This window comes from Diabrotica virgifera, chromosome 1, assembly GCF_917563875.1.
Source record: "Diabrotica virgifera virgifera chromosome 1, PGI_DIABVI_V3a".
In the NCBI taxonomy this organism is placed as follows: domain Eukaryota; kingdom Metazoa; phylum Arthropoda; class Insecta; order Coleoptera; family Chrysomelidae; genus Diabrotica; species Diabrotica virgifera.
The window spans coordinates 93,705,335-93,849,513 of NC_065443.1; the positions used below are offsets into that span (position 1 = coordinate 93,705,335).

Consider the following 144,179-nt stretch of genomic DNA (forward strand, 5'->3'; position numbering starts at 1 on the left):
TATTCAGGTGTGTATAACTGACATAGAAAAAACAGCTTCCTATTCATTGTGCATCCCATAATCTGAACCTAGTGTTAAATGATGTCGTTGTTGGTGTACAGGAGTTGGTTTTTTTTAGGATATAATTAAAAAGATTATGTTTCTTTTAGTGCAAATATTAAAAGATAGGATGTACTATGTACTATTATGACTTTGGATCCATCGCGTTTGCCAACACTTAAAAGGTTATGTGAAACCCGTTGGTCATCCAGACATGATGCTGTTATGGCTTTGCGTTGAGCTTTCCGACAAGTAATGAAATCTTTAACAAAAATTTCATTGCTATCTTAATAATGATGAACAATTATAAGTTAATGCAGTATTGGAGCATATTATGAATAATTTTGAATTTGTCGTTAACATTACTATTCAATCTAAAATACTTAACTTTATTAGTCTAACATCAACACTTTTGCAATCTGAAATGGCAGAGTTAACCGTCGCGCCCTTCAACTTTTTGAAAAAACTCATTATAATCTTCTAGAAATGAGAAATTCGTTTTCCGAAACTATGGCAAAAGCAGCAGGAATAGCAGAATAGTGGAGTATTATACCGGAATTTAAAAATAAACGAATAAAACATATTAAAAAAATTTACGATGAGCTGAGCTGCGACGAAAAAATAACTTTTTGCAAAAAAAGTTTTGTAGTTAATGTTTTCAATGTAAATTTAGATATAATATCGCAACAACTTATTAAGAAGTTTGTCGGATTAAGATATGTACCTACATGTATAATAGGTTTTCATGTCTATTCATAACTAATGAAGACTTATTAAAAAAAGGCCAATTATTGTCATTTACACATATTTAATTATAAGTACTGTTATTAGTTGTCGTTATGTTTATAATACGGGGCCCACAAAAATTGTCGCGGGGGCCCCCTCAATCTTCAGCTACGCCACTGCTCGTATTATAAAATGAGTGTAATGCATTCATACACCGTTTAACATTTAAGAAAAAAATTGTGTGATAGTAATATAATAAATCACACTAAAGGTAATAGATATCGCATCACTATCTAAATTCGTTTGCCCTTTAACCCCTAAATATACTTTAGAATGACTTGATAAAGTTATCAATATTACAATATTATGATAGAAAGATATTTTTAAAGAATCTCTTGAAGTGAAAGGTTGTAGGTTATTTAAAGTAATTAGTAAGTTACTAAATTAACTAGTTGTAATGTTAACAATTACTATAAGAGAAGGTCAAGAATAATTCAACAATAAATAAATGGTGATTTTCAAAAATAGAGGTAAGATTTTAATACTGTTAATAAAGATATAGAATAAATAAAGTTCGATTGATTTATCTTTCTCCTTCTTCTTCTTCTTCTTCTTCTTCAGCCTGTTTGCGTCCACTCCTGGAGAAAGGCCTCCCCATGAGTTCTCCATTCTCCTCTGTTTTGTTCTATTTGGTGCCAGTTTCTTCCCATTTTTGCTTTGATGTCGTCTTCCTCTACTACAACTGTGCTCGCGTCCTCTGTGTCATGGTCTCCATTCCATAGGTCATAACTGGTAGAATACAACTGTTGAATACCTACCTACCCTTTTATAAAAATGAATAAACATTTGCATTTCGTTGAAAAACGAAACCAAAGCCGTCTTATATTTCAGTCCGCTTAGAGAGCGCTACAAAGCACTCTGACCGGTTTCAAAACTCGTTGGTTTATCATTAGAGAATGCATATGTAGCTTTCAATCTCTAAACCAACTGAAAAATTGCAACTAACGAAATGGCATGGGTGTCTTAGCGATATTTGCTAGAAACAAGTCAAAGTTTTCAATGTAATAAAATATAAAATACCTACCCTTTTCTTTATATTTATTTGTACCTTTTTTTAACACATCACTGAGTGTTGAATACTCTACTCACTGTACTGCTGCTCAAGTCATTCGGATTCTTCTAGTTATCTTTGCCGTTTGATTACGTTTGTCTAGTTTGATAATAACCGGCCGCATAATAACTGGCAAAATAGCACGAAAAATGGATAACGTATTCAGTTGTGAGATAAAAAGAAATGAAACTAGTCGAGCTGGGAAATATAGCGATATTAACCTATTAACCTATAAATTTATATTATATTGATTGTTTCCCACCTTTAGCCGTATCGGACAAGTTTGGCAACTACCACAGTGACAGTTTTACTTGACATACTCCTCTGATACGTGTAAAGGTGGGAAACAATCAATATAAATAAATTTATAGGATTTTATAGCTAAATCTCCCACCTCCGTTTTATTTTTTTTTATCTCACAACTTAATAGGTTTTCCATCTTTTGTGCTATTTTGCCGGTTGTTAGCGCGCTCATCACTGTATAGGTACTCGTTGATACTTTCGATCTTACTTCCATCTCACTTTAAATCACTTTTGTTTTATTTAAAATCTTTAAAAATCCGAAATTGGATTAACGGATGTTTTCACGGCCAAGATTTGGACTGGTTTTTAAGAGGGATCAAAATTATGTAATAAGCATAATTTTAAAAAATTCTAATAATTTATTGTGTATTATAGGGGAGTGCAATTAGAACGAAAACATCCATTGTTTCCAAAAAATTCAAACAAGCTTATATTTTTCTAAAACTTTTTTTGTTAGTTTATATACAATGTTAAAGTAAAAAGTTCTACTCGCTTGATTTGGCCGCTAATTGTTTATTAATTGTTTAAACAATAACAATTGTTTTGTATAAATAATTTTAAAAATATCGTTAAATTCATCATTTTACTTTGATCAAATATTTTGTTTTTGATTATGCATTTATCGAATATGGCATTGCAATTTGAAAATTCTTATACAGAAGCTCTTACACAGTGTGTCTGCGTAACTAGGAACCACATGGAAAACTTTTTAAATATGAATTTCGTTAAAGAGTAAAGTACCTTTATATTCCAGAATATCAAAAAATGCTATTATGAAAAGTTGTTTGGAATTAGAGACTATGTCTAGATATGCAATAACATCATTCTAATGGAAAAATAAATTCAATTTTTTCTCAAATTACTCATCATCATTTTATTACAATTATGATAACTATTTTATTATCACTTTTACGAAAAAAAGTTATTCTTCATAAAATGCTCTCCCTGGTCTAAAATCTGAGCTACAACCATCAGATATCAAACTTTTTTAATTTTATACGAGGTATGTAAAAAATATGAATTTTTTTAAGAGTTAAGTGCCTTTATTATTCACAATATTGTAATTAGAAGGATGTAATTAAACACTAAAACAAATTTTTTAATTCCAAACAACTTCTCCTAATAACAATTTTCGATATTGTGAAATGTAAAGGTACTTTACTCTTGAGTGAAATTCATATTTTTTGACATACCTCGTATATCATTAATTAAATTTGATATTTGATGATTGCATCTTATAGTAGGGGAGTAAAGTATGCTAAATTTACAGTCACTCGAGCGCTATGGGGACCAATTGGGTTGTGATTATTAGGTCCTAAAATCAAAAAAAGTTAAGTAAAATTTTCCATTTTAGCGGGCGCTTGTCATTTTTTAATTCAATTTCCCATTTCCAACAATGGTTTTTTGCGATTATAGCGCCATCTATCCATAATTCGAAAAAATGTCTCGAATAAAAGTTGCTTATTTTTACGTAAAGAATCCAAATTTGCATTAAAAATTTGGGGGTCCCATTTAAGATTTTAAAGTAACCCCCCACCCCGTCCCCATGGGGGTCGTGTTTGGTACCATTCGATAGATTTTTCAAAAACATTTTGAAAGGGTATTTTGCAGTTTTTCCATCTGATGTTGATTTTGCGAAATATCGCGGGGTTTGTATTTAAAATTTTAAATTTACCCCCACCCCTCTCCGTGGGGAGTCATGTTTAGTACCATTCGATAGATTTTTGGAGAATATTGAAGACGTATTTTTTAGTTTTTCGATCTGACGTTCCTTTCGCGAAATATTCGCTTTTCTTTTGTGAAAATTTTTGACCCACCCATTTCCTTACGCCCCGCTCAAATCGTTAGATTTTGTAAATATACACTCTATTTCATGTACTTAACTTACCTTATCTTAATCTGACAATTTCGAGTATTTTTAACCATAGATATTATTTTTCTGGCCCCCCTTAACGAACTTCCCTGTGTTAAGAGCCAATATATGGTAGAGGTACATCTGCAGGGTACCAGGTTTCTCCCATATGATAATCTGACGCGCTCGAGTAACTGCAAAAATCCCCTCTTGGGCTCCCCTACCATTAGATTATATAGGGTGAGGCAGATAACTGGCCTATTAGACATATCTCGAGAACTAAAGGTAAGAGAATCGTGAAAATTGGAATACAGGGGTTTTGAAGAATGGTCTATTAAATGAAAATATTTTCATCTCTTTGCAACTTCCGGTTATACCGGAAGTTGCTTATAACTTCGTTTTTTTAAATGGGATATATTTTTACATTTTTGGATTCTCTTCGATGTCTTCTTTCTTAAAATATAAGGTTTTGTAATATTATACAGGGTATTTTAAAAGATAATTACGTTTTTTTATTAATTTCGTAGCAAAATTCACACCCTGTAGAATTGTAGTAGTTTGACATCTAAAACTCTACTTACGTTCAAATGATTTTTAATATACTCTACTATTGTTAAGAATCATTAGTATAGCTAAATTTTTAATTTTAGTATACAGGGTTGGTCGAAACTCGGAATGAGTATTTTCTGAGTTTTCTTAAATGGAACACCCTGTATTTTTGTATTGTAGTGAAATGATATTTTATAGTACTTTTATATTTCTTAAGCATTCCCTATACCTAACTGCTTTAATTTGTGAGTTATTGGTGATTCAAGCTAAGCATTAATTCCAACAAAAAATACGTAAAATTTTATTAGGTTGGCCGTGAAAATACTCAATCCCAAATAATTTTTCAGAAATAAATACATATTAATCCAGACTGGTCCTTAAAATTACCAATAATGGTTTAGCTATCGAAATACCTACTTAGTTAAGATTGTTGGTGCGATTAACAATTAAGCACAAATTAAAGCAGTTAGCTATAGGGAATGCTTAAGAAATAAAAAAGTACCATAAAATATCATTTCATTACAATACTAAAATACAGGGTGTTCCATTTAAGAAAACTCAGAAAATACTCATTCCGAATTTCGACCAACACTGTATACTAAAATTAAAAATTTAGCTATACTAATGATTCTTAACAATAGTAGAGTATATTAAAAATCATTTGAACGTAAGTAGAGTTTTAGATGTCAAACTACTACAATTCTACAGGGTGTTAATTTCGCTACGAAATTAATAAAAAAAAACGTAATTATCTTTTAAAATACCCTGTATAATATTACAATACCTCATATTTTAAGAAAGAAGACATCGAAGAGAATCCAAAAATGTAAAAATATACAGGGTGTCCCATTTAAAAAACGAGGTTATAAGCAACTCCCGGTATAACTGGAAGTTGCAAAGAGATGAAAATATTTTCATTTAATAGATCATCCGTCAAAACCCCTTTATTCCAATTTTCATGATTCTGTTGCCTTTAGTTGTCGAGATATTTCTAATAGGCCCTTTATTTGCCTCACCCTGTATACGATGCAGAGTATTATATAAAGAAAAACTGTTTTCGTAAAACTGATAATAAAAAAGTTATCAATAGGTTCCAAGTTACGCAGGCATACTGTATGAGCTAAAAAAATTTTTTTGCTGAACATTTATTATTGTTGAAGCTTATTATTAAATGTATTTTAGGTAAGTTTTACAGGAAAACTTTTGATCACTTTGTATAAACATTTTTTTAGCTGGTAGTTTTCGGTTTTTGTATTACATTTTTGTTATCTTTCTTAATTTTCTTAAAAAGAAATAGTTTATTTAATTTCTAAAGTAAAATAATTTAGTGAAATTTAAAAATTACATCCTAGGCTTTAAAAAAGCACTTATAAAGCTGTAATATATGTGTTCAAACTTGAGTAATACCGTCTTAAAGTGGTGGTAATTCTATAAAACTAAGAAGATTTCAAAAATTACATTTTTTGAGACGTCATATCATTTGAATTAAATTTTTGAGATTTTTTTTGAATGAAACATCATTTACTAAGATGCTTGAAAGGTAAATTGAGAGATTTACCTCTCAATTATTATTCAAAAGTTATAAGAAAAATTGTATTAGTTACAAATTGTTAAATCATTTTTAAATAAAATTCATGTAAGGCTCACTTTCCGCCCATACCGTACTTATGCCCATACATTTTGTTTCTTTCTATTATAACCATAAGATAGCTTAATTATTCTTCTTTCATGTTCAATTTGTAAAATTTCATTAGTTAAAGAATTACATTAAAATAACTCAACCGTACACTTCGCCGTACGTTAGTTTACAGTGCGCCAATATTTGTGAGAAGGGTGACTTTAGCGTTGTAAATAAAAAATTATAGAAGATACAGATTTAATTTTAGAAAATTCTTTATATAAGGCTTTTTTTGTAAAGTTTTCTGAATTTTTCAATGGTCAATTAATTTTTTTTTGTAAAATTTATATTTTCGGAGTTATTTAAAAAACATCTAATTTCGTAGTTCATTTGTTTAATAAAAAATAAAGCACCCACTTCTCGAGCAGAACTTTTTGATATGTTGTTTATTAAACATTTCTTAATGAAATTACAAAAAGTTCTATCTTGTTTGATTTTTCCGAAGTGAAAATCTATATGCATTCCCCTATTAAATTTTCTTCTATTTTTTAGGACCTGGAAAGTGTGGGTTTAGTATTATTATTTACTTACTTTGTTTTTCCTTTATGGTCGTTCTTTAGCTATAATTTTGTTTTTCGGAATTTTCCTTTATTTAATTTTCTAAAATATCTTTGAGGACTAGTACGTACTATCTTTTTTCTTCTTATTTGCTAATTTGATACAGGTATTATGTTATCATGAGGCATCACAAGTTGATATGCCGATAGTCCTCCATTTTTAGATCTTCCGCCATTCTTGCATTATCTGATAGTGGAACGTTAATGGATGATGTGGTCGGCGTACCTCGTAGAGCAGCGTTTCCCAAACTTATTTTTCCGTGGCCAGGTTATTTTTGTGCTTATCCTTCGTGACCCACTAATTTTTTGCATAGCCTGGTGTGTGTACAAAAAAACATATTTAAATATTTATTACAGCTTTATATTTATATTTTAATAAAGAATCATTTGCTCAAACAAAAATGTAATACTTAAACAAAATAATAATCAAATATTAATGAGAAGTAGATGTTAAATTTTTAAGGAAAAGCAGTGTTAAAAACCCTACCTCACACTTATAGGTCGTAACAAAAGGAATTAGAAATTTTATCGCCTTTTCTGCTAAAACTGGGTACCTACTCCTGGCCGAAAAACAGCCAAAAATCTATCAGTGGTATTTTTCTAATATGTCTTTGAGTGCCCTATCACAAGATAGTTCAATTACTGACTGAACATCTAAATCCGAAGTTCTGTCACGGATTATACGTCCACTGTAAATGGATACCTTATCCATGCCGCTTTGTTGCTGTGGATGGGGGAAAGTATTCCTTCAGATTTGTCTCTTGCGTCCAGTCCTATCGGGTGTTTCCTGAAAGCCGCTGAAATCTCATCCGACAATGAATTTACGATATTATTTTTTTGTAGTTCAGTTAGCTTTGCAAAAGCTTTGTAATTTCCTGCTTCCGCGCGACGTGTCTACAAATTAAGTTTTATTGTTGCAGCTTTCACCTTCTCTTGTACTTTAAATACAAGTTACATTGCTACCTTGAAATGTCATATTTAAATTGTTTAAGAAGTCAAAAATATCACAAAGGTAGGCTACCTTGATTAACCAATTGACATCATGAAAACTCTCTTTAAATTGAAATATTGCATCCCTAGCCGTTGGTGGATGTGCTTCCAAGAATATTGAAATTTCTTCCTTCAATTCAATAGGTCTTTCTAAAACATTCCTTTTTGATAGCCAACGCACTTCGCAGTGCAAAATAAGATCTTCATGTTCACATCCTATTTCTTTTCACAAAGCAGAAAATACTTTGTGAGTTCAGTGAACGAGATTTTATGAAGTTTAAAAAATTTACACTCTCCTTCATAGATTCGGTTAAAATCAGTGGCATTTTTTTGACAGCTAATACTTCTCTGTGGATGCTAAATGCACCCAAATGCATTCTGGTGCTAAGGCTTTGATCCCAGGAAAAAGTACAGTACCAGTGCGTGCCATTGTCCGTGATCCATCGCTACTAAGTCCCACACATTTATTTTATTCAATTCCATTATCACTAATGTAGCTAGCAAACAGATTAAATATTTCTTCAGCTGTTGTTCTTGTTGACAAAGATTTACAAAATAGAAATTCTTCGTGAATAGTATTTTTAAAATCGTGTCTTACAAAACATATTAGATTAGCATTATCTGATATGTCTGTACTTTCATCAAGTTGCAAGGAAAAATAGTTATAGTCCTTTAAGTGACATAATAGTTTCTTCAATATTATCTGCTATCTCCACAATCCTACGCTTCAATATGTTATTTGATAGAGCCAGCGAATTCACTTCTTGCTTTTCCTGCTTTTCATCACATATTATCCGAGATGCTAATATTTTCATTGGTAGAACTATTAATTTCTTGGCAATTGTGTGTGGATAACCTGTTTCAACAATTAATTTTGATATTTCATAAGAAGTCAGTACAAGGTTTTCAGATTGAGCGTTCTGAGAAAATTCAAACACATATTCTTTATGGTAGCTATTAATTCTCTTTTTATTTATAAAAAAAACCTGTTCGGCAAAGCCAGGCGACCCGGCATTTTGCTTTCGGGGCCCGGTACCGGCTCGCGACCCACCATTTGGGAAACGCTGTAGTAGAGTATCTGCCTCTGGTGCTTTTATCTTTCACGTGAGCCTGTATTGCGACCTTCACAAGTAAATTCCATAAAAATCCATGTCCAAAATAGGCTATTACGTATTTGTTCTATGTGTCCTTAACATTTTCATTGATGTTCAGTTGTTGACTAGTATTGTGGCATTTGTTCTGCCGGCTTCCAATCTTTTCAGATTCTCAAATCTAATGTTCAGATCAGAATTGTCAGATCTCAATTCTCCAGCAGAACAGCTCTATGCTGTTTTTCTTGATTTTCTTGAGGGTCCGACATTCCGATGCATATAGAAAAACTGGAAACACAGGACATCTGACCTACACTGATATGATGGCTTCTCCAGATTTTAGTCAGCTATTTCATTCTCTGCTATTGATGTTTTCTGTCTTATTTCTCTAGCGCATCCACCTGCGTTAGTTATCGTGGCCCTAAGGCTATACTAGGTGTCCTACAATCTTGATGTTATTACTTATTTTAGTTCTACAGGGTGATTTATTAGTAGGGTAAAGCTCAATAGATCCGCTATAGTAATAGATAGCAATAAAAATTAATAACAAAAATTTTAGCCACCTTTAAGCTTCATATTACAAAATTAGTTAGAATGCTACAGGGTATTCGATAACACAGTGGCAGACCTAACTTATGTTTTTTTAAATAGAACACCCTATATTTTATTTTATATTCGAAATCCTGTTAACTTCTCCATCACAAAAGTATAAAGGTTTGCAATGTTATACAGGGTATTTACAAAGTTATAACCAATTTTGTATGAAAATCGTAACAAGTTCAACTCCCTGTATAAATAAAAATAAGCACAACAGCAATGGTTTCTTAATGCCATATTTTTTTATTTATTGTCATAATTTTTAAGAATTATTGATATTGCTAATTTTCTTTATATCAAATACAGGGTGAGTCAAAACGCAAGTACATTATTTTCTCAGTAATGTTAAATAGAACACCCTGTATTTTATATCATTATTGAAAAGTAACATTAACGTACTTTAATTAACATTCCCTATGCCCAAATTGATTAGTTTTCGAGACATTTTCATTTTTCAGAGCAAATTATTTTAGGTGTTTAAATTTATCTAAATTTTAAGTAAGCCATGAATGAATTGACAATTGAAGATTACCGAATTGATAATTCGGTAATCAATGTAACACTGTAGCAAATAGTGAAATAAAAATAATTTATTAGTAATACAGTTTACAAACAAAAACACAACCACTACATGCAACATTTTTGAAACAATTAAAAACTATCTTTTTATGTAAATGCAAAAAATAAACAAAGAAAATTAGTAATAAATTTTACAAAAAAACACACAAACACAAAATTCAATATTTTGTGAAGACAATTAAACACTACTTTTGTATGTAAATGTAACAATGTAACACATAAAGAACGAAACATAATTTATCAGTAATACATTTTGCAAAAAAACATGTTTGAAAAAATTATAAGCTACTTTTAATAAAGTATTTTTAATATTTAATTACATAAGGTGTTCAAAATTATCTCCTAACACATTTATGTACACCTAAAAACGATCATTGAATGAGCTACTTACTCTACGGAGCATTTGTAAATTAACACATCGAAATACACTTTGTATTCTATTTTTCATCTCATCCCTTGTTGTTGGAGGTATTTTATAAACTTCATTATTAACGTAACCACAAAAAAATCGGTCCAGTTTATTAAATTCTGGTGATTTGGGTGGCCACGCTACTGGTCTATTGAAAAATGAAAATATCTCGAAAACTAATAAATTTAGACAAAGGGAATGTTATCTAAAAATTAAAGTACGGTAATGGTAATTTTCAATAGTGATATAAAATACAAGGTGTTCCATTTAAAATTACTGAGAAAATAATGTACTTGCGTTTTGACTCACCCTGTATTTTATATAAAGAAAATTAGCATTATCGACCATTCTTGAAAATTTTGACAATACGTTAAAAAACACGGCATTAATAAACCATTGTTGTTTTGCTTATTTTTATTTATACAGGGAGTTGAACTTGTTACGATTTTTATATAAAATTGGTTATAACTTTGTAAATACCCTATATAACCTAACAAACCTTTATATTTTTGTGATGGAGAAGTTAACAGGATTTCGAATTTAAAATAAAATATAAGGGTGTTCTATTTAAAAAAACATAAGTTTGATCTGCCACTGTGTTATCGAACACCCTGTAATATTCTAACTTCTAACTAATTTTTTAATGTGAAGCTCAAAGGTGGCTAAAATTTTTGTTATTAACTTTTATTGCTATCTATCACTATAGCGGAGCTATTGAGCTTTACCCTACTAATCAATCATCCTGTATATTATTATCATGCAGTGGGTATGCAGCCAAAATTTTTATTAGTAAATTTTTGTTTTTGGCTTTATGAATTCTGACTACCTATACAAATAGTTTTCTTTTAAATAATATCACAATCATTCCATGAATGTCTCATAAAAATGATCAAATTTAATTTATAAATTCTAAAAAAATATTTTTTTTTTCCCCTCAAAATTTGGCGAATGGGGCAGTCGCCCGGCTTGCCCGCCCCCTTATCCAGCACTGGTAACAGCAAATGTAGGATACATTTTTTAACAAGTTTTTAGTTGAGACGTATAAGTTATTAGAAAGAAATTGCTTAATATACTTAATTTACCTTTTCTATATTTATGTTAATGTGTTTGGTCATTAGAAGTAATTAACAGTGCTTATAGGTACTCGCTTTGATGTGCTTATTAAAAATCATAATGACACAAACGCTTTGTTAAGCCAGGATTATTTATATTAACAGGGTTGTTGTTTAGTGGTTTGTTTTTATTTGCAGGTATAATCATGAACACTAAATTGTACTATATCTTGGCCTGTCTTGCAAATTATTTCTTATTATGTTCTACTGCAGTATCAGGTAAGCATCTCTCATATACATAGTTATCTATTAATAAATCTGTTTATTGCATTGGAAATAAAAAAATGTTCGTTTGAATGAAATTTTGTAACTAATTTGGGGTAATTAATGGCCACTGAATTCAACTCTGAAAGCTCTAGTTTTTAATATTGTTCTGAAGCTCTTTAATTTTTTTGTGGCATCTTATGAAATTTACTATTTTACTACTTGGGAAATAGCCACAATTTAAGTTGGAAATGAAATTAGACCAGGGCGGATCTGTGAAAAAACGTCTATTTTTGGATGTGCGAGGTGGCATTCGGATTTTTGCAGATAAAGTTAGGTGACAATTTCAACAATAATAATTGACTTATATTTAAACATTTCGAAAAACATCGATTTTTTTCTACTTTCTTTGCTTATAACTTTAAAACGATTCATTTTGGAACAAAGTTGTAGAGAAATAAAACAAAAATAATTAAATTTTGTAGATATTATAAACGACTGGTTAAAAATATCTTAAATTATTACCCTTTCTGGAAAATAGCAATACATACAAAATAAGGGGGCAAAATAAGCCTATTTTTTTTTCAATGTTTTTCAACACTTTGGTTGCACTTATAACTTTTGTAATTCGCTTAGAAAATTCTTACAACATACTTAAATCGTTCGCCAAATTTCATTAAAATCGACCTTATAGATTTGAAGAATAATTTTGCAATCTAATTTTTTTTTTAAGTTCATATTTTTGGAAACTTTTTGGAGAAAAAGTAGACCATTTAGAAGTTTGCTAATTTTTTTACACATAAAGAGGTTCTCTACCTATCTAATACTCTTTACAGAATTAAAATCAGATTATTTAAGCGGCCTCAGCACTGTTTTAAAGTTATAAACAATTTTTTGGCTTATAAACAAATACAGTGAGGACGTTTGAGTTGGCATAAATTTATTTTCTCGAGAATAGGCGTCTCTGGAGATAAATCCCGAAAAATTATAATTTAAAAATAAAAATCGATATGTTTCGGGATTTATCTCAAGACTCGACCATTCTCAAGAAAATGAATTTATTCCAACTCAAACGTCCTCACTGTATTTGTTTATAAACCAAAACATTGTTTATAACTTTAAAACAGTGCTGAGACCGCTTAAATAATCCCATTTTAATTCTGTAAAGTGTATTAGATAGGAAGAGAACCTCTTTATATGTAAAAGATTAGCAAACTTCTAAATAATGTACTTTTTGTTCAGAAAGTTTTTAAAACATTTGAACTTTAAAAAAAAATTTTAATTGCAAAATATTATGCAAAATCTATTAAGTCGATTTTAATAAAATTTGGTGGACGGTTTAAGTATGTTGTAAGAATTTTCTAAGCGAATTATGAAGGTTCTAAGTGCAACCAAAGTGGTTGAAAAACATTGAATAAAAACAGTTTTTTTGCCCTCTTATTTTCTATTTATTGCTATTTTGCAGAAAGGGAAATAATTTAAGGCATTTTCTTTTCCTACGACTTTGTTCCAAAATGAATAGCTTTAAAGTTATAAGCAATGAAGCTAGATCAAAATCGATATTTTTATTTAAATTTTTTTATTAATGTTCCGGGTATATTTGAGAAGGAGCATAAGGCAATTATAATTATTGAAGTTGTCACCTAACTTCATCTGCAAAAATCCGAATGCCATCTCTCACATCCACCTCAAAACAGATCCGTCCTGCTCTAAATTTGTTTGACGTTTATAATAAATTGGGTCTATTGAATAACAAGAAGTATTTGCTTTTACTTCTTTGTATTTAAGTATTTACTTAATAGTAATTGAATAAAGCCGTTTCTTTAATGCTTTTTATTCAATAGACCCAATATGTCTATAATTTTTATATTTAGCAGAATGCCGTAGGACGTGGTTACTCATATTAAAAGATGAAATCAATTGAAAGCAAATCCCACGATTAGTAAGTCAATAGCATAATCGAGGATACATACCTAATTTATATTTATTACATATTATATTATTATATTTATTATGTATTATTAATATTATTTATATTTTAAAATAACATACATACAAAATCAGAGTTTGGTGTTAATTTTGAGAGTAAACTGAATGTAAGACCAAATACTTACCATATCGGGGTAGTATCATGAGGTTGTTTACTGGTTTTCCTCGTGATTTACTATGGGATCACTAACACGAGAATTTTCCTCTCATAAGAGCACGTGGTTGTCTTTTGAAAGACAAATCACATGCTATAATTTTTCTCACGGATATTCTTAAGGTAAAGTTGATTTTATATAATTAAATGAACTATCTCATTAAAATAATTTTAATTGAAAAATCCTTTAAAAAAGGTATACGATTTATTAAAATCCCTTTAAGGTACTTGTACACTTTAGAAGACCAAAAATAATCATTTTTTTCAAGAATTTTTTTCTCAGAAACTTTATTAACCCTCGTAAAGCGGTGCGTAGATTCTTACGTAAACAACGGTGCGGGGTGCATTTGCACCTTATCTGTATATCCATTTTTTTAATATGTGAACGTCGGGGAAATTGATTTGAAAGATAATTGGGACTTGTTTATTATAGTATGAAACATAATTTTACAAACAAAGTACCCATTTCTTCTTAAAAAAAAATTATTATCGTTGCAAGATAAACACATGAAATTTTTCACAGAGTGAGCGACACAAAGTTTTTACACATAATACAGTTATGTCGGGACTTTCGGTCTTTTTTCTCTGACATAAGTAACACCGACCTTATCCCGTAGCTCTGTTAGCTCCAAGTGGAACACCAGAAACGCCCAATTGAGGATATGAAATTTTCATCATTTGCACAATACAGTCATTTTTCCAAAAAATCACGTAAACGTAAAGCCTTTGTATGCTGTAATATGTGGTATGTGTTTAGAATTGAATTTAATGCGAATAAAAAATTGGACAAAAATCAAAAAAATTTATTAAAAAAGATGGTGAGAAAAACGGGGTATGGGGTGCTGCTGCACCCCGCACCGCCTTACAAGTGTTAAAAATGAACATAAATATTTTTACATATTAATATCTAACTCTTAGAGAGTACAAAAAATATATCTTTTTTCATTTATGCACGTATACTAATATTGTAGAGGGCGCAAAACTCGAGGCCTCGAAAAATTATGGCGGACAGTTAATCTCAGGATTGGGATATCTGAAACAAAAAAATCGTACTGCATTTGAAAAAGGAAGTTTTCTTATGTGACAATTTACCACAATTTGACCAAAAAATAAAAAATAAATTTTTTTAAACGAGCGATTTTTTCACAAATTTTTTTAAAATTTCCGTAAAATCCTTTTTTTGCGGAATTTTCCACTAACGGTGATAAATTGTCACGTAGGAAACCTAACTTTTTCAAATGCCGTACGATTTTTTGTTTCAGAGATCCCAATCCTGAGATTAATTGTCCGCCATCGGAACTACTTTTTTTCGAGGCCTCGACTTTGGCGTCCTCTACAATATTAGTGTACGTGCATAAATGAAAAAGATATATATTTTTTATATTCTCTAAGAGTTATGTAGTAATATGTAAAAAGTATTATGTTCATTTTTAGTAAAGGTTCTGAGAAAAAAAATCTTGAAAAAAATGCTTATTTTTGGTCTTCTAAGGTGTACTAGTACCTTAAGAGCTACATCAATCATAGAACATTGTTCCCCATCACGTGGTTTGCTAAACTGGTGGATTTATCTCTACATGGGTAATGTTGGATGGTAATATGTATATTCTCTCGCCCATGTATGCTCTATTTTCCGTGAAGTATTAAAATATCAGTCAGCAGAAAAAGGGATAAATGGTGTTCTTGTCAACATCAGATATGCTGACGATACAGGTTTAATAGCCAACAATTTGGGAGACTCTCAGAGACTCTTTGACAGTAGTAGGTATATACGTTTAGTATGACTCACGGTTTACATATCAACAACAAAAAAACCAAATTGAAAGACGAAGAGTATATTCTTCAAAATAAAATTGGGCCATATATGCGGCTAGAAGTCAAGTCAAGTATATATAGCTGGAGTGGAAATGTGATTAGATGTGAACCATGTGGAGAAAGAAGAAGCGTAGGAAGAGCGCAATAAAGAGGGTACGATGATTTAAATAGAATAGCGGGACTAAATTAGTACCGCTTCGCCTACAATAGAGAAAACTGGACAGGAATGAGGAATAGACCTGGATCCCGCGTAAGAAAAAAAAGTTGATTAATAGCAAGCTGAAAATTTGTTAATAGCTTAAGGGTGTCTAGTCGGACAAACATTGATGCACGGGAACACTGAAACAGGGGAAGTTTTAACGGTGGAGCATGATAAACGTGTCGTCCTGACAAGTTTATGATGGTGAAAAATAGCAAGTTGTTTTTAAGTTTATTCAATACCCAACGTTATATAATATATGAAAAAATGTTTGTCCGACAAAAAGGTTGGGCATTTTAACTAGTCCGACACGTAGAACATGTCACATCACAGGAACTATGTTGGTGATGAATAGCAGTCTGATTTTTGCATGAGAGTTTAATGAAAGGTTAAAAAAGCAATTGGAAGTTCTGTCGGACAAAATGAGTGGGAAATTTTCCTAGTCGGACATTCTAAACATGTAAGATATAGACAAAAATGTTGGTGATAAATAGCATGCTAATTTTGATTTGTTTATGTACAAATTATATTTTGTAACGCAAAAAGTTATATGTCGGACAAAAAGTTTGGGCAAATCGAAGGAAATAAATAAAAAACATTTTTTCAGAATGATTAGTCACATATTGATAAAGCTATTTTAGTTGTATATTATTATTTATATTCACATATTTGCATGTGCATATATATACATGCACACTCCAAAAACAGTGAGATAAGTATCAATGCATGTATATTATTGCAAAACAATTATTTTTTTGGGTGGAGTTTGTTCTAGATATTCTCAAAATGACAATAAAAAATTTCAAAGAACATATAAAAGCAATCTCTTAGGGTTTTCTAATTAGGCGCATCAGAAAGTACGGAAAATTTCCTACAAAAAACGTTGTATACATTTTTTTCCATACTCAAATCTTAACCCTGTAAACGACATTGAAAAATGTGAAGAGTCTAAAACTTCGGTGCTTATAAGAATAGACGTAAATATGACACATTATGCTTAGAAGTATGTATTAGAAGGCTGTATTTGTCAGTGTGACACTTTGTGCTATACAAAGTAGTATTTGAAAGTACATGGTCTCTGAGTTTCTGTTTGCCACGTGTGTTGGAAATTAAAATTTATATTAGCTATGGAGTGTTTTTGTGTCTATTTTTGAGTGTCAACAGTTTAAATTTTAAGTCGCCAAATCAAAAGTGAAACCATTCAACGGAATATTTTTGAGTAATTTTCGAACATTTTACAAAGTTAGTAAAATACTTGGTCATCAATTCAATGAGGTTCAGTTGCCAGATAATTGTGAAAGTTCTATTGAATATCATTCTTCGTGCTATAATGCTTTGCTTGAATGAAAAAGGGTACCTAAATAAATTATTACTAAAATTGTATAACGTAATTTTTCTCAACTTTCTACAAATGAAATAATAATGTAATTAATATGTCACATGGCAAGAAATAATTTGCTGCCAAAATAAATCGATTAGTTTAAATTTAAGTTACGATTGCAATTTATTATGAATTATTGTCAAAAGTGACAGTTTTTTTTTTTTAAATGGAAATGTATTCATAGACATAAGGGTAGACAGGGAATACAGTGCAAAAAGTCGATAGGTGGTCTATCTATCTCTTTTAACCAAACGATCCCGCGCATGTGGCAGACAAAGATAGCTAGACCACTCAATCCATAATATAATTTGCCTGATCTACTATAAATGTATTACAGTGAGGTATCTAAATGATGTTGACATAAATCGAAAGATATCGATTGTAATTGATTGCAGGTACTTTTGACATAGAATAGTCACCCCTTATTGAAATTTCAAAAATTATTTTTTTAAATTGTCCGACTACAAAACCTACCCCTTATTTTTTTCCGACAACAGTCATCCTTGGTAAGGAATAATTTACATAATTAAATTTCGTCTTTGTCGGAAAGCTATTTATCACCAGCATTTTTGTCTATATCTTACCTGTTTAGAATGTCCGACTACGAAAACTTCCCATTAATTTTGTCGGACAGATCTTCCAATTGCTTTTTTAACCTTTCATTAAACTCTTATGCAAAAATCAGACTGCTATTCATCACCAATATAATTCCTGTGATGTGACATGTTCTACGTGTCGGACTCGTTAAAATGCCTGTTTAGGCAATACGTAAAGTATCCTTAACAATAGTAACCTATACTTATTGTACGGTTATAGAGTATATTCCCATAGGTAAGCTGGTTAAGAGTAGATAACGATTTTTCATATGTAATTTAAAGTATTATCTGCATAAATGGCACAAAGAATATTTGCTACGAGAGGTATATGGTTCAAAATGCATACAGTATCACGACTAATAAGTTATGTTCACATACATGTAGAGTACTTACAGTTTTATTCCTTGATGACGTGTCACATCAGAGCTCTGATTGAATTCCATAATCCATTTGGTTCATTTGTAAGGCACTCACTAATACGCTAAATAAATCATCGTCGATAATACTGAGCAGATTGAATTATCTGAGCGGTATAAAACGATAGCAAAAAAAGCCGGTAAAATGCGGCCTTTTTTACGAATAGCGGGAGCGTCGATAGATTAGAGATGATTCTCGTTAGGAAGCTTTTGACGATCTGCCCCGGCGAGGGGTTCAAATGCGAGTCTCAACAATAACCTGGAGTTTCCAGAAAGGTTACATAAATACTACTTGAATTTTAAGTAATCAGTAGTACAGGGGCGTAACTAATTATTTTAGTGAGCCGTGTATAATATATTTATTGTACATATTGCCGGGGGCGACAGGCGAGAGAGATGGCCTATATCACCTCGAAGAGAGGGGATTGGCAAAGATGTGCACAACGATAAGAAATGTTTGAAGAAATTAGAGTTTATATACACAAGGGGTAACAACGATAAAATGGAGGAAAACGATAAGTTTTCCCCCTATTGTTGCTATGTTTGAGACAACTAACTTCCTTAATTCAGGAAGATCATCCTGAAAATGAGGAATTTGATGAAGAGAAAAATCGATGGGATTGTCTCTAATAAAGCTAGGTCCGCATAACCAGTCTTCGGTGGTCTGGGGATTATCAAAGACATTTATCCCTCTGGAAGCGGGGTCAGCGATGTTTTCGTGACTTCTGACGAAATGGAAATCACAAGGAAAAGTTTCCAACAAGGAATTGACCTTTTGAATTCTGTTTTGTACAAAAATGTTCCAAATGTGTTTTTTAGAAAGTATCCAAGACAAGGCAATTGTAGAGTCAGCAAAGAGATGAGATGAAGATATACTCAAATTTTTCTTGAAGATGTGAAAAAGTCTATGAGCCAGAGTGACTCCCAACACTATTCCACAAAGTTCCAATTTGGGGATGGTGAGTTTATTTTTTAGCGGAGAAATTTTGTTTTTAGAAGCGATAAGCCGCGACGATACAGAAAAGTCTGAGTATGTCGCTTTGAGATACACACAAGTGCTGTATATTTTTTCCGATGCGTCGGTGAAAATAATTAATTGAACATCAACAACTTTTTTTTGTAAAAGTAAGCATCGAGGTACCTTGACCTCTTCTATAGTTTTGAATGTCGATAAGAGGTTTTGCCAATTTTTCATAATGATGGGTGAGTCAATGGGTTGATCCCAGTCCAGTTTCTGGGACCATATTTCCTGTATCAAGAGCTTAGCGTTCACAAGAACAGGGGATAACCATCCTAGCGGGTCATACAAAGTAGCAATGTAGGAGAGAATAGTACGTTTAGTAACAAAATTAGCCAATTTGAAGATAGGAGTTTTAAACGAAAAGTGGTCGCGTTCTGAATCCCAGAATATGCCTAAGACTTTATCAGATCCCGTGAAGTTAAGACTGACTTCAGAGACGGGATTTAAATTGTGTTGAGACAGAAATTCTGAAGAACTGCAGTTCCACTTGTGGAGGAGGAAACCATGGGTTTCTAGCAAAGAAGTTAATTGTTCGAAAAGACAACTTAATTCATGAAGACTGTCAGCACCGCTGATCAGGTCATCCATATAGATAGATTCTTGCAGAACACTAGTAGCAAGTTCGTGGGTATGTTTGTTGTTGTCAGCGATGTGCTTGATAACTCTTTGAGCGATAAATGGGCTACTTGGGAGCCCGAAGGGTAATCTTTGAAATTGATAGCACCGTAAAGGCTGCTGAATATTGTCCCTAAAGAGAAAATTTAACAGAAATGTTTCAGTGGGACAAATGGCGATTTGTAGGAACATAGCCTTGATGTCGCCTACTAGTGCGAATTTAAACTGACGAAACTTAGCGAGAATGTCAAAAAGTTCATGTTGGACGACATAACCTTTGTCTATGACGTCACTGAGGGAGATTCCCGTAGACGATTTATTGTTTGGATCGAAAACTATACGAGTGGAAGTAGTAGAGTTGGATTTGAAAACGGGAAAGTGAGGGAGAAAGTAATTAGGTTTACCTGAGTCATTTAGCATTTTTAACGGCACTTGAATTATTTGTCCGTTATTGAGATATTCCGATATAATGTCCTGATACTTTTCCAATAAATCAGGGTTGAGTTGAAAACGTTTCTCGAGACTTAGAAAACGTCTTTTTGCCGAGAGAAACGAATTTCCCATGTCTATATCTTCGATAGGGAGTTCGAGATTGAGTGTGGACTCATATCGTCCATTGGGGAGAACATTAACATGTTTTACAAAATTAATTTCAGCGGGGTGATCATTAACGAGATCGGTGTTCTGAGGAGCGGCTTCTTCCAGCTCCCAGAATTTTTGTAAATGATCGAATAGTTCCTCGTTGGACACTACCGGCTCATTTACGGCGGAAGGAGTGTTATGAGAACAACAAGTAACGAGAGAGTTTGAATAAAATTCCAAAGCCTTTTTAGTATTTTTCGACTTAAGAGCAAGGTCTGGAACTGACCCTGATATCGTGTACCCGAGTAGAGTGCGTTGAAGAACGGGAAGACCTTTTCCCAAACGAATTATTTCAGGTTGAATGATATCGTTATACAGGTCTGCACCGAGCAGGATACCAATTGGGGATGTTACATGGAACATCGGATCACCTAATGGTATCTCTGAGGGTATGTTTAGTTTGCTCGCTAAAATAGAAATTTGAGGAAGCGGATTTGTTATCTTTGGGAGTACAGAGCACGAGATGTCAAAAGGAACGTCGTTAGCGACAGCGAAAATTGTTGTATCTACAATAGATTGAGACGAGGATGAGGTGGAGTTAATTCCGTTGACCCGTAATTTTCCATCTCTAGTGGTGAGTGACAGTTCCTTTACGAGGTCAGCACTAATAAATGAAACCTGTGAGGCCGAGTCTAAAAGTGCCTTTGCGAAGACCCTCTTGCCGCTAGGAGCGACAAGATAGACCTGGAGTGTGCTTAGTAACACCAAATGATTATCAAGCGAGGCTGCAGATAGAGCCATTGAATGTGGAGTCGAATTTTGAAGATTAACTTCCGTTTCAGGAGCTCTAACATGTGAGGGCCCCTGTTGTGAATTACCCTGTGTATGGGAGTTATTTGAGATAGCGGTTTTATTATGATTATTTGAGTTGTGTTGGCCAACAGCCGCGGAAGGGTTACTATGACCCGTTTTGTCGAAATGGAGCAACGTGTGATGACGAGATTTACAAACTATGCAAGAGAATTTGGATTTACACTGATCGAGCATGTGAGACCCAAGACAATTAATACAAAATTTATTTTGTTTGACAAAACTAAAACGTTCTTTAGAATTCAACTGCTTGAACTGAGGACAAGAGTAGATCGAGTGAGAGTCGTTGCAATAGGAACATTTCTTAGGACCTAAGCGAGGCGAAAGGTTACTGGTAGAAGTGTCTGAGGCTAGGTGTAAAGAGTGTCTGGAAGTAGTAGTCGATTTTGGTTTTGATTGAGATTGAATATTCTCAAGATGAACAACGCGTGTCTCGATTTCCCCTAGAAAATGGACAAAATCAGGGGTAGCTTGGCTACCACCGGATTGGAACTCAAGAGCCCTAATGGTAGGTGCGTCGAGTTTCTGAGTAGCGATATGTATGAGAAGTAAATGCAAGAGATCTGAAGGGGGCCTATTCAAGTTCAATAGGGCCTTGAAATTATTTGACATGACCGTATGAAAATTTCTTAATTGTGAGTGATTTGCGTTTCCAGAAATAGGAGGCGCATCAAGAATTTGAGAGATGAGAGTTTTGATAAGCGATTTAGAGTTGGCGTACCTTTGTGTCAGGTTATCCCGGGCTATTTTGTAATTGTCACCTGTGAGTGGGATATGCTCGAGAAGCGTCAAAGGCTCGGAAGTTAGAAAACTTTTGAGGTAAATGAGTTTTTCCAGATCACTTAATGTAGTATCAGATCCTATTATTGTATCAAAGGTCTCAATGAATGAATTGTATTCAGTAACTAAGCCACTAAATGGTTTTAACTGAATACGAGGGAGGTTTACTGTTCGTTGCCTAGCCATAGACTGTGAGGTTAGAGAAGAATTAGGGTCAAATTGGAGGGAGGGGGTAGCAGTCACATTAGAACTTTCAATGACCTCTAACCTTTCTTCCAATAGAGAAATTGTATCCAAATATTTATCAAAAACCACAGAGGAATCAGTAGAGGGGGTAGGTTCCTCGGGGATCGTCTCCAGCACATTTTGAGCATCGCGGAAAAGTCCGTAAGAATGTTTGAGTTGTGAAATTATTTCACGAATTTTATATTTGTTTAGAGAATTAAGAGTTGTGGGAACCGAATCAGCCAACTTGGTTATATCAAGTTTTGCGGTGAGCCTCTGTCGGTTATATTTTGATCGGTCAGCCATGTTGCGAGAATGTGAGATTAGATAGATTATTTGCAAATGTCTAAACCTATAAATCGATGCGAAAATGAGAGAATATGTACAATATATTATATATCACACGTTTAATAGTGTGAGATTGGCTTAATAGTATCACCCTGTATGAGCGCAGATTAGTATATGAAATGCAAAACTATAAAATTTCAAAATATATGCAATTTTCCAAAATGGGTATTTTTCAGCAAGTGTGAGACACCCTTAACAAGTATTTAAATTAATTAAATTGAAGGAAAAAACAATTATTTATTTTCTATAGTTTTCTAGAAGTGTAAAATGAGCTTAAGCGAAGCTAAATGTAGCAAAAACTTACAATTTATGCAAGAAAACAAAATTATTTTTAATAATTTTTGTAACCTGTGAACCAGGCTTAATCGGATTCAAAATTATAAATTTAATTTAAATCAAAAGGTTGAACAAACAATGTTAAAATTATAACACCCGTACTATCAGCCAAGAAATGAGTACACTTTTTGTATACTATAAACAGAAAAATATATTTACGAAAATAAAATAATGTAATATATGCAAATATTTTTTCATACAAACAAAACGACTCCTTTATTTGAACAAAGCAAGTAGTTTCTGAAATTGCACGTGTAGACCGGGCTTAACAACCTACCAGCTATTGTAGAGACGTGCTGGGTTAAATACTGAGAATTTGAGTGCAGAAAGAGAGGAATATTTTATTTTTGTGCCGGGGCGGCGTGGCTTGGAAATTTCCAAATGCAACAGAAAGACACTATAAATGAAAAACCGTTATTCTCAGAATAGAGATTATCAAAATATGCAAATACGAAGGACCTTGAGGATTTAATTAATAAATAATTAATATGATACGGCTCGATGGAACAGAAATGTTTAGGCAATACGTAAAGTATCCTTAACAATAGTAACCTATACTTATTGTACGGTTATAGAGTATATTCCCATAGGTAAGCTGGTTAAGGGTAGATAACGATTTTTCATATGTAATTTAAAGTATTATCTGCATAAATGGCACAAAGAATATTTGCTACGAGAGGTATATGGTTCAAAATGCATACAGTATCACGACTAATAAGTTATGTTCACATACATGTAGAGTACTTACAGTTTTATTCCTTGATGACGTGTCACATCAGAGCTCTGATTGAATTCCATAATCCATTTGGTTCATTTGTAAGGCACTCACTAATACGCTAAATAAATCATCGTCGATAATACTGAGCAGATTGAATTATCTGAGCGGTATAAAACGATAGCAAAAAAAGCCGGTAAAATGCGGCCTTTTTTACGAATAGCGGGAGCGTCGATAGATTAGAGATGATTCTCGTTAGGAAGCTTTTGACGATCTGCCCCGGCGAGGGGTTCAAATGCGAGTCTCAACAATAACCTGGAGTTTCCAGAAAGGTTACATAAATACTACTTGAATTTTAAGTAATCAGTAGTACAGGGGCGTAACTAATTATTTTAGTGAGCCGTGTATAATATATTTATTGTACAATGCCCAACATTTTTGTCGGACAAACATTTTCGCATATATTACATAACGTTGGCTATCAAATAAACTTAAAAACAACTTGCTATTTTTCACAATCATAAACTTGTCAGGACGACACGTTTATCATGCTCCACAGTTAAAACTTCCCCTGTTCCAGTGTTCCCGTGCATCAAAGTTTGCCCGACTAGACACCGTTAAGCTATTAACAAATTTTCAGCTTGCTATTAATCAACTTTTCTTTCTTACGCGGGATCCAGGTCTAGGAGGCATATTTCGAAAAAATGGAGAATGGCTATAGAAGTTTTTATTAGAAATACTTATCATTTGTGTATTGAATAAAAAAATTTACCTGTCAACTCTTTGTACAAGTTTTAAATTGTGTTTCAGATGAAGAATATGGATTGATGCCAGATATATTTCAAGTTGATGATTTTGATTCGTGTATGATGTTAAAAGATAGAGCTCTTTACTGTGAAATAACATATGAATTCACACCCATAAATCCGAATAATCCACCGGATATATGGAAGACTATAAAGGTAAGTTACTGAGAAAAATGATTTCGTCTTTAATGTTATCTAATTTATATTCAATAATGACTAAAAAGTTTATTTCTTTATATACTACGATGCAAACAACAATACAATCAGCTCTGATTTTCCATCTTAGCTTTGTATCTTCATTTTTGCCTTCTAATAATTTTTGTCGAAAAGTTGAAAAATGATGGAGGTATTGAGCAAAAACCGCAATCTTGGTTTCTCTTAAAATCAAGATGGTGGCTATCGCAACGACGGAATTCAGTCGCGATTTTAAATTTGCATTACTATTGACCCCCTCTAAAGGTTACAATAATAAAATTTTGGGCAGCTCGCTATGCAAGGTTACTGGACTATAAATGATAGTAGAGTTTTCAATTATTGCTTTATTTCAAATATTTATTCTTCTTTAATTTTTTAAAAGATTGCATCTTTCAGGAAGTTAGTTCTTCAGAATTACATTATCGACACGACCTATTACGCCTTTTTGTATGTGTTCCAAAATCCTGTCCAATGACAAAAATATCCAATTCTACAAACGAAAAGTTGAGAAAAGACTTAAATGACTGTATCGATGAAAGGCATAGAAGTTTGGGTTTTAAAGGAATTGTAAAGATTAATGCTTGCAAAAGGGTAAATCCTATATATGAAGTTGATACCGGAGACTGGCTGTTTGCGTAAGTAATAAGTTATTAAAAAATAATAGATCCTTTGTAAAAGATATATTTAAGTCCCTAAATAAGGTTTACATTACATCACAGAACGCTTTCGGATTAAAAAGTCCCTTATCAGTGTTAAATAAGCCAATAGTGTGCAAGCCTGAGCCACCAAAATGTTTTGAGTAAAAACCCTTTGAATATTGAAGAATATTATTATACAGGGTGTCCCGAAAAGATTGGTCATAAATTATACCACAGATTCTGGGGTCAAAAATAGCTTGATTGAACCTCACTTACCCATATACAATAGTGCACACAAAAAAAAGTTACAGCCCTTTGAAGTTACAAACTGAAAATCGATTTTTTTTCATATATCGAAAACTCTTAGAGATTTTTCATTGAAAATGGACATGTGGTATTCTTATAGTAGCAGCATCTTAAAAAAAATTAAAGTGAAATTTGTGCACCCCATAAAAATTTTATGGGGGGTTTGTTCCCTTAAACCCCCCCAAACTTTTGTGTACGTTCCAATTAAATTATTATTGTTGCACTATTAGGTAAACACAATATTTGTAAAACTTTTTGCCTCCTAGTACTTTTTCGATAAGCCAGTGTTTATCGAGATATTTTGAATATTTGTCGAATCCACCACATATTTGTATATGGTTAAGTACGATTATAGAGAGCTGTTAATAATCTGAAAATTTATTTATAATTTACATTATCAGGTATATTTTGAGAAAGAAGAAACATCTCGATAAAAGGTGACTTATCAAAAAAAGACTAAGAGGCAAAAAAGTTTTAAAAACACTGTGTTTACCTAATGGTACCACAATAATAGTTTAATTGGAACGTACACAAACATTTGGGGGGTTTAAAGGAACAAAACCCCCATAAAATTTTTATGTAAACATATTAAAAAAGAAGCCGCATCCCGATAAAAACTGGCTTATCTAAAAAATACCAAGAGGCAAAAAAGTTTTAGAAACGTTATGTTGAACTAATGATACCACAATAATGAATTAATTGGAACGTACACAAAAGTTTGGGGGGTTTAAGGGAACAAAACCCCCATAAATTTTTTATGGGGTGGACAAATTTCACTATAATTTTGTTTTAAGATATTCCTGTCATAAGAATGCATCATGTCCATTTTCAATAAAAAATCTCTAATAGTTTTCGATATATTGAAAAAAATCGATTTTCATTTTGTAACTTCAAAGGGCTGTAACTTTTTTTATGAGCACATTTGTACTAAGGTAAGTTAGGTTCAATCGAACTATTTTTGACGCCAGAATGTGTGGTATAATTTATGACCAATCTTTTCGGGACACGCTGTATACTACGTATTTTTAATAATATTTTGTGATATTCAAATATTCCTGGATATTACTTAGGGCAACACAGGACTCTTCCTACGTGGTTGGAATGTAAGGGGGATTGAAACCTCACATATTGCAGTTGAAAGGCAACTAGTTGCCTACATCAATTCGGATTTAGAAATAAGCACTCAACAATCTACCGGATGCACAGAATTTCAAATATTATCGAAAGATCGCTAGAAGAAAAGAAAGTACGTTCAACTGTCTTCCTTGATGCTGTACAGCCTTTTGATAAAGCCTGACATGAAGGTTTAATACATAAACTAAGAAGTTTTTTACCTAAACAGTACTCAAAACTTTTACAATCTTACATAAAAGAACGACCTTTTAGAATTAAGCAAGAAGACTGTTTTTCAGACTTAGTAGAAATTAGAGCAGGTATTCATCAAGACACTGTGTTGGGCCGGTCCTATACCTACTATAGACGTATGATATATCTCATACTACTAATACAACACAGTTGTTACCTTTGCTGATGATACAGCTATCCAAGAAGTAGGGACGACCGTTTAGCAGTTAACTAAATGCATAAATGGGCACAAAAATGGAGAATCACCAACACAAAAATACAATATGTACCAGTTATAATCAACAATATCCAAGTACCATATTATGCAGATTCTGCTAAGTATTTGGGTATAACATTAGATGCAAAACTACGCTGGCCGGCTCAGGTCAATAAAAAAGGAAAGAACTAAATATAATGTATAAAAAATGTATTAACTAGTTGGTAGAAACTCCATATTATCGATGCATAATAAGTTATCATCAAAAATGAATAACTATTTTCAATTTCGTTGCAACACGAAACTACAGTTGCATCATTATTCCAGTTCAATCAGAGAGTGCAGCAAGCACCTCTACCGGTTTGGAAACATATTAGTCTTTCATCAGGAGGCACATATGCTGCTCTCTCTGACTCAACTAGGACAAACCCCGGCGTGCAGTCACGGATTGCAACGAACGAAATGGTAGGGATGCCCTAGCCGCAACTTATAGCAAAAAACTAAGTTTTCAATCTAATAGCACATAAAACAACATCCAAAAATGTTAGTCTACATCCTACCCGATTGAACACAATGGGAACCTTCTCTGGTAACACCTCCGAGGCTTCTACAATTTGCAAGCCTTAACGGATGCTGAGACTAAGGAAGATGAGGGAATTTTAAAATTTATAATTCACGTTCCATCTGCTCAGCGAGGTAATGTTCCAACGAGAATGGTTCCCTTCGTACTCCAATCAGAGTAAACATGTAAATCAAAAATGAATAAACATTTTCAATTTCGTTGCAACACGAAACTACGGCCGCATCATTATTACAGTTCCATCAGACAGTGCAGCAAGCACCTTTACCGGTTTCGAAACTTATTAGTCAAATTAGTCTCTGATCAGGAGGCACGCATATGCTGATCTCTCTGACCCAACTAGGACAAACCCCGGCGTACAGTCACGGATTGCAATGAATGAAATGGCAGGGATGCCCTATCGGCAACTGCTAGCAAAAAACTAAGTTTTCAACCTAATAGCACATAAAACAACATCCAAAAATGTTACTCTACAATAAGTTATTACTTTATAAACAAATATTGATACCTGTATGGACTTATGGGGGTGTACTAGACCCAGTAATATAACAATAATACAAGGATTCCAGAACAAAATACTGAGAAAATTGTAGATGCTCCTTGGTATGTAACAAATAGTGACCTCCATAAGGACCTAGGAATGGAAACTATGGATATATTCATTAAGAAGATGGCAGAAAGTCACCAGCAACGACTTCATAGGCACGAGAATATTGAGGCAATCCAGCTCCTCGATACTACTGCGCAAACTAGAAGTTTGAAGAGGACAAAGCCTTTTGTACTAAGTAGTTTTAGTGATAGCTGCTAGTAAAAAGCAGAGCATAGTGCTTGTGCGCATGTGCATGCTAGAATAGTGCACTATCTTTTCAGTTTAGATAAAAGACGCTATGGGATACGCTCTTAGTTTTAAGAATCATTAGTAATTTAGGTTAAATTAAAATTACCCATTGGTCATTTGTGACCAGATTGTAGTTTTAATAATCATTATCGTAGTGATGATTATGGAAAAAATATGAATCATTTTGGAAACAGTACATTTGGTAGTTTTTTTATCATTTGTAAAATTTTGATCTTATCGTAATACAAGTGGTTGTTGTTAATACATTAATTTTATTGTTTTAAAAATATGATAACTTTGAATTATCCACGTCCGTCTGTCCATCTGTCTGTCTGTGTCTGTGAACACAACTCCTCCGTCATTATACCAGGTAGAATGACAAATGAGGTGTCAAATGAAAGCTTATAATCCAAGGATGGTACTAAAGGTGAGAAATTTGACCTAGGCTGTCTGTCCGTCTGTCCATCCGATCGAAAATATAACTCCTCCGTCACTGTACCAGGTAGAATGACAAATGAGGTGTCGAATAAAAGTTTATAATCCAAGGATGGTAGTAAAGGTGAGAAATTTTACATAGGACTTCCGGTTTTAGAAATGCGACCAGAAGTACTGTTTTAAAGTCACCGGAATAGTACAAGTGATATATTATTCGACGCGCCTTCGCAAGACGAGCAAAAATATATATTTACGGTTTCATGACTCTATGTCCGTGCGCGAATACAACTCCTCCGTTCTTAATACAGATATAATGACAAATGAGTTGTCTAATGAAAGCTTATAACCCAAGGATTGTATTAAAGATGAGAAATTTGACATCGGACTTTCGGTATTAGAGTTGTAACGGTAAGCACTGTTTTAAAGTCACCGAAATAGTATAAGCGATATATCATTCGACGTGCCTTAGCAAGATGAGAGCAAATGTAAACATTTTCTGGTTAAAAAGTTCTAACCAGAAGTGCCATTATAGTCGCAGAAATAGTACCTACATGTAACACATCAATCGAAGCGTATTGAAAAGTTGAGTTTAAATTCTTTAGTTCCGGTTTTGAAGTCATTTCTGTTTAAACAATGATCACCTAAAGTTTAGTAACAATGACTCAAAATTGATAAAATCGTATATCAGTCGACGCAAAGTTACACGAAGAGTTCAAATATCGACTTCCAGTTCTAATTTCGACTACTTTGGGTGAAAACCTAGGACTTACGAAGTCCAATTACTTGTTTTATAGTACGTGTATGCAATAGTTATCCCTTTTACTAAAATTTTTATTTTTATTTCCTACACTGCGCTTATATTTCAGAATCGCTTTCTTCTCCTACATGGGTTTTGTCCTTCTATGCACAATGCTGGAGTACAAAAATAAGGAAGATGAAGGATTTTATAAAAACACTTCAACCAGTAAGTATTTTTTTCTATTGTGTAATACATACAGTAGGAAAAATGAAAGAATACCCATGAACGAACATATAAAACACGCTGTATTTTCCTGCCACCGTGTCATACAAAAAAATTATTATTACATGTACTTGCGCTGGGCAATTTTCTTTGTGACACGGTGACAGGCAAATACAGCGTGTTTTATATGTTCGTTCATGGGTATTCTTTCATTTTTCCGACTGTATATAATGTACAACATATTATGTACATATATAATGTACCTGCATATTATAACATAACAATGCACAAGAGTTCTTCGCAACTTCGAGATTACTGTCATACTTGCCGATGAAAAAGACAAAACTTACATGAATATAAAGTTCATAGCCAACCCTTCTTTCAGTGCTTCATAGATTATCGAATTCTCTCTAACGCATTAAGTTGGAAATGACACAAAAAACGTAACTCCGTGATTAGTATACATAGGTATAGCTTAAAAACTTTTGGATTCGTTGACGAGTGTTGTCATATTAAAGCGACTTATATAGTCCATCTAGAAAGTATCCGGAAAAAAGAAAGCAGAATTATAATTTTAGGGTATTTATTTCTATCACTTAAAATATAAAATTTCAACAAATAATTCATCTCATTTACTTATGCAACCACCATTTAAATTTAAACACTTAACTAAACGTCCAGGTACACCCGAAAGTAGGTCAAGGCCATAATTTTCGGTAATGGTGTTCCAGGCCTGTAAAACTGACCTAATCAAACCTTCTTTATCACGTGGCGCTGCTCGTTCCACTTCAATCTTCAACAGTCCCCATATGATTTCAATGTCGCTAAGATCTGGAGATACTGCTGGCCACGGAATTGTTGCCAATTCGTGGTCATGCATCCAAGCTTGAGTATAAGTAGAAATATGGCATCTTGCATTATCTTGCTGAAAACGCCACCCCTCTGGATATAAAACATGAGCCGTTTCAAGAAGAAAACCATTTATGATGTCATTATTTTAGTGGGAAATTTGTAAATTTTAACGGTCACCAAGCTGGAAACAACTTTCATTAGATATAAAGACATTATTAAAATTATCTTCTCGAAAACGTTGCCAAAAAATTTATTCTGCGTTGCCTTTGCAGAGGTGTTATTGTAGGGATCTTTTTTGGATTCATTGATATGTAGCCTTGCTTTTTCAGTGACATGCGGACAGTTTCTGGGCACACTTTTATTCTTCGTTGATTTCCAAATCTGTTTGCTAATTTTCGAAACCCTAGGCGCGGATTTTGTCGTCCTAAAGCCACTAAAGCATTTAAATTGTTTCCGCGAATCTTACGCGGTCTACCCGAAACTGGTCTATGTCTCATATCTATGCCATTTTTTATCCTCTTTATTGTCTCATACACTGCACTTTTTCCGAGTTCAGTCAATTGCACTAATTTTTTAACGTTTTGGAAACCATTTCTATACAAATACTCCACCATTTTTCTTTTTCTACTTGCGACATTATTTCACAAATCTTAAGTCTGTTACAAACAACAATATTTGACAGATGGTGTTGTCATGCCGTTTCCTTACAAACAACAATATTTGACAGATGGTGTTGTCATGCGATTTTGTCCGTAACCTACTATCGGCACAACCTACTTGATGCATTACTTTTGTCTTAAAATGTTACAAAAAGGAAATCTATTAAAATTAGAAAAATATAAAATTCCGGATACTATCTAGACAGACTATACTTTTATAGATGTACATATACATAATTGGTTGGCCATTACTATATTTTAAATAGATAACCAATCAATGATGCGAATAAAGATAATTTGTCACAAAAGTAATCGATCATGAGAGCTCTTTCATTTTCAACGCTTTCAATTCTAAAACTGCTTTCTTGTGGCTTTCTGTCTAATTTAATTTATATATTATGTTTATATAAAATAAAGCCACAATTCTTATTGGTGTAGTGAAACTTGCATTTTGAAATAACTAATATTTGACGTTTCCTTTTCCACTCCGGAAATCGTTCTCAAAAAGATTATATAAAAAAATCCAAAAGTGTGTTTGGTTAGTACACTTTCATAGAATTTTTTAAAATATCTAATTTTTTTGATAAACATCAAATATTAGCTATTTAAAAATGTATTTTTACACCAATAATTACTTATGACTTAATCCCATATAAACATAATATTTAAAAGAAAGTATAGTTATTGAAAAAAAGTAATACGAAAATAATGAAAAAATGGCCTCAATTAGCAAATTAAATAATCTATTTTATCTATTGATTAGGTATACACTATAATAATATTATTGTTGTTAATTAATAGATTTCGAAGTCATGAATATCGATTGACATCATGAATACGAACAGAAAATTATAGATATTTTTATGATAAACAAATAATTATGCCTAACCTCTCAATCAGCTCACTCCTTTTTGTTTTTTTTTGTGGACGTCCATGACGTTTGAGCCACCTTTTTAATTGCATAAAATTATTAGCTTCAACGAAATCGGAATTGTAAATAAGTGAAGCACCATCAACGATATTTTTTAATAGGGAGTCAATGTAGAACGAAAAGATTGACTTGTTATTACGAAAAGATTGTTATTAGTTTAGATACCTACATATTAAAGTAAAAAGTTCTACTCACAGATTTTGCCGCTAATTGTTTATTAATTGTTTAAACAATAACAATTGTTTTGTATAAATAATTTTAAAAATATTGTTGAATTCATCATTTTACTTTGATCAAAAATCTGTTTCTATTTTGTTTTTGATTATGCTGAATCCGAATATGGCATTACAATTTGAAAATTTTTATAAAGAAGCTCTTATATAGTATGTCTGCGTAGCTAGGAACCATATGGGAAACTTTTTTATTATCAATTTTACGAAAAAAAAAAGTTCACAAAATGCCCTGCATAGTGTAAAATCTAAAACTCAGCCATCAGATATCAAATTTTATCAATTTTATACGCGGTATGTCAAAAATATCAATTTCGTTACACAAACAGCACAAGTACATCCCTGGGACGTACCCGGGATGTACCACTAGGACATTCGTACGTCCTGAGGACGTACGTTTCAGGTCCTGGGACATCCTCGGGACGTACCGAGGACGTCCGATGCTACAAAATCATCTGCGCCCAGGACGTCCGGTCCGACCAAACTGACGAACCGAACGACCAAAAATTTTTATTAAAATTTAACAAACAATAAGACGTCTTTTTATTTTCTTCTCTGCTTGCTTCTCCAAATTTTGATAATTATTTTACCTACAATCGTAAATAAAAGAATATACCTAAGTTCCTACCTTATATAAAAACACTTATCCCATGGTTTATCGGGTTTTTGCTGAAGTATTGTATATAGCTGTATCTTCCTCTGTTTGCAGTTAATCTTTTGTGCTAACATTTCCTTCTAGGTATAACGGTTAATCTACTCCCTCTCCGTATGATTGGCCAGGCAGGGTTCTATACTTGACATAATAATATGACACCGTTACCGTATCCTCAATTTTTTCACAAACATAACCACATTACATAAAGTTACGTTTAAAAATAGCTGCTTCAATAGTTTTGAAGCAACAAAAAAATAAAGTTTGGAAAAGTAAATAGTACAATAATCAGTGTAAATACTGGATAGAAAAAACTCAAAAGAGGCATTTTAAATTAACGTTAATTAAAATTGTTACAAAAAAGATAAATAAAGATCAACTACTGTATAAATGTTTTTAAATCAAAAGATAATTTAAATTCTTTTTATTAATGATTACTATTAAAACAATAATTGAAATTTAAATTATTCAGTCGATTATATTCAAAGTTAACTAACACTGTTACAAAAAGGAAGATCAACTGATAAATGAAGATAAACTGTATTAATTTTGTTTAGACTAGAAATCTATCTCTATATTAAACGTTCTTATACAATTTTACTATTCTTGTATATTATACCATTGATTGGAATTATACAAAAATCAAACAAATAAAGTATGGCAACACTGCAAATGCCAAATAACTGAAGGTCATTAGATCCATTCCTGAACTGGTCTGGATTCGTAATTCCTAGGGACGTCCGTAATCGTACTTCCTGGGGACGTTCGATTAAGGTCCCATTACATTCTGACTTAGCGGGACCTGAAACAGACGTCCTGGGGACGTCCGTATTCGTACTTCCTGGGGACGTCTGGATTTGTAATTCCTGGGAACGTCCGATTTAGGTCCCCGTACATTCGGACTTAATTGGGACCTGAAACGGACGTCCTCGGGATGTCATATGTGCTATCTGGGTAAATAGTAAAGTACCTTTATATTCCAGAATATCAAAAATTGTTTTTTTAAAAAGTTGTTTGGAATTAAAACCATGTTTAAATATACAATTACATCCTTTTAATTAAAAAATTGTTTCAAGTTTTTCTCAAATTACGGATACCCATCATCATTTTATAGGGGAGTGCATTTAGATTTTCACTTCGGAAAAAATCAAACAAGATAAAACTTTTTGTAATTTGATTAAGAAATGTTTAATAAACAACATATCAAAAAATTCTACTCGAGAAGTGGGTGCTTCATTTTTTATTAAACAAATGAACAGCGAAGTTAGATGTTTTTTTAAATAACACCGAAAATATAATTTTTAGAAAAAAACTGACTTGACCATTGAAAAATTAAAAAAATTTTACAAAAAAAAACCTTATATAAAGATTTTTCTAAAATTAAATCGCTAGCGTCTGTAATTTTTTATTTATAACGCTAAAGTCACCCTTCTCACATACATTGGCGCACTGTAAACTAGCGTTGGAAGAAGTGCACGATTGAGTTTTTTTAATGTAATTCTTTAACTAATGGATCAAAAGAAATTTTACAAATTGAACATGAAAGAAGATGAAATAAGCTATCTTATGGTTGTAATAAAAAGAAATAAAATTTATGGACATAAGTACGGTTTGGGCGGAAAGTGAGCCTTACATGAATTTTGTTTAAAAATGATTTAAAAATGTGTAACTAATACAATTTTACTTATAAAACTCTCAAATTTGCACAACTTAACTCTCAATAATTTTACTAAACGATGTTTTATACAAAAAAAAATCTCAAAAATTTAATTCAAATAATACGATGTCTCAAAAAATGTAATTTTTGAAAACTTCGTAGTTTTACAGAATTCCCACCACTTTAAGACGGTATGACTCAAGTTTGAATAAATCTAATACAATTTTTTTGCTATTTTTTTAAAGACTGGGATGTAATCTTTAAAAAACACTGAATTATTTTAGTTTAAAAATGAAATAAACAATTTATTTTTGAGAAAACTAAGAAAGATAACAAAAATGTAATACAAAAACCGAAAATTACCAGCTGAAAAAATGTATATACAGAGTGATCAAAACTTTTTTCTGTAAAACTTAGCTAAAATACATTTAATAATAAGCTTCAACAATAATAAATGTTCAACAAAATTTTTTTTAGCTCTTACACAGTATGTCTGCGTAACTTGGAACCTATTGATAACTTTTTTAATATCTGTTTTACGAAAAAAAGTTATTCTTTATAAAATACTCTGCATCGTATATAACATAAGATGCAACCATCAAATATCAAATTTTGTTAATTTTGTCCGAGGTATGTCAAAAAATATGAAGTTCACTCAAGAGTAAAGTACCTTTATATTTCACAATATGGAAAAATTTTATAAAGAAAAGCTGTTTGGAATTAAAAACTATGTTCCAATATGTAATTATATCCTTCTAATCGAAAATTTGTTTTTTTTTATATTCTTTCTAATACATTTTAATTTTTAATATTATTGTGAAAATTATTTGTTTATCTTTTTTTTAAGAATGAAATTCCATATTTGTTTGATTGGATTCTACTTGTTTTTCATTTAAATATCCGCCATTTTGGATCCGCCATTTTGAAATTTAAATTTTTAATGTTTAATTCAGATTCAACAACCTGTTAAAAATAAAGACAATAAATGTTTTAGAAAAATGTTCTTTTTATGTTCTTTTTAGAAAATCCGCATTTTGGATCCGCCATTTTATAGTTTATAACGTTAACATTTAAGTTAGGTTTATCAAAGCACTCAAAAATAAGTATATGTAGAAATAAATACATTTTGTAAAGAAATTATGATTTTACAACTATTTCTTAAGTTATCCGCCATTTTGAATATGCCATTTTATAATTTAAATTATCAAAATTTGATTCAGGTTCAGCAAACCTCTCAAAATTTTCAACATAATATGTTGATATTTCAACAAAATATATTATATGCAAACAAACACGTTTTATAAAAAAAATTCGGATTTTACAACTACTTTTTAAGGATTTTTAGGAAAAAATCCGCCATTTTGAATCCGCCATTTTGAATTTGCAAATTGTAATGTCAGATTAGGGTTCAGCATAATCAAAACTAAAATATAAACATTTTTTATCAAAATAAAATGTTGAATTCACCCATATTCTTAACATTATTTATACCAAACAATTGTTATTGTTTAAACAATTAATAAACAATTAGCGGCGAAATTTGTGAGTAGAACTTTTTACTTTACATATTTATAAACTAACAAAAAAAGTTTTAGAAAAATATAACCTTGTTTGATTTTTTCCGAAACATTGTATCTTTTCGTTCTAATTGCACTCCCCTATTATTACAATTATGATAACTATTTTATTATCAATTTTACGAAAAAAAGTTACCTATTATTCATAAAATACTTTACTTGCAGTAAAGCTTAATTTCGCTTAACAGTTAAGTGCCTTTATAGTTCACATGTTTTAATTAGAAGGATGTAATTGAACATTGAACACAGTTTTGAATTCCCAACAACTTTTCTTAATACTAATTTTCGATATTGTGTAATATAAAGTGACTTTACTCTTAAGTGAAATTCATATTTTTTTACATACCTCGTATAAAATTAATAAAATTTGATATTTGATGTTTGAATCTTAGCTTCTATAAGATGCAGATTTCTTTTTCGTAAAACTGATAATAAAAAAGTTGTCAATAGGTTCCAAGTTACGCAGACATCCTGTATAAGAGCTCAAAAAATTTTTTGTTAAACATTTATTATTATTTAAGCTTATTATTAAATGTATTTTTGGTAAGTTTTACAGAAAAAAGTTTTGATCACTTTGTATAAACATTTTTTAGCTGGTAATATTCGGTTGTTGTATTACATTTTTTAATCTTTCTTAATTTTCTCAAAAAGAAATTGGTTGTTTCATTTTTAAAGTAAAATAATTTAGAGAATTTTAAAGATTACATATACAAACATTGAAATTAAAACAAATATTTCTCAGAAGCTTTTCAATCTTAACGCAAGGTAAGTAAAATAAAATTTAAATTAGTGGATGAATTGGAATAAGAACCTTTTTATCTAATGTTCGAATGGACTTTACCAATTAAGTAAATTTTTCCAAAGCGATAAAATAAACTTGCGTGCATAGAAATCCGCCCACTGAAAATTTTGGTCATTTTTGATGTCTCCTGATGTATTTCCTAAACCTGTTGGCCGATTAAAGTGATTTTTTTAATATATTTTCTGATTTCCTAACATGATTTTCCTGATAGCCTGATTTCTTAACAATACCGCTGTGATAATATTGTTGCTAAACAGGTAAATTTTCATTGTATACCGGGAGTACGAATCAAACTGTATTTTTTTCTCAAAGTTCGAATCACCCTGTGGAATATTTTTGCATTTATAAAATATTGAAATTAAAACCCAAGTATAGCCTCAGGTTTTCTTAATATTTCGGTTTTTGATTAATTCGCTAATGTTGGATAATAAAAATGTTAGGTACTTTAACAACTAGACATGTTCTTCATCAATACAGGGTGTTTCTAAATAAGTGTAACAAACTTTAAGGGGTAATTTTGCATGCAAAAATAATGACAGTTTGTTTTATAAACTTATGTCCGCAAATGTTTCGTTTCCGAGATACGGGGTGTTTAATTTTTTCTTTCAAACTGACGATTTATTTATTGCTCTAAAACCATTAAGGTACGCAAATGAAATTTGGTGGGTTTTAAGACGTAGTTACTGCACATTTTTGACATACAATTAAGAAATTAATATTCACCATTGGCGCGCATACTGGTATTATGACCGATTATATTACCCGTACGCACGCCAATGGTGAATATAAAAGTCTTAATTGTATGTCAAAAAATCCACAATAACTACTTCTTAAAACCTACCAAATTTCATTTGCATATCTCAACTGGTTTTAGAGTAACAAATAAATCGTCAGTTTGTAAGAAAAAATTTAACATCCTGTATATCGGAAACAAAAAATTTACGGAAATACGTTTATAAAGCAAACTGTCATTATTTTTTCATGCAGAATTACCCCTTAAAGTTTGTCGCACTTATTTAGAGACACCCTGTATCGATGAAGAACATGTCTAGTTGTTAAAGTACCTAACTTTTTTATTTTATTCGAACATGTTGAACATTCGAACTTTGAGAAAAAACACAATTTGAATCGTGCACCCGGTATACAATGAAAATTTACCTTGTATAGGAACAATATTAGGTTTGTTCTAGCATCAGTTTCAAACGGTTTGAAACCATCAGCAAATAGTGGACCAGCGCGAGTAGAGGGGATAACACTGGTGACTGTATTACGTTCTCTCACTGACCAATTGTTTGCTGACGGTTTCTGACTAGTTTGACTGTTTGCTAGAACAAACCTATTATTACAGCGGTATTGTTAAAGAATCAGGCTATAACATATTAAAAAAATCACTTAAATCTGTCAACAGGTTTAGGAAATACGAGACATCAAAAATGACCAAATTTTTAAGTGGGCGGATTTCTATGCACGCAAGTTTAGTTATCAAAAATTGCCATGAAATGTTGATACAATAATTGTATCAATTATTGATCCTCAAGGTATTACAAATTTTGTGAATATTAATAACATGTACATATGAATTGAAACAGGCTTTTTACGAAAGATGCAGGCGTGTCTTGATTACAGCTTGTATGCAAGTAAAAAAGAAATGATTTTTCAGATGTAGTCATGGACAAGACACACCTTCTAAATAAAAGTAGCTTTAACAGTTGTCAAAATCTTTTACCTAATGTCAAAATTGATCCGAATTTGAAATCCTCAAGATCTACAAAAGACCGATTAGGATTGGAGAAAACTTGAACAACACCAGGATATTCCAATTAAGTTCGAAAATCTGGATGAATTCTATTTTAAAGGGGGTTAGATAAGACATTTTGGCGGTAATCGTCTATTTACTAATTTGCATGTCTTTACGTCTATTACGCCAGATCATCCATTTCATAAGTCCATATTTGGAATAGTTTCATATTTTTTTGCTAATTTTTTGCTAATTTATTACCACAAAAACAAATTTTTTGCTCCACCCCTAACCGAGAAACAATGGTTGATGTAGCGTAATATTACGTCACATCAACGATAGCCATATCTCGCGAACCTAAAGAGCTAGAAAATCGTACTACGCGGCATATTTTTTTGCTAATTTATTGCTGTCGATCTGCATATGCAACATACCCCAACACCACCCCTGCTTCCCTTACAGCTAAACAACACCCCCAAAAAACAAAGAAAAATCTTGAAAAATGATTTTTGTGATATAGTTGACGGTTGATATTTAATTGCTAATTTTTTGCTGCCATTAGCCGCAAAAAACAATTTTTTTGCTCCACCCCTAACCGAGAAACAATGGTTGATGTAGCGTAATATTACGTCACATCAACGATAGCCATATCTCGCGAACCTAAAGAGCTCGAAAATCGTTCGACGCGGCATATTTTTTTGCTAATTTATTGCTGTCGATCTGAATATGCAACATACCCCAAAACCACCCCTGCTTCCCTTACAGCTAAACAACACCCCCAAAAAACAACGAAAAATCTTGAAAAATGATTTTTGTGATATAGTTGACGATTGATATTTCATTGCTTATTTTTTGCTGTCATTAGCCGTAAAAAACAATTTTTTTTGCTCCACCCCTAACTGAGAAACATTGGTTGATGTAGCTTAATATTATATCACATCATCGATAGCCATATCTCGCGAACCTAAATAGCTAGAAAATCGTACGACGCGGCATATTTTTTTGCTAATTTATTGCTATCTGAATATGAAACATACCCCAAAACCACACCTGCTTCCCTTACAGCTAAACAACACCCCAAAAAAACAACGAAAAATCTTGAAAAATGATTTTTGTGATATAGTTGACGGTTGAGATTTAATTGCTAATTTTTTGCTGTCATTAGCCGTAAAAAACAATTTTTTTGCTCCACCCCTAACTGACAAACAATGGTTGATGTAGCTTAATATTATGTCACCTCATCGATAGCCATATCTCGCGAACCTAAAGAGCTAGAAAATCGTACGACGCGACATATTTTTTTGCTAATTTATTGCTGTCGATCTGCATATGCAACATACCCCAAAACCACCCCTGCTTCCCTTACAGCTAAATAACACCCCAAAAAACAACGAAAAATCTTGAAAAATGATTTTTGTGATATAGTTGACGGTTGATATTTAATTGCTAATTTTTTGCTGTCATTAGCCCCAAAAAACAATTTTTTTGCTCCACCCCTAACCGAGAAACAATGGTTGATGTAGCGTAATATTACGTCACATCAACGATAGCCATATCTCGCGAACCTAAAGAGCTAGAAAATCGTACGACGCGGCATATTTTTTTGCTAATTTATTGCTGTCGATCTGAATATGCAACATACCCCAAAACCACCCCTGCTTCCCTTACAGCTAAACAACACCCCCAAAAAACAACGAAAAATCTTGAAAAATGATTTTTGTGATATAGTTGACGATTGATATTTAATTGCTTATTTTTTGCTGTCATTAGCCGTAAAAAACAATTTTTTGCTCCACCCCTAACTGAGAAACAATGGTTGATGTAGCTTAATATTATGTCACATCATCGATAGCCATATCTCGCGAACCTAAATAGCTAGAAAATCGTACGACGCGGCATATTTTTTTGCTAATTTATTGCTATCTGAATATGCAACATACCCCAAAACCACCCCTGCTTCCCTTACAGCTAAACAACACCCCCAAAAAACAACGAAAAATCTTGAAGAATGATTTTTGTGATATAGTTGACGGTTGAGATTTAATTGCTAATTTTTTGCTGTCATTAGCCGTAAAAAACAATTTTTTTGCTCCACCCCTAACTGACAAACAATGGTTGATGTAGCTTAATATTATGTCACCTCATCAATAGCCATATCTCGCGAACCTAAATAGCTAGAAAATCGTACGACGCGGCATATTTTTTTGCTAATTTATTGCTATCTGAATATGCAACATACCCCAAAACCACCCCTGCTTCCCTTACAGCTAAACAACACCCCCAAAAAACAACGAAAAATCTTGAAAAATGATTTTTGTGATATAGTTGACGGTTGATATTTAATTGCTAATTTTTTGCTGTCATTAGCCGTAAAAAACAAATTTTTTGCTCCACCCCTAACTGAGAAACAATGGTTGATGTAGCTTAATATTATGTCACATCATCGATAGCCATATCTCGCGAACCTAAAGAGCTAGAAAATCGTACGACGCGGCATATTTTTTTGCTAATTTATTGCTGTCGATCTGAATATGCAACATACCCCAAAACGTATTTCCCAAATTATTTCCCATTTAGAATAGTTGATTATAATAATTAACTTACGTATAAAAATTATTTTAACAATATTTTGTACGTGTTATGTCAACTGAATACATATATTTATTTTGCTAACCTAAATATATACTTTTATATATACATTGATTTATTACAATTAAGTTTAAAACATCTGAATAGTTCTGCTTCCCTTCCTTTAACAAATATTTTTATATCAAACAAACACTAAACATATCAAAATATCTTGTACCAAAATATACAGTCACTGCGCACGCTAAATAATGACGTCACTGGCTATCTGAATAGTTCTGCTTCCCTTCCTTTAACAAATATTTTTCTATCAAACAAACACTAAACATATCAAAATATCTTGTACCAAAATATACAGTCACTGCGCACGCTAAATAATGACGTCACTGGCTTGATGAAGTTTAATTCGCGTGTATTTTTTTCATACCTAACTTTTTTTATTGGCGTACACGTTAGCGTGTACCTAGACACAGCGAAATATAACCATAATAATAACTAATGTAAAACTATGTGACGTCACGGGTCGTTTGAACTATTTTATACCGAAGAAGACTTTAAATATGTATTTCTAAGTTATTACGAGTTTTTGATGCGTGAAATTTTGGAAATCTCATTTTTAAACAAAACTGAACATTATTATGTAATAAAAAAAAATTGTGCAAGTTCCCTATTGTTCGAAAAATTTTTATAACAGATTTCGAAAGCTTGTTGCTTGGAAACAGACCGACGCTGTAGGCGGAGGTCTGTTGCCTGTAAGCAACAAACTTGAGAAAGTTGTTAAAAAATTTTTGAGCATTTATCAATGTTCGAGGGTTATTCGGATAGAAAATTTTTTGCTGGTTATGAAAAAAAAATTAAAATCGACGCCAATTCTTCCACCGTCCGATTTCCATCTAATTCATATTTTCTATCATTGCAAAAGTCCATAAACGCTTTCCATACAAATTTTTTACTGTAAACAGTATTCTTTGGTATATTTTTGATTCGATAATTTCATTAATATTCTCATCAGTATTACAACCAAACCGTGACATTTTGAAATATTGAATATTTGAAATGTCAAAATCGAAATGAAACGAAATGTAGGTATCCATAGCTACATGATTGAGTGAAAACAGCCCATGGGATCTGTTTTCAGTATAATGTTGGTTTTATTGGTTGTATTCAATCAGATGGCCACAAATTAATTGATTTCATTGGATTTCTAATTGAGCAAAAAATTTTCGTTTAAACAATATTTTCGTCTCTGTTTTTTTATCTCGAAACCATTTGATCAATCGATATAAATTTTGCAAATCCAATATTATTTTCTATACAAAAATCTTTACGATAAAAAAATCTGGAAAAATTCATGGTAATTTATGGTCAATGGAGGCACCTTCATGAATTTTTTCAGATTTTTTGGTGCACTGCAACGTCCCCTAAAAAATAATCTCGAAAAATCGAAAATTGAAAGTTGTCATAAGAGTGAATAACATATTTTACGGAGTTTCACAGATAGAATCTCATTTTTTCGAGGTAACCTATCGATGTAGGGGTTAGGAAGACCAAATTTTTAAATTTGGGAAATAACGTTCATCCTAATACATATATTTTTAATTAAAGGTTTTAAATAACTATAAAATTTATTTTTTACATTTAACATACATAAGCAATCTTGGAACAATAGAGGTGGTATTTTTGACATTTTTTGATTTTGCTAATAAATCATCAACCATCATCCATCCAGAATTTCCCCGACGATATGCATATAGAATGTAATGTCCACAGCTTTGTAAAGGATCAGAACATTTAGTGCCCGGTAAACCCCGGTACGATATTGCTCCTACCAGATACAATTCTTCTCCCTCGCAATTTTTTAGCTGAAGTTTGCGGTGTAATTGATTAAGTTTAATCAATCTATTGGTTTCGAAATCATTATACATCGCAAAAAGGAATATGTCACCTGAAATAATTTTAATTATTGTAATTAAAAAACTGCTATCAATAAATTGACAATATGCTTCCTCTCGTGAGGTTACATTCGCATTTAATATTTTAATTTATTCGATTTTATTTTAATTCGATTTCTTTGTTCTTTAGGGTATTGCGAACCCGAAAATACTAGTGTACAAGGAAAATTCGAAAAGTTCTTTTTTTAAATCTAAAAATACAATCCGATTTTTTCAATTTCATTTTTCAAATTTGCCGGGCATTTTCGCCAGACCTCAATTTTTCAACCATGCAAAGTTATTTCACGTAATGCAGTACGAAAGTACAAGCGAAAAAGCATAATTTGAGCATATGGATGTCTTTAGGAGCTCCGAAAGCAAAGTTACAACCAATTTAAGAATATACTACGCAAAAATTGCAAAATAAGGTTAATTTGGTATAATTTTTATAATATTTCTGTTACTACTGTTATTTGATAAAAAATGACTCGGTAATAAAATTTTTGCGATAAACATTACGAATCTACATCCCATGACGTACATTTTACTTTTTTAAGACAGTTTTTTGCTCATTCCAATCAAAAGTTATGATGGTTTTAAAAAAGATACTTTCATACGGCATTGCTTGAAAAAATATTTAATGGTTGAAAAATTGATTTCTGGCGAAAAATGCACGGAAATTTTGAAAAATGGTATTAAATAAAATCGGTTAAAAATTGTATTTTTCTCGATTTAGAAAAATAACTTTTCGAATTTCCCTTGTACACTATTGTTTTCGGGTACGCAATACCCTAAATAACAAAGAAATCGAAGTTGCAGAAGCGTTCCCCTAATTTGAAAATTTATCGAAAACTGGAGCAAGATAAGGAGATATCTGAGAAGACTGGAGCATATATTATATATAAGGAGATATCAATTTACAAATTATTGGGTTAACAGCTGAAATGGAAGACTCAGTGTACTCTTTTCTACGATTCCAATATTTCGTTAACAGTCGTTAACATCATCAGGGACGCAGTTTGAGATTTTAGTCAACGATGTTATAAATGTGTAAAAAAGCGGCATTAACAAAAAGAATTGCAGTGAATGTTATTAAAAATTAAAAATATAACAAATAAAAAAATAAAAATAACTATAACTATATTTAATATAAATAACTATGCTAAAAACCACTAATTATTAAAATCTTTTAAATTCGTCGCACAGAAAGGTATTAGAGACAATTATGTCAATATACTGTCTCTAATATATTATATTGACAGTATATTGACATAATTGTCTCTAATACCTTTCTGTGCGACGAATTTAAAAGATTTTAATAATTATCTAATATAATTTAAATAATCTAATATATTATATTGACAGTATATTGACATAATTGTCTCTAATACCTTTCTGTGCGACGAATTTAAAAGATTTTAATAATTAGTGGTTTTTAGCATAGTTATTTATATTATAGTTCCATTTTTATTTTTTTTATTTGTTATATTTTTAATTTTTAATAACATTCACTGCAATTCTTTTTGTTAATGCCGCTTTTTTACACATTTATAACATCGTTGACTAAAATCTCAAACTGCGTCCCTGATGATGTTAACGACTGTTAACGAAATATTGGAATCGTAGAAAAGAGTACACTGAGTCTTCCATTTCAGCTGTTAACCCAATAATTTGTAAATTGATAATTACTAATCAGCTGTGATCATTTCTAGTTTATAAGGAGATATATATCTCATAATTACCTATTTCAATTATTCTATATTTTAGAGTAAGGTCGATGCCACAAATATCACACCACTCTTCAGGTTTTTTGTAGCATGTCTTGCATATTAAAGAAGCCTCTTTTTGACATTTTAGACAGCGACCATCGTCTATATTACAAATCGTTTCTATGAATGTTGTAGGATTGGCATTTACAAAAGCTGTGTCCTCAACTAGTACACCGACTTGGTTCCTGGTAGTCACACAATTACATTTAGAACATGTACCTTGTATTATTAAAGTGGGCCAGTTTTTAAACAATTCTTTAGCGTGCCCGGAAACTTCTTTACTGCAGTTCATTACATGCATTCCTCCATAGACAGATTCTTCTATTTTGAAATAATTACTCAAAACATTTGCACGTAGAGAATAAGTGTGACTTTTTAGCCCTCGATTGATCATATCTAAAACCATATCTAAAAATGGCTCTTGAGCTTTCTGCATCTAGAGTGAATTAAGTTTTTTTAATACATTAAAATCGATATCATTTTATTTAATATTTATATCTATATTTTCTATTATTTAATAATTTATCAATAAAATGCCAAATATTTAGTTAGAAAACTTTAATGAACTAGCAAATTTTAAAATTTTAAATATTTTAAGTCTTAACAATTTGAGTTTAAAAAATTAGGACCATGACGTAAAATAAAGCACAAACATAGATTTATGTAAACTCAGATTAATTTTTAAATGAACTAACCAAAAATAATGAAATTCAAATGAAATAATGAAGTCTGTTATTTCTGGTAACACTGAAAAAAAATTTGATATGCAATTGATCGACGTCATGTTTCATGATTTAATTGACACATACCCTGGTATAAACGGCAATAGTTTCGATATTGAAAAATCTATTAAATTTCTTTTTAATAACAATTAAAATTTGTCAATGAAACCTTCAATATTTTTGCCATTTAATCACAATTTAAGTTAGCCCAATCATTGTTTATTTACACAAACCTACGAGCTCAAGCTAACCTTTTCAAAAGGGGTCTTCTATTTAATCACCAACCATTATTTACACAAATCTTGTTTAACATGAAAACTGTTGAAAATAATTAACTATAGAATCATAATACCCATCTACACATATTTTCAGGTAATTTTATTGTTTCAAAATAAATAATAACTAAAAAATCTAACGTTTCAACTTATTACGGAAGAAAAAAGTTTGACAGCAGTTGCACATAAATATTTATACTCAATCTAGTTTTGATTCCAATTAATTTACTAATATTTTACGAATATTAATAGATTACAAAAAGTTGCAATAAACTTTTCTAAAACGTAACATATTTTATAAAAACTTACAACTATTATTTGTAATTTAATTCTATGTTGCCACTTTTATTTATAATTTTATTATAATAAAATTTTAACCGTTTCTACTAGAGTATGTTCACTGATTCAACTACTTTATTGCATATCTATTATTTTTTCAGTGTATACTAATACTAAACTGATATTCATAAAGCTCAAATGAATTTTATTTCTTAAAGTTTTTTTTTCAAGTCCTCGAATACCGTTGTATTTCAAATGCTATTTCAGACCAAAATTTAAACCCCTCCTCCATAAACTACACCGAGAAAAATAGTCTATTAAGAATTACTATACTGCATAGTAATCCGGGGAAAGACTTGCAAAAGCATAAAAATTACTATACTGCGTATAATAAAAATTAATATAATTATAGTAAAATTTATTATACGTATACCTAGTAATTTTTACTACGCAGTATAGTAATTTTTATGCTTTTGCAAGCCTGTCCCCGGATTACTATGCAGTATAGTAATTCCTAATAGACTATTCGTCTCAGTGTATTGAAAGATATATTGTAAAAAAATATATAAAAAAACCAATAATATGAAGCTGAAACAACATTCAAGATATTGTTATGTTCGAAACTGCCCTTAATATTAGCTAACTGCACAAACTTAAAATTTTTAATTTATGTAATAAGTACATTATTTATTAAGAAATCTAAGATAACATTAACAATATATTGATAATACAAATTGTAATTCATTGTATTATTTATTATTTGTTTATCGTATTATTAATGTAGGCGATAAATAATTACTTTTGTCAACTCTAAAATAAAAAACCGAAACTTAAAATTAAAATTCCTTTTTTCTTAAAACATTTTGTACGAAGTTTTTACACGTGGCATATTTATAAAAATAAGCATATCGTTATTTTTCTTTTTGTAAAAGTTTTTATACAAGAAAATACATAGAAAAAAAAAATGATACGCGGATAGTTGAAAAAATTAATGGCGTAAAGCCAATAGTACAACTTCCAAATTTTCCAAATTTTTTTTAATATGTAGGTTTTTGTATTCTTACTTCACATCTCTGAATTCGGTAACCTATTTAAATTGTTGATTCTTATGTCATTAGAAAACAATTTTTTATGTGCAAAAACGGAGTGCTTTAAGTTAAGATAGATCTGCCTATATATATATATATATATATTAATATATATATATATATATATATATATATATATATATATATATATATATATATATATATATATATATATATATATATATATATATATATATATATCAAGCAGTGATTCTTGAGGATGCAGTCTATTTTGGCCCACAAGACAAAGAAAACTCTTTGACTTACTGTCAAGCTTTCGAATTTATTTTAATTCTTTTTCAAGACATCTGTTGACAAAAATATACAAATATAAAAATTATGTAGGTACTTACAATTTTCTTAATTACTTACTAGTCATGAGATTACATTGAAAAAATTTGAAACTTTACCAAAAGGACAATTGTAAAAAATTTTTTCAATGTAATCTCATGACTAGTAAGTAATTAAGAAAATTGTAAGTACCTACATAATTTTTATATTTGTATATTTTTGTCAACAGATGTCTTGAAAAAGAATTAAAATAAATTCGAAAGCTTGACAGTAAGTCAAAGAGTTTTCTTTGTCTTGTGGGCCAAAATAGACTGCATCCTCAAGAATCACTGCTTGATATTTGAATATACAGTCAAGAATACCATAATCTTATATATATATATATATATATATATATATATATATATATATATATATATATATGTAAATAAAAAAATATTTATATATTTTTGAACAATTATGTTTTAAAATATATGGACCTAAGATATCGTCCTGTTACTTTATAACTGATATAAAATATTTAGTAATAATAAAAAAATAACAAAATATTTACCTTTGTTAATAGAAATTCAAAATCAGTAACGGCAAAAATTGTAAGATAGAGTATGCTGTCAAATGAACAAGTATTCTTGACTGTGACAAATTTATTCTGCAGCTTACACGATTGTAAATCAGGATGATTTCCATTTTTAATCACAGGAATAACTTTATTATGTTCCCATCTTAATGAGTCAGCTATATCGTCAGGCCTATGACCCAAATATTTAGCTGGTAGACGTTTTTGAGAATTGTTCTTCTTTGATGGAATTTGTGAACCATTATTTTTTTTATCATTGGAAGGTAGTTCAGTAGTTTTTTGTATATTTTGCAAATTATCTTTATCTTTTGCACATTCCACACATGTTGCTTTCTGACCACACCCTTCTTCAGCTCCAGGAAGTGGAATAGAGCAGCCAGGAAGAATGTGGATAGGTTTGTCGCATAAAATGCATCTGTGTGCATTACCAGACGGAAAATCACCATTAGCACAGGCTACACATTTCACACTTGCTACTTCTCCAGAGCTACTACTGCTTGCATCTTTGGATCTTGGTTTTTTTTGCGTGCGTCCTAAGTTTTTCCAATTTTCTACATCGCATAAAGCGATATTTCTCTGCACATAATCCTTCTTTATACAATTTTTGCATGCAATATGTTCTTCATGTAATGTAGAACATACAGACCTTACACAAACAATTTCCTTACAGAAGCTACAGTTATAAGTATTCGATATTGACACATCTTTTTTACAAATATTACAAGATTGAACAGGATCATCAATTTCTAAAATATTTGTATTACAATGATTACTTTCATTTTCGTGTTGCTTAAGATCAGCCATAACAAGTCTTAATTTTCCTTCCAAATAATCCAAATGCATGTCAACAAAAACATCTATTCTCACCAAGTGCTTTATTAAAGCCATCAAATGTCGTTTAATTATGTTAAACGTACTTTCAACGGGTGCACTGCTTGCAGGCACTCTTCCATATGCAAATTCAAATTGTTGAAAGTTGCCCCATATCGGAAATAAAGATAAGTCCTTTAGTAGTTTTTTTTTATATCTATATTTTCTAAAAAATATCCATTTGCGTCTGTGCCTTTTTCATCGAAAAAATATTCTGCCTTATGCAACAATTTTTTTGCCCATATTGACCAATAATTTGTGACAACCACTTCTTCTTCATCTTCATCTACGTTTTCAATAGATGTGGAAAAAATATTAAAGTCTTTATCTGTGTCATCATGCTCAAGTGCATTTTCTTCATTGTTTCTTACCTCCTCTAAAATGTTAAAATTCAAATATTATGCTTCTTATAAAAACTATTAGTGCGAGAGGGACAGAGATATAGCAAAGAGAGATAGCATTATTTGCATGCGTTGTTGTTTATCTCTCTCTATGTATAACTCTGTCTCTCTCGCACTAATAGTAAATTGGTGTCAACGCTTATGCGACATCTACAATCAGCTTGGCAGGCAAACTCTCCCATACTAAGTGTCTATGATAGTAACAAATATTTGGAAAACTAATAGACGAAGTTTTATATTAGAATGAAAATAATAAGATTTAGGTTAATAATTAATAAAATATTGTTCACAATCATGAGCACTTTGATGGAATTAAATATGAAATAAATAAAACACACCTGTAACCAAGCTTTTGAGAAATTGAATATTTTTGCCACATTCAGTGAGCTCTGGAATTTCATTTTCATCAGATACTACTAGACTACCACAAGTCTCACAGTTTGAAATTACAAAAATGGCGTGAATTATATTTTCAGCCTGTTCAATAGAGTCAGTGATAAGTAATCTTCCGATCGCTGCCATGTACAAAGTACGGACGTGACGACTTTTAATTCCTTTAAGAAGCCCTCTATAAGTATTTAAAAAATGTGCAGTGTCTATTCTAATCCTGGTTTTTGGCTTATCTTCATTTCTCATGAGATCGGCATACTCTTCAATGTTGTTACATTTACTGTAGTACATAGCAGCAGCATTCAATAAACATCGAGATTCATCCATCACTACTTCGTCGGGTGGCCTTGAGCCAGTAATATGAAAATCTTCAAATAATCTATATACATCTCTTGTTTTGTGTCTCTCGCTTATTTTTTGCATTACTGTAAACTGCTTAGCTTCGAAATTCATGCTGAAATAATAAATTCATATTTACGAGCATATTTATATAATAAATTAAAGTAGTGTACATAATATATTCTTACACACTAACGCTCACTCGGACTTACTGCATTACAGTAATTGTACATTAAAGTTGTGTGAATTCAAGTCAAGGATTGTGACCATGTAGTTAATATTTGTTAATAGATTTTTAAAAAATTACACTGTTAGTCATAAATTTTTTATTTATTTATTTTACTTTATTTGATACTAGATTACTAATTATACCAAATCACTTTACCAAACTGACGAATAAACTAATGAAGTGAATAAAAATTTGATCATAATTATACATTTCATACTTTAAAAGCTCAGGTTAATGAAAATAAAAATACTAAACATTAGTTGTGGTCAATTATTTTTTCTATCCCGATTAGGAACCACTGAGAAATACTTAGAAGCCACGAAAGTAAGTAATTAATATTATAATTTACCCTGAGATTGAGACTATATTGATATTTGATCTGTTTGATGAATGAGATAATTATTAATTAATTAATTAAATTAAATTACATCTAAGAACATCATCAGATCTCAAAAGTAAGATCACAACAATATATATACTAGTAATGCTTTAGCGCGCTTCGCGCACTGCAATTGTATAGTGTGAATGTATATCAATTCGAAAGCTTCATGCTTTTGCCGTCGCATTTTTATAGGGTGCGCTTTGTACGCTCATTCATTTTTCATATATAGGATTTTTTTTAAATGAAGTAAAAGTCAGACTTACTCTCAATCTTTAAGTCTGACTTTTACTTCATTTAAAATGAACTCTCACATGCAACCCATTCAAGATTAGGATTTTTTTTATAAACTTAACAAATTTTTGCAAATGGGAATAATAACAGGCATTATTATTTTATTTTATAACATTGAATTTTGACTTACCTAAATACATAAAGCATCAGTGTACTCCTGTGATTACTATATTGTCTATTAATAGAATATATTTTCAATCCTGTTGCATCAACACATAACGTCACCGGATTTTTTGCCGAAATTCTTTTATAAGCATCCATTTGCTCTTTTGCGTTATATGTCACGCTTACTGGATTTCGACAAATATCACCAATTTTTCCATTATGTTTCGTGCACTTCATAATATCCAGAGCTATAATTGGATCTTCATGTAAATAATTTTTTCTGATATTAATGGATTGTGCTTTATGTAGAACATTTGCACTGCGCAATAATGCAGGCTTGGGATCTCCAGGTTTCATTAGGCTTTGAGCTTTTTTCGCGCGAAAAATTTCAACAGACCCACATTTTTTAATATTTTTAAGTACTTGAATCCGCTCTGCATCTCTCAAATAACTAGGTCCACAGTTTTTGCCGGACCCTGGATTTATTGAGAATTGAGCCAAAACATCCTCATCAATCGTTGCTCTGGACAATATACAGTGAACTTCGGTACCGCAGTTACATTTAGCTAAATAAATTTAATTAAAAAAAAATTGATAAAGAAATATCAAAAAATGTACTTAAGTAATACAAAATTTATTTTTTCTTTTAATTTTAATATTATAGTTAAAATATAATTACACTGAAAAAAAATTTGATAGTTAATACATTGACATGGATATTTAAATAAATGACACGATTTTTTTTAATTGGACTTCTTTTCGTCATTAATTCAATCCATCAACATAATTCAAACATCAAAGGAAATTTATGTGATTGATTCAGTAACAGGAATTTTTGCAATTCATAATGTCGTTAAATTAAAGAATGTTGTGTCAATCGATTGCATATGAAATTTTTCCAAACTTTTTTTCAGAGTAAATAATCAATTATGACAGTTACTGTAAGATTTAAATGCGATCACAAAGAAAAATTAGTTTAAATATAAATTCCTGAATTATATCACGTTTTTTCACCCACAGTCTGGGGTATAAATGAAATAATAAATACTATACTTACCAAAAAATTTACCCGACGTTCCATCCATAGAAATGTGATGGGAATGGTAATTTAAGCCGCAATTAAGTTTCTTATTTTCCCATAAAATGTTATTGAAATATGGTTGATATTTACCGGATAATAAACGACAATATTTTCTTTTTTTATCAACACTTTCACGAGTACTGATCATAGGCGTAACCAGGGGGGGGTTTTGGGGGTTGTAACCCCCCCCCCCCATTGGGATGTACTTTGAGCTCTATACGCTTAACACCATAGCCCTCAGAGACCTTCCAGTAGTTGTAACCCCCCCCTTTTAGGTAGTTGTAACCCCCCCTTAGGATCATCCTGGTTACGCCTATGGTACTGATAGCATATTCAACTACGTGCATCATATTATTGAACTCATCAACAGGAATAGTGCAACTCAAATCTATATGACGATTTTCATATATAGAATCGCACGATGAGTCAATAACATCAGATGCTCCATCAGATGCTCCATCAAAATAATTATTTGATTCCTCTAATACAGGTAATTGCTCATCAACACCGGAATATTTGCGTTTAACGTGGTCTTTAATATTGTGTGCATTAGCCGTCACCATTGTATACAGTGATGTTTTTGATAAAGCACCATCACCAAAACACTTATGGATCATATCCCACACTTCATCATTTTTTGATACAACTTTATTAACATTATTATTAATAAATATTTTATCAATGAAAGGTAAGACTTTTTCTAAAAATGTTTTTTCGGTGACTTTAGCAGGTCTTCCTCGACCCATATTTAATATGCGTTCTTTACACTTCAAGTGCTACTAACGTACTGAAAATAATAACTCATTCGAAACATGTAATCATGTAATACATCAAAAGATAAATTGCAAATAAAATATATAAACACACACACACACAAAAATACCATATAAAAATGTATATAAAAAGGTATATAAAATACCATGAAACAATAGGTAGAGTCTTTTATTTTGTCAGTTGAAGCAGCCAAACCAAGTGGTTGGCGGTAAACATTTAAGGAATATATCGTATTACGAGACATGGGCGCATCATTTATTTGGACCCAGTTATGCAACAAGGAACCAACTGAAATTAACATAGTTTTGAGAAAATCAAGAAAAACGTTTTATATGTTCGATGAAATTATTTGAATATAAAAATGATAAGAAACGACACAAAAGTAAACACATTTATTATAACTTATGTGTATTAATGCTATAGTCAAATTAACAACTAAAAAATTTACTCCTAAGGTAGAAAAAAATCACGTGGTTCTTTGTTGCTAAATATAAAATTAACAGTCTGCATCTGGTTCGAAATCTGAATTCCCGCTAAATCCGTCTATATGTTGCTAAATATAACATTAACAGTCTGCATCTGGTTCGAAATCTGGGTTTCCGCTACATCCGTCTATATCCTCAACTCTAGTACTATCTGCTATAAGATTTGTATAAAAATTGTGGTAACTTAAGGGTATTAAATGCAGATAACTTTGTATATCTTTAAGTTTTGCTTCTGAAAATGGCTTTCCCTTAGGCCACAATGGTTCTAAATATGTGGCAAACTGTGGCTATATGCTATAAGGATTTTCCTTACATAATTTAATTTCTTTGGTTTGTAACCAACTTATTGTTTGGTTGGTTTTATTTTTTTCTGTTGGTGATCCTTTTTCTAATTTTGCGGTACTCAAAAATCTTCCTGTGTACTTGGTCCCTGCTTTTCCTCGCTATTAATTGGCTGGACCTATAAAATAATTCTGCAATAAGGAACCAACTTACATATTATAAAAAAATCAAAGTGGGATTTAAAAATTATAAACAAAAAGAACTTTTTTTAAATTGACAACTAACATACTATTAGATAGAAGTAACTAAAAAATACGATATGTATTCTATACAATTTTAAAAATGTTGTTAAGGTTAGAAGTTAAAAAATATATAAAACAATACACATACCTCTCGCACCTTGCAAATAAAAGCTTCAGTGGAAGTTGACGACATCAACGTTACAATTCTCATAATTTTTTGCACTCTTGGCGATGGAAATTTATTTGGTTAGGTAACATTTTTACAAATTATTGATTGCCAATGATAATCCGAACCTACTGAAATTTGACTGAAATAAATCTACTACATGGAACCAACTGTCGCATGTTACAGATACATACCTGCAACAAGGAACCAAAGTGACTTGGTTCGAAATTGAAAACCTGTATAACCGAATTTATTAATCTGCAATATGGTTCTATCGTCCACCAGATGGTGCTGAGGTGCCCTTATTATACGTTTCCCCCTTGAACATGGTGTATTTAAACTGCAGCTCTGAGAGTTATCCACCCAACCATACTTAACGACGTCATGTGTGTCAAACCAGGTCTCGTCTAGATATATTATTAATCTGTTAGACTGTCGATATTCTTTGATTTTGCGTAAATATTCCTGCCTAAGTTGGACTATTCGCTGCCACTCCATTATTACCATTCTGTCATTTATTTTCTTATATCTAAACCCACAGTCTATCAAAATGTTTCGCAATGTTGCTAAACATTTGTAAGAATAACTAGGATATTCTATTAGTGCATATTGGATCATATGTAATGTAGGCACCTTGTTTTCCTTGTAGAAATTATACACAGTCTTTCGAATATTTTTATCGACATCGTCTATTTTTCTGAATTTTTGATTCGTTCGTATTCGTTTTAAACCGTGATTTATAACGTTTCCTTCCCTTATACCAGCGTTTCCCAACCGGTGGGTCGCGACCCACTAGTGGGTCGAGGAGTGGCTCTTACAGTAGCTGAGTGACGTACAGAGTACAAAATAGCGTATCATCATGGGTGAGGGATGGGTCGCGAATATATAAAAAAACATCCGAAGGTGGGTCGCCAGACATAAAAGGTTGGGAACCACTGCCTTATACGATAAATTGTCGATGCTGATAGTTTGGTAAGTTCACTTATTTTATTTAGAATAGTTCTATCGGAGTTTTGATCATTTTCTTTTTTTAAGCACTCGTATATGTTGAAAACAACGTTGACACTGCACATGTAGGTCTTTGTTTTTAAACTCTAAACTGCTTTCAACACAACTCGATTCTGGGTTAATATTTTTCTCATTTTCAAATGGTCGCCAAGAGGCCATATTGCAGGCCATATTTATATTGTAAAATATGTACTAAACAAATATCGTTGATTGAATATCCGAAGTCAATCTGCGCAAATATTTAGCTGTAACAGCACTGGTATGACTCAAGACTTCTTAAACAGCGTTTCTTATCTCTACATGACATGTAATACACACCCATCGACAAATCGACAGTCCGAGCGATAACAAATTTCCAAGCAGCATGTAACTATTAAATGTAAATTAGCAAATGTAAATTATTGATGATTTTAAATAACATCAATGTCCAATAAATATTTGATGGGATGTATGTACTACGTTAATTGTCTGTTTCTTCCATATCTCTTCTACGAAGTACGGGGGTGAAAACTTTAAAACACTTTTAGACTAATTATGGGATTGAATTACACATAAATAAACATTATGTAATACATTAGTACATGGATATACTTATACATCGTTAAGCATTGTAAACATAAAATAGCGGCGCGGCATTTGATGCAGTTATTAAAGAAACTTCTAAGAATCACTTTCAAGAAAAATAAATAATTATTTGATAGCTGATTTATTTTAGTCCGGGGGACAATGAAAGAGTTTTCATACACTTATAAAAAAAGTATAGCTATCCGATCTTAGAAAAAGCGTCCTTGAACGAAGAAAGGCTGTTTTCTACAGCCAAGAGTAAAATAAACTATAGCCAAGAACTTATTCTTCATAAGAATGTATTGAAAAAAAATTCTTGGTTGTAATTTATTTTACTCTTGGCTCTAGAAAACAGCCTTTCTTCGTTCAACAACGCTTTTTCTAAGATCGGTAACTACTTTTTTTATGAGTGTAGCCGGAGTGGCATCGAAGTGACTTATATTTAATAATAGTCAAAAATCGATCGATAAATCTAGGAGATATGGTTCGATATACATTGATATGGTAAAATGAAAAATTCATATTTTTGCACGTTTAACAAAATAAAAAGAGAAGAGGATCATTAAAATCCATCGAGCAGTTTTCGAGATATAACAGAAAATGTAATAAACAAAAAATGAAACACTTTTTTTTGACATACCGAAAAAATGCGATGGATAACTCAATTTTTAAAATACGTGCATGTGCATAAGTATCATTAAAAAACATTTAAAATAAGCTATGGATCGATAGAACTTATCATAGAAAAAAATTTGTAATTGAACATCAACTGTCAACCACATCATGAGAATCATTTTTTAGGATTTTTCGTTGTTTTTTGGGGGTGTTGTTTAGCTGTAAGGGAAGCAGGGGTGGTTTTGGAGTATGTTGCATATGCAGATCAACAGCAAAAAATTAGCAATTAAATATCAACCGTCAACTATATCACAAAAAACATTTTTCAAGATTTTTCGTTGTTTTTTGGGGGTGTTGTTTAGCTGTAAGGGAAGCAGGGGTGGTTTTGGGGTATGTTGCATATTCAGATCGACAGCAATAAATTAGCAAAAAAATATGCCGCGTTGTACGATTTTCTAGCTCTTTAGGTTCGCGAGATATGGCTATCGATGATGTGACATAATATTAAGCTACATCAACCATTGTTTCCCAGTTAGGGGTGCAGCAAAAAATTTGTTTTTTACGGCTAATGACAGCAAAAAATTAGCAATTAAATATCAACCGTCAACTATATCACAAAAATCATTTTTCAAGATTTTTCGTTGTTTTTTGGGGGTGTTGTTTAGCTGTAAGGGAAGCAGGGGTGGTTTTGGGGTATGTTGCATATTCAGATCGACAGCAATAAATTAGCAAAAAAATATGCCGCGTCGTACGATTTTCTAGCTCTTTAGGTTCGCGAGATATGGCTATCGATGATGTGACATAATATTAAGATACATCAACCATTGTTTCTCAGTTAGGGGTGGAGCAAAAAAATTGTATTTTGCGGCTAATGACAGCAAAAAATTAGCAATTAAATATCAACCGTCAACTATATCACAAAAATCATTTTTCAAGATTTTTCGTTGTTTTTTGGGGGTGTTGTTTAGCTGTAAGGGAAGCAGGGGTGGTTTTGGGTATGTTGCATATGCAGATCGACAGCAATAGATTAGCAAAAAAATATGCCGCGTAGTACGATTTTCTAGCTCTTTAGGTTCGCGAGATATGGCTATCGTTGATGTGACGTAATATTAAGCTACATCAACCATTGTTTCTCAGTTAGGGGTGGAGCAAAAAAATTGTTTTTTGCGGCTAATGACAGCAAAAAATTAGCAATTAAATATCATCCGTAAACTTTATCACAAAAATCATTTTTCAAGATTTTTCGTTGTTTTTTGGGGTGTTGTTTAGCTGTAAGGGAAGCAGGGGTGGTTTTGGGGTATGTTGCATATGCAGATCGACAGCAATAAATTAGCAAAAAAATATGCCGCGTCGTACGATTTTCTAGCTCTTTAGGTTCGCGAGATATGGCTATCGATGAGGTGACATAATATTAAGCTACATCAACCATTGTTTGTCAGTTAGGGGTGGAGCAAAAAAATTGTTTTTTACGGCTAATGACAGCAAAAAATTAGCAATTAAATCTCAACCGTCAACTATATCACAAAAATCATTTTTCAAGATTTTTCGTTGTTTTTTGGGGGTGTTGTTTAGCTGTAAGGGAAGCAGGGGTGGTTTTGGTGTATGTTGCATATTCAGATCGACAGCAATAAATTAGCAAAAAAATATGCCGCGTCGTACGATTTTCTAGCTCTTTAGGTTCGCGAGATATGGCTATCGATGATGTGACATAATATTAAGCTACATCAACCATTGTTTGTCAGTCAGGGGTGGAGCAAAAAAATTGTTTTTTACGGCTAATGACAGTAAAAAATTAGCAATTAAATCTCAACCGTCAACTATATCACAAAAATCATTTTTCAAGATTTTTCGTTGTTTTTTAGGGGTGTTGTTTAGCTGTAAGGGAAGCAGGGGTGGTTTTGGGGTATGTTGCATATTCACATAGCAATAAATTAGCAAAAAAATATGCCGTGTCGTACGATTTTCTAGCTATTTAGGTTCGCGAGATATGGCTATCGATGATGTGACATAATATTAAGCTACATCAACCATTGTTTCTCAGTTAGGGGTGGAGCAAAAAAATTGTTTTTTACGGCTAATGACAGCAAAAAATAAGCAATTAAATATCAATCGTCAACTATATCACAAAAATCATTTTTCAAGATTTTTCGTTGTTTTTTGGGGATGTTGTTTAGCTGTAAGGGAAGCAGGGGTGGTTTTGGGGTATGTTGCATATTCAGATCGACAGCAATAAATTAGCAAAAAAATATGCCGCGTCGTACGATTTTCTAGCTCTTTAGGTTCGCGAGATATGGCTATCGTTGATGTGACGTAATATTACGCTACATCAACCATTGTTTCTCGGTTAGGGGTGGAGCAAAAAAATTGTTTTTTGCGGCTAATGACAGCAAAAAATTAGCAATTAAATATCAATCGTCAACTATATCACAAAAATCATTTTTCAAGATTTTTCGTTGTTTTTTGGGGGTGTTGTTTAGCTGTAAGGGAAGCAGGGGTGGTTTTGGGGTATGTTGCATATTCAGATCGACAGCAATAAATTAGCAAAAAAATATGCCGCGTAGTACGATTTTCTAGCTCTTTAGGTTCGCGAGATATGGCTATCGTTGATGTGACGTAATATTACGCTACATCAACCATTGTTTCTCGGTTAGGGGTGGAGCAAAAAATTTGTTTTTGTGGTAATAAATTAGCAAAAAATTAGCAAAAAAATATGAAACTATTCCAAATATGGACTTATGAAATGGATGATCTGGCGTAATAGACGTCATGTCTTTGTATTGTCTGTGTTAACTTTACTTCATTCAAATGCAAGTTGTGAAAGATCTTAATTAGTTTGTGTTCAAAAGGGTTGTTAATGAATTTTACACCGTCAGAAATAATGGTTATAATATAAATACAACCAATTTATCCAATACAAAGCTAATGATGAACTAACTACAAGAGGTTGAATTCACATTAACTGAAAGAGAATATTTTTTTACGTAAGTTTTCTTATTTCTTCCTTTGTTTTTTTTTGAAAATGGAAATGGTAAATTTTCGGTAAACTTTTAAACATAGCATATTGGCATCATCATCTATTGATTAAAATAAATTTCAACTTGAAGGTCTGAAATCGACTTTTCTCAACAAAAACCACCAGCCTATAATAATGTTTGACTTTTTTAGCTGGAAAAATTATACTTTCCTTTTCAATTATGAGCAACTGGAATAAGTTGAAAACTGTTCCCACAGGACCAAAATTCGAAAGATTAAGGCCAGTGCAAGGCTTAAGGGTTTATCTATCAATTTTAGTAATTCTTGTTCACACAGGCCTTAGTCAAGTTGCAATTCCAGTTACCAATACAAAATTTTTAGAGAATGTAAGTACAATAATTTTTGTAATTTCGTTTATTTACCATGTCAAAATAATTTTAGTTATCCAACAACTCATTTAAATTGATATAACTTACAAATTATAACAACTCATTTAAAAATGAATAATAATAGTCCAGTCGGGTTGGACGAAAAAAAGGCGTAAACTTGCATGGAAAGCTGCCCGAATATGTATTATCCTAACCTTTTAGGGGGGACGATAGTAGTGTATATTTAAAATCCGACTGAATTCCGTCGTTGCGTTAGCCGCCATCTTGATTTTAATGGAAAACGCGGACTGCAATTTTTGCTCAATATCGCCACCATTTTTAACTTTTTGACAAAAATGGTATAGACTGAAATTATTGCAAATGCGATTTCCTACAATTTATTTTTTACAATTTTTTTGTGCAGTCAATATTTTCCGAGTTAAGGTGGAAAATAGTGGAGTGAAAGGGAAAGCACAATTACTGAATTATCTCGTTTATTATTAACTTTACGATATAATAGTAAAGGAACCGAAGCTTCTCACCTCGCAATTTTTACAGAATGGATCGATTTGCTTGAAAATTTGAGAATAAGTAGTGATAGTCCAAAAATCAAAATCTATATAATGCCGAAAGGCGCCTTTACCATGGGGGTGGTTGCAACCCCATTTCGGAGGTGGAAATTTTTGATTATATTTTGACCGCAAAAGTTGATAAAAACATTCATTCTAAGCAAAAAATGTTCTATACATTTTTTTGATAAAATTAATAATTTTCGATTTATTCGCTATCGAAAATGTTAGTTTTATATTGAAAAATCAATGTCTTTCGATATACATACTCATTTACGATTCACTCAATTTTTGCCGTAGAAAAAATTTTTCGAACCAAGTTCTTGACAATTAAATAACCAACAATTTTACTTTTAAAATATTTTTTCGCATCTCTGATGCTAATCTTTCTATTCTAAAAAAAAATGGCATTTTTACCAAACAACAAAAATTCTTTATTCATGCTAAGTAAGTCAAACTTCTAGAATCTATTAATAATATGTAATAAAAGAAGAATGAATAAGGCCAATGACTAAAAACACCGGTAACTTACATTATTATGCTTCCAACTGGATTTCTCTTTTTTTTTTTCAAAAAAATATGTTGATTTTTTAACCGTAACTTTTTTATTTTTTATCTTACAAAGTTTAGTAAAAAGAGATTTTGTAGGTTTTACAAGATATAATAAGCCTATTATTATTAAATCTTTTTAAAATCCTCTGAGTTAAAAAAGTGGTGACTTTGAGAGGGTTGGTAAAAGTGGTTTTTGCGTGCTATTACAAGCTTTAATTGTTAATAGCTCACTCAATTTTTGCCACAAAAAAATTTTTGCAAACCAACTTCTTGGTAATTAAATAAGCTACAATATCATGTTGAAACATTTTTTTGTATCTCTGATGCTATAATCTTTCTATTCTGAAGAAAAAGCCATTTTTTTCTAAACTACAAAAATTCGTTATTCGCTTTTAACTCCATTTTTTAAAAACTTATCATTCTAAGCCGGTCAAACTTCTAGAACCTATTAATAATACATACGTAAAGAAGACCAAATAAGGTCAATGGCTAATTTTAATTAGGGTGGTGATTAGGGGGTTGCTTCCGATCACTTTTCGCTGAAAAAAATAGGGGCTGACATTCTTTTCATTATAAGTAAATTAACTTTTGAGCTAGAGACTTTTTTTTATTTCTGGGGATAGATATTTTCAAATATTTTAAATTATTACTTTTAATTAGTTTCAACAAGTTATCCTCGAAAAATGCATAGCTTTCCCGTCTTTTGACTTTGAAACTACAATATCTAGCATTTGACGAAGAAGAGCTAACATATAATGAAGTATAGCTCGATTATTATTGGCCTTAAAAAAAATTAAAAAAACGGCTTTGTTTATTTTTTCAAAAGGTACATTTTTGTTAAGTAAAGTTGTTTTGATAAAACGAAAACTTTTGTAGGTATTAGCAGAAAACTTATTAAAAACATTGATTTTTTCGATATAAAACTAACACTTTCGATGGCGAATAAATCGAAATCTTTTAATTTTATCAAAAAATGTATAGAACGTTCTTTACTTAGAATGAAAGTTTTTACCAACTTTTGGTATGTATATAAAAAAATTTCCACCCTCGAGATGGGGTGGCAACCACCCCATGGTAAAAGCGCCTTTCGGCATCATATATATTTTGATCCTTGGACTATCCACTACCTATTCTCAAATTTTCAAGCAAATCGATCCATTCTGTAAAATTTGCGAGGTTTTGTCCTATTTTCAGCTTCATTACTTGGACTATAATAAATTGCATATAAACAAAAATTGAGAGAATTATATTTTATAAAATTTTGATTTCTTTCATTTTTTTTGCTAACATCAATATTTGAGATCGTACGTACCTATGCGGTAAAGGCACGAGCGTAAGATCTTGCGGAAAATAATGGTTATATAGGAATCGTTTTTGTTCAATATCTGGGCCATTTTAAAGTCTTCGACAAAATGGTAAGGACTTAAATTATTGCAATTGCGATTTCTTATAATTTCTTTCTTGCAAATTTTTTCGTGCCATCGATATTTTCCGAATTAAGAGGATATGTATAATTATTATCCAACTATCTCATTTATTATAATAACTCTATGACATAAGTGGATTAATGTACATAAGCAAAAATAGAGAGAATTTTATACAATTTTTTAATTCCTTTGATTTTTTGCGCTACAATCAACATTTAAGGACCGACGTCTACGACAAAAACTATAACGAGACACAATCGATTAAAAAACCCTGGACGCTGACGTCATCGGCATCAAACCATAAACAAAAACGAACCTAAGATCTTAAATTTTGATTTTAGGAAAGAAATGAAAGAAATCAAAATTGTATAAAATTATATCTAATTAAATAATTATCTCTGTTTTTGTTTACGTACAGGGTTATTCACTATATTTTGACCCCCCTTTAAACTGCTTTATTTGCAGAATTAGAAAAAAATGTAAAATACAGAAGTTATTTGATTTTTAAATTATGATTTTTTGACATATATATCGTACTAGTGACGTCATCCATTTGGGAGTGATGACGTAATCGACTATTTTCTTAAATGGGAGTGGGTGTCGAGTGTTAGGTCATTTGAAGGGTTATTTAATTCCCTATTCAGTAATATAAGCATTAACATGATTAATTATACAGGGTGTCCAAAAAAAAATTTTTTAATTAAATTAATTGACACAAACAGAAGAATTTATGTAATTTATTTAATTCAAAATATATTCTACTGCTGTCAGAAACCAGAAATAAATGTTTATTGAACAAATAAACATTACTTTTCACTTAAAATTCAATGTTCAAGCTGCCACCCATCTGCCTCTTGGCAGTGTGAACATTAAATCTAAGCAAAAATCAATGTTTATTTGTGCAATAAACTTTTATTTCTGTTTTCTAACAGCAGTAAAATGTATTTTAAATTAAATAAATTACATAAATTCTTCTTTTTGTGTCAATTAATTTAAAAAAAAATTTTGGCACCCTGTATAATGAATCATGTTAATGTTTATATTACTGAATAGAGAATTGAATAACTTTTGAAATGAGCTAGCACTCACCCCTATTCCCATTTAAAGTAATAGTTGATTACGTCCTCACGCCCAAATGGATGACGTCACTAGTACGATATATATGTCAAAAAATCATAATTTAAAAATCTAATAACTTTTGTATTCAATATTTTTTCTAATTCTGTAAATAAAGTCGTTTACAGGGGGGTCAAAATATAGTGAATAACCCTGTACAATTTCGTAAAGTTAAATAAATAAATATGCTTCCCTTACCTTCCACTATTTTCCCACATAACTCGGAAAATATTTAAAAAGTAAATTAATTATTTGCAATTGATTAATTGCGGCTAACACAACGGCGAAATTGAGTCGCGATTTTAAATTTACACTTGTTGACCTCCCCTAAAGGTTAGAATTATAAAATTTGGGGCAGCTCCAAAAACGAGATTCAATTTAATAGTTATGCCCCCTCTCTCTTGCCGCTAATTTCCCCTTAACTCGGTTGTTATAAAACTAATAATAAACGAGGTAATTCAATAATTATGCCCTAACTGTCAATATTTTCTTCCTTAACTCGGAAAATACACAATAAATCGACTGCATAAAAAAACTTGTAGAAAAGAAATTATAGAAAATCGCAATGTCAACAATTTCAGTCCTTACAGTTTTGTCAAAAAGTTGAAAATGGCGGAGATATTGAGCAAAAACGGTTCTCTTTAAAAATCAAGATGGCGGATAACGTAATGGCGGAATTTAGTAGCGATTTTAAAATTTACGCTACTATTGAATACACTAATGCTATCTCGACTGGACTATAAACCCCAACCTCAGTATCATTAAATTTATTTAATTTTATTGGAAGAGGAACCCATTAATTGGCATGATTTATTCTGTTGCAGATAAACGACTCTCCAGACTTTCTGAATGAAATTCCAAAGAGAGGAATTTTTTTGTTATCTTTTTTCTTCTTGATGTCAGCTTGGATGGTAATTATGCCTCTATTAGCGAAAAGAGACCAAAATGAAGATTTAAGTGTTAAATTTGTTATTCATTCTATCATAAAAAGATACATTAGGTAAGTTTACGATAACTTGTACATATGTGAGAGTATGATTGTAGTCTCAGAGGGTATGATTGTGGACTGTAGTTAGGATTGCTAGTTTACTGGTTCAAGTGGGAGTATAAAAATAAGGTTTTATACAGACAATATTCATATGTATAATAAATCTTATCAAACTGTGAAGCGTTGTAGATCACTAGAGCCGGTCACACACGAATTAAATTTTGACTGCTACGCTGATGTATGCCGCCACTCGCAAATTACTGTTCGTGCACGACTTTTGATTGTTCGTTTCAGCCCAAAAGAAAGGCTGTATCGTCAAGAGATGAGCGGTACCCGAGTTGACCCTTCGAAAGGTCGTAGAGAAAAGAGGTTGCACTCTCGTGGCGGGTGGTACGTGTTGACCGTTCGACCGGCTGATGAGAAAGAGAAAGATTTCTTCTGTCACGAATCCAAGTATAATTGTCTGTCTGTAGGGGTATAAGGGTAAAATTAAGAGGGGATGAAATGGTACTATTGAACAGATTGAATACAGTAAAAAATATAAGAATATTTTTTGCACGAGAAAATTGAACAGTAAGAATTCATCCGGAACATTTTTGCTATAAAATATATCATTTTGTTTAATATAAAAACTGTAAATTTTCATGCGGGCTACGTACTCTGTGATCGAGAGTGCGGTGAGATCTGCCTTAGTGTACGGCGGTGAAGTATAGCCTGTAAATAAAATTCAGGAAAAGAAGATGGAGGTAGCTGAAATGAAAATGTTATGGTGGATGTTGGGTAAGACTAGAAGAGACAGGTTCAGGAACGACTTGATTAGGCAAAGAGCCGGGGTGATTAAAGTCTCAAAATAAATTCAAGAACAAAAACTGCAATGGTTTGGTCAACTTATACATAGAAATGAAAACAATGTAGGACGAAGGATACAGCTGTTAGAAGTTAATGCAATGAGAAGTAGAGAAAAACCGATTAGAAGATGGAAGGGCTATGTCTATGACTAGGTCTCCTTTATTCGTCGGATACGAAAGGCTTCTTCTCCTTTATTCGTCGTCTCCTTGCCTTATAAATAATTGTAAAAGGGAGAGGATAAGGATGTACCCAGAAGTTGGTTCCACGAGAGATTTCAGATTTATTGTTTACATCTGGGACTTCTCAATTATTTAATAGATGTCGCTATAGCCAGACCCGGCCCGAGGGCCGTGCGAGCCGTGCGCCCGCACAGGGCGCCAAGGGTGTGGGGCGAATTTTCCCCTCCTAAAAAAAATTAAAAAGCGATAAATTATTTAAATTATGTCAATTTAAGTCAATTATTCATTCATTTATGATGAATTAGTAATAATTCAGAAAGCCTTAGTAAGTTTTAATTTTATTATAGACAAAAAGACATAATTATATGTGTGGTGGAATACTGCTGGTATTATTAAATAATACCAGCAGTATTCCACCACACATATAATTCTATTATATTCCCATTTCGCCGATTCAAGTTCATATAGGCAACCCAAATTACACGGCACAACGGACAAAGTAGTGGGTCAGCCGCTAGACAGTACTGCCACCAAGTACGTGGGTTTTCATTTTTCATTTTAGCCTTGTGCCTCGTTTGGATTGGAGTGACTGTAAACAATGACCGACAAGAAAAAGCCTTCGGGTGCCTTTTATAGGAAAAGAAAAAAAAAGCAAGTTATAGAAAATAAGAAGCGGACTGTTTTGTTGAAAAAGTTTTTTTTTTGTTAATAAACCAAGTTCCAGTTTTACGAGTACAACAAATGTCATTGATTGTGCTAGTGCAAGTACATCGTCAGTTGTTGTTGACAATTCAGACCAACAATTAAAAGACATAACAAAGGGTCCAATATGAGAGGAAATATTCAGGTGTGCAGCGAAAGGAGTTGGATATGAACCCTCGTGCCTTTTTTGTGCTTTGTGGAGCACATTCTGTCAACTTGTTTGTCAATGATGCTGCATTGAGCAGCACTGAAGCAGTTTCCATGTTCGGAATCATCCAGGAGGTCTACAATTTCTTCTCAGGATCACCACATCGTTGGGATGTTCTGAAACAACACGTAACAAACTTGACCCTGAAACCTTTGAGTGAGACCAGGTGGAAGAGTCGAATTAATGCGCTTGTGCCACTGAGATATCAGCTTGGGGAAGTCTATGACGCCCTTTTTGAATGTAGTCAAGACCAAAAAAGGCTAGACGCATATGCAAGAAATACAGCTACAAGTTTGGCCAAAAAGTTGAAAGACTTCCAATTCATCTGCTGCTTAGTAACGTGGCATATTATTTTGTTTAAGATAAACCTCATAAGCAAGAAACTTCAAGAGGTTGACATGAACTTAGCAAACTCTCTTGCTTTGATTTCTCCAACGAAGCAATTTTTTCAAGAAACAAGGAGTGATGCAGGATTCAACAGAATATTAGTCGATTGGGAAGTCGGGAAGTGGCCGAAATGATTAAAGTTCACCCAGCATTCCTTAAAGAAAGTGAACTGCGGCCGAGAAAAAAGAAGAAAGTGTTTTCTTATGAATCAAGTGATGAAACAGTTCTTGATCCTGAGATCGTGTTCAAAACTAAATTCTTCTACGCGGTCTTGGATCAGTGTATCTCTTCTCTAGGCGACAGTTTGAGCAGCTTCAAAACTACCACCAACTGTTTGGGTTCCAACATTCAAACACCACAAGTGATGACAAAATCTTATTAAAATGCTGGAAGGACCTACACATTGCTCTCACTGATGGCCAGCACAGTGACATTGATGGTCTCCAACTATATTCTGAATTGAAACTTGTCAACAGCATGATTCAGAATGTCGAAAAAGAAGACAAAGTTGGCATGTTGAGCTACTTAGCAGACAACGAATTTGTGGAGAACTTTCCTAATCTGTGTGTAGCACTACGAATCCTTCTTACTCTCCCAGTGTCTGTCGCGAGTGGAGAAAAAAGTTTCTCCAAGTTGAAAATAATAAAAAATTATCTGAGGTCTTGAATGTCGCAAGACCGATTGGTGGGACTAGCTTTGATGTCAATTGAGTTTGCAGTGCTCGAGAATATTGATGTTAATGCAATTGTAAATGATTTTCCCCATAGAAAATCTCGGAAAGTTAACTTTGTTCAACTTAGCCTATAACATAAAAACACAATATGTATCATGGCTCATTGCCATACTTTTGTAACTTTTGGATGACTTTTTTAAATAAAATCTAATTGTGTAACTTGTTAACTTAAGTTGAAATAAAACATGTTGTATACTACTTTCCTTTTACTATAAATGACTTTTACTACTATTATTTTCCTATAAAGTTGAACTTTTCAAAACCAGTTGCCTCACACCGGGTGGGGGGGGGGGGGGGGGTGGGTCCACAATGGTAATTCGCACGGGTGAAATATTACCCACGGGCCGGCTCTGGCTATAGCGTCTAGTGGTAGTAAGTGACTTGCTGTTGCGTTTAGTAAATTTCAATTTCCGACTTATCATCGACTTATTTCGTATGCTTTAAATGATGACGCACGGGTAAAGATTTCCGGACTCAACTATACATAAGTAGAAGAAGAGAAGGTAGGGGTACTTACAGCACTCTCTGATTGAACTAAAATATAATGCGGCTGTAGTTTCTTACTGTAACAAAAATTGAAAATGTGTATTCATTTTTAATTTACATTTTTACTCCAATCGGAGTACGGAGGGATCCATTTTCGCTGGAACTTTACCGCGCTGAGCAGATGGGACGTGAATTATAAATTGTAAAATTCCCTTATCCTCTTTAGTCTCAGCATCCGTTATGGCTTGCATTTTTAGAAGCCTCTGAGGTGTAACCAGAAAATGGTCCCAATAGTTTTAATCTGGTGAAAGGTAAAATAATATTTTACATATTTTATGTGCTATTAGATTAAACTTTAGACCTTTTTTTAAATATATCATCACTAGACTTAGGCAAATATGCAAATAAAAAAGTATGAAATATGCGCAAAAATATGCAGTATTTTATGCAAAAATATGCAGTATTTTATGCAAAATATGCATATTTATCTAGAAAATGTAATGTAATAAAAATATTTACAATATTTTTTATTTACAAAAATACTTACAATATTATAAACACATAACATATACAATTATTTTAACATATAAATATTATTTTGAAATGTGGTAACAATAGATTATCAAATGATGTTCAAAATTTTCTAATATAAGCTTATGGCTTCTATCTCAATACATATATTTGTAAATAGAAAAACTTCTTTCGACACCAACAACTGATGTAACTGGGGCATTTTTCAAATTTACTATAATAGATGGTTCTACATTACGTGGTTCGGAAAATGTCCCAGCTAGTACTTGAACCACTTCAGAAAGAACCTGGTAACCACTATTTTTTTCCATGGTTACTTTAAATTTTTGAAAAATTTCCTTTCCAATAGTACCTTTAACGTTTTGACACAATGGCTCAAATTCTTTTATTAAAACTGTACTCGCTAACAATGATAATTTGGAGGATTCTTGAGTTATAGTTTTCTAGACAAAACTATAATTTGATTTTATGAATGAGAGTTGCTGTTGGAGAATGTTATTTTGGAAGGCTTGCTTAGCTTCCAATAAAGACTGGCAACTATTATCCGTTAAAAGGTTAATTATTTTTTTAAATCAACAAAATGATCAGCATAGAAATTAGCTGCTTCCAACCATGTTCCTCAATGTGTTAAAATGGGTTGCGGTGGCAGTGGCAGTTCCAGAATACCTTTTTGACGCTCGCTATTAAACTGTTAATTAGTGGCAATTTTTTTCTTACTTCCTTCGCAACTTTGTTTATTCCATGCGCTAACAAGTGACATGTATTAAGTTTGGATAAAATATTTTTAAATTTTGTCCTGCTTTCACCATATATGGTGCGGCATCAGATAAAATAAGCAATAATTTATCATTAGGCACAGCAGCAGGAAGAAAAAAGTTTGCTAATGCTTCTTGTAGAAACCGTGATATTATTAAAGCGTTGGTTTTTTCTACTTGCTTACAGGAAATTAAATATGATTTTGGAAAGGTTTCATCGCTAAGTACACCAATCAATAAGTGCACAATGTATCTTCCAGACGAGTCAGTAGTCTCGTCGACACATATGTAATAGCTATTTGTATAACAAGGGAGGACAGTGCTACTTTTCCTCCCGAGAATGAAGTACTAGCGAAAGGGCAGTAATCATTCAAGGGAGGAAAAGGCACTTTACTCCCATGTTATACATATGGTTTTTCCACCTTCCTCAAATAACAAGTCATTTTTTCATTTTTACTTAATTTATTTATATAACTAACCAACAAAATTTATTAGAACTAAAACTAACAAGTACGTACAATATAACTGTCAACTGTCAAATATAAGTCAAATTAATAATGTAAACATTGTTAAATCAAAATAACAATTTACTGTTTTTTACCATTCTGCAAAATACAGAGTGTTTTATAAATAAACGTTAAAATGTATAGAAACTTACGTAATAGAAAATAGATATTGTACAGGGCGTCAATAAATTACATTTCATGAATGAAATACCATGACGTCACTTTTACTTTTCCTCCCTAGGGAGGAAAAATATTTTCCTCCCTAGGGAGGAAAAGTACAACTTTGCTCCCTACAATCAGGTCCGGAAAAGTATACTTTCGGTAGAGGAAGGTGGAAAAAATAATTATTACCTATTTCGGCTTTTATGTTGTGGATAACTGAGGAGTATAACAAATTGACATTTCTCTTTAGAGTTCGTCCACTGGAAATGTTTTGTTTGCAATATTTTTTTAAAAAAGAACTAAAGTGTTCATTAGATAATTTTGAAAGCGGTATATTAGAAGATACTAATGCACGACACAAGTCTTCGTTAAAAGTTTCTTGTTCGGTTTCAGGGGCGTCATTTGATAGGGTCAGGGGGGCATTTGCCCCCCCCCCCCCCCCGACCCTGAAAATGACTGAAATTTACAAAAAATAGATCAATTTTGTATTATGTTTGCATATATAATGTATTGTATATATAATGTTTGCCCCCCCCCCTTGCAAAATTTCAAATGACGCTCCTGTTCGGTTTGTTTTTTGGAACTTGACTGAAAGCACTTGGACACTGAAGGTTGATATTTTTCACCGGATGTGGTTTTTACTTTTTTAGCTAAATGTTTCGCGGTACTGACATGCTGATCTATTTGAATTTTTTTTTTCAGGTGAAATCTAAAAAAGAATATAAATATTCTATAGTTGTATCCATTTTTAAAATCTAAGATTGTAGAAATAAACTAAAAATGAACTGTTTTTGCATAACAATTAAAATATTTAAATTAAATCAAATAAAAATCGGTGTAGTAATCTTAAAAATGTCAAGAAATGACTGCAAGAAGGAAGAACCTCCAAATATTTACAAGAGGCTCTTGGTCTTTTCTGTTTACATTTAAAGAAAAAATACTGTGAGCATAAATTAAATCTTGTTTTAGAAAAATTAAAGCAAACTATGCTATTGTTAGAAAAAAAAATGTTAGCGACCTTTCAGTAGACTATTGAATGATTTGAATTTTAAATATTTATCCTATTTTTTATCGCAAGGAGTTTAAAAAATACTTGAAAAAAGAAAAAATACATCGATTTATTGCGAACTAGCCTTGTCTCGGTACTTTTCTTAAATATAATCTCCAATTTTAAAATCTTTGTTTGTACCACCGTGTAAACTTTTAAAGTAAAATAATACATATGTACTTACGGTTTTGCCACAACATGAGCAATAAACTTTATCCATATCCATAGATAGCTCTTTGTAAGGTTTTACCCAAGTTGAAACATTGCTTATTTTCGGCATTTTCAAAGCACAATAAATATTCACAATTAGAAATACTGGTTGTTTAGGCCTCCAATTTTACAGCAAAAGTGAAACCAAGTGAAACTGACCGTCAAAATAAAAATTTTTACTTAGAAACATAAACTGGCAAACACAAACCCTTAATTTCAGGACAAAACGTGACAAAACTATAAGCCGCTGTCCTTTATTAGTTACTATACCAAGAATTTGAATACCAAGTGATTATAAAACAAAATCAAATATTGGCATTTTCATGCTATCTGTAAGCTTGAATATAAAAATATATAGTTAACACCAAATTTTCAAATTATATGCACTTTATGCTCACTTTTATAAAAATATGCAAAATTTGACATTTTTGCATTTTTTATGCATTATATGCAAAATATGCAATTTGCATATTTGCTTAAGTCTAATCATCACTTAAGTTTATTTTTTCAGATTATTGCCTACCGTAGCTGTCATAGTTGGCTTTTACGCAACTTGGTTCAGACATATTCCGTTTGGCCCATTTTTTAGGGGTCTGTGCGAAGAAAGCGAACGATGCAGACAAAATTGGTGGCCAATATTTTTATTTATTCAAAACCATTATGATCGTTATTTTATGGTAAGTTTAGAATCATTTCAAAAGATGGAAGAAATATTTTGGTGTGCTATGAAGCAAAATTACAGAAAATCATTTGTTAACATCTGTAGATAAAAGTGACTACTTTAGCGTATTATAATTTGTATTAGGTAGAAATTTGCTCGAAATAGCGTTAGAATCTTATCAAAAATACATCTTGACGATAATATTAACTGCTGCATAAATTATTAGTATAATATAGTAGTAAAAAATTAATAAAAGTTACGGCTGATTTAATACAGAGCTCTGTAACATAAGAGGATGATTTGATAACTAAGTAACTTAATAAAGAAAATGGCGTCTTTTGACAAAAACTTCACTATTGGAATTATAGACTTGAAGAAAATACAATGATTGAAACACAAAAGATAGGCAAAATCTAAGAGACTCAATTTCTAAATAAATAATATTTAAAAACAAAAAGATCTCTTATGTCTTAGAATTGATATATACTTGTTTATTCAACCAATCAGGTCGATTCTCTTTGATTTTGTTGCTAAATTGTTGCAAAAATGAAAATACTTTTCATTTAGAAACAGCACAAAATTCCTACGAGTTGTTGTTAAAACAAGTGGTAAATTTTTCCCCAGATTAAGTTTCCACTCAGATCTGAGCAGATCTTCACTTAATATTTGATACTACCATTTTAAATCTCCATCATATCCGCTGTCGTCTTCGATCGTATTTGAGGTAGTGTAAATGTTTGAATGCACAATATATTATGGGTTAATAACTTTTACCCCTTCTATCATAATAAATTCTTAAGCGTAGTTTTTAACTATTTAAAATTAATAAACAAACTTTAATAGTCTTGTTGAACTCTAATCCTGTTGCTAAACCAGAACTAGCATGTACCAACGTACCAGAGACGGTCTCGTCTAGCTACACACATACTATCCAACATAGCGACGGTTAAAGTAAGTCAATTTTTCAACCAATTCGCCATTATACTACGACGTGGATGCCACTCCTGCTCACTCTGCAGTATGGGTAGCTTTAATAAAACCTTTATTCTCATTAGGATGGGATTTATTTTATTTGTTGGTTTATAATTTTACATATCTTTTAAATTTTTAAACTACGAAAGCTTGTAAGTCAATATTAAAATTTAACTAATACCATTAAATTTGATTATTGACTTACAAGCTTTCGTAGTTTAAAGGATATGTAAAATTATAAACCAACAAAGTATAAAAGTCATAATGAACCAAAAATCGACTTACGAGGTTTTGCAGTTTAACCGTCGATAGGCCATTCTAATCCAAATAGGAGCAGCATGGATTATCGGCGGATGTCCGCAAGAAGGAGTATTATCACTTGTGCTGTGCTGTGCTGTGAATCTGGTTATAGATGGGTTGATTGGGACACGTAACAGAAATGACCATCAAGTCTTGGGCTATGATGATGGCTTTATTAACTAGTACAAGGCATATTTAACAGAACAGTCAGGGATACAATGCATTAGACCCTAAATGTGGTATTAATATTGTGATTAATACTGAAAAATATAGGGACTCAGACCATAAACCCACATACACGAGCGGGACACCCTCAAAAAGCGCTTAGTTTTCGAGATACTGACCACGGAGGGGTGAATGGCTAATTTTATTCATACTTTATATTTTCTAGGGTGCTGAAAACGAAAATGAAGTTTATTTTGAATTTTATGTGGGGGAACATTGTCAAAATCGCAATTTTAACCTAAAAATAAAAAAAAATTAAATCACGTTTTTTGCGTTTACCTCGCTACAACTCTGTTCTGTTCCATTTTAATATTTTTTTCTGAAATTTTTACAGTATATAGCTCTAACATTTCTGAAGACAACCGCGGGACCTGTTTTAAGTTTTTATTCTTATCCTGATACAGTTTATGAATTTTTCAAAGGAAAAGGTGCGGATTTGTGCATTACAAAGTTTAATCGCAAAAGTTGTGTGACGAAGTTTAAAATTTAGCTTCCTAATCACGTGTATGTTAAAGTAGAGAGTACAAAGAAGTTTTTTGGTAAGTTTTAGATCAAAATGATTTATAGAAAAAAATAGTGCAACTTTTAATATCGACGTTAGAATTTCCCAATATAACGCTTATTTTTCGAGATACTGACCATGAGTGGTGAATGGCTAATTTTGATCTTAGATTATGTTTTTGACCGGGACAAAAACGAAAATAAAATTTATTTTAAATTTTAGGTGGGGGAATATTGTCAAAATTGCAATTGGACCTTAAAAATAAAAAAAAATGAAATCACGTTTTTTTTGCGTTTAGCTCGTTACAACTCTGGTCCGTTTTAATATTGTTTTCTAAACTTTGTACACTATATATCGCTCACATTTCTGAAGACAATGGTTTCTGCTTTAAGCTTTTAGTCTTATTCTAGTAAAAGTTATGAATATTTTAAAGTACAAGGTGCAGATTCGTGAATTGCAAAGTTTAATCGCAAAATTTGACTGACAAAATTTGAAATATAGATTTTAGATCAAATTCAAAAATAAAATATGAGTTCAAAGAATTTTTCTGGAAAGTTTTGGATCAAAATGTTTTATAGAAAACAAATGGTGCAGCGTTTAACATTTACGTTATAAATCCCCAAAATAACGCAAATTTTTCGAGATACTGATCATTGGTGGTGAATGGCTAATTTTGGTCTTACTTTATGTTTTTGATGGTGCTGAAAACGAAAATCAAGTTTATTTTCAATTTTAGGTGGGAGAACATTGTCAAAATCGCAATTTTGCTCTAAAAATAAAAAAAGTTAAACGACGTTTTTCTTAGAATTAAAAGTTGCACCATATTTTTTCTATAACACATTTAGACCTAAAACTTCTTTGAACTCTATGGTTTAATTTTTGCGATTTAACTCTGCAATTCACGAATCTGTACCTACCTTTTATTTTTAAAAATTCATAACTTTTATAAAAAAAGACTGAAAGACTACAGTTACTTTCATAGTCTTTACAAAGGTGAGAAATATATGCTGTAGAAATTTATGCTGCAAAAATAATGGAACAGAGTTGTAGCGAATTAAACGTAAAAATTCGTGACTTCACTTTTTTTTTCATTTTTAGGTAAAAATTGCGATTTTGACAATGTTTCCTCACACAAAATTCAAAATAAACCACTTTTTCAATGTCAGCACCATCGAAAACATAAAATAAGACCAAAATTAGCCATTCACGTCCCATGGTCAGTATCTCGAAAAATAAGTGTTATTTTGGGAATGTATAACGTCTATATTAAAAGTTACGCCATTTTTTTTAATAAACATTTGTAACTAAACCTTTCCAGAAAACTTCTTTGTACTCTATGTGTTAACCCAAACGTGATTAATAAGATACATTTTTAATTTTGCCTCTCAACTTTTGCGATGAAACTTTTCAATTCACGAATCTGCACCTTGTACTTTAAAAAATTCATAACTTTTACTAGAATAAGACTAAAATCTTAAAACAGATACCGTTGTTTTCAAAAAAGTGAGCAACATATAGCGTACAAACCTTAGAAAAAAATATTAAAATTGACCCGAGTTGTAGCGAGTTAAACGCAAAAAATCGTGATTTCACTTTTTTCTATTTTTATGCTAAAATTGCGATTTTGACAATATTCCCCCACCTAAAATTTAAAATAAATTTAATTTTCGTTTTCAGCGCCGTCAGAAACATAATCTAAGACCAAAATTAGCCATTCACCACCCATGGTCAGTATCTCGAATAATAACCGTTATATTGGGGATTTCTAATGCCGATAATAAAAGTTGCACTATTTTTTGTTCTATAAAACATTTTGATCTAAAACTTTCCAAAAAACTTCTTTGTACTCTATACTTTAACATGCATGTGATTAAAAAGCTAAATTTCAAACTTCGTCGCTCAACTTTTGCGATTAAACTTTGCAATTCAGAAATCTGCACCTTTCACTTTAAAAAATTCATAACTTTTATTAGAATAAGACTGAACGATTGAAGTAAGTACCATTTTCTTAAAAAAGGTGGGAAATATATACTGTAAAAATTTCTCTCTATCTATCTATCAGCGAGGTTCCTACAGCCTCTGCCGCTTCTCGGATTTCGACCGCCATCGTTTTCTGTCCATCCATTCGTCTTCTTTGATGGCTCTATCTTTCATGATGTGCCGTACATTTTCTTCCTAGGCAACTGAAGGTCTTCCCCTTCTTCTTCTTTGGTGTGGTATGTAATTTAAAGCTTTCTTTGGCCCTCTATCTTCATTCATTCGTTTCACGTGACCATACCACACTAGTTGTCTAGTTTCAATTTTATCTACACTGGAATATACAGTATGTGTCCTCCTTCTAATATCTTCATTCCTGATGTGATCTTTTTTAGATATACCACACGCTCTCCTTAGATAATCATTTCTACTACTTCTATTCTTTTCCTATCTTTTTTTTCATCTGCCAAACTTCTGCCCCATAAGTCATAATAGGCTCTACCAAGGTACGATAGATTGTCAATTTCGTTTCTTGCCTTATATCTTTAGACCACAGTAGAGAGCTCAGAATGTTTACCGCTTTTTTGCCCTGCTGCGTTCTCTTTTCGATGTCTCTTTTGGTAGTGCCTTCTTTAGATATTATAGATCCGAGATATTTATATTCATTACATCTTTTCGTGGTTCTAATTTCTAACTCTGGATCTTCTTCATCATCCCCTATTTTAAGATACTCTGTCTTTGACATATTCATATTAAGGCCCCATTTTTCATATTCTTTCTTTAGTTTTCTAAACATGTAGTCCATGTCTTCCTCATCATTCGCTACGACTACCTGATCATCTGCAAAAAACAAAGTTGTTAGACATTTACCACTGCCTATGTCTATTCCCATTCCGGATACTTGTTTCCTCCACTGCTCTAGCGATGATTGAATATATATTTTAAATAAAGTCGGAGACAGACAACATCCTTGTTTAAGCCCCTTTGATATAGGGAATGATTCAGATATAAAGTTTCCTTCTTTAACGACACTTCTTGCATTTTTGTATATATTTGCGATAGCATCCACATACTCTCTACTGAGACCTACCTTCGTCAATGTTTGAAACAGTTTTTTCAAAGGTACCGTATCGTATGCCTTCTCCAAATCTACAAACAATAGGTGGGTAGATAGATTCCTTGCCTTCCGTTTTTCTATTACCTGCTGCAGAACGAATATATTATCAGTGCACGATCTTCCTGCACGAAATCCACTTTGTTCTTCCATGTCTTCGTATTCTGATTCTATTCTTTTCTTTATTATTCGACCGTACAACCTCCCTACTGAGCTGGTAACAGTTATTCCTCTATAATTAGAGCATATGCGTTTATCCCCTTTCTTGAATACTGAGCTGATGTATCCAACATTCCAATCATCAGGGATATTTTGTCCTTTTAAGCATTTATTAAATAGTTGAACCAACATCTCATGTAATATGTTTGGTCCGTACTTTACCAACTCAATTGGGATGTCTCCAGGTCCTGCTGCTTTACCGTTTTTAGATTTTTTGAGGGCTTCGCTTAACTCTCCGGTTGTTATCTTAACTATTTGTGTATGTTCGGCTAATTCTTCCATTTCGATCTCTTGGAATTTACATCTATCTTCTGTCAGTAAAATCTCATAATGGTGTTTCCACTGTTTAAGATCTATTAACTTTATGTTAGATTTTTCCTTTCCTTCCCTCTGGAGAGACTTTATTACCTTCCACGCTTGCCCAACTCTTGTTCCACCCATATACCTATCCACTTCTGCGCATTTTCGGTCCCACATCTCATTTTTACTTTTCACTACTTCTCTTTTTACATCTCGATTTAATGCTGCATATCTCTTGTGATCTTCCTCCTTTCTTGTTGACATCCATTTCTGATAAGCAGTTTTCTTCTTGTTTACTAACGTTTGCATATTCTCCGACCACCATTCTGTATTTTTTATTTCATGTTTGTATTTATACCCCAAAGCTTCACTTGCAGCCTCATGAATGTATTTTTTAATTTGCTGGTATAATTCTTCCGCTGTTATATTTTCTCGTCCCACATTTTGTAATTTTGTGGCCAGTCGTAATTTATATAGAAATTTCGTTGAGTCTTCTTTCAAGCTTTCTAGGTTATATTTATGAGATCTTACTTCTTGTCCCTTTTCTATATTCTGTACCTGAGTATTATTGTTTTTGCGATAGTTAACTATCACGTTGGCCATAACTGAACGATGATCGGATCCACATTCTGATCCACGGTATACCCTTACCTCTTGGTTTTCAGCTGGGAAGTTTGACGTTGAATTACATAGTCGATTATCGAGCGCAGATTCCTAGTAGGTTGTATCCATGTAAATTTGTGGATGTCTCTATGTTGAAAAAATCCATTCATAATCTTGAGAGACATTGTTTCACAAAAATCTCTAAGACGCATTCCGTTGTCATTGGTTATTTGTTCCCCATATCTTCCTACGACTCTATTATTTTCTTCTCTACCTACTCTGCCGTTTAAATCTCCTAGTACATAGATTTCACAGTTATCTTTAACTTGAGAGATTATTTCATTCATCTTGTCGTAGAAATCGTCTTTACTTTCTTGATCTGCATCTTCATTTGGGGCATACACTCCGACAATTGTATTGTGCCCATTCTTTGTCATTTCCAGCATCAGCAGTTGTTCATTTACTTCAGTCCACGATTTAATATTATTTTTAAGATTTTTTCGAATAGCAATAGAGACTCCTCTCTTAGCTCTGTTATCTTTGCTCACTCCACTGAAGATATGTATACACTCTCCTATCTCTTCATTTCCTTTTCCCTTTTTCTTGGTTTCGGTAAGAACACATACATCTATTTTTCTTTCCGCTAATTCTTTGAATACTTCTGCTTGTTTGGTTTTAAGTCCTTGCACATTCCATGTAGCCAATATCATTTTCCTTTTCCGTTGCATTAGTCGTCTTTGTTTTGATCCGTCCGCATTCCGAGGCGTTTTGTCGAAATTTGTAGCATTTATTTCTTTTGACAAGGGACGAGTTGCTAGCCCATCGCCTCAACCCTCCTCCTTTATCCGGGCTTGGGACCGGCACCGGCATTTACTGAGCTACTCAATCCACCCAGCACTTACCGGAGGCGGAGTGTAAAAATTTCAGAAAAAAATATTAAAAGGGAACAGAGTTGTAGCGAGGTAAACGCAAGAAACCGTGATTTCTTTTTTTTTTATTTTTAGGTTAAAATCGCCATTTTGACAATGTTCCCCCACAAAAAATTCAAAATAAACCTAATTTTCGTTTTCAGCACCTTCAAAAATATAAAGTATGAATAAAATTCGCCATTCACCGTACCTGGTCATTTTAGAGGTATTTCCCGCTCGCCTAACAATAACATAGGCATCTTTGGTTTGGTAGCCAAAGGTATAATAATGAAGTGCAATGTTGAAGCTAAGCAAGATTGAAAGACTTGCTTACCGCTGCATAAAGGACGTTATAAGAAGCGGTCTAACTGCAGTAGTGGACAGAATATTGAATCCTCCTCCCTTGCAGATTATACTACATACTAGATGGAAGCACTGCAATATCATAAATATAACTTGGTGATCACATATTTGTGAGAGAATAAAATAGACCACATGGCCCCCAAATAGAGAATCAAGATAACTTTTCAGGCAGAGCTAACGACAAAAGAGATATGGAATGACCCCAGAAGACATCCTAAGTCTGGTGGTTTCTCACTCATCTGTATTCCAGGTAAAGATCTATGCCATCCTGTATTATGCAGGGATAAACAATATGAGGGCTTATCTGAATAATTGGATCAGTATTTACAAAGACAGTCAGGCAGACCGCAATAGTGTAAAATTTGTTTGGGAGCCAGCCAGGTCATCAAGGAATCGATAGAAATGAGAGAGCCGATTAACTTGCCAGAGGATCGACAATATCATACTTCGGTCCAGAACTAGGTTTGAGTGTACCAAACACACAATTAGAAACCAAATAAGACGCAAAAGAGAAAATTTGGAGAACATTTTTATTTTTACTTCGAAATCGAAACGTCAAAATAAACATATTTTGAACTAAAATTGTGGATAGTTCCCAATAAAAATAGTAAAATTTATTAAAATGCTACAAAAAAAATAGCTTCAGTATAATATATTTATTTGTTGTATTAAACTATATATTTGTTTTGTATATTTTTTGTAGATAAAATAAATCTTATACATATTTATTAATTGTTGTAGTGCCATATTGTCAGCTGGTATTTAGCAGTAGAAATGCAGTATTATATCATTACCTTGTTTTTATTTACATTTATTTTAAAAAGAAATATTAGTATTCCGTTAACAGTTGGAGTACTTCTTACACTAAACGTAATATGGGATTTTTTGGACCATTGGAGACACGGTTATCCATCAATCCTGTCGGGAAGGCCAGAGTAAGTAAAGTCAAAAAAGTTATTGACTACAGTTTTATCATTGATTGATAAATATACAGAGGTATACCTTTTTATCAATCAACGGTTTTATATTAAACATTAAAAGGGAAAGTCCCAGTAGTTGGCTGTATACCATAGTTTTAAAAAAGTTATAGAGAAGTAAAAACTTCGTTTGTTTAATGGTATATGTTTTATTAAAATTTTTTTAAAAAATCATCCAAATGGATTATAATTCCAAAGCGTTTTTGATCTTATCAGATCATCATCAGCGAAACGTTTTATTTTGTAGTTGAAACTAGCCCACTGTCGTGTTTATAAAACTGATTTTCAAGTAATAATTAAATTTTTAAACGACACTATAGGCTATTGATTATGTTCAAAATAAGAGAGCTAAAAGGAACTACAACGTTAACGGGGTTTTTCTTGTTTCATATGGCCAATGGACCTCTAAATATGAAAAAACCGCGGTGTGCTACCATTTAAAGGGGTGCGTTTTTGAGAAAGGGGTGAATTAGTCCCTAGTAATTAATTAGTCCTTAGTCAGGCATAGGGTGCATTAGGGTGCATCTATACACTTTTGGTACAAACACGTCTACAGAAAAATTGTTTCAGGTTAAATTTACTATTAAAATATCACCTTTTCAAGTCCAAAATATTTTTTTTACAAAAGTATATTAAAAAAAATAAAACAGTTTTGTTTTTTGCCCCATAACTTTTTTCCACGGGGATATAAGTATAGGCACTGCTTAAAAAAAACTTCTATCCTTCCTCCTTAAAGTGACGTTCGGTAGAAATCTTTAGGAGTTATGATTTCCGAAATATGATTTTTTAAAATTCGCCACTCACAGCATTTTTGGGTAATTTTTCCTATTATTTCACAAACATTGTTCTGTAACTTTTTCTACGCAGCTATAGGTATATACAATGGTACCTTTAGTAAGAAGATAAAGTCAATTGCCTTTAAAATGGTCTATTATTGAAGGTTGTATGACTATCTTTAAGCAAGATATGCTCTTTCAAAGTTTTTTACTTTTAACGATTTTTGATATGTTTTACGATTATTTACAAATTTGTCATTACAACTTTTTTCTTCTACATTTATACATTGCTGAATACAAAAGAAAGCTTAATTTCTTTACGTTTAAATGGTGTATAGTAAAAAATTCTAGGACTATCTTTAAACAAGATATGCTTTTTCAAAATGTGACATTTACACACGCAATATGTCCCACTAAGTTGGAACCATATGGAAAACTTTTTTATTGTTAACTTTATAAAAAAAAATATTCACCACAAAATGCTCTGCATAGCCTTAAACCCAAGATGCAATCATCAGATATCAAATTTTCAGAGCAAAGTACCTTTATATTTCACAATATGGAAAAGTGTTATTAAGAATAGATATTTAGAATTAAAAATTATGTTCTAATATGCAATTATGTTCTTCTAATTAAAAGAAAAATTTTAAATATTTTCTCAAATTACGGACCCTTGGATATCCTATGGATGGGTATCTTGTTTAAAAATAGTCCTAGAACTTTTTACAGTATGTACACCATTTTAAAGTAAAGAAAATAAGCTTTCTTTTTTATTCAACATTGTAATATACTTAAATGTAGAAGAAAAAAGGTATAATGATAATTTAAAGAGTAATCGTAAAAAAATTCAAAAATCGTTAAAAGTATGTATATATAAAATTATGAAAAACCATAACTTGCTTAAAAATAGTCGTACAACCTTATACAATAGACCATTTTAATGTTAATTGACTTCCCTTCCTACTAAATGTACCATTGTATATACCTAGAAATGCGTAGAAAAAAGTTACACAACAATGTTTGCGAAATAATGGGGAAAATGGCCCAAAAATGCTGTGATCGGAGGAATTTTGAAAAATCATCTTTTGGAAAATGTAAAACCTGTAGACTTCTACCAATCGTTATTATAAAGATAAAGGACGGAAGTTTTTTTTCTGTGAAGCAATGCCTATACCTTTTGCCCGTGGAAAAAAGTTTTGGTGCATAAAACAAAATTGCTTTCTTTCGTGTTCTCTTTTTGCTTCTTTTTTAATATATTGTAAAAAAAATATTTTTGACCTTAAAAGGTGATATTTCGATAGTAAATTTAATCTGGAACAATTTTTCTGCAGACATGTTTGTACCAAAAGGGCAAAGAACTCACCATAATGCACCTTGTACCTAGGGACTAATGCACACCTTTCTCAAAAATGCACCCCTTTAAATGATAGCACTCCACGGTTTTTTCATATTTAGAGGTTCATTGATCATATGAAACAATAAAACCCTGTTAACGTTGTAGTTCTTTCTAAAATACATAATCAATAGCTTATATGTCAATTCAACAGCTTAACTTATAGGGCTACATGGGATATCCATGTTTTAATATAATAATCCAAAGTATAATTATTTTTTTATTGATTTACCTTTTGAATTATTTCATTTTATTTTCAGGGAAATTTACTCTATCGTCTTTAACCAAAAACCACAATGGCATGACCATTTTGCAAATTACCATGGAAACGCTTCGGGATATATTTTGGGATTGGGATTCGGATATGTATTTTATAAATATAGCAATAAACCGATATTTGACACACAGGTAATACTCTCCGAAATTATTGATTGAAATTTAACAAAACAACACAAGTACAATTTTATTATATTCATTTTCCCATTTTCCTCTCTTTTTCATTTTTAATACTGGTTGCTGTTTAGTTCATTAATGCCTAGTTGCACCAACATATCTTAAGATTAAGAGTAGCTCAAAGCTCAGTTTACGAAACTTTCAGCTTGCCACAATGGATTACCACATGGGTTGAGATGATAAGAATCGAAAATTATGGTGCAACGTACGCGAGACTTACAGCGGCCCTATCTATAAGCTGAGCTGGGCTAAGCTGGAGCTTAAGAATTGTTGGTGCAACCAGGCATAAATGTTTCTATTTTGGATCAAATAATAATATCAGGATTTCTAGTTTGAGCACTCGTATTTTAAAGTGAAATAATCTAAATCTAATTAGTCCTGTCGTCAGACACGAAAATGCCATGGAATCTTTAAAAATTGCACGGAAAAGTTACCCCCGTGCTTTTTCTTTAAAGGGGGAAACATAAAACATCGATTTACCAAGAGCCTGTACGCCGTAGAAAGAAATCGAACAAGAAATGTAGCTTAGATAATTTTAAACAAAAGCGTGTATTTTCACTTTTTGTCTAGAATGAACCGTTCTTTCAAAAACAACATTTAAAGCGACCAACAATTTTGTCAGTTACGTACGCGAAATCAATTTTTTAAATAAAATTAGTATCAACTCGACGGTAAAAATTCGATAGTTTTTTATCAGGGTGTCCTATTGAAAAATATCAATTTTTTTTTAAAATGAAGAGGACAGCCTTCGTATACACCTTTTGAAATTTGCCTTAAATGAAGTCAATTTTTTAAATAATAAACTTTCGCGATTTTTGCCATTTTTTGCAATTCTCATGAGATTAATAATATTGATCATTTCAATTGCCTGATTGCTATGGAATTTTCATTTTTAGGGACTAATCTTCAAAACAAACATAAAATTTCAACTTTGGTAACAAATATGAGCCATTTTGAATGTTTAAAAAAACGCTGAATTTAAATTTTATATTACAAACGGTCTAAAACGTTTAAAATTGCTTCTTTTCTATTGAATAAGTACATTTTTCGAAACTACATAACTTTAGCTACAAAATTTCACCTAATATCGTGTTCATGGAAGCATTTTTTATGACGTGATATTGTTTGTAATGTGAAAGTTTAAATTCAGCGTTTTTAGGCATATTTAAAATCCCCCATATTTATTGCCAAAACTCAAAATTGATATTCCATGGTTTTGTTTTTGAAGATTGTGCTCTAGAAATGAAAATTCCAAAGCGATCTGCCAACGGAAGTACCTAATACATTTTAATGATCTCATAAGAATCATAAACAATGCCAAATATCGAGCAACGTTTATTTATTTAACAGCTTTATAGACGCTGACTTCATTTTGAGTAAAAATGTAAAAATTGCATACAAAATTTGCACTCTTCTCTTTTACAACGCATTGTAATTTTTGTCGATATGACACTCTGATCAAAAGATATCGAATTGTTACCACTGAGTTGATACAAATTTAATTAAAAAAATTGATTTCGCGCGCGTTATTGACATTCAAAATCGCCGATCACTTCAAGCGTTGTTTCTGAAAGAAAGGTTTATTCTATACAAAAAATGTTAATAAACATGTCTTCAAAATTATTTCAGCTACATATCTTGTTTGAAACATTTTTTCTATGACATACAGATTCTTGGTAAATCGATTTTTTTGTGTTTTTTTTTCTCCTTATGAGGTGCGTTGTAGGGGGAAGCCCGGAGGTAGGAGTCGCAAAATATTTTGGATCTTTTTTGGAACCGCAAAATTGACATTCTCAATAAAATTCAGCTTATTCGACTAATTTTTACAGATCAAATTTCTGACGATTAAACTAAATCGTTATTTTGGAACTCAAGATCTTTAGCGTGCATTCAGATTACCGCTCCACTCTACATGCAATACAATCTCCTGGTATTCACATCTATGATTTTCTGTCGCAATCACATCTATAATTTTTAGAATCAAACTTTTACTTAAGTTATATTCAAATAACAATATACTTTGCTTTTCAGATAAAATCCACCTTAAATAACTTTTGAACCCCTGATTTTTAGGGAAAGCGCAGAAACACGTCAATTAATATTTAAAGGGGAAGCCATTATATCATATTTATATGCTGGGGAAGGCACCCTCTAACCCCCCGTGCCATCCCTTAAATTTTTTAAAATTATTTTCACCTTTTTTATTTGATATTTGGATTCTCCTCTTTGTACTGATTCCAAAAATGTATAACACATGATGCTTACAGTGATTAGTTTATGAGAAAAATAAATACAAAAGCAAGAAAACTGGATTTAAAAAAAAATATTTTTTTAACAATTTATACAAACATTTTTACAAGGAACATTTCACTACCAAAAATGTTTACCTACAATAAAATTGTTCAAAATGACTGCCATTCACCTCCATATAGACGGAGAGCTAGAGGCGAGAAATCATCGTCATAAGTAATATGGAGTTTGGCATGTGAAATGTGTCTATTGTATATTGATAACTATGACCCCTTTCAGGCTGACACCTCAGTGGATACAGGAAGTAGCAATAAGGGATGAAAGGGGAAAGTTGGTGCAGTCATTAAATGTTTTCACCTTCTATTTTGTTAAACCTCCATCGATTTGCATGAAAATTGGTGAGTAGTTAGAGCATAACTCAAGAAACAAAACTGATATGGTGCCAACGTGCGCTTTTACCCTGGGGGTGGATGCCACCCCTTCTCGGGGGTGAAAACTATTTTATTAAAAATAACCCCATTAATCGATAGAGGGACAAATTTTAAGCAAAATTTGTTACTTCTAATTATTAAAATAAATCAATACTTTTTGAGTTATTAAAGATCAAAGATTTGAATTTTTCGTGACATAAATGCATGATGTAAAGCGGTTTTTCGTGAATAATTCAAAAAGAAAGTATTCAAGCTCAAATAACGGGAAAACGGTGCATTTTATAAAATATATTTACTGAACACTTGTCAAAGTACTCAAGAATACCTATCAAGTCAGCTCCAGATGAAGTTTATAACATCAAAGCTAAGCAAGTGATAATGTAAATAAGAGAACCCTTTCGAGTTTTTAGAAAAAAGTGAAAATTAAAACATACGCTATTTATATATTTATTTTGAAATTTGTTAACAGAATAATTTTTAAAGGAATTTCGGGAATGAAGTTATTATTATAATTTATTATCAAGTTCGTTTTATTACAATTTAAATATAACAAGTTAAAAATACAAGCATTATTATAACGAAAACTTTGTTTTTTATGTATTTAAATTCCTAATATGGAAAATTGCTATTATGAAAAGTTGTTTAGAATTAAAAATTATGTTTAATGTGCAATTATATCCTACTATTTAAATATTGTGGGCTATAAAGGCACTTTACTGAGCGAATTTCTTGAGCGAAATTCACATTTTTTACACATCGACTAAAATCGATACAATTTTATATAATCTTATGTTTATGATTGCATCTTGGATTTTAGACCGTGCAGATCTTTTTATGAAGAATAATTTTTGTTCGTAAAATTAATAATAAAAGAGTTATAAATGAAAATGGTGATTGGTAGGTATCTCTAATTTGAGAAAAAAATTCATTTTCTTTTTATTAGAAGAATGTAGATAATAGTTACATTATTATAATAATTATTAATTATTTAATTATAATAATAACAACTATTGCATATATTAGAACACAGTTTTTAATTCCAAACAATTTTTCGTAGTAACAATAATTTACAACAGTGTGAAAAAAAGGTACTTTAATCTTGAGCGAAATTCATATTTTTTAAAATACCTCCTATAATATAGATAAAATTTGCTATCTGATGATTGAATCGTAGGTTTTAGACAATGCAGAACTTTTTATGAATTATAACGTTATTTCGTAAAATTAAAAATAAAAAAGTGTCCCGTAATATATGTGTCCAACTTAAGTAGACACACTGTATATTATACAATATAATATACATAATACATAAATCATTGGGTAGACAGCACCAAAAATTTGTAACCTGCCATTTAACATTACTTACATTAAAATTAATAAGTAATATTTATTTATTTGATATTTCAATTCTTTTACAGTTTATATGAAGTAATATATTTTTGAAATAATATGTATGTTACTAAAATATTATTTTTATATTATTTCGATATTTCATTGATTTTTTTCTATCGATATAAACTTAGTGGCGGTTCTAGCCAGGGTCAGCGGGGCAGCTGCCCCCCCCCTACAGTTTTTACAGTACTTTTGTACTATAATTTTCGTTAAAAAGGCACCTTATCTTGTTTATTCACCGGTTGTGTTCCCTTGTACAGAAACTGAGGGTGTCCAATAATGGGCACATTTGACATAATATTCAAACACATTTTTGCTATATTTTATATAAATGTCTTAAAACAATTTTAAAAACTTATATAAATAATATAATAATTAAGCTCCAAATTTTTGGAGTCTAAACTTTGAAAAATGTTTGTAGCATAATGTTTAATGGTATCAACTTTTCCGGGAGCTCATTTGATACATATTTCTAAGTACTTTGACAAGTGTTCAGTAAATATATTTTATAAAATGCACCGTTTTCCCGTTATTTGAGCTTGAATACATAGATGTGGGTACTAGCCGAAAAAAAATATACATTACATCACCTATTCATAACTATTATGGTTATAATCATAACTATTTTGATAAAACTTACAGTTTTTCAATTATTTACGAAAAACCGCTTTACATCATGCATTTATTTCACGAAAAATTCAAATCTTTGATCTTTAATAACTCAAAAAGTATTGATTTATTTTAATAATTAGGGGTAATAAATTTTGCTTCAAATTTATCCCTCTATCGATTAGTGGGGTTATTTTTAATAAAATAGTTTTCACCTCTGAGAAGGGGTGGCATCCACCCCCAGGGTAAAATCTCCCGTTGGCACCATATCAGTTTTATTTCTTGAGGTATGCTCTAACTACTCACCAATTTTCATGTAAATCGATGGAGGTTTAACAAAATAGGAGGTGAAAACCTTTAATGACTCCGTTAACTTTCCCCTTTCATCCCTTATTGCTACTCCCTGTATCCACTGAGGTGTCAGCCTGAAAGGGGTCATAATTATCAACATACAATAGACACATTTCACATGCCAAACTCCATATTACTTATGACGATGATTTCTCGTCTCTAGCTCTTAGACTAATACATAGTACATGGCTAATAAATGGAAGAAATTTTGAACAATAAATTATTGTTGTATATATTTTTGCTAGTGAAATGTTCATTCTAAATGTTTGTAATATAATTATTGTTAAAAAAATAATTTTTTCTACGAGTGACTTTCAATCGTCAAATATTTATAAAAACTGTGTGTTTAATGGTACTTACATAAATAAATTACAATAAAATTTTGGTTTTGAACAGTTTTATTCATGAAATAATCGCAACAAATTGCACTCGACCTCTGAAATTAATATAGAATTTTTGCTCTCGTGACACTTTGACATAATTTCACTCGCCTTCGGCTCGTGAAATTAAAACTGTCAAAGTGTCACTCGGGAAAAATTCAATAATTTAAGAGCTCTTGTGCAATTACTACTGATAATATCCCGTCGTTAAGTATATTACGTCAGACGCCCTTCGTTGCTACGAAAAAATACATTCAGTGATATTAATGACAATTAATGTTTTAAAAGTTATAAAAGTGCTTTCAACCGTAAAATATTTTATATTGTCCTTTTCATGATCATTTTTCAGTGCGTAACAAATGATAGGAAAAACGGTAAGTCCGTGATAATACACATTTATGACATTTATTCTGACATGACATTTTAGTTAAATCTGACAGTTGTCACATTTTATTTTCAATTTGGAATAAAAAGAAATCAAATGTGTTTCTTGCATTTATAAAATGGTATTTTCTTTGATTTGTATAGTCTTATAAATTATACACATTATATTGGTAAAATATTATTATCTAATTAAAAAAAATATTTTTTTATTATGGCGCCATCTATCGACAACTAGAATAACTAGAATAAATGTTATAAAAATGTCACCGACGAAATGTAATCACCGACGTGCCTTTTTTTCTGTCACATACAATTTAATGCGTTAGAAAGAAATCGAAAAACTGTGACGCACTGAAAGATGGTCATGAGAAAAAGAATATCAACTGTGTGTTTAACAGTATTAATGTGTGCTTACATAAATAAATTACAATACAATTTTGGTTTTGAACAGTTTTATTCATGAAATAATCGCAACAATGCAACTTGTGCAATTACTACTGAGAATTCTCTACTGTAGAAAATTACCGATATAATTTTTTTAAGTAGATTGTTTTTGTTTAATGGCAACCAGTTTCCTAGTTTTGACAACTGTCACATTTAAGAAAATATCCATAATATACGTATTAGGGGAGTGCATTTAGATTTTCACTTCGGAAAAAATCAAACAAGATAAAACTTTTTGTAATTTCATTAAGAAATGTTTAATAAACAACATATCAAAAAGTTCTACTCGAGAAGTGGGTGCTTCATTTTTTATTAAACAAATGAACAGCGAAGTTAGATGTTTTTTTAAATAACTCCGAAAATATAATTTTTAGAAAAAAACTGACTTGACCACTGAAAAATTCAGAAAATTTTACAAAAAAAACCTTATAGAAAGATTTTTCTAAAATTAAATCTCTAGCTTCTGTAATTTTTTATTTATAACGCTAAAGTCACCCTTCTCACACACATTGGCGCAATGTAAACTAGCGTTGGAAGAAGTGCACGGTTGAGTTTTTTTAATGTCATTCTTTAACTAATGGATCAAAAGAAATTTTACAAATTGGACATGAAAGAAGATAAAATAAGCTATCTTATGGTTGTAATAAAAAGAAATAAAATGTATGGACATAAGTACGGTGTGGGCGGAAAGTGAGACTTACATGAATTTTGTTTAAAAATGATTTAAAAATGTGTAACTAATACAATTTTACTTACAAAGCTCTCAAATTTGCACAACTTACCTCTCAATCATCTTAACAAACGATGTTTCATTCAAAAAAAAATCTCAAAAATTTAATTCAAATAATACGCTGTCTCAAAAAATGTAATTTTTGAAAACTTCGTAGTTCTACAGAATTCCCACCATTTTAAGACGGTATTACTCAAGTTTGAATAAATCTAATACAATTTTTTTAATATTTTTTTAAAGCCTAGGATGTAATCTTTATAAAACTCTGAATTATTTTAGATTAGATATGAAATAAACAATTTCTTTTTGAGAAAACTAAGAAAGATAACAAAAATGTAATACAAAAACCGAAAATTACCAGCTGAAAAAATGTATATACAGAGTGATCAAAACTTTTTTCTGTAAAACTTACCTAAAATTAATTTAATAATAAGCTTCAAAAATAATAAATGTTCAACAAAAAAATTTTTTTTAGCTCTTATACAGTATGTCTGCGTAACTTGGAACCTATTGATAACTTTTTTAATATCAGTTTTACGAAGAAAAGTTATTCTTTATAAAATACTCTGCATCGTATACAACAAAAGATGCAACCATCAAATATAAAATTTTGTTAATTTTGTACGAGGTATGTCAAAAAATATGAATTTCACTCAAGAGTAAAGTACCTTTATATTTCACAATATCGAAAAATTTTATAAAAAAAAGTTGTTTGGAATTAAAAACTATGTTCCAATATGTAATTATATCCTTCTAATTGAAAATTTGTTTTTTTTTTAATATTGTTTCAAATTAATTATACCAATCATTAAATTTTCACTTATTATTTATGATAACTGATTTATTATTAATTTTATGAAGAAAGTTATTCGTCATAAATAGCTGTGCATGGTCTAACACTTAATATGCAAATATAAAATATTATAAAAAAAAAATCAATGGGAAAATCCCAATAGTTGGCTGTATACCATAGTTTAAAAAACCAATACAGAAGTAAAAACTTCGAGATGTATTCTGGTATAAAATCGTTTATTTAAAAACTATAAAATGTCATCGATTGCAGAACGTTTTCGTTCTAAACAGAACATCTTCAGTGCCTAGAATGAAGTATTTCCACGTTAGATTAAAGCAAAAGGTTAAAAATGTGACTGTTAAAATGAAAAAAGTGTGGGAATACTTACATCCTGCCGAGTATTTTGAAACTAGCACACCGTAAATAGTGTTAACATCATCATATATGGTTTACATAATGTAATATGTTAAAATGTTATGACTACAAGTCGATGTTAATGGATAAAGTGGAACACATGCTAAAAGGGTGCCATGGTTCCCTGCTCGAAGATACTAGGTACTTGCCAATTCAATGGGCACAGACCAACTGAGAAATTATGAAGTGGATATACAATTTGACAAGGGTGACATGACATGACAAGATAAAGCCAATTTTTGGTTAAAGTTTCATTTGATTTTGGATTTTTTAATAAAATGCGAAGGTTTGTCTGCAAAAATAATTTAAATTATTTGAATAATAAAATCTACTGTAAAGTTTAAATTAGCAACTCTCTATTCCAGAATAACTTATAGATTCATTAAATTTAATGCAGATATATTACGTGGTTTAAGTTGTGACGTCATCGGATGTGAAATGACGAGATGAAAGTTGAGTTTGTTGAAACAAGGAAATACACTACATAATAAGATAATTAGACTTGCGTGGAAAAACAAAGCTAAACAAGCCGAGAAAACCAGAATTTAAGAGTGTTTTTATGTGATGAAATGTTGGTTGCCTAACAAGGCAAGCAGACAACAGGTTGAAGGTAAACGGTAGAATATTGCGAGAAAACAGTATATATACAAAAGGTGGCTATTTATTGTGTTAAATTTATTATTATACTATTGTAATGAATAATTATGTCTGTTAAAAGTTGGAAAATAGTTGTTAACAAAATTAAATAACTAAAGATTACTGTTAGTGAGGTAGATATATGTGTGAAGGATATGATTGTATATAGTATTGTGAAATGAATGAGAGTATGTAATAATATAATAAAATTAAACTATGTGACATAAAGTCAAATTCATCTTTATGTAGTTTTGAAAGGACTGAATGAATTGGAAGTAATGTATATTGATAGTCTACCAACGTGGAATAGTGAATAAAATAATTAGAATGAGAGCTACCAATATAGGTCAAATTGTGGGTTGGTGTCAGTATGTAAAGAAGAATCTAAATTGAATGAGTATATGAAATAGAAAAGTATGAGATTGATTTCTATTGGTGATAGTGGAGTGAACAGACTGAACTAAATGAAATATATTTAAGTGCACAAACTTTATGAACGTATGTGATTGTAACTGAAATCAAACAAATGAAAAATGTGAAAAAATTTTTATTTTAAATTGGGATAAATGGATATTGGAAGTTGCCTGATATGAATGGAAATGAAAAGATAGATGACAAAAGAAGAATAGTGAATGCAATAAAACTTAAATGTTATAATCTGAAAGAAGTTTGACTGAATGGGTCGTAATGGATATAGGTGTGCAGTATCCTATTGTTAAGTAAAGTCTAAGAATCTAAAAAGAAAGAAGTGACAGAATGTTACTAAGTAAGGAAAGTGATATATATGACAGACCAGAGTGATTGGATGTATGGTGTTTTTTATTATTGTAAGCGGAGATGAGAGAAAATGAGTAAGTAACATAACAGGCAACAGGATAAGTGAGTGTGAAGAACATTCCAAAGAGACAATAAACCAGACCGATTTAAGGATTAATAATAATAAGAGGCATTTAAATAAATTATGAAAGAAATGGTGAGATGAGATATAGAGGACCTGAAAAAGAACTCTTCTTTTCAGAAGTTCTCGGAACTCTTCTTTTATTGATAATCTATCATTTAAACAAGCTCAATCTCATCTCAAAACTCTTAAATCAATTAAACATAAAATTGCTAATCACAACCTAATTTTTTCTAAAGCTGATAAAGGTAATTGTTTGGTTATTCTAGACCGTGATACTTACAACAATAAAGTTTCATCTTTTCTAGATGACAACCACTTCATTATTTTACCAACTGATCCTTCCAAGAGATTCATAAGTAAATTGAAAGATAACATCAAAAAACACTCGGAATTTTTATCCAATTATGAGGCCCCTTACAACAAACTGCCTGGCAACCCTCTTATTCCGAGGTTGTACGGTTTACCCAAGATACATAAAGTTGGAATTCCTATACGTCCTGTCGTCAGTTTCATTAACACTCCAGTTTCTATTTTATCAAAATTCATACTCAACACCTTAAAAAATTTAATCAACTTCACACCCCGTTTTACTGTATCAAATTCATACCAATTAGTTGATAAACTTCAACTCATCAATCTCAATCCAGACATAACTATGCTTTCTTTTGATGTAAGCAACCTATTTACTTCAGTGCCCAAAATCGAAACTTTAAGTCTGGTAAAATCACTCTTAGTCAACAAGTCTTTTCAGCCCAATGTCATTTCACCGATACTAGATATCCTTGAATTATGTATATCTCAAGATTTCTTTCAATTCAACAACAAATTCTATAAACAACCAGATGGTTTAGCAATGGGCAGTTGCTTATCCCCATTCCTAGCTGATGTCTTTATGGATCATTTAGAGTCCAATCACATTATGAAAAATCCAGAAATTTTACATTGGTTTCGTTACGTAGATGACTGTTTGGTCTTCATCGCTGGACATCATGACTCAGCTCAACAACTACTTCTTAAAATTAACTTAATTCACCCTAATATCAAATTTACCATGGAACTAGAATCTTCTCAGGCCATTAATTTCCTTGATTTATCTATTACCAGACTTAACAACCAATTCAACTTTGGTATCTTTCGTAAACCCACCCAAACTGACCATGTAATTCATTTTTCTTCTAATCATCCTCTATCACACAAACTAGCAGCTTTCAGAAGCTTCATGCACAGACTTTTCTCTATACCTATGTCAACAGATTCTTTCAACAAAGAACTCAACATTATAAAACAAATAGCTGTCAACAATGGTTACGATCCCTCTATAATAGATAAACTCATCCGTAAAAGAGAATCTAAATTGCTTCAAAATTCTGCTTTCCATCAGTCATCTTCCTCTTCTGCTATTTACAGGTCACTACCATATCATAACCCACATCTATCTGAAAAGATTAAACGTATTGTATCTAACTCTTCTGAGAATATACATATTTCTTTCAAAGTTGGAAATACCCTTGGCCACTTTTTGACAAATACTAAGGATACAATACACTATATGAATCGTAGTGGTGTTTATAGACTGACTTGTTCTGATTGTGATGCCTCTTACATCGGCAGGACTTACAGATCACTCTCAACCAGATCTGCTGAACATTCTAAAAGAGACACTACATCAGCCTTTTCCCATCATTTGAAAGTTAATAATCATCATCTTGACATCCCTGATGGTGTTAAATTAATTCATAACATCCAAGACAGAAACAATCTACGCCTGGATTTGTACGAGGACCTTGAGATTTCCAGAGACATGAGGACCAGCCCCAATTGCGTTAATCGTCAAACAACTTTAAATCGTCCTTTCACTCCTATCCATCGACAACTATTCCCTTAATCCAACCCTAGTTTTCTCTCATTATTCCTCTCACCCCCTTCCCCTATACTCCTATTCTCCATTTCCCCCTCCCCCCCTTTTTCCACTACCACACTAGTTTATACAAGTCTTCTCTTTCCATACTAATCACCCATTAACACATATCTCAACTTGCATTTCTTTTCAACTTCATTGCTGCCTCCCCCACTATCCCATCCCTAACATAGTTTTGATTCTTCTATTTTCCTATCCTTCATATTTTTCTCCACTCCTAGTCATTTCTGGTTTGACCTTGTGTCTCTGTCTCTTTTTCAGGTCCTCTATATCTCATCTCACCATTTCTTTCATAATTTATTTAAATGCCTCTTATTATTATTAATCCTTAAATCGGTCTGGTTTATTGTCTCTTTGGAATGTTCTTCACACTCACTTATCCTGTTGCCTGTTATGTTACTTACTCATTTTCTCTCATCTCCGCTTACAATAATAAAAAACACCATACATCCAATCACTCTGGTCTGTCATATATATCACTTTCCTTACTTAGTAACATTCTGTCACTTCTTTCTTTTTAGATTCTTAGACTTTACTTAACAATAGGATACTGCACACCTATATCCATTACGACCCATTCAGTCAAACTTCTTTCAGATTATAACATTTAAGTTTTATTGCATTCACTATTCTTCTTTTGTCATCTATCTTTTCATTTCCATTCATATCAGGCAACTTCCAATATCCATTTATCCCAATTTAAAATAAAAAATTTTTCACATTTTTCATTTGTTTGATTTCAGTTACAATCACATACGTTCATAAAGTTTGTGCACTTAAATATATTTCATTTAGTTCAGTCTGTTCACTCCACTATCACCAATAGAAATCAATCTTATACTTTTCTATTTCATATACTCATTCAATTTAGATTCTTCTTTACATACTGACACCAACCCACAATTTGACCTATATTGGTAGCTCTCATTCTAATTATTTTATTCACTATTCCACGTTGGTAGACTATCAAGATACATTACTTCCAATTCATTCAGTCCTTTCAAAACTACATAAAGATGAATTGGACTTTATGTCACATAGTTTAATTTTATTATATTATTACATACTCTCATTCATTTCACAATACTATATACAATCATATCCTTCACACATATATCTACCTCACTAACAGTAATCTTTAGTTATTTAATTTTGTTAACAACTATTTTCCAACTTTTAACAGACATAATTATTCATTACAATAGTATAATAATAAATTTAACACAATAAATAGCCACCTTTTGTATATATACTGTTTTCTCGCAATATTCTACCGTTTACCTTTAACCTGTTGTCTGCTTGCCTTGTTAGGCAACCAACATTTCATCACATAAAAACACTCTTAAATTCTGGTTTTCTCGGCTTGTTTAGCTTTGTTTTTCCACGCAAGTCTAATTATCTTATTATGTAGTGTATTTCCTTGTTTCAACAAACTCAACTTTCATCTCGTCATTTCACATCCGATGACGTCACAACTTAAACCACGTAATATATCTGCATTAAATTTAATGAATCTATAAGTTATTCTGGAATAGAGAGTTGCTAATTTAAACTTTACAGTAGATTTTATTATTCAAATAATTTAAATTATTTTTGCAGACAAACCTTCGCATTTTATTAAAAAATCCAAAATCAAATGAAACTTTAACCAAAAATTGGCTTTATCTTGTCATGTCATGTCACCTTTCTCAAATTGTATATCCACTTCATAATTTCTCAGTTGGTCTGTGCCCATTGAATTGGCACGTACCTAGTATCTTCGAGCAGGGAACCATGGCACCCTTTTAGCATGTGTTCCACTTTATCCATTAACATCGACTTGTAGTCATAACATTTTAACATATTACATTATGTAAACCATATATGATGATGTTAACACTATTTACGGTGTGCTAGTTTCAAAATACTCGGCAGGATGTAAGTATTCCCACACTTTTTTCATTTTAACAGTCACATTTTTAACCTTTTGCTTTAATCTAACGTGGAAATACTTCATTCTAGGCACTGAAGATGTTCTGTTTAGAACGAAAACGTTCTGCAATCGATGACATTTTATAGTTTTTAAATAAACGATTTTATACCAGAATACATCTCGAAGTTTTTACTTCTGTATTGGTATTTTTATAAAATATTATATTTTATCAATATTATACGAGGTATTATGTAAAAAAATTGCATAAAAGTGTAATTGCATATTGACACATCGTTTTTAATTCTGAACAACTTTCCATAATAACAATTTTCAGTATTATGAAAAATATAGGTATTTTACTCCTAACTGAAATTTTTATTTATTGACATATCTTGTACAAAATTGATAAAAATTGATATTTTATGATTGCATTTAAAGTTTTAGAATATGCAGAGCTTTTTACTAAGAATAACTTTTTATTTATGATTCCATTGCAACAATTTTTTGAATATTGAAGAGATAGATTTTGAATAATTGGTTCTTTCTTTCTAATACATTTTAATTTTTAATATTTTTGTGGAAATTATTTGTTTATCTTTTTTTTAAGAATGAAATTCCATATTTGTTTGATTGGATTCTACTTGTTTTTCATTTAAATATCCGCCATTTTGGATCCGCCATTTTGAAATTTAAATTTTTATTCTTTAATTCAGATTCAACAACCTGTTAAAAATAAAGACAATAAATGTTTTAGAAAAATGTTCTTTTTTATGTTCTTTTTAGAAAATACGCATTTTGGATCCGCCATTTTATAGTTTATAATGTTAACATTTAAGTTAGGTTTATCAAAGCTCTCAAAAATAAATATATGTAGAAATAAATATATTTTGTAAAGAAATTATGATTTTACAATTATTTTTTAAGTTATCCGCCATTTTGGATCTGCCATTTTATAATTTAAATTATCAAAATTTGATTCAGGTTCAGCAACCTCTCAAAAATATCCACATATATGCAAACAAACACGTTTTATAAAAAAAATTCGGATTTTACAACTGCTTTTTAAGGAATTTTAGGAAAAAATCCACCATTTTGAATCCGCCATTTTGAATTTGCAAATTGTAATGTCAGATTCGGGTTCAGCATAATCAAAACTAAAATAAAAATATTTTTTATCAAAATAAAATGTTGAATTCACCCATACTCTTAACATTATTTATACAAAACAATTGTTATTGTTTAAACAATTAATAAACAATTAGCGGCGAAATTTGTGAGTAGAACTTTTTACTTTAACATATATATAAACTAACAAAAAAAGTTTTAGAAAAATATAACCTTGTTTGATTTTTTCCGAAACATTGTATCTTCTCGTTCTAATTTCACTCCCCTAGTATTAAAAAATAATCTTACGAATATCACACGACAGTAAGAATAAATAAGAAAAGAATGCTTCATTTTTACTCAATTTTGTTGTCATTGGGCAATAGCCACTCGAGCCCTGCGGGCTCTCATGTCTATTGCCAGACAACAAATTTTCGAAAAACTGTCGCATTATTTTCAATTTATTCTCACTCTCTTGTGATATTATACCCGATAATTTTTGATAATTTCCCGTCGTCAAGTATATTACGTCAGATGCCCTTCGTTGCTACGAAAAAATACATTCAGTGACATTAATGACAATTAATGTTTTAAAAATTATGAAAGTGATGACTTTCAACCGTCAAATTAATATTTATAACAACTGTTTGTTTAATTGTACTAATTTGTACTTACATAAATAAATTACAATAAAATTTTGGTTTTGAACAGTTTTATTCATGAAACAATCGCAACAAATTGCACTCGATCTCTAAAATTAATATAGAATTTTTGCCCTCGTGACACTTTAGACATAATTTCACTCGTCTTCGGCTCGTGAAGTTAAAACTGTCAAAGTGTCACTCGGGAAAAATTCAATAATTTTAGAGCTCTTGTGCAATTACTACTGACAATTCGATGAAATAAAATTATTTTGACATAATATTCGAAGTCAAATCAGTAGACAATAACAGTAGTTTTGAATCGTCGTCATGGAAACCAAGATCGTCGTCATGCTAACCAATTATGCTGAAAGTTTGGTTTTGACAACCTTGTCAAAGAATTAATTTGTGTATGTATTTTCATATTAATTAATTTTTTTTTATTTAAATTTATGTGTCTCGGCAGCAATGGCCATTGACGCAAACAATATTGGTTATACAATAATTAATTACAATAAGGACTTAAAACTAATTATTATAGCAGTTAAATTTCTAAATCTTAAATAACAATAGGTAAAAATTATGAAGAAATAAAAATTGGATATACAATCATTGGATACTATAGAGACGTACAACTAATTATTACAACAATTATTAATTATTAATTATTTTGATTAATTATTAATCACTGAATTTTGAATAACAGGTAGAGATTATAAAGACAAAAGATCATATTGTGTTAAATAATTGAATGTCTTTCAAGAAACTAATTAGGTTATGAAGTTGATCGAACGAGTAAGCTCTCGTTTATGAGAGTATTTAAAATTAGTTTCTCGAAAGCAAATGATATCGGCTTCTGTATTGTTGATTAGCTGTTGTGTATGCGTTCTAAGCGAGGGTAAAACCCATTGGCTTTAGGTAGTCAAGGAAGAGTCTGAGAGATAATCGTTATCATTATTGGTTGATTGAGATACTGTACTTTCTATTTCTGTGTTGTCTATATTTAACTGTTTTTTAATTTTCTTAGAGACTCTTGTGAATCTATTTTTCGGTGTTCTGTCTTCAAGTGAGGGGTATATTTTTGACATATCGTCAAGGAGTGCCTGGACATTTTGAGTGAACTCCTGTGCTTCGTGCAAGGGGTTATCACTGCCGAATGTATTTTCAAGGAAGGCTAGGAAATTTTCAACAGGAAGGGAAAATGAGTCTGGATTTTCTTTAAAAAAGATTTTGGATAGTGTGAATTGCGGAATTAGTTAATTTAGACTTATCGGGGGAGTCTTTTTTAGATCTTTTGGCTTTATGCTTAGTGGGAACAATTACATCTGGTGTGGGCATTTCATTGATTTTAGTGGGTGTATTTTTAGAAGTTTGTGTTTCTAACTGGTGGATGGGGGAACAAAATCATTATTTGGGGTTATGGAAGTAATGGGAACATCGACTGTATTTATTTGTTGACTAAGTTCTAGATTATTTGTTGGGTTTGAAAGTTTGTCATTATTTGATATTGGGGAAGTGGGAATGGGTTCAGTAGGGAACGATTGTTCATTTAGCGAAGGATTTCTAGGAGGATTTTGACAATTATTTGCTGTGTGACCTTGTTGTTTGCATAGAAAACAAACCATTTTATCCGTAGAGAGAAATATTCTGTGAGAGTTGTTGTCAAAAGGGATTATTAATGAAGTTTGGAGCTCAAAGTTTTCTGTGGATAGAGTGACATATAGTTGTCTTCTGAAACTCATAATATGAGTAAATACATCACCAAGGATTCCAGCTTTTAGATATGATACTGGTGACGCGAGTTGTAGACCTAGATCCTTGAGATGTTTTTCTATGATGTCGTGAGGGATTGATGGAGAAACGCTGAAGATTATAAGCCTTTTAGCTGGGGTTACTAGTCTCCGTACTGGTAGTTCAACTGTATTTATTTTAATTGTAGGATGTTCAGTTATAATTTAATCGACGAGTTCACAATTTGTGAGGTAGATAGAGATTCTGTTATTGGAAATTCTTGAGGCGAAGCAGATGTTTTTCGGATTAACAATATTACCTATGGCCTTGACATATTCTAGTAGCACTAAATTTGGTTCTGCATGAATTAAAATTGCTTCGGTCTTCTTGGGATAATTCGGACGTTGTTTAGTCATGGTAGCAGTTGCATATGAACTAGTAAGATTACTGGAAGAATTGGGTCCAGACATGGTGTTGCTAAAAGTGCGGGAACATTGATGTAAATTGTTACTCATGTAGTCAAAAGTAACTTGAATTTGTTTATATTAACGCTTTGGATGTCTGGAAATAAGTTATAACCTTGGATACATCACTGCAATACTGGTTGTCTAACCGTTGGCGTCCGTTGGGACGGGACAGCAACAGTGAAAAACTATTGACAGTTTGACACTGAATGTGTTTAAGTTGGAAGATTATTAAGTAAAAAATCTCTTACTGACCGAAGTTACAGCTTTTTCTTGATGATTAAGACATAACACAATTGTTATTAGTCACTATTTGAGCGAAAACTAATTTTAATAACTAGTATTTACAGTAATAATTACAAATTTCGGCACCAATTTACAGATCGATACATACACGTTCTGACGTTAGTTTGACAGTCTCTGACAATCTCAAATGACAAGATTTGGTCATTTTTTAAACGATCGTAGAAAAAATATTGTTCCTAACTCTTGTAGAAAGTCTCTTTTCCGCACTTGACTGCTTGCCGAACTCCCGCTTCGCGTCGTTCGCTAAACTGCAGTCGCGTGCGGAAAAGTATGACTTTCTGCACTTGTTAGGAGAATAACTATTTTTCAATCTAATTTTCTTGCTTTTGTATTTATTTTTATCATAAACTAATCACTATAAGCATCATGTGTTATACATTTTTGAAATCAGTACAAATGTGAGAATCCAAATATCAAATAAAAAGGTGGAAGTAGTTTAAAAAAAATTAATGAATGGTACGAGGGTGAGAGGGTGCCTTTCCCAGCAAGCTTAAATATGGCATAATGTCTCCCTCTTCGAATATTATTTGACGAATTTTTGCGCTTTTCCTAAAAATCATTAGTTCAAAAGTTATTTAAGGTGGATAGTTTTATCTGAAAAGCGCTGTATTTATCTCAACATCGAAGGAATGGTACATTTGCCAAATAATGTAAAAATAAATTTTAATGTTTTTTTTTTGGTTTTGAAAAAAATATTTTGTTGAAAAAAATGTTGTAGGTACACAATTTTATCAAGTTGGATTGTCATCCACATGTTTAAAGTTGGTCGAAATATTATTTATAAAATTTTATTAATGTAATATTTTTAGTGGAAGAAAATAGTTTGGGCTATTCTTTCATTTGGTCCCGTCTTTCTCACGACCAATCTGCCATTATACTACGACGTGGATGCCACTCCTGCTCACTCTGCAGTATGGGTAGCTTTAACAAAACCTTTATTCTCATTAGGAATGGGATTTATGGTTTTAGGACTTGCGGAAGGATTAGGAGGTAATAGGCAATTAAATTTAACATATTTAAACATACCTTCTAACAAGGTTCTGAAAACATTCGTTAATTAAAAAAGTAATTTTTATTACAATCAATAATTGTGGCTCAATCCCATATAAATATAATATACAGTGTGTCCATAAAGTAACGCATAAATTCATTATCTGCTAAATAAACAACATCAGAAATTCCCGAAACAGGACGATTTTTGATTTTATGTTATTATTTTTTCAAATTATAATCTAATATACAGGGTAAACCACATTCGTGTGATGACGTCATCACCATTTTTTTAATGGAACTCGCATTTTTTTTCAATTGATAGATTTTCCTTGCTTTTATTGGTATAGGGTGGCATAAATGCAAAAATTCCAAGTTACTTACAAAATAATAAATGAAGAATATACGCAACAATACATTAAATACAATTACATATTGTTACACAATTACCTTAATACACTATTAAAAATACCTTGCATTGTTTGTAACATTGTATCTAACAGCTTTTATTAGTGATCCAAGCCCCTGAATCATAAAAATAATTTCTAGCAGCTTTTATTAGTGATCCAAGCCCCGAACCATAAAAAATGTTTAAGAGGAAACAGTAGCGATCAACAGGTAGCGAAAACGCGTTCCAACATTGCGGCTGTAATTTTGAATATTTTTTCGAGATATTTGGCACACGTATTCGTAATATAATAAAGAATGGCGGTACAGGGCCCAATTTGAAAAATACATTAATATGTGGAAATTACTCTGTAATTAAATACAATATTAAAAAAGCGAGCCTGTACCGCCATTAAGAAGAACAAAAAAATAAACTTTCTTCAAATAAACTTTTTTATCCGATGCCTAGATTTTGTGTCATTTTGGAACTACCAAAATTTTTTATTTCATTAGTAGTTCAAAAATGACACAAAATCTAGGCATCGGATAAAAAAGTTTATTTAAGGAAAGTGTATTTTTTGTACTTCTTAATGGCGGTACAGGCTCGTTTTTTTAATATTGTATTTAATTACAGAGTAATTTCCACATATTATTATATTTTTTAAATTGGGCTCTGTACCGCCATTCTTTATTATATTACGAATACGTGTGCCAAATATCTCGAAAAATATTCAAAATTACAGCCGCAATCTTGGAACGCGTTTTGGCTACCTGTTGATCGCTACTGTATCACCTTAATGCTTTGCAGTATTTTTATTTTATTTTTTTTTTAATTTGACGTTTAAAATTGTCAGAAACCTTAAAGCACAAATATGTATTGTTAACGCTTTACAGAATACGTGAAAACTATCCAAGCAATTTATTATTGATTGATATATTAATGATGATTGGTATTGGCGATAAGATGCGGACTCGACAAGAAGTATGCCGATTTTTTCATGAAATGAACCCAGACCGTGAATCTATTTAACAATCTACGGTAAGCAGAATAGAGCGAAATTACAGAGAATAGGCCATGTGAGGGATGCAGCAAAGCGAGGTAGACAAAAATTAATGAAAATATTCAACAAGATATAATTTTGTCGGCAGTAGAAAATTCACACTCTACAGTACGAGAATTATCTAGGGATTTTGGTGTTGGAAAGTCACCATTTGTCAGTATCAAACGTTTTAAAAAAATAAAATACCATCCTTATAAAGAACGTCATATCCATGAATTGGCTGAAGACCACTTTGACCTAAGAACTGAATTCTGCGAGTACCTATATGGTGAACCAACCTAACAATTTCATTGATAACGTTTTTTTTCAGAGGCAACGTTTCATTTGAACGGTTATACCGTCAATCTGATGAACCACATTTGATGCAAGTATCCCATACGCAAAGGACACAAAAATCGAAAGTATGGGCTGGTATTGTGAGAAATACAATTATCGATTCATATTTTTTTGATGAAAATTTAACAGGAGCATTATATTTCTACGGGATTTATATTTTACAGGATTTCCTACAAAATACATTAATTTCTGATCTGATCCAGCTTTTTTCTGATATTCAAATAAGTACACACTAATTTAGACCGCAGAATCTGATTTCAACAAGATGGTGCACCGCCACATTTCGCAGTAACTGTGCTCGATTTTTTAAACATAACTTTTCCATAACGGTGGATAGGAAGAAGGGGACCAGTGAAGTGCCCCCTAGATCACCTGATCCGAACCCTCCAGATCTCTTTTTTGGGGTTATTTAAAATCTAAAGTCTACACAAACAGACCTGATAATATCCGTCAACCACAAGATCGAATTAGACAAGAAATGCAAAACACAACGCCCGCAATTCTCCAGAATGTTAAAGACGAAGTAATGGCCAGTTCAGTCATTGTCTAACGATCGAGAACAATTTGAAGATTTACTGTAAATTTTCGTTTGCTTATTTTTTAGTGTATCACAGTAATTATTGCATAATAGTTATATAACAATATGTAATTTGTTTTAATGTGTTTATTACGTTTATTCTTCATTTATTATTATGTAACTTGGAATTTTCGAATTTTTGCCACCTTGTACCAATTTGAAGCAACGTGTTATACATTTTTGGAATCAGTTCGGCAAGGGCAATCTATAAATTGAAAAAAGAAATGGGAGTTCCATTTAAAAAAAAGGTGAGACGTTATTATACGAAGGTGGTTCACCCTGTATATAAGATTACAATTTGAAAAAATAGTAAATTAAAATCAAAAATAGACCTGTCTAATTTCTAATAATGTTGTTTATTTAGCTAATAATGAATTTGTGCGTTACTTTATGGACACACTGTATAATACAAAGACTATAACAGGTATGTGTAGGGATAAAAAAAGTAACAAAACTTTCTTATTAACATTTAATCGGTAACGTGCAGACCTTGAAGCTGATTGGATTAAATGTTGTTCTGAAGCTATTTTCTTGTGACATAATATAATTTACTATTTTAATTGGTAATTAACCAAAGTTTTAGTTTATATGTATTTTGAACTTTCGATTTTCACTTCGGAAATTTTATATTGAAAATGATTTCCGTTTCCGAAGTAGAAATCTTCTTCTTCTTCTTTTTCCTCTTTATAAGCAATTCTGCTTGTTCATTAGCGGATTGATGTCTCTACGGAAGGTTGTCACTCCATATTTTGCGCGGTCGGCCGAGACTTCTTGTACTGATTGGTGATTTATCTCTTGCTATTTTGACCACACGTGTCTCCCCCATTCTGATTATATGGTTATTCAATTCTTTTTTCTCAGTGTATTTCCTGCAATTCGTCTCAGTACTCTCATCTCTGCCTCTGCCGTTTCTAGTAGTCTTTGTGTTGTGACTGTGTCGAGTCTTGGTTCTGATGCATATGTCATTATTGGTCGTACACTGGATTTGTAAATTGTTGACTTCATCTCAGTGTTAATATGTCGGATTTGCAATATAGTGTTATTAACACATTCTGCCAGTCTATTTGCTTTTTTGTACTTGATTTCTCACTTCTTTCCCTAGGTCTCCGTAGCTTGACAGTGTGTTAGTTCTAAATAAAAATAGTAAATTAAAATTTCTCAGTAAAGACGTACTTTATCTATTCATCGATGGATTAAATACCTTAAATTATTATCTGAATTTCACAATTATTTTGACGTGACGTATTGTTAGACTAAAAAAGTATTTAGTTTAAATTCAGTCTGTGAGACTGCACGATTCTGTTGTTGCCAATCGTTGATAATCATTTATGATTATTAAATTTAAAACACATTTCACACTGTATGTTTATATGTAGTTACTATAGGTGCAAAAGATGGGCTCGATCCGTCAAGTAATTCTTAAATAATTCTATTTATTTTTCCCACTTAAGAAAAAAAGGTAATTTTCAAATGGCTGTACAGGAGCTTTGTCAATAATGGGAACCTCAAGTATATTTTTTAATTTAAGATAATATATTCAGGAATATATTTCTAATCAATAATTTTGTGCTTTTAGGTCCTCTAAGATCAATTTTGAATTGGAGCCCATTATACGTTTTAGGAAAATTATCTTTTTGCTTATATATTGGGCATACGGTATATCAAAATATAAGAATAGGACTTATGAGAACACCTGAATATCCAAGCTACTTTAATTTGGTAAGTTATACTAATTAATCAACACAATCATTGTTCAACCTGATCAAGGACGAAATAATAAAAAAAAGTAAGAACAAAAAAGGATAGGTACCAAATGGGAGAAAAACAGCTTAAAATAATTTGCTATGCAGACGACGCAATTCTAATCTCTCAAAGTGAAGATGATTTACAACGTATGCTGCACGAATTTAATATAACCGCTAGAAAATTTAACATGTTAATTCCCCAAAATAGACTAAATGCATGGTTATAACAGCAGATCTAATAAGGTGTAAATTAGAGCTGTAAGGTAAAATAATAGAACAAGTCATGGAATTTAAATATCTAGGCATCACACTATCTAGCTACGGAAAGCTCGAAACAGAAGTGGAAGATCAGGTGAATAAAGCAAACAGAGCCGCAGGTTGCCTGAATGAAACAATATGGAGAAATAAACACATCGGAAAAGAAGTGAAAGGCATCATTTACAAAACAGTCATCAGACCAATAATGACATACTCGGCAGAAACACGACCTTATACAGAAAGGACAAAAAGAATGCTAGAAACAGCAGATATGACAACACTGCGAAAAATTGATGGTAAGATACTGTGGGATAGAGCTAGAAGTGCAGATATACGACGGAGATGCAAGGTGGCCAACACTAATAACTGGCTGAAAAACAGAAGAGTAGAATGGAATGACCACATGAGCCGAATGAAAACAAGTAGAGTAGTAAGGACGGTGAGAGACGGTTCCCCAATAGGAAGACGATCAGTAGGAAGACCACGAAAAAGATGGAATGACTACTTACTCGAGGCACATTAAAAAACAGACAGAGCAATGTCTACATAAAAAGAAGAAGAAGAATAAGAAGATACTAATTAATATAAATAATAATATCTTTCCTATTAAATGCTTTTGACGGTTCGTGATGAGCGATCAATTATTCGAAGTTAAGCTGTTAAAATATAATGTAATTTCGCTCCCAATAATCTGTATAAGACAATTATTTTAAAGAACGCCGCGTTTTTTGTCGCCACGCGACAGGCGACGAAACACGCGTGCATAAAAACGGAATTACGCTCTATATTTTTTTCTTTCGCAGTGTAGAATGGATTTAGTAGGAAAAAAATACTAAAAGTCTATACCTAAGTATGTCAAAAACTAACATTAAATTTAAATTTTAGGTTAAATACCTGTCTTCGGATGTATTAATTGGCTTCCTAGGTGCCCTTTGGTTAAGTCTGTTCTTCGAAATGCCCTTCAACGAACTTGTCAACAGACTATCGAAGGGAAGTAAAAGACCTGTCGAAAAAAAGGAAAGTTAAACGAAGACATAAATATTTTCTATGTGGAGTAAAGAATAAGTTTGCAAGGAACAAGAATAATAATAACAATTGCCTATACCAGTGTTCACTGCAATCTCATATGGAAAACTTGTACTTACGTAGTCAATAAGAAAAATATATTTTTTAAAATAAAACTCAACTGTAATTTCCTTTTCTTATTTTAAACAATTTGTCACGAAGGTAAACCTTATTCTTTTGGCATCATAACCCTGGTGGATGGGTATTTGCCTTCCATTGTCTTCCTTCCATTCAGATCGCTCTTGTGCCCTTCTCCTCCATTGTCTTATATTCATGGTTTTTAGGTCGTCATCCACGTCATCCAACCATCTCGTTCTGTGCCTTCCTTTTTTCGCCTTCTAGGGCAGTCAATGAGGGTATTTGGCTCCGAACTCCACCCTACTAGATCTATTTACTTGAAATTTTCACAGTAAGTAGGGAATAGCTCAAGAATCAAAGTCTAACTTACATAATATGGCGCTTTTATCTTGGGGGCGGTTCCCACCCCTTGAAGGGGTGGAAAATTTTTTGGTCAAAATAAGCACGGAAATTGCTAGAGAACCTAATTGGAACAAAAACTGTTCCTTAATTTTTTGAAGTTATACTTCTTTAGGCACGAGGGTAAATTTTTCATTTTACTGGGATGTGCACACCGACAGTATGGTATAAACGTTATACGGGATCTGATTGGATGTTAAAATCATCTGTCAATAATTGTTTAATATGGAGATTTTGGATAAACAAATTAGTGTTGTGTATATTAGTTTTTATTGTTGTGATGGCAGAGAAAAAAAGCAAGTTTATAATATTGTAGTGACTTTTTAAATATTTTTTAAAAGCGACAGGTACGTAATAATTGTAAATGTTTCAGTATTCTAATAAAAAATTTCATAGGTAATTCTTACCTACCTATTTGTATTTTAATATTTCTTTCAATTCTAAATAATTTCAATTCAATATTCAGAACCGTCAAAAGTTTAATCCGTTTAGTTACTTGATCTTCGCACATGATGACACATGGTCTCCGTGGGTAAACGTTTAAGGTGAATGAATTTCAATACTGACTGCGCTGATAAGCGGGTTTGAACTACAATGGAAACTTTTATTTTTTTTATACATTTTATGATTGTAAGTTTATTTATTATATAATTTGTTTTCAGAAAATACGTATTTTAGTATAGTATAGTTGATCCAAAAAATGGCATAACCCAGACATCCAAAGTGAAAGTTATCCTTCAAAACCAAATTGTTCTATATGGTCCACACAATGTCCAGAAAAAAGTCACACCATTTTGAGCGTCGGGTTTGGGAGGGAGAGGGGGGAGAAATCGGTAAATTCGTAGTTTTTTAAGTTTTTCGCCAATATTTCTAACACTATGCGGTTTGGCATAAGCAACTCTCTATACAAAATTGTTATACATTAAATTTTAAATAAAAAAGGCCCTATGCATAATCTTTCTAAAATGAATGGTTCCAAAGTTACGGAGGTAGTATAGTATAACTGGTCCAAAAAAAGGCCTAACCCAAACATCCAAAGTAAAAGTTTTCCTCTAACAACAAAAGTTCTATATGGTCCACATATTGTTCAGTAAAAAGTTACACCATTTTGAGCGTCCGGTTTGGGAGGGAAATGGGAGAGAAGCCGGTAAATTAGTAGTTTTTTTAAGTTTTTCGTCAATATTTCTAAAACTATGCTTTAGCTTAAACAATGTTAAATACCAAAATATTCTACATGAAATTTAAAACAGAAAATGTTCTATACATAATTGTTATAAAATCAACGGTTCCAGAGTTACGGAGGGTGAAAAGTCGAGGTTTTCGATACTTTTATATTTTTTGGGCAATATTTATGATATACCTATACCAAAAACCCAGACATCCAAAGTAAAAGTTATCCTCCAACACCAAATTGTTCTATATGGTCCACATAATGTTCAGAAAAAAGTCACACCATTTTGAGCGTCGGGTTTGGGGGGGGGGGGAGAGGGGGAGAAATCGGTAAATATAAAAAGTATCGAAAACCTCCACTTTTCACCCTCCGTAAATCTGGAACCGTTGATTTTATAACAATTATGTATAGAACCTTTTTTGTTTTAAATTTTATGTAGAACATTTTTATATAGAACATTCCTTTACGCTAAAGCATAGTTTTAGAAATATTGACGAAAAACGTAAAAAAACTACTAATTTACCGACTTCTCCCCCATCTGCCCCCCAAACCGGACGCTCAAAATGGTGTAACTTTTTACTGAACAATATGTGGACCATATAGAACAATTTGGTGTTGAAGGAAAACTTTTACTTTGGATGTCTGGGTTAGGCCTTTTTTGGACCAATTATACTATACTACCTCCGTAACTTTGGAACCGTTCATTTTAGAAGGGTTATGCATAGGGCCTTTTTTATTTCAAATTTAATGTAGAACAATTTTGTGTGGAGGGTTGTTCATGCTAAACCGCTTAGTTTTAGAAATATTGACGAAAAACATAAAAAACTAGGAATTTGCAGATTTCTCCCCCCTCTCCCCCCCAAACCCGACGCTCAAAATGGTGTGACTTTTTTCTGAACATTATGTGGACCATATAGAACAATTTGGTGTTGAAGGATAACTTTCACTTTGGATGTCTGGGTTTGGGTTTAACTATACCATACTATTTAGTTAAAAATTTTTCCTACATTGTTCAGAAATCATTTGTGGCATTTTTCAATGTGTTTGTTTGTGCGTGTTTGATTCTTTTATTATTTTAATTTTTGGTACTGTTTTAATAAAAAATTGTGAGAAGTAGTAAGTATTAAAATTATTTTAATATTTAAAGAAAATATAAATAAACTGTTTAAAGTATATTAATTTCGTTGAAATCATACAATAGAAGTATAACTTCTTACGTGCGTACAAAGTACACACACATTCTTTTTTTTAACTCGAGACTTTCTGAGTTATTTGTGGTTGAAAATTTGCCATTTTCATCGAAAAATTACACCTTTTCGGACAATTTTTTGCGAATATCTAAACAACTATGAATCTAAATAAAAAACTATAAAACATTTTTGTAGATTATAAAAGAACACAACACTGCCTGGGATAACTATCAGGTGCATCGAGTAGCTTGGTAGTCATCACAGCCGGTCCCAAGCCCGGATAAAAGTGGAGGGTTAATAGGCGAGGTTAGCAACCTACCTATCGTAAAATGAAGCAATGCTCAAAGAACCAACGGGATGCCTCGGAACAGGACGGATACACAGATGACGAAAACGGCGAGAATCAGGACAAAGAATAGGAAAAATATACTCAGAATTGCAACATGGAATATAAAATCATTGAACAACAGAGACCAGGAGTTAGAAAAGGAACTGAGAGAAAATAAGATAGAGATATGCGCGATCCAGGAAACAAAAAAGAAAGGAAAAGGACAGATGTGGCTTGGGGAATACTTCTTGATCTATAGTGGTGTACCAAAAAATATGAGAGCCAAAGAAGGCGTGGCCTTAATGATACACAAAAAATGGGCAGATAACATATATGAATGTCAATATATATCAGAAAGTATCGTAGTTACTAAGATCAAATTAGAGAAGCAAAAAATAAATATCATAGGAGTTTATAGCTCAGAAAACTGCAAACCTGAAGTCGACAGAGTCCACTTTTATAACGAGCTTCAACAAACAGTCGACGAAATACCAGCCAATGAGATAATATACATTTTAGGAGACATGAACGCAAGAGTCGGTAACATAATTATACCAGGAATAAAGCAACGATTCAATGAAGACAACAAAAATGAAAATTAGGAACTACTTATTAACTTTTGCTCTCAGAACGAATTTCGAATAAACAATACTGTTTTGGCTTTTAGGAAAACCAAATGGAAAAAATTTAATAATAATAACTTACCGAGATTTTCTTAGATTTTCTTCGTGTTGTTAAATGTTGAAGCACTATTTTCGGTGGCATTAAGGAAAATGAAGGATGGGATAAAAGAAGGGAACTTACCGAAAATATGTTGTCTGGTATCGTCAATTTGTCTCACGGAAAACACACACAAAATCAAATTAAAATTGTCAAAGTGTACTATACGTTCCGACCGTATGTCTGTTAACGACTGACTGACTTAACATAAAGGACAGAAGATTATGCTTACTTAGAACTGTGTTGCCAAGACGTTCCCGAATTAAAATAAATGAAATATATATTCATATTGGCGCAAACATAGCCCCCGCCCTGAAAAACCCATTTTTCAGCCAAATCTGTATGCAATTTGTGCCGAAAACACAATAAAAAAAACTAGTTCCAAATAAATACTCAAAGGACCAGGCATAAATTAATATACCAAAATTTTCAGAGTTAATTACCGTAACTCAAAAAAAAAATAATCGAAAAAAATAAATAAATTCTAATGAAAAATACCTATAGCTATATACAAAAGATATTACTGTAAATTTATTGATTCGGAAGAGGGCATAACTTCAAAACTGGTCGTGTAAATGTCCCTTTCGAAGTTTTTACAGTAACATTTCTAACAACTCCGTCTTTACCCGGATGAACCTCAGTAACAATGGCCAACGGCCAACAAAGTGTAGGTACATTGTCTACCTTTAAAATAACAACCGTTCCGATTTTAACATTAGGCAAATCTATATTCCATTTTTCTCTAGTTTGTAAGGTAGTCAAATATTCCAAACGCCACCTTTTCCAGAAATCTTGCACCATTCGATCGATTAACTGGAACCTATCTAACCGGTTTATATTTAAATCTGTTAAATCGTCGGCCGGCAAACTTCCTAACGGTGTTAAATTTAAAAAATGTGATGGAGTTAATACCGATATTTGAGATGAATCAGTTGGTCGACGACAAAGAGGTCTCGAATTTAAGATTGCCTCTATTTGAATTAATAGAGTATTTAACTCTTCATATGTTAACAACTGATCCCCTATGACCTTATAGAAATGCGACTTAGCGCTCTTTACATTACTTTCCCAAAGACCCCCGTGACTCGGACTTTGTGGACTTATAAATTTCCATTCCACACCGTTCAAATTTAATTCACATAACAGTGCATTTTGATATTCTTCCGAACTAGCAAACCGATTAATTTCACTTAAAACCGTTTTCGCACAAACAAAAGATGATCCCTGATCAGAATACAAAACCTTGCATGGGCCCCTTCTTGCTAAAAGTCTTTTAAATGCTTGCATAAAATGTGGTGTGCTTAAAGAACTCACCAATTCTAAATGAACCGCTTTTGTGCTTAAACAAACCGCTAATAAACAATACGATTTATGAACCGCCGCATTACGTTTTTTACCTAATGTAATATTTATTGGCCCAAAATAGTCAACCCCTACGTGTAAAAAGGGTTTAGTAGCAGTAACCCTCGATACCGGTAAATCTACCATGAGCGGTGTCAAAATTTTCGGTTTATTTCTAAAACAACGATTGCATTTAAAAACCCGATTTCTTATAAGATTTCTTGCCCCAAGAATCCAATACTTTTGACGCAATAAAGCTTCAAGCAAATATGCCCCCGTATGCATATAAATTATATGATAAAAATCAACAATCCGTTCAACTAACGTTTCTTTTCCCGGTAAAATTAGTGGATGTTTTCCCGAAAAACTAAGGGATGAATTATTAAGTCGTCCCCCCACCATAAGTAAACCGTCTTGTAAAAATGGCCGTAATTTCTTAAGCTGTGTTTTACATTGTTTGTTTTCTTTTATCATTTTTATTTCAGTTTCAAAATGTTTTAACTGAATTAACTGAATTAAATAACATTCTGCTGTTCTTAGCGCAGTAGCCGTAATTAATTTTTGCACAGGAATTAATTTTAACAACATTAAAACCCGAACCGTAATCCGTAAAATTTTATGCCAGCTAGAATGACGTTCAACCAATTCAAGTAAGGGATGAATTTTTTCACCCTGCTTCTCCTCCTCAATAACCAAAACCTTAACCTCCGAAATATCCGATTCTAATATTGAAGAAGGCCAGTCCGATTCCCGTAATTTTATCCAACTAGGACCTTGTAACCAAAGTTCATGATTTATTAATTGTGAGGGTGTCAACCCTCTTGACAAGCAGTCCGCGGGATTATTTTTACCTTCAATATGTTGCCATGAAATATTAGGAAGGTTTTCTTTAATTTGCTGCACTCGATTAGCTACAAAAATATCTTTGGTATTTGCCGAAGTTAACCAACTCACCACCGTGGTCGAATCAGAATACGCAACTAGTTGTGAAATATGAGTAAGTTTGCTATAATTTTCAAATATTAATTTCAGCAAAGATGATAACAACAAAGCCGCGCATAATTCTAGCTTCGGAATGGTCATGGTCTTTTTTAAAGGTGCACATCTCGATTTTGCAGCAACCAGTCTCACACTCACTTCACCGCTAGAATTTACAACCCTTAAATAAACTACCCCACCGTAACCGTCTTGACTTGCATCCGCAAACCCCAAAATCATAATCGGAACATCCCTCATGGCTCCTAGGACATGTCTAGGGACCTCAAATTTTGAAAAATCTTGCCATTCATTGCATACCTTTTCCCATGATTTTTTAATCGTATCCGGGGGTGAGTCATCCCATCCCAATTTTAGTTGCCATAACTCCCTGATCATTAACTTTAAATGCAAAATAAATGGAGCAATCAGACCAATAGGATCATAACATTTTGCAGTAAGAGATAAAATCTTACGTTTTGTACAATCTTTATCGGGGGTGGTTAACCTATAGTTCAAAACATCCCTCTGCGGATCCCATTGCATCCCTAAAACTTTAGTCTCCGATTTAAATGTAACCGAATTTTGTAAACGTTTTTCCAGCGGAATTTCTGATAACAAATTGTCCAAATTAGTCGACCATTTAACTAAGTCAAAACAACCACCTTTGAAGAGATTTACCGATTGATTATATAATTCTTTAGCTTCAATTTCGTCCGGAACACTCGTTAAAAAATCATCCATATATAGCCCCGAAGAAATATATTTTTTAGCTAAAGGATAATCTTTGCCATCTTCATTTATCAATTGCTGAACCGTCCGTAGCGCTAAAAAAGGTGACGACCTTAAACCGAACGCAACCACCGTAAATTCATACGTTTTTATTTCCTCGTTTGGATCAAATCTCCATAATATTCTTTGAAACCGCCAGTGATCTTGTACTAATTTTATTTGTAAAAACATCTTTTTTAAATCCGAACTCAATGCTACTGGAAAAAGCCGAAAATTTATTAATAAAGTGCATATGTCCGCCTGCAGTTTAGGCCCGCTATGCAATAAATCATTCAAAGAGACATCACTGTCTGAAGGGCAAGATGCATCCAATACGATACGTATAGGTGTACTTAAACTCTCTAATTTTATTACAGGGTGATGACTAATATAATAGGATAAGTCACAATCTTCTTTTTCCAATAAATTTAAGTATCCTTGATCCAAAAAATCCTGCATAATTTTATTGTAATCCGCACGCAAGCTGTCCGATTTTGTTAACCGTTTTTCCAAGGTTTTTAACCGATTTTCCGCCGAAACCCTTGAATTTCCCAAATTTTTTGGTGAACTTTTAAAAGGTAATGCAACAGTAAACCGGCCCGATATATCCCTGGAAACCGTGGTTTTATAAATATTTTCACATTCTATAGCGTCTAAATCCGGAATTTCCCGTTTTGGAACCTGCTCTAATTCCCAAAATTTTGTCAAAATTTGTTCAATCGATGTTTCTTCCCTTAAAGTGAGCAAATTTATGGGAGTGGAATATTCCGTATCCACCTGACCCATAATAACATACCCGAACGTTGTTTCTAAAGCCGCCCCTAAACCTGAAGAACTCAAAATCCGATTACCGCCGAAAAGAATAGGAAAAAACTGCGCACCGATTATGCCATCGATTGATTTAGGTTCAAAAAACTTATCGTCCGCTAATTGTAAATTTTTAAATTCCGATAAAGTTTGCAAATTTAATTTCGTTTTTGGCAATTTATCTGTAATATGATCAATAACTAAAGCTTGAACATCGTATTTTTTAGTCTGATCAAAACGCGAAGCGATAATAATGTCCGTTACTCCCCTTACCGACTGAGAGTTTTGTCCCAAACCTTGTACCGAAGAATTAATTTTTGTATATCTAAGACCTAGTTTTTTACAACATTCCGTGGTCAAAAGATTACACTGACTACCGTTGTCCAAAATAAACCGCGCCGTTGCATCTTGTAAAGGACTATTTAACACACATACCGTTACCGTTGCTAATAGAACCGTTTTTTCCTGATTTCTACTCAAAAAACTAGAATTTTGAAACGCACAATTAACTGAACCCGAATTGTGGTTATTGGAACCCGTTTCTGGAATACCGACACCAGAATTTGGTTGATTATTTTGATTATTTTCCTTCGCACCCCTTATTTCCGGTTTTCCTGCGCATAAAAGAAAATGATGATTCTTGGCACACTGGGCACACGGTCTTTTTAAGCACTGTCTTACACCATGTGACTGGGAAAAACACAGAAAGCATAAATTATTATTTTTTACCAAATCGTACCTTTGTGTAGGATTCATAGCCTTAAATTTATCACACCTACCCAAAAAATGTGACGATTTTTTACATAAAACACAAAAAGGCATTCTGTTATTGTTATTATTCTCATGCTGGCTTACAAAAAATGATTTCGAATTTTTATTTTTATAATAGCCACCGGAGCTAGCCCCTTGTGAGTCACTATTATGCAAAATTTTTGTTTGATCCTTAACAAATTTAATTAAATCCGTGTAAGTAGGAATAACCGTTCCGCGCATGTGATTTTCAAAAGATTTTACCGTTTCCCTGTCCAGTTTTGAGAGTGCATGATAAAGTAAAATAAAATCCGTTAAATCCGGGACATCCAACTTTTTTAAGGCATTAACCGAGGCGTCAAAGATTTCTAAAAAACTGTTTAGATTTTTTTCAGATTCCGATTGCAAGGATTTAAAATTAAAAATTTGTTGTAAATAAGTGTTTGCTAACAACCTTTTATTATGATATTTTTCTAAAAGTGCTTTCCATAACGTGTCATAATTATCCCCAGAAGTAGCTATTCCCGCACAAATACTAAGGGCCGATCCCTTTAAATGTGAAACCAAAAGCCGAGCCTTATCTGCATCCGTCAGCTGGAAATTATCGTGTACCAATGGTTTGTAAATCGAATAAAAAGTTTCCCATTCCTTTGTTTCTCCGTGGAAATCTGGAATAGTGATTTTTGGCAAAAGACTGTGTACATTACACTGTTGTTGTGTACTTTGCTGTAAAGTTGGATTTACAATATTGGTGCTTGGTTTTAATTTTGTATAAGCCGCCCTTGCTTCACAACACATTTCGTTAATAACAGACATCACCTGAAAATCTGGTTTATAGTTTTCATCAACGTCAAACCCGACTGCGTTGATTTCATCCAAAATTTTGAGAATTTCTGTCCTTGTCGAATCCAACGACTGATACAAGTTTGTGAATTTTTTAATGGTTTTATCCGTAGTTAAGTTTTTCGATAAGTCATATAAAGTCTGAATGATTGTATAAAGCGTTTCTTTTTTAGCCGTTAATATTTTAAATTGCCTTTCGTAAGTAGTCATTGTTACTGAAATCAATCCGCAAAATCAGAAAAAAAAACAAAGTCTACTTTAAGAAAACTGTAGCATATAACAAACCAGGTCTGAGTATAAATTTTGAATAAAATTAATTAATTATAGAGATTTGTTAAAAAACAAGCCTTCCGGGCAGTTATTATGCAAACTCTTTATTTTGTTTAGAACCGTGAATCAAATTTAGTATTTGTTTACAAACTAATTTTTATTCATACATCCGAATTTTTCCGTAACCGATTGAGTCGAAAAATATTCACGTTTGACAACACCGCAAATATTTAAAAACCTAACTTCTTTCACGCCCGAAGCCCAAGTTGTTCCGAGAAACAAAAACGATACAAATACAAAAATCAGCAAAAAGTTATCACAGAGTTTTTTTTTTCCGATACGTGCCGACATTAAATTTTACCGAACAATTTGTTTCTAAATAAGAATATTATTATTTAATAATACAAAACTAAGCAAAGCAAACTGTAAACCTACACGCTGAATATCCGAGCTCGAAATTGACCAGATTATGTTTTGGCTTTTAGGAAAACCAAATGGAAAAAATTTAATAATAATAACTTACCGAGATTTTCTTAGATTTTCTTCGTGTTGTTAAATGTTGAAGCACTATTTTCGGTGGCATTAAGGAAAATGAAGGATGGGATAAAAGAAGGGAACTTACCGAAAATATGTTGTCTGGTATCGTCAATTTGTCTCACGGAAAACACACACAAAATCAAATTAAAATTGTCAAAGTGTACTGTACGTTCCGACCGTATGTCTGTTAACGACTGACTGACTTAACATAAAGGACAGAAGATTATGCTTACTTAGAACTGTGTTGCCAAGACGTTCCCGAATTAAAATAAATGAAATATATATTCATATTGGCGCAAACAAATACGTTCTTCAGACACAAAGATCAACAAAAATATACATTCCAAAATACAAGAGGACACAGATCCGTTATTGATTATATATTGACAAACAGAAACATCCACCACTCTCAAGTACTAGACATACGATGTTTAAGTGCAGCTAATATTGGAAGCGATCACAACCTAGTACTTGGAAAAATCAGAATAGAGCTACAAAGAAACAGGAAAGAAGACCCTGTTGAATGTGAGACAAGAATAAAGGTAGAACAGCTACGAGACTTGTCAACACGAGATCTATACCAGAGAAGATTGCAAAAAGTACTGAATGAAAACTACATTACACCGGATGAAGACATAGAAGAAAGTTGGAGGAAGATCAGAGATAATATCAAAATGGCAGCAACGGAAGCACTTGGAGAACGTAAGATAAGTAAACATATACGAAAGAAAAGGAGAACTCCATGGTTCTGTGAAGAAATAAAAATAAAATGCCAAGAAAAAAAGAAAATCTACCTAGAATACAAGTTCAAAAGAACGAGACAAACATATGAAGAATATAAAAGAGTACGAAATGAATTAAACTCAATAGTAAGAAGGAAGAAAACAGAACATTGGGAAGCTTTTTCAAAAGAGATGGAGCACGACTTTTATGGGATGCAAAGGGAAATGTGGAAAATGATAAGAGGTCAAAGAGCAGAGATGAAGAAATTGATAGAAGTAAAACATATTGATACAAATACATGGACAACTTACCTAAAAAACCTTTATCAAACAGCTAATCACAAAGAACTGGAAACACCACGATTAGAATCGGATGAGAAAACAGAAATTAAAGAGGAAGATATAAAGAACGCCTTAAAAAAGATGAAAAATCGAAAAGCTCCTGGGAAAGATGGAATAGCTAATGAACTTTTAAAGTACGGAGGAGATAGACTTCACAAAGAACTGAACATCCTTATAAGTAAAGTAATAAATACAGGAAGAATTCCAGAAGAATGGAGAACCACTCAAATGATAGCGTTATTTAAGAAAGGTGATAGGGCAGACCCCAGTAACTATAGAGGGATAAATTTACTGAGCACTATACTGAAACTCACAACAAAAATACTTATGGAGAAAATAATGGCGTGCATAAATATATCGGATGAACAACAAGGATTTAGAAGTGGAAGATCATGTAACGATGCAGTTTTTGTGATAAGGCAAATAGCGGAGAAATCATTAGAATATAACAAACCAGCCTTTTTCTGTTTCATAGACCTAGAGAAAGCGTTTGATCAATCCAATTAAAAGATGTGATACACCTTCTATATGAGAAAAATTTACCACTGGATATCATAAAACTGATAGAAAACATATATGTAAGAAATAAAATAGAGATGAAAGTCAATGGAATAATAACAGAACCCATAGAAACAAACACAGGAACCCGGCAAGGAGATTCACTAAGCCCTCTACTGTTTAACATAATATTGGATGCAATAATAAAACAAGTGAAGAAAAAAAGAGGGTACAAAATGGGCAATAGAGAGATAAAAATACTCTGTTACGCTGATGACACCGTGTTAGTAGCAGAGTGCGAAGACGACCTACAAAGATTATTGCACGAGTCCAACATTAACGCAAAAGAAATGAATATGAAAATATCAGTCCAAAAAACAAAAAGCTTAGTAATTGCCAAAGAACCAATAAGATGCAAATTGGAGTTAGACAATCAAATTATACAACAAGTAATGACTTTCAAATATCTGGGAATTAATCTATCAGCCGACAACAATATCGAAGAAGAGGTAAAAGACCAAATAATTAAAGCCAGTAGAACGGCCGGATGCCTAAACGACACAATTTGGAAAAACAAACACCTAAGATTGGAAACAAAGGCCCGAATATATAAGTCAGTTATTAGGCCAGTTATGACTTACACGGCCGAAACAAGACCAAATACAAGCAAAACACGAAGACATCTGGAAACCAACGAAATGAAGATCTTAAGAAGGATTGCTGGAAAAGGACTACAGGATAGGGTAAGAAGTGAGGAAATCAGACGCATATGTGGAGTAGACAATATAAATACCTGGGTAAAGAACAGAAAATAAGAGCGGAATGAGCACATAAGCAGGATGTCTGAATCAAGGATAGTAAGAATAGCCAGGGACAAGTCACCGTTAGGCAGGAGAAGTATAGGATGCCCAAGGAAAAGATGGAATGACAACTTAGGGGCAGAATGAAAGGCACCGTTGAAGAAAAACAGGCAGTACTGCCTATATAAAAGAAGAAGAAGAGAAGAAGAAGATAAAAGAACACAGAGTCTCGTTCCTTTATAAATCTGCTAGTTATAATACAAAAAGTGATATGGTAGGTGAAAAAAGTTTTTTTTGGTGCATGCTCAAATCGGTGTATTCAACTTGAAATAACAAAGAAACGGTCTATTTTAGGTGTATAATGCTACCAATACCTTTTGTAGTGCTTGAAAATATCTTTAAAATGAGCAATAGTAAATGTCGATTTCATTCAAACTAAGCTAGATATGCTGCAAAAATATTAATGACTAATATATTTCAAGAAAAAATGAGAAGTATATTCAACCCTTCGTCCACCAGAATTTAAATGCATTGGTTTCCTTCTACAATACCTTTTATGAAAAGTTGGATGGGTTTAAAATGAATGGTTTTTGAAAAAAATTAGATCAAATTATAGAGAGCATTTTAAAATTTTCTTAAAAATCTTGCTTTTTTTCCATGTAACTTGAAAATGATAAGAGATACGAAAAAAGACGCGATACAAAAATGTATGGTTTTTTAAAATAAAAATTTTGTTTCAGTTTTTTATTACTGAATCTCTTATCACTTTCAAATTACATGGAGAAAAATGACGACTTTTAAGCAAATTTAAATACATGTATACAATGTATGCGCTCTATAATTTGACCTTCTTTTTTTTTCAAAAACAATTTATTTTAAACCCGTCCAACTTTTTAAACATAGCAATAATACTATAATAAAAGATATTGTAGAAGGAAAACTATGCATTTAAATTCTGGTGAATGAGGGGCGAGGGGTTAAATATACTTCTCATTTTTTCTTAAAATACATTAGTCATCAATTTTTTTGCAGCATATCTAGCTTATTTTCAATGTAATCGACATTTAATATTACTCATTTTAAAGGTCTTTTCAAGCACTACAAAACTTATTGGTTGCATTATACACCTGAAATCTACCGTTCCTCTGTTATTTCAAGTTGAATACACCGATTTGAGCACGCACAAAAAAAAACAAACTCTTTTACCTATCATATCTCTTTTTATATTATAACTAAAAGATTTATGAAGGAACGAATCTCTTTGTTTTTTTATAAGCTACAAAAATTTTTCATAAAGTTTTTTTAGTTAGATGCATAGTTTTTAAGGTATTCGCAAAAAACGGCCGAAAAGGTGTCATTTTTCAATGAAAGTGGCCAATTTTCAACCACGAATAACTCAAAAAGTATTGAGTTTTCAAAAAAAATTTTAGAACAGTTTTTACTTAGAATTAGATTCTCTAGCAACTTCCGTAGTTATTTTAACAAAATAATGTTCCATCCCCTTGAAGGGGTGGGAACCTCCCCCAAGATAAAAGCGCCATATTATATAGAGTACACTTTGAATTAGGAGATAAGTAGAGGCTATGCCCAAAATTTCATTAAAATCCATAGAGTAGGATAGAATTCGAAGGTAATATCCTGTTCTTGCTCTCATTGACTGGCGTATTCCTACCGGGTTACTGGGTAAAGTCTATGACTTTTCAGAAATCTTACAATAGCATACCCTTTATTCAATTCATTAACCTCGTCGTTTCTCCTTCTTCTCCATGTGTCGGAATTCAAAAGCCGAAATTATGAACAATCGTTTAAAATGGAGATTTATGAAAAAACGGACTGGTTGTGTGAATGTGCTGCTAGTAATAATCTTTACTGTTTTTCGTGTCTACTACCTAGTCGGAGATGAGGAATCAGAATGGGCAAAATACGGCGTTAAAGACTGAATTGATTACTTAAATTTTTGATAAAAAATTATTTGCATGAAGATTTCTCTGAAATAATTTGAATTCTTCGAGTACTTGTTACGATGCCAATAACAACCGCAGAAGCAGAACAATGTTACTCTACACTGAAATGTATCAAAACTTTCCTGAGAAGTACTATGAGCCAGGATCGAGGATCGACTAACTTCACCCGTAATGTCAATTGAAAAAAAAATGGTTCAAGAATTATGAAAAGGCTGCTGGTGTGAGCATATATTCATCTATCTTAGGGAAATAAGTCCACTTTATAGAGGAAATAGGTTTTATTTAATTTATTGTAAAAAGTTGGGCGACCGGTTTCGCTGTTTACAAGTTCTACAGCATCTTCAGCCACACAATAAACTAAGCCTATCAGTACAAGATCTTACAGTTCTTCATTGAATTATGGTGGTACATACTTATTGGGAAAGTATAAAATAGAAAATGACTTATACTGATATCCTTAGTTTCTTGTGGGCCTGAAGATACTGTAGAACTTTTAAACAGCGAAACCGGTAGCCCAACTTTTTACAATCAATTAAATTAAACCTAGTAAAAAGGTTGTGAGTAGCGGACTTATTTCCCTAACATACATGATTCAAGAAATTTCAAATTTTACTTAATTGGTTAGTGAAGAATTTATCTCAGAAACAAATCAGGCGACTCGAATTTCAATACAGAACTTGCATATAACATTTAAAAACTAAATTATAATTTTTAGTTCATAAAATACATTATTTACTGTAATTTCTTAATAAGATCCTTTGATTTTTATAATTTGACGACACTCAAAAAATTTTGCCTAGGGAATCAGGGCTCACGCGGAGATCCAAGGTGTCATCTAGTATTATATCTTAACATGTCTGCACCCCAATACTTTACACCGGGCGCCGCCACTGGACGATATAAATGTAAATAAACTTGAATGATTTCTCGTCGAAACAGCATTCAAGTAGGTACATGGTACATAGGATTCAATATTCGTTTTAAGGCTTCTCAGAAAAGACTTGAATGATTTCTCGTCGAAACAGCATTCAAGTAGGTACATGGTACATAGGATTCAATATTCGTTTTAAAGCTTCTCTAATTCATTCATATTACTGCACAATGTTAAAAAATCGGTAGGTTATACATACCTATAAAGCTTTATGTCGATACGCATCATATTTTGAGTATGCAATACTTAAAATGTACACATAAGTACTTTTTATCTTCGACATTGTTTAATTTTACGATCGTATTTGTAAATGTTTTCGTATCTTCAATAATTAAGAGCACACTACAATATTATCAAACATATTGTTTGTAAAATAAGTAACTGTTTTTATACATAAATTTCTCTGATTCATATATTTCTCTTTAAATACATAAAAACCTCGGAGTGCTATCATTTAAATGGGTGCGTTTTTGACAAGGGTGAATTACTTTATAGGCACAGGGTGAATTAGGGTGAGTTCTCTGCACTTTTGGTAAAATACGTCTACAGGAAAATTGTTCCAGGTTAAATTTACTATCGAAATATTACATTTTAAAGTCAAATATTTTTTTTCCACCTACCTCTACCGAAAGTATACTTTTCCGGACCTGATTGTAGGGAGCAAAGTTGTACTTTTCCTCCCTAGGGAGGAAAAGCAAAAGTGACGTCATTGTATTTTATTCATGAAATATAACTTATTGACGCCCTGTACAATATCTATTTTCTATTACATAAGTATCTATACATTTTAACGTTTATTTATAAAACACCCTGTATTTTGCAGAATGGAGAAGTTTCATAGTGTTGATAATATGTTTTTTAGTCAAATAGAGTCAAAGTATAGAATAAAACTGGTAAATCAGTAAAAGAAAGAATGAAATCCGTTAATAAATGACGGAGATATGGAATATTAAAGTTGAGAATTTCCGCGCGAAATGATTATCGCTTCGACTTTGTTTCTGACGTCACGTCTCCGTATTGGAGCGGCAGAGTGCAGAGTCCCGAACGGTCCATTTATTCATGTCGGTAAAGTCAGCAGCACCACTTCATAAGACCAAATTCAGACTAAGACTATATTTTATTGCTAATTTATTGCTAATTTATTACGCAAAGGAAAAATTTATTGCTGTAGCCGTTTCCGAGAAACAGTGGGTGCTGCTAGCTTTACGGTAAAGCTAGCAGCACCCACTCTATATCTCGGCAACGAAAAGGAGTACGGGGATCATTGTAACGGCATATTTTATTGCTATTTAATTGCTCTTGATTGGTATATTAACCAAACCCAAAAAACTACCCCATCATCCCCTAGCGTAAAACTCACCCCCAAAAAGATGATGAAAATCGAAAATGCAACCCCAAGGAATTAATTGCTAATTTATAGCTAATTTATTACGGAAAGAAAAAATTTATTGCTGTAGCCGTTTCCGAGAAACAGTGGGTGCTGCTAGCTTTACGGTAAAGCTAGCAGCACCCACTCTATATCTCGGCAATGAAAAGGAGTACGGGGATCATTGTAACGGCATATTTTATTGCTATTTAATTGCTCTTGATTGGTATATTAACTAAACCCAAAAAACTACCCCATCATCCCCTAGCGTAAAACTCACCCCCAAAAAGATGATGAAAATCGAAAATTCAACCCCAAGGAATTAATTGCTAATTTATTGCTAATTTATTACGGAAAGAAAAAATTTATTGCTGTAGCCGTTTCCGAGAAACAGTGGGTGCTGCTAGCTTTACGGTAAAGCTAGCAGCACCCACTCTATATCTCGGCAATGAAAAGGAGTACGGTGATCATTTTAACGGCATATTTTATTGCTATTTAATTGCTCTTGATTGGTATATTAACCAAACCCAAAAAACTACCCCATCATCCCCTAGCGTAAAACTCACCCCCAAAAAGATGATGAAAATCGAAAATTCAATCCCAAGGAATTAATTGCTAATTTATTGCTAATTTATTACGGAAAGAAAAAATTTATTGCTGAAGCCCTTTCCGAGAAACAGTGAGTGCTGCTAGCTTTACGGTAAAGCTAGCAGCACCCACTCTATATCTCGGCAATGAAAAGGAGTACCGGGATCATTTTAACGGCATATTTTATTGCTATTTAATTGCTCTTGATTGGTATATTAACCAAACCCAAAAAACTACCCCATCATCCCCTAGCGTAAAACTCACCCCCAAAAAGATGATGAAAATCGAAAATTCAACCCCAAGGAATTAATTGCTAATTTATTGCTAATTTATTACGGAAAGAAAAAATTTATTGCTGTAGCCGTTTCCGAGAAACAGTGGGTGCTGCTAGCTTTACGGTAAAGCTAGCAGCACCCACTCTATATCTCGGCACTGAAAAGGAGTACAGGGATAATTTTACCGGCATATTTTATTGCTATTTAATTGCTCTTGATTGGTATATTAACCAATCCTGAACATCTACCCCATCATCCCCTAGCGCGAAACTCACCCCCGAAAAAATTATGAAAATCGAAAATTCATCCCCAAGGAATTAATTACTAATTTATTGCTAATTTAATACGAAAAGAAAAAATTTATTGCTGTAGCCGTTTCCGAGAAACAGTGGGTACTGCTAGCTTTACGGTAAAGCTACCAGCACCCACCCTATAACTCGACAATGAAAAGGAATACAGGGCCCATTTTAACGGCATATTTTATTGCTAACTAATTGCTCTTGATTGATATATTAACCAATCTCTAAAAACTACCCCATCATCCCCTAGCGGGAAACTCACCCCCGAAAAAATTGTGAAAATCGAAAATTCGACCCCAAGGAATTAATTACTAATTTATTGCTAATTTATTACAAAAAGAAAAAATTTATTGCTGTAGCCATTTCCGAGAAACAGTGGGTGCTGCTAGCTTTACGGTTAAAGCTATATCTCGGCAAGAAAAATGGGTACAGGGTCCATCTTGGCGACCAATTTTATTGCTAATTATTTTTAATAATCCTGTCAAAATTCCATCCTGTCAATTCTGTAAATATTCTGGACGCTACCGGAGAAGCCCCTGGAACGAAAATAATAAACAAAAACCAAAAGTGGTCAACGAAAACACCATGGTTTACACTAGAGGTTAAATAAAACTGTCACCAAAAAAAGAAAGCTTTCCTAAAATATAGGTCAGAAAAAACGAATGAATCATATGAAAACTATAAAAGAGTAAGAACTGAAACTCATCAATTGGTAAGAAAAACAATAACAGATTATACTGGGAAAGATTCACAAAAGGACTAGAGATGGATTTCTATGGCCAACAGAAACAAGGCGCTTCATAAGACAACAAAGAAGCGAAATGAAAGAACTAGTTGAAATAGAACACATAAAAGAGGATACGTGGGTGGCCTTCCTGACAGAAATTTTTAAAAAAGAAAACGAAAAATCTTTACCAGAAACACCAAATAAAATCAAATACCAAATGAACTCTTATAATATGGTGGTGTACAACAACTGCAACTTCTTATTCATAAAATAATCGCCACGAACAGAATACCAGATGAATGGAGAAGAGCGATCATGCTGAGGTTCTTCAAGAAAGGAGATAAGAAGGACCCCAATAACTATCGAGCAATAAATCTTTTAAATACAACACTCAAATTGACAACAAGAATTATAGCGACAAAGATAAACGAACGAATAACTCTGCAAGAGGGGCAGCAAGGATTTCGGACAGGAAGATCATAATGCACGGATGCAGTTTTTGTAATGACAAATAAAAGAAAAGTCGCTGGAATATAATAAATCAGCATATATTATGTGGCTGATAGATTTGGAGAAAGCGCTTGATAGAGTGAGAATTCGGAACGCGACACATTTATTATATGAAAAGGGAATATCAGTGGATTTAGTAAAAACCATTGAGAATATAATATATACGAAGATAGCATAGCGATATGTCTGTAAACCTGTATTGCCCCAGTTCCCAATATATGTTTTCATAACTGTAGCAGTTAGTGCTAGATTTGTTCTAGTTTGTTCTGTAATTTTGAAGTTTGTTCTAAAAAAACAAAAGAGTTATTCAATATACAATGTGGCGCTCCAAGTTTACGTAAAGTTGTACTGCCCATATAGAACCCAAACGATTAGAGAAAATCTGAATAAACCACAAGTTAGTGCTAGGTTTGTTCTGAATTTTTGGCCAAAGCGTGTAATTTGTTCTGTATAAACAAAAAAGATATACAAGATATAATGTGGCGCTCCAAGTTTACGTAATGCTGTATTGCCCATATAGAATCCAAACGATTAGAGAAAATCTGAATAAACCACAAGTTAGTGCTAGGTTTGTTCTGCATTTTTGCCAAAGAGTGTAATTTGTTCTGCATAAACAAAAAAGATATACAAGATATAATGTGGCGCTCCAAGTTTACGTAAAGCTGTATTGCCCATATAGAATCCAAACGATTAGAGAAAATCTGAATAAACCACAAGTTAGTGCTAGGTTTGTTCTGCATTTTAGCCAAAGAGTGTAATTTGTTCTGCATAAACAAAAAAGATATACAAGATATAATGTGGCGCTCCAAGTTTACGTAAAGCTGTACTGCCCATATAAAATCAAAACGATCAGAGAAAAAGTATATAAACCACAAGTTAGTGCTATAAACAAAAAAGTTATACAAGATATAGATATGTATAATGTTTCGCTACAATTTTGCGTAAAGCAGTACTGTCCCATATTATAAATTAAAACCATTGAAGACATTTTGAATATACGTCATTCCACGAATATACGACTGTTTTGGATTATCGAGACAACGAATATTTTACTGTGCAACATAAGCAGTACGAAAGTAAATTGCTCTAATAATTATTTCAATAAGCAACAATGTAATTTGCAATTTAGTTTTGTTCTTCATATTTTGCACAGTAAAATATTCGTTGTTAAGATAATCCAAAACAGTCGTATATTCGTGAAATGGATATACCTAAATAGACCATATTATAATAAGTTAGTGCTGGGTTTGTTCTGCATTTCTGTCAAAGCGTGAAATTTGCGCAAAAACAGTTACACAAGATATTATGCGTTGCTCCAATTCTACCTAAATGTACTGCCCCATAATATAAAATCCAAAAAAAAAATTGAATAGGCTAACTTTGTTATAAAGCTCATTCACAATAATTCTAAGAATTGACTTATGCAGAATTTAAGAGTAACCCGCTGATAAAGTCGAAGCAATAAAGGGATTTCAGGTAAATATAAGTATTGAAATGGGCCGGCTTAAGAAATTTTATATTTCATTTGGTATTAACTTAACATTACATATTTATTTTAAATAAATATCTAGATAAATAAGGGGAAAATACAGAAACTGATAGAGGTGTGGATTCTTTATTAAATATATCCCAATTTTGAAAGTAATTAACAATTTTTGTTATGTTATAGGTATTTTCCTGCGGAAAGTAATACTTTTCTGCACGCGATTGCGCGAAGCGGAGTTCGGCAATCAGTCGAGTGCGGAAAATAGACTTTCCGCAAGAGTTAGGAACAATATTTTTTCTACGAGCGTTTAAAAATTGACCAAATCTTAATCAATTAATTGGGTCTATTGAATAAAAAGAAGTATTTGCTTTTACTTCCTCGTATTTAAGTATTTACTTAACGGTAATTGAATAAAGCATTAAAGAAATGACTTTATTCAATTAGTATTAAGTAAATACTTAAATACTTGTAAGTAAAAGCAAATACTTCTTTTTATTCAATAGACCCATTGAATTAATTGCACATTCTGAACAAATGCACCTGCTAGGTTTGTCCAAACAAATGCAGAAAGTCATACTTTTCCGCACGCGACTGCAGTTTGCCGAACGACGCGAAGCGGGAGTTCGGCAAGCAGTCGAGTGCGGAAAAGAGACTTTCTGCAAGCGTTAGGAACAATATTTTTTCTACGAGTCTTTAAAAAATGACCAAATCTTAATCAACTAATTTAATTAATATGAAAATACATACACAAATTAATTCTTTGACAAGGTTGTCAAAACCAAAGTTTCAGCATAATTGGTTAGCATGACGACGATCTTGGTTTCCATGACGACGATTCAAAACCACTGTTATTGTCTACTGATTTGACTTTCGAATATTATGTCAAAATTATTTTATTTCATCGAATTCTCGCGTTAATTTCATTAAAACATAAACACAATAAGATATATTTGAAATAAATTAGTAAATAATATCTATATATTAGTTTATTGCATGTATTATAATTACTTTAAGGCCATATTAACATATCTAAATTAACACGCGTGCGGAAAAGTAAAACGCGTGCGGAAAAGTAAAACGCGTGCGGAAAAGTTAAACGCGTGCGGAAAAGTAAAACGTGTGCGGAAAAGTAAAACGCGTGCGGAAAAGTAACACGCGTGCGGAAAGTAAAACTTTCTAAACTAAAATGCGTGCGCGAAAGTAGACATTTTTGCACGCTCGTAGAAAAAAAAAGGCAAGTGAAATAATAAAATAGTGAAATGAAAATTAAAATACAGACCGGACCTGATTCCGAACCACAAAGCGTGTTTAATTTCAGCTCCGATATACTCGCAATTTTATACCAGTATTTTCACAATAGTAAATTAACAAAAGTAATATACCTGTTCGATAAAGTTAGTGTTATAAGAAGACCCAAAATAGTATATTGTGCAACAAGTGCAGAAAGGTACTAATTTCTCACGAGTTTGAAAAGTTGCGGTACGAGCGCAAGCGAGTGCCGCAATTCAAACGAGTGAGAAATTACCTTTCTGCACGTGTTTCACACTATACTTTTTCTACAAGCACAGTTTTTCCTAAAAATAAAAATCACAATTTCCAAACGACGATTAATTATAATAGGTACCTATGTGATAAATTTTAAACTGTATTTAATTAATACCTACTAATCAATTTAAATTCCTTATACCTAAATAAATTGCACAGAAATCAGTTAAAAAATTAATGCACTGCCTTAATTTGTTTAAATTTAAACAATTATTACACATTATTGACATTATATTTATGCAGTCACGGATTTACACAAAACCTACTTCATTCGACGTCTCTTGCACAGGTTGCTAAATCCTTATTGGTTATTTGATAATTATAAAATGTTTAATAAGAATAAAATTGTAAAATAAAACAGTTGTAACATCCATAATTTAGTTTCTATGCTATAGTTAAATATAATAATTGTCTTATAGGTTATATATTTGTCTAAAGTTTAACCACGGATCTAAACAGAATATAACCATTGATTATAGACACGGATATATGTGTCTATATCCGTGTCTATAATCAATGATATAACGTTACTCAGAATGCGGTAGTCCACGGATGTAAACAGAATATAACGTTACTCAGAATGAGGTAGTCAACTGTGCAGAAAAGAACTTTGCGGCACAGAAACGTCACTTTGCGGCACAGAAACGTCACTTTTCTGCACACTAATGTCAAATATCTTATACTGTGAGGAAATATCAAGTTTGCTAACATAAAACCGTGCAGAAAAGTGCACTTTGAATAGTGGTTGTAGAAAAACGTGAGTAGAATAACATTAATTAGATTGAAATAATATATTCATTTGGAAATCTATCCATATAAAATCTTCATATCAACACTACACCGGACTGGTTTTTTATTAACAACAATTAAAACCAGGGCCGTACTTGAATATGTTTATAATAAATCGTTCAAGTAAAATTAAATGATGAATAATACTTTATCAACAATGGAAACTCCTACCACTTCTCAAAACACTCCAATGTACTCTACTATTGCATCTCAACAAACTACTTTAAAATTACCAGTGAAAGAACAAGCCATCATCTTCAGTTCAATTAATGGCGCAAAATTGCAAGATTATCTTTTGCAACTAGAACCACTCGTCCAACCAAAAAATATTATTTATTCATCAAGAATCTCTAATAACCGAGTATGCGTTTATCTTTCAAGTAAAGCTGTAGTTGATGACTTTCTAAATAAAGCAGGATCCATAAAAATAAATAATGAAGTACTTCTAGCACGTAGATTAGTCACTCCATCGGAACGTCTTCTCTTATCTAATGTTCATCCAACAATACCGCAGGAAATGTTAATTAATATTCTCCAGAACCTAGGCTTGAAATTAATGTCACCAATAACATGTTTGAGAATTGAAGCTACAAATCCTGAATATAGCCACATACTCAGTTTTAGGCGTCAAGTATACATAGAACCCCTAGATAATATAACCATACAGTCCATCTAATTTACTTACCGTTGCACGTCATTATCTACGTTAGAGATCTAAGTTGACATTGTTGCCCAATTACAAAAAATTCTTGAATTCATTTTAAATAAAATACGCACACAATTTTTGCGGAAGTAGATTATACAGCAAAACAAATTAATATTCAATGTAAATAAATAAAAACTTTAGAAATAGGAAACAAGAATTAAGTTATAATCTTACGTTAAAGTACATAATAAAAACAGTAAATATAATGAAACACATACATAGTAAAGGATATAAATAAATATGAAGTGTCATCACCGCAACTGTCAAATAAATGTTACCAATTTATGCCAAAATATCACCTGCGTTCGATTATAATTACAGTGTATTCCGAATAAATGTGCTTCATAAAAACGCTTTATAATCCATTTATACAAATTAAATGAAACATATTATTGTGTATTTCATTAAGTTAACATTAATAGAAATATTTAAATATTATTTCTACGCGTATATAATAAAATATGTCAAGTGGCTGTAATGCCAGTGTACTCGGCAAAGTGATTCTAAAAAAGAACACACCTACCGCCTAAATATTTCGTGTTGGTATCATGTGACGTCACGGGCTATGAGGCGGATGACGTGCAACGGTAAGTAAATTAGATGGAGTATACCTGATTTTGTCATGGTTAATCATGATAATGTTAGCTACAAAATATTTTTGTCCAACGACCAATCGCTTTGTTTCAAATGCAAACAAAATGGCCATCTTGCCTCACAATGCTCATCAGAAACCTCTTCCCTAATCAATTCTAATATGCCAAATACTATTCCAACTTTTAATCCACCTCAAAGTATCACCTCGCAGATTCCCACAACAGATAACCAAACAAATAATTCATCAAGTCCTCTTCTTCCAATAAATTCTATGGAGGTGTCAAATATATCCCTTTCAACAACAGAAACGTCAACATCAACCAAAAGACATTTATCAGAAACCCCCCATCTCCAACAGAAGAACCAGCATCTAATATATTTAACGAAGCATGTAATAAAAGTAGTCCTATATCCAAAAAATAAGAGCCGACAACAATTCTGAACCCGAAAAAAACATAATACCACCCACTCAAGACTCACCCCAAAAACAACAGATACAAGTTGATCAGAAATTACAAAATCAAATTCACACAATATCCAAGGAAACAATAGAAACCGAAGAAGCTGCTAAAAGATTTATCAATAAACATTCAAAATCATATGTCTTAAATTACGATGAATTGCGGGAGTTACTAAATGAGACATGCGGAGCTAAAGATGTCTATAATATTGTTAAGGATTATATACAAGATTTACCATTACTTATTAAAATGCTTGTAGACACTCATCCTCATTTTACTGACTCAAAATTAAAAAATCGAATCACACGACTACGCAAAAAGCTAGAAAGACTATTACAACATGAAGTATCTGAACCCGATAGTGATTCATGTGCTTCAACTAAACAATAAATCACTTTCAATAGTATATTACAATGGAATTTAAATGGGTATTACACCGATTTAACAATGTTACAGCTTCTTATCTCAGAATATGCACCAGATTTGATTTCGTTACAAGAAACTCACTTCAAAGATAACTCAACACACAACCTGAAAGGTTACACAGGATTTTGCACCAATCCACCCAATCAGAACTACGCTAGTGGAGGAGTAGGTCTATATATAAAGTCAAATATACCTGTTCAAAATATAAACCTCACAACTAATATCGAAGCAGTTGCTGTAACAATACTTGCCCCTCTAAAGTTAAATATTTGCAGCATTTATGTTCCACCAGACAAGACTCTGACTAAACCCGAACTACTTAATCTTCTCCAACAAATTCCTTCCCCTCGAATAATCACGGGAGATTTTAATTGCCATAATATTACATGGGGATCAAATAAAACAACAACGAGGGGAAATATGTTAGAAAACGTTTTGAACACTATGAACGTATGCCTACTTAACGACGGCTCGCCAACAAGATTCAATATGGCTACGGGAACTTCTTCCGCCATTGATCTCTCCATATGTGAACCCTAATTGATCACCCAACTAGACTGGACAGCATTAAAAGATTTATATAGTAGCGACCACTTCCCAATCTTAATAAAGCACACAGTAAATTTAAACACAAATACAATACCAACTCAAAAATGGAAATTAAAAAAGGCAAATTGGATTGAATTTGAGAGAATTGTATCAAACAGAATGGATCAGATTAAAATTTCAGACTCCATTGATGACACACTTAGGAGCTTCAATCTTCAATCAGCTTATACTGTATGCGGCTAATATAACCATAGGTAAATCTCAACTTTTAAAAAAACGCAAACCAGTTCCCTGGTGGAATTCACAATGTGAAGCCGCTATTAAATTAAGTAAAACAATTTGGAACCGCTACAAAAAATACAAAAATATTGATCTATTAACAGAGTACAAAAAACGTAGAGCTGAAGCAAGAAGAATAATTAAAAAAAGCAAACAAGAATCATGGCAGACATACATATCTAGCATAAACAGTAGTACAAATATATCATCAGTTTGGAAAAAAGTTAAAAAAATAACAGGGCAGCATACCTACCAACAAATTGTGAGCCTGCAAAAAGAAAAAACGCTACTAACTGAGCCACAGGATATAGTAAATGAACTGGCTGATACCTATCAAAAATTCTCATCCAACCAAAGTTACAGTAACGAGTTCCTAACATACAAACAAGAGGAGGAGGCAGTACCTATTACAATTTCCGACGAATTTAACGCTATTAATATGCCTCTCAGTTATGGGGAATTTGAAGATGCACTTAATAGCATAAAAGACACTGCACCAGGTCCAGATGACATACCAATACAATTCATTAAAAAACTTCCCATGGAAGCAAAAGAGTTTCTGCTCCAAATTTTCAATATTATTTGGGAACAAAAATCATTTCCAAAAATCTGGAAAAATGCCATTGTTATTCCTATTATTAAAGCAAATAAAGATAAATTACACCCAGAATCATATCGTCCTATATCATTAACGTGTTCCTCATGTAAACTTATGGAAAAAATAGTCAACAGAAGATTAATGTGGAACCTGGAACGCAATGATCAACTGATTATCGAACAAACTGGCTTTAGACCAGGCAGATCTACAAACGACAACATTATCGATCTGGAAAACGCTATTCACGAAGCTTTTAAAAATAACCAAAAATGTATGGCGATTTACTTTGACATAACTAAAGCATTTGATACAGTATGGAAACACCGTATATTGAGCATTCTAAACAAATTTGGATATCAAGGAAATATTTTAGCCTATATAAACAATTTTTTAACTCAAAGAACATTTCAAGTCCGAGCGAATGGTGCTGTATCCTATCTTATAGAACAACAAAACGGAATCCCACAAGGATCAGTCTTCAGCCCTACTCTGTTTTTAATAGCAATAAACGATATAGTAAAAATCATGGCGAAACCTGTTCAGGCACGACTATATGCTGACGATCTGATTATTTACATCAAAGAAAAAAACGTAAATCATATGGCGTCAATATTACAGGAACACTTAAATAAACTAGTAAATTGGTCCTTAAACACCGGTTTTAGTTTTTGTTGTAATAAAACAAAATGTATAATATTTTCAAAAAAACGTATCGAGGATAAACCAAATCTCACGCTTAAGAATCAAAATCTTTCCTATACAAACGAAATAAAATTCCTAGGAATGATATTTGATCAACAGTTAAATTGGGAAAGTCATATTCAGCAGTTAGTTCTTTCATGTCGAAATGGTCTTAACTTGTTAAAGTATCTAGCTCACAGGACTTGGGGTGCCGAAGGTAAAACACTGCTCATGCTATATAGATCCTTAATTCGCTCTAAGATTGACTACGGATGTGTCGCATATGCATCTGCCAGCAAAACAACGTTGAAACCTTTGGATACGCTACATAACACCTCCCTAAGGATTATACTTGGAGCATACAGAACAACTCCGATAAATAGCATACAAGCTGAAATAGGCGAACCCACTCTATTGCTTCGTAGACAGCTGTTAACCTTTAATTGCGCTTCTAACATAAATGTACATAAAAGAATTTCAATAAATAACATTTTAGATCCATCCATGACCAATGACTCTTCAAAGTTCAATCTCCCTTATTCTCGCAGAATCCACCATGCAATGGAGCTACTTAACTGGCAGGAATTTCCACCCTTATATCAATACAAAGAAATATCTTCATCTCCACCTTTGACTGTAAACATTCCAACAGTCAATTGCAGTCTATTACAATTCCAAAAAAATAGCACTAACCCTAATCTCATCTTACAACACTTCAGAGATCTAATTAACTCTCATTCCGATTACACAGTATACTATAAAGACGCGTCTAAAACTGAAAATGGAGTCGGAGTGGCATTTGTTAACAACACAGAGACTCACAGACATAAAATTCCAGATACTGCAACTGTATTAACTGGGGAACTTTATGCGATCTACCAAGCAATACTACATGCAAATGCGAACAAGATGAAGAAGATATTAATCGTCACAGATTCTATGTCATCACTACACGTAATAAGGAAAATTTACACGCAGCATCCAATAGCTTTACTAATAAAGGAAGAACTACATAAATTGCATACTGAAGATTTAAGAATCAAGTTTCTCTGGGTCCCATCACATGTTGGAGTAGCAGGCAATGAAGCAGCAGACCGAAATGCCAAAGAAGCCATAAATGATAACAGTATTCCAATGTCGCTTCAATCTGTAAGTATGGATCTAAAAAGCTACTTCATAAAACATATTTTCGAAAATTGGAACAGTAAATGGAAATCCACATCATCAAAGCTTCAGGAGATAAAAAACAACGTTGGACCATGGCAACCACCCGAGGTATCTAGACGAAAGCAAACAATTATTTCCCGTTTACGACTTGGACATACCCAATTTTCTCATGAATATTTGCTGAAAAAAGAAGAACCTCCAATTTGTGATGAGTGCGGGTCACCCCTTACAGTGAAACATGTGCTAGTGGAAAAGTGTGAAAAGTTCAATAGCCATAGAATTAAATACCATTTAGCTAACAATCTTAAAGACATTTTAGACTATAACAACACTAATAAACTATTTCTGTTTCTAAAAGACTGCAACTTACTAAACAAAGTGTAATTAACTGTTACTATCCCGCTAATAACCTTCTTAGGTTGAAGCGGATTGTTGTAAATAAAAAAAAAATAAAAAATTAAAATAAATTAATGTAATAGGTATTATTAGATATTATATTCCATGTAAGAGAAGAAAGTGAATATTACAATAATTTTATAATCAGAAATACGACAATAACCAACAATTATTGACGAAACCGTAGTTTGTGACAGGAGTGTTCATTTTATTTCATAGAAAAATATTATGCAGGGTGGTTTATTGCATTCGCCCCGGTCTCTGTATTACGGGAAACGACTTGATATTTAAAAAAAATTCTTCATAGAAATATACAGGACCAATGTGAATTATGCAGGGTGCTCCAAAAAAATAGTAGTATAATCAAAGTTATATTTTTTCTTATGGAACACCCTATATCAGATAACATTTTTGAATTTTTCTTAAAAAATAAGCTGTACTTTTATAAGGGTTCTTCATACCTAAGTACAAGGTGTTTTGATTTATTTCGATTTTTATAAAAAAAATTATATAAAGGTTTTAGAAAAAAGTAAATATTTATGAATCTAAAAATCGGTGACAAATTTTTTCTTGGATCTTAATAATATACTACTCAGCGTATTTAAATAGATATTTATGGTAGCAAAATTTTGTACAGGGTGGTCAAAATATTATATTGTTCTATTAACAAATTCAAGCTGTAATAACGCATTTATTTTATATTAAACGCCCTACATTTTATTAGTTTATCGTATGGAAAATTTACTTAGCTTTTAATCTTTTTAAGGGTTCCTATACCTATCTTTGTACATGGTGGTTAGAATTTTAGATTGTTCTATTAACAAATTCAAGCTGTAATAACCTACTTATTTTAAATGAAACACCCTAGGGATTTATAGATTGTTCGTATATCTCAGAATTTAAGACGTTTAGGGCATCTTAAATAAAGTTTTCTTCTTAAAATAAACCCAAACAAACGCCCCCTTAAATATTTTACCATACTTTTGAAACGCTGTGTATATAAAGATTACAGTGGAACCTCGATAAGTCGGATTAATCGAGAATGCGGGCAATCCGGGTTATCGAAAATCCGTGTTAGCCGTAGAATATAGTAAAAATTAATCAAATACGGTATCCTTAGAGATAAGCTCCATTATAATTGCAAAAACATGAAATACATTATGCACAGTACATGTGAATTACGTACAGTTATATACAGTATTGTTCATTCCTTGGTAAAAATTTCAGTCAGTTTCGGTTGTCAATATTACGTTTTTATTGTTGAAATGTTTGTCTGATGAAAATCGGTCCCGGTTAGCCGGACTTCCGGGTTATGGGAGGCCGACTTAACGGGGTTCCACTGTACCATTTATTTTTTTTATTTCTTTATTATTTATTTAATTTTAATATTATATTTTTTATATAATATTAAATATTTCGAGTATCTTATATGGTCGCCTAAGTGCACATTCAGAAATTGGAGAATATAAAATTGGTTTAACCCTTAAATACATGATTTTTTTTGTTGGTTACATATCAAAAAAAGGCCTTTAGCGGAAGCTTAGAAATGATGAAAAAATAATAAAAAAAAATTAAGTTTAATTTTAAACACTTGTTTTTGACAATAACAAGTTTGTTGCCAAAATTCTACATTGTGCATACAAGGTCAAGTAAGGATATAAAATCTACATTGTTAATTTACATGAAAATTATAAAAACAATTAAGTATTATTTCTATTGAAACACAGTGCCACACCACATTTCTGACATTTTGTATGTGTAAACCCTTTGATAAAGTTCGCCATGAAAAAATGCTACATATTCTCAAAACTACCGGTCTGGACGGTAGGGACATTAGAATAATCGCAAATTTGTATTGGGTGGCCAGGCTGAGTGTGTTAGGGTTGCGAATCAGTGCTCTGAAGAAGTAAAAATCAAGCGTGGAGTTCGACAAGGCTGTATATTGTCACCAATGTTGTTTAATCTTTACGCTGAAACAATCTTAAATGGAAAACGCAAAAGAGGGAATACTCATTAATGGTATGCTTATGAACAATATCAGATATGCAGATGACACCTTGTTGCTGACTGGATCAATTGAACATCTTCAAGCGTTATTGAAACGAATGGTGGCATTCTGCGCGATATATGGACTCAAACTCAACGCATGAAAAACAAAGTTTATGGTTATTAGTAAACAGGCAGCCGTAAATAATAATAACTATAACGTAACAATCGGTAAGTAATTGACTCAATTGAACGAGTAAGTAATATTGTATATCTGGGTACTCATATTAATGAAAGCTGGAACCCTAGTACAGATTATTTGATCTGATGATAATATTATGTACCTACAGTTGACTTGGAAGCCGGTCCTGACATCTTGGGTAATTCTGAAAACTATACAACAATAGAGTAGGTATTATATTTACAAGGGATTATTCAGCTTTACAGCTGTTATTAAAATAACTTTTATAATGAGACACTAAATTTCTGGATACAGATAAATTTTTCCATAAGCGTTATAATAACAAAATGAAAACTGAAACAATGAGAAATTTCAAATACAGCAGCAATACATGATTTTTTTTCAGCATAAATAAAAAATCGGTTTATCAATAACACACAGTATTTGTCAAGGAAGGGAATCAAGAATTTGTAAAATGCATTAAATGTAACCATATCTATGTGTTCCGTTTGTGGAAAAGACATTAATTGTTACTACGTTTTCAAGCAATTTTTTTGCTCCCATTCATGTTTTTGTCTTGAAAATTGTACATTAGTCGAGTTAACCGACATTCCAGCAACAGTTAGTTAGGTACCTTAAAAAACAAAACATACCAAATTAAAGGCATTGTTGAGTTTGTTCCTCCTGAAAACGAAATAACAATTGGACATTATATTTCCCACTGCCGACGAAATAACAATAAATGGGAAATTTACGATGATCTTAAAACTTCGGTGGGGTCAAACAAGACAAAAAGCAAATCTTTTGTTTTATTCTTGATTATAGACTATTTTTTCTAACAAGTTTTCTTCAAATGATCAGTGCTATACGAGTCCCGAATCATATCGTTTCCATAAACGTTTGTGGGGCACTACAGTTTTAGGCAAAATTGTAGTGCAACATTATATCTTGTATAACCTATTTTGTTTATGCAGAACATATTACACGCTTTGGCAAAAATGCAGAACAAACCTAGCACTAACTTGTGGTTTATTCAGATTTTCTCTAATCGTTTGGATTCTATATGGGCAGTACAGCTTTACGCAAACTTGGAGCGCCACATTATATGTTGTATATCTTTTTTGTTTATGCAGAAAAAATTACACGCTTTGGCAAAAATGCAGAACAAACCTAGCACTAACTTGTGGTTTATTCAGATTTTCTCTAATCGTTTGGATTCTATATGGGCAATACAGCTTTACGTAAACTTGGAGCGCCACATTATATCTTATATATATTTTTTGTTTATACAGAAACGGCTACAGCAATAAATTTTTTCTTTTCGTAATAAATTAGCAATAAATTAGTAATTAATTCCTTTGGGTTGAATTTTCGATTTTCATAATTTTTTCGGGGGTGAGTTTCGCGCTAGGGGATGATGGGGTAGTTTTCGAGATTGGTTAATATATCAATCAAGAGCAATTAATTAGCAACAAAATATGTCGTTGAAATGGGCCCTGTGCCCCTTTTCATTATCGAGATATAGGGTGGGTGCTGCTGGCTTTACCGTAAAGCTAGCAGCACGCACTGTTTCTCGGAAACGGCTACAGCAATAAATTTTTTATTTTCGTATTAAATTAGCAATAAATTAGTAATTAATTTCTTAGGGTTGAATTTTCGATTTTCATCATTTTTTCGGGGGTGAGTTTCGCGCTAGGGGATGATGGGGTAGTTGTTCAGGATTGGCTAATATACCAATCAAGAGCAATTAAATAGCAATAAAATATGCCGTTAAAATGATCCCCGTACTCCTTTTCATTGCCGAGATATAGAGTGGGTGCTGCTAGCTTTACCGTAAAGCTAGCAGCACCCACTGTTTCTCGGAAACGGCTACAGCAATAATTTTTTTCTTTCCGTAATAAATTAGCAATAAATTAGCAATTAATTCCTTGGGATTGAATTTTCGATTTTCATCATCTTTTTGGGGGTGAGTTTTACGCTAGGGGATGATGGGGTAGTTTTTTGGGTTTGGTTAATATACCAATCAAGAGCAATTAAATAGCAATAAAATATGCCGTTAAAATGATCCCCGTACTCCTTTTCATTGCCGAGATATAGAGTGGGTGCTGCTAGCTTTACCGTAAAGCTAGCAGCACCCACTGTTTCTTGGAAACGGCTACAGCAATAAATTGTTTCTTTCCGTAATAAATTAGCAATAAATTAGCAATTAATTCCTTGGGGTTGAATTTTCGATTTTCATCATCTTTTTGGGGGTGAGTTTTACGCTAGGGGATGATGGGGTAGCTTTTCAGGATTGGTTAATATACCAATCAAGAGCAATTAAATAGCAATAAAATATGCCGTTAAAATGATCCCTGTACTCCTTTTCATTGCCGAGATATAGGGTGGATGCTGCTGGCTTTACCGTAAAGCTAGCAGCACCCACTGTTTCTCGGAAACGGCTACAGCAATAAATTTTTCCTTTGCGTAATAAATTAGCAATAAATTAGCAATAAAATATAGTCTTAGTCTGAATTTGGTCTTATGAAGTGGTGCTGCTGACTTTACCGACATCATTTATTCTGCATTGAACCAGCAAGTGTTATACGTGTAGTAGCGTTCAAATTTTATTTTATCGTAATGGAAGAAGGATTTGTAAAAGGTCAAAGTGATAATTTGCCAAAAATTGATATTTATACAGTGATGGACTTTTTTTCTTCCAATCCATCTTATATAAGTGCTGAAATAAAAGGAGTAAAACTTTCTAAGTAAGTATCTATTTACTTTCGCTTAATATTATGGTCGTCTACATACTACTTAACTACTAATATAGAAATTCTTTGGCTGATAAAGCAAAGATATAATAATGCAAACATTATTCTTTTACCAATTTGTTTAATGTTTTACCGACCAATCAATAATTCTTTACTTGCATATTAATTAAGAACACTTACTATTTTTTCATGAAAAGTTTTAATATCAGTTGTTATCCGTAGTGGCTTGTAGTTATTATAATATCATTAATATATCATTATGATGGTCGTCCATAAGTAAAGTTGATTAAAACAATATTAATTAAGTAAGTACCTAAGTATTAGTAATTTTTCAGAGCCTGCAGAAAATCCTATCGAGATGAGGCTGTCGGATATGTCCAGGTGAAACGTGAAGGCAATAATAAATGTACTGTAAAATGCAGAATTTCACCTGAACACAAAGTAAAAAGTAAACCTTATCACTGTACATTGGTTTGTGACGAAAGTGAGGAAAAGGTTGAAAGTGTTGTTTGTCATGACTGTGCTGCTAATCAAGGTGGATGTAAACATACAGTAGCTTTTTTAATGTGGCTTTTTAAAATTAGTGAGGCACCTGCAACTACTTCAGTAAAGTGCTACTGGATGAAACCAGCGCTTTCTAATGTTGGAAGTAACGTTAAATTTATTAAAGCCAAAGATTTTAACAAAGACTGCGCAACAATTTCGGAAATAACAGAAGATAATGAATTTTGTAATACTTTTATTAGCGAATGCAAGAAACGAAATGCGAACAACATACAAATAATGACATATTTTAAGGATGTAAACTTGGAGATGAAAGCTTCACTACACTACCTGATTTGTAAATACAAGAGTAGTAAGGTTCAGTTTAGTTTAAATGATTTTATAACATTTTGCAAACAGAATATTACTGAAAAGCAATGTTTCCACTATGGTTCGAGCTGAGGTACGGCAGAATAACGGCTTCTATTGCTCATGAAGCGTCAAAATGTAAAACGTCGGATGGGGTACTCGTAGAAAAAATTTTAGGAGCATATCAGTTTAAAGAGCCGATAGCAATGCCAAGAGGTACTTAATAAATTTTTATTTAATATGTTGGTGTACATAATACTTTTTAATTTTTGTTTTAGGAAAACGCCTAGAAAACGATGTAAGGAGAGAGGTAGAAAAAATTAAAAATATTAAGATTAAGAAGTGCGGACTCTTTCTCTTAAGCGAATATCCTTTGTTGGGTGCCTCGCCAGATGGTATTACAGAAGACCATATTATTGAAATTAAATGTCCGATGAAGAACAAAAATTTAACCAAATATATTAATTCAAATAACTTAACACCAAAATGCGAAGCCCAAGTGCAATTACAAATGCACTTTGCAAAAAAACTGAAAGCTTATTTTTGCATCGCTCACGATGATTTTGAGACTTCTAAACAAGTAAATGTTTTTGAAGTATTTTATAATGAAGAATACTGCAAAAATTTAATTAAACAGTGTACATTGTTTTGGAAGTATGTTTTTGATTTATTGATTGTAGATTAAAAATAAAACGCAATATGTTTTAATTACGTGTTATTAATTTATTTTGAACATTAACCATACCACATGCAATCACAACAATGAAATCCAACATACAAATGACTTTAATATCGATACAAGCGTGAGGGGCTACCATGGAAAAATTTTTTAATCTACCTATTAATCTCTCAACATTTATACGTAGCGCTGCTATACGTTTCGTTTCCATTACTTCCAATTTTGAACTAACCGTGTTTGCAGAAACGCTTGGAGGTCTTATAAGATGGCAACCTTTAGTTTCTAGCAAATGAGATATGTTTTTAAAACCCCTGTCAGCCATAACACAATATCCCGGTGACAAATTCAACAAATAGTCACAATCTTCAAATATTATTGTGTCACTGGCCCTTCCACCATAACCATCCGAAATGTAGTTAATTAATCCATCAGGTGTAATGGAAATCAAATATTTAATTGTATTACAATGTTTATATTCAGACCAGGTCAAAGACTGTTGCTTGGCACTCGAAGGTTTTTCTATTCGTATTTCAAAGCAATCTAATACACTGACAGTTTTAAAATATCTCTTTCTAAAAGATATGGGTAACTTCTCATAAATTTGTTTCATCGGCGGAAAAAAAATAAAGTGTTTCATGCGGTTGGCTATTAACGGAACTGTTCTGTTAAATATTTTTCCTATTAAACTTGTGCTGACATCGAAGTCAATGGCCAGACGTATATATGGGTCGTTAAGACGAATTTTTTTTAATGAAATTAAAATATCTCTTACTGGCGAAGCAATGCTTTCAGATAATTGTTTCGTTAGAAAATATTATACTTCTTCTGGTAATCCCAAATAAAAACCGATGTTGGTATTTATTTTAAGTATAGTATCTTTACAAAAGTTAGGTTTGATTGTATTTGACATGCTATCTGAACTTGTGCTACTACATGATGACACAGATATTTTTGAAGGAGAACTTTCAGGTGAGGAACAGATGTTTTTTCGCTTATTTTCCATGTCACTTTTTTTCGTTCTAAACCTTACTGTTTGCACCTCCTTGTTTTTTTGTGGAGTTTTTATATTAACTTGCACTCTTTTATGTTTATATTTTTTCTTTGGACTACCTAGTACACTTTTCAAAATACAATCCTCGGATAAAGGGTCC

General features: G+C 32.1%; 1 protein-coding gene across 1 annotated transcript; it reads left to right on the forward strand.

Annotated features, from left to right (window-relative positions):
* Window positions 1-1,132: 1,132 nt before the first annotated feature.
* On the forward strand, window positions 1,133-107,825 carry LOC126879447 (nose resistant to fluoxetine protein 6-like). The gene is made up of 13 exons (XM_050642466.1): window positions 1,133-1,295; window positions 11,732-11,812; window positions 24,647-24,798; window positions 25,234-25,472; window positions 30,062-30,159; window positions 60,162-60,355; window positions 64,826-65,001; window positions 72,257-72,422; window positions 80,631-80,824; window positions 83,296-83,443; window positions 102,089-102,269; window positions 106,207-106,349; window positions 107,519-107,825. Exons 1-13 carry the CDS (start codon window positions 1,274-1,276, stop codon window positions 107,657-107,659), a joined length of 1,935 nt encoding a protein of 644 aa, XP_050498423.1. The 5' UTR covers window positions 1,133-1,273; the 3' UTR covers window positions 107,660-107,825.
* Window positions 107,826-144,179: the final 36,354 nt, after the last annotated feature.

Coding starts and splice junctions, on each gene's coding strand:
- LOC126879447 (XM_050642466.1), top strand. CDS start 1,274: ATGGTGATTTTCAAAAATAGAG. Junction 25,473..30,061: donor ACCGGAGACTGGCTGTTTGC/GTAAGTAATAAG, acceptor CTTATATTTCAG/AATCGCTTTCTTCTCCTACA. Junction 102,270..106,206: donor ACTTGCGGAAGGATTAGGAG/GTAATAGGCAAT, acceptor TTGTGCTTTTAG/GTCCTCTAAGATCAATTTTG.